A 144179-nucleotide genomic window follows, 5' to 3' on the forward strand; every position below is an offset into this window, starting at 1 on the left:
ATTTAGATCATAGCCCCTTACCCCACCCTCTCCCCACCCCCTAGCACTGGCTTCTTCTGGGCAGGTGCTGCCAACCTAGAGCCCCTTCTATTCTGGACCCTGGGCCATGGGCACTGTGACAGACAGAATAATGATAAGATAGCCACATTGTGATCTCCAGAACCTGTGAATATATTACTTTACATGGCATAAGGGAATTTGTGATGTGATGTGATGTGTTTAAGGATCCTGAGAGGAAGAGATTCTCCTCGATTATCCAGGTTGGCCCAGTGTAATCACAAGGGTCCCTATAAAGGAAAGAGGGAAGCAAGGCAGTCATCAAACAAGGTGCGATGACAAAGAAAGGTGTGTGTGTGTGACAGAGAAAGAGAGAGGAATTTGAAGACGTTCTATTGCTGGCTTTGAAAATGGTAGAAGAGGCCACGAGCCAAAGAATGCAGGAAGGCTGAAGAAGTTGGAAAGGCAAGGAAACAGTCCATCTCCTAGAGGCCCCAGAAGGAACATAGCCTTTCCAACACCTCAATTTTAACTCAGTGAAACCCAGTTTGGATTTCTGACCTCCAGGACTCTAAGATAACACATTTGTGTTATTTTAAGCTAATTTGTTACAGCAGCAATAGGAAACTCATACAGGCACCGATTTGTACAACTCCAATAGTTATGCAGTGAACAGCCTGGGCAGCTGTTTGTGGCAGCCCATGCATAGATGACTTTGCTGCGTGCAATTTGTCTGTGATGTCCTTCAGCAGGTTTCTTAGTTTAAGTTCTCCCAGAAGCCAACTTTAAGACAAGGAATTGGATTCAAGTAGTGTAACTAGGAGGTGACGCCAGGAAACACTTGGTAGGGGAGTGGAAAGTGAGACAGGGAAGGGAAGGCAGTCAATACAGGTGCATTATTAACAAGTTACCACCCGTGGGCAGCTGGAGCTCAAGCCCACAGAAGAAGTCTGGGAGCCAATGTGGAACACGCCTCAGTGCTACCCTATCAGAGGGGAAAGGGAACTGGGGTGTTTATGCACTTACTCCTCTTGGTCATTGGTTGAGGCTGTGAAGGTGGTCTGATCTCTGTCCATCGCAGACAGACCACCTTCCTGCTTTGGAGAAAGGACTCAGGCAGGGATGTGGACTCTAGCCACACAGCACACGATAGCAGTGAGGCCCAAGCAGTGAGGTGGGTGCATGTCCAGTCAGCAGTGCAACCCTCCAGAAAGGAGCCACCGCATACCCTTGGCCTCCATACCTTTCTTGCCTAGAGTGAAAAGAGTATGGGCTCTGGGTTCTAATCCTGCCATTTAGATGGGATTCCATGGAATCCTGCCTCAATGTGCTTTAGCATGATTAAATTGTTGCAAGAGGTGATATTGCTCCTGGTTAAGGTGGTCTTTACTGGGTTTCTTCACTTTCATATTTTTCCTTTACAGTTTTAAATTTTTTTAAATTTCTTTTCTCACCTGGTGTTTATGTTTTTCTTTACTTTTTAAAAATCTTTTCATCTTTTAGTATATGCCTTGTGCTATTTTTTAAATAGCTTTTAATGACCTAGATTTTTTCCCTTATAATTAATAAATATACCTAGGAGATACTTTGAGATTTTGTTTCTCATCAAATTTTCTCCCACTGCTTTTAGCAACCGTTAGTGGATCTTACCTGCAACTATTATTACTGTAGGGTTTACCTAACGGCGATTTTCTATTTCCCTTATTTTTAGACCTAGTTTTAAATTCTTTTACACTTCAGTTTCCTTATCTGAGGGTCACTATAGGATTTATTAGCCGTATGAAAGTGCACATCACATCACAGGTGCTCAGGAAATGAGCTTCCTTTCCCAGCATCTCTCAGGCGAGGACCTGAGACATCAGGCCCCCAGCTCAGAGCCTTGGCCTGCCCTGCTCCCACTGTTCCTTGGTCCCCTCCAAGCCCTGATGGGGAACCTCAGCTGCCACTGGAAGGGAACCCGGTTCGCGCCACAGGGAGCACATCCCCCAGGTGAGCAGGTGAGAGAGTGGTCCTGAGGCCGGCAGTGACCTCGCCTGATGGGCAACGTCAGGTGAATCAAAGTCAACCTGTTGAGAGGAACCTGTCCTTGACCTACTGCAGCACAGAGACGGAGAGAGGAGATGGAGGAGAGAAAAGCCTTTTAGGCACTGGCCTCCTCCTACTCTCAAAGATGAAAAGTGTCCATGGACCACAGGGACGCAGGGGGCTGGGCTAGTCTCTCCTCTGCCCCGACCCCACCCTTACAGTCACGTTCGATGCCTTCCGGAGTGACCACTAGCATACCTTTGTCACTAGTGGAACAAAATAATAATTTCAAAGTACTAACCAGATTTGTTTGTTTGTTTCTGGTATTTCTTGGTTGGCCAGTGACCTATCCCTCATTTGGCCATCAGCTGGACCATGGTCTACTCATTGCCTCATGGAAGAAATGAAGCAGAAAAAGAAAAATAGGAGCCTCCCTCACCTTATGAAACTCTTTTATTGAGGTGCAGAACATGTACTGTAAAGTGCACACATCTTAAGTGAACAACTTAAAGGACTTTTACATATATATTCAACAATGTAACTTTCATCCCAATCTGGGTCTAGTACATTTTCAGTGCCCAGAAGGCTCCCTCCTGCTGCCTCCCAGGCCATAGCTCCCAGAGGTAACCACTATTCTGATTTCTATCATCATAGATTAGTTTGCTTGTTCTAGAACTTCATATGCATAGAGTTCATTCATTATAGGCTTTGACATCTGGTTCCTGGCTCTTTTTTGAGTTCTGAAATCTATTAGAGGGGCTTTCATTTCTAGAGAGATGAAGTATTTAATACTTTTCCTTATTCCTCCAGCTAAGTACAGCTAAGAAGCCTGGACATTACCTATAACACAAACATAAGAAGACTGAAAAGTAGAGAAGAAGGCAGACCAGCCAGGGACGTGAGAGCCTGAAGGATGACATGACAGTAAGTTCCATAGGTTTTCATTTTGGTTTCATGCCACACTGGGTACTAGCAGCAACCCAGAAATGCCAACCAGTGTAGATGAAAAATAAAGCCCCAAGAAAAGCCTGCTATCTCTTATCAAAGGACCACAGAAGGGTTAGCGTAGCAAGACAGAACACCTTCAGACAATATATGTTCAACTACAGCCAGACTCCGCACAAAAACACAGCCCCACCCCCACCCCACCAGCAAAGGCTAATAGGGGAGCCTGGACATCCACCCTCACCAGGATGAAAGGAGGCCCCTGTGGGGAGTGTCAGAGAAGGCTGAGTAGGTAGCCAGGCCCTTCATCCCAAATACAATCCTTCTGTATATCCTATAGAAGCCCCTCCCACCCTCACTCAGTGGAAACTATTTGAGGACCCAGGACTCCCACCTCCACCTGGCACTAATGAGGCACTCCTCCATCTCCCAGTTGGGTGGGGTCAAATAAGACCTTATGGAGAGGCTGGGTGCGGTGGCTCACGCCTGTAATCCTAGCACTCTGGGAGGCCGAGGTGGGCAGATTGCTAAAGGTTAGGAGTTCGAAACCAGCCTGAGCAAGAGCGAGATCCCGTCTCTACTATAAATAGAAAGAAATTAATTGGCCAACTAATATATATAGAAAAAATGAGCTGAGCATGGTGGCGCATGCCTGTAGTCCCAGCTACTCAGGAGGCTGAGGCAGGAGGATTGCTTGAGCCCAGGAGTTTGAGGTTGCTGTGAGCTAGGCTGACACCACGGCACTCACTCTAGCCTGGGCAATAAAGCGAGACTCTGTCTCAAAAAAAAAAAAAAAAAAAAAAAAAAAAAGACCTTATGGAGAGTCAAGACTTTCAACTTGTATGAAAAAAAAAAAAATCAACATACATCAACACCAAGATGACACAAAAGTTCAAATTACCTGAGAAGAATTTTTAAACAGCCATTAAAATGGTAAAAGTGCTCCACTGAAAAATTGCAAGCACACTAGACACAAATGAAAAACTAAAAAGTCTTGGTAAAGGTATAGAAAATCTCAGCAAAGAAATAGAAGATATAAAGATGAACAGATAAACCAGAGATTTTTAAGCTTGAAAAATGCAATAATTGAAATAGAAAACTCAGCTGAGGGGCTCAACAGCAGAGTGAAGAAGATAGAGAAAGGAAATAGTGAATGAATGAAATACAAAAGAGAGAGAAAATAGACAAAGGAGAGGAAGGAAGGAAAGGAGGGAGAGAAGGAGGTGAGGGAGAGAAGGAGGTGTGGTAGCTCATGCTTGTAATCCCAGCAGTTTGGGATGTTGAGGCAGGAGGATTGCTTGAGGCCAGGAGTTCGAGACCAGCCTAGGCAACATAATATGACCCCATCTTTATAAATAAATTTAAAAATTAGCTGGTGTAATGCATGCCTATAGTACTAGCTACTCAGGAGGCTGAAGCAGGATGATCACTTGAATCCAGAAGTTTGAAGCTAAAGTGAACTATGCTTGGGCAACAGAGTGAGACCCTGTCACAGAAAGAAAGAAAGAAAGAAAGAAAGAAAGAAAGAAAGAAAGAAAGAAAGAAAGAAAGAAAGAAAGAAAGAAAGAAAGAAAGAAAGAAAGAAAGAAAGAAAGAAAGAAAGAAGAAAGAAAGAAAGAAAGAAGAAGAAGGAAAGGAAGGAAGGAAGGAAGGAAGGAAGGAAGGAAGGAAGGAAGGAAGGAAGGAAGGAAGGAAGGAAGGAAGGAAGGAAGGAAGGAAAGAAAGGAGCCCAAGGAACCAGTGAGATTATAACAAAACATCTAATTTTCATATCATGTGAGTTCTAGGAGAGGAAAAGAGTGTGGATCTGAAAAGTACAGCAGTCCCCCCCTTGTTCATGGTTTCCCTTTCTGGAGTTTCAGTTACCCACAGTATAGTACAATAAGCTATTTTGAGAGAGACAGAGATCACATTCACACCACCTTTATTATAGCATATTGCTATAACTATTCTATTTTATTATTAGTTATTATCTCTTACTGTGCCTAATTTATCAATTAAATTTTATCCCATGTATGTATATATAGAAAAAAACATACTATATATAGGGTTTAGTACTACCCACAGTTTCAGGCATCCACTGGGGGTCTTGGAACATGTCCCCCATGGATAAGGGGAAACTACTATATTTGGATAAATAATGGCTCAAGTTTGAGTTTGAAATTTGGTAAAAAGACATAAAACTACAAATTCAAGAAGTTGAGCAATCTCCAAATTGAATAAATCCAAAGTAATTAAAACCAAGGCACATCATAGTCAAGCTTTTGAAAACAAACCAAAGACAAAAAAAGTCTTGAAAACAGAGAGAAAGGATGTACTCCCTATAAGGGGAAAACTATTAGAATGTTAATAGATTTTCCATCCATCCAAAACCATGGAGACCAGAAGGAAGGAGGATGATATTTTTCAAGTGCTGAAAGAAAAAGAATTGTCAACCTGGAATTCTATATCGAGTTCACATATCCTTCAGGAGTGAAGGGGAAATCAGGGCATTCTCAGATGAGGGTAAGAAGAGAGTTCATTGCCAGAAGCCTCCTCTAAAAGAATGTCTAAGGAAAATTCTCTAAAGAGAAAGGAAAGGATAACAGACGAAATACTTAGAACATCAGGAAAGAAGAAAGATAAAAAATATGGGTAAATACAATAGGCTTTCCATCTCTTGAGCTTGTGTATGGTTGAAGCAAAAATTATAATCCTGTCTAATGTGGTTTTCAATGTATGTAGAGGAAATATTTAAGACAATTATATTATACATGAGCAACAATAAAAGGTCCTAGAGGGAGGTAAGTTTTCTACAATTCCCTCAAGCTGGTAAAATGTTGATGCCAATAGACTGCAATAATGGATGGGGGTGTGTATGTTTGTGTGTGTGTGTGTGTGTGTGTGTGTGTAGTAATACCTACAGCGATCACTATAAAAGTTACACAAAGTTATGCACTCAAAAACATTATAGATAAATCAATAGAATTCTTTTAAAATGTTCAAGTAATATACAGGAAGGCCAGATAAAAAGAGAAACAAAGAAAAAAGAACAAATGGGGGGAAATGACAGACTTAAGCCCATCACCTTAGTCTACCCTGTGCATCTGGAGGGGTACAGGAATTAGCTGAGTGACAGCCAGCCCCCAAGCAATTATGCAGTCAGGGACAAGGGTGGGGCCAGCAAGGACTTGTGTAAACTGACCACCGAAGACAAGATCAAAAGAACATATCCCATATGATGCTGACGTGGCCAGTAATGATGCAGACCAGAGCCCACTTACCAATGCTTTGGATTCCTGGAGGCCTCCCAGAAACTTGGGCACATGCCCTCAACCAACTGAGACTAAGGTAAAATCAACTCAGAATGGGGCTTATAGTAGACATTGAGCTCCATTTAAGTTGTAAAAAATTAAAAGATATTTGTTTTATGTCTACATTTTTCTGCTGAAATGCACATCCGTTATACCAATAATTTGCTAAAAGAAAGAAGTTAAGGATTCTTCTTAAGCAATGCAAGCCTGTTTTCTGTAGACAAAGACTCTACTGTTCACGTCAGAGGATTGACTCTCATGGGGAGGTAGGTGGCATAGGTGGAGTTCAGCAGTGGGGACATGGTCCTGTGTTCTGGGGGGCCCCCATCCCCCTCATGTAGGGGAGTCTTTCCTTTCAGAAACTCTTGCCTACCCGCAAACCAAAAAGTCCCCACTCTTAGAATTTTTCCAACGCAGCTTTGGGTTCATTGTCTTCTCAGACCCCCACCTGAGAAGCTCCTAAGACTGCTCCCTGCAGCTGCTTTGTGCCATATGAGGGTTTCACTCTCTCATCGGAGGGGCGGGGAGTAGCTGATGCTGCCAGTGTCTCACACATCACCCTTGGCATTCACCTCTGTACACCGAAACCTGTTGTTGTGAACACCTGTCACTTCCTGCTTGAGGACTTTTATTTCTGGCCACGGGAACATGCTCGGTCCATGCACAGGGCAAACCAGAAGTGCTGGAGAGCTAAGGCCCTAAGAAGTAGCCCTCAACTACTAATAAACAGGGAGTTGGTAGATAAATATTCCGGCTTCTTCACCCCTTGTGCCACATTGCTCTGATGTGCGTGTTCTGCACTGGATCCCAGGGTCCCCAGGGGCACTGAGCTTGTTTCCCACAGTGGTGACTCACTTGCCAACACACCTTGTGCTGGCTTCTTTCACTTCCTCCCTATGCTAACTGGTGCTTCCCGGGATCACCTCTTCTGTAACCTACCTGCACTTAAATTCTTGTCTCACATCTACTTTGAGGGAGAACTAAAAACAAGATCAGTGGTAACTGCTGGTTGTTATGTCAAACCAAGTGCACTGTGTGAAATGAAAGAAGCCAGATCCAAAATGCTTCATACTATATGATTCCATTTATATGACATTCTAGAAAAAGTAAAGCTACAGGGATGGGGAAAAGATCAGTGGTTACCAGGGGTTAAGGGCAAGACAAGGGGGTGACTACAAAAGGGTAGCATAAGAACATTTTGGGGGGTCATGGAACTATTCCATGGCATCACTGTGGATGTGGTTACATGGCTCATTGCATTTTTCAAAACCCATAGAACTGTATACAATACCATGAAGAATACATTTCACAGAGGCACAGTAGCCTTTAAAACCCATGGAATTCACTTACTCCATCCTTGGCATTTACAGATGATCCTGAAGTCCAGGGAGGGAAAATGACTGGCCAAGGTCTCATAACTACTTCAAGACACAGCCAGGCCTGGAACCAAGTCTCAATAATATTATGCTAGTGCTCTTTCCAACAGTAAGTGGAGGGTCTGTCTTTCAGCTAACTTACTGCAAAAGTCTGCACCTCTAAGAAAAACTGGTTATAAAGATGGCACAATAATAGTTGTCATCATGACAGTCCTTAACACATCTGTCTCTTGAGTCTATCTGCTCCAATCCTCCTAAGTGGATCCTGTGTCTTTTTGGTTTACTCACTAGGTTTGGTAGAGCACATCCTTTCGTTACTTCCTAGAAAAGGAAGCAAGAAATTGTGCATATCTGAAATTGTCTTTCTTCTATTCATTTCTTGATTGATAGTTTGGCTGGGTATAGAATTCTACATTGGAAATGATTTTCCTTCAGAATTTTGAAAATATAACTCTAGTAATCTACCTTCCAGTGTTGCTGGAACAGTGAAGAGAAATGAAGCCAATATGATTCTTGAGACTTGTTATATGACTTATTTTTTTCTTTATTCAAGCTTGAGGGAAATTTTCTTTGTTCCAAGGGCTCTGAAATTTCACAATTATGTGCCTCCATTGGGCCTATTTTTCCTCCATTGAATTAGGTAAGCATATGGTAGGCCCTTTCAACCTCACAATTTATGTTTTTTAGTTTAGGAAATTTTTCTTGAATTGTCACATTGATGATTTCCTTCTCTCCCTTTCTGGAATGCTTATTATTCAGATGTTAAACTTTCTGGACTAGTGCACCTACATTACTCATCTTTTCTTTCCTGTTTTTCATTGTTTTGTCTTTTGGATCTATTTTCTGGGAGATATTCCAGAACTTTTTCCCAAACCATCTATTGAGTTTTTGAATTCTGCTATTGAGTATGTGCATTTGTGTTTTAATTTTAAAGCTTATTTTTGTTTACTGTCTTAAAATAGCAGCTTATTCTTGTTTCATGGATGTAATATCATTTCTTGTCCTTGAGAATAAGTCTTGGTTTCCTTCCAGCTTGTGTTTTTTTTTTTTTGTTTTGTTTTGTTTTTTTGAGACAGAGTTTCACTCTCTTGCCTGGGCTAGAGTGCCATGGTGTCAGCCTAGCTCACAGCAACCTCAAACTCCTGGGCTTAAGCAATCCTTCTGCCTCAGCCTCCTGGGTAGCTGGGACTATAGGCATGCACCACCATGCCAGCTAACTTTTTCTATTTTTAATAGAGATGGGGTCTCGCTCTTGCTCAGGCTGGTCTCGAACTCCTGAGCTCAAGCAATCCTCCTGCCTTGGCCTCCCAGATTGCTAGGATTACAGGTGTGAGCCACCACGCCTGGCCTCCAGCTTGCTTTTTTCTGTTTATTTTATTAGTTTGCTTGTTGGTTTTAATTTGTTTTTATTATTATTTGTTCTCTGTCTTCCGTATTAGCAGCTCTCCTCAGATACCTGGTAATCTGGTAACCTAGAGTAGATGTTGTTGGTGTCCTGCACATACGCCCAGCTGCTGTGAGTCTTGGTCATTAATGGATCAGAGCTTCCCCCGCTTTCTCCAGAGAACTGTCCTCGGCCAGGACTGCCATGCCTGAGAAGTTATGGCCTCCTCTCTGGCAGCCCATAGCCAATGATTGATTAATATGTGGGTACAAAAAACTGCCCTTTTGCTTCAAGGTGAGATCAATTCTGTGGTGCAATTCACATTCGAGGGATCTCTGTGGATCAGATTGAGGCTAGACTCCAGCTGAGACTGCATCCTCAATCAGTTCCCTTCCAGGCTGCATCTGGGGGTGGAAAGCAGAGCAGAGTGAGAAGCTGCCCTCAATAAATCACATGCACCTGGACATGCACCCATCACATCCTCTGTTTCCGGAGAACCTAAGACGTGATCTTTGGCTGTCTGCTCGGGATTGAGAGTAAAGACCTAAAAAGCTTTTTGAAAAGCCTTGAGTGCAGGAGTCAGGCTTGTCAACCCAGAGATCCCCTGTAGGGAGACGTGGGTGGTCATTTACTGGAAATGAATGCCTGTATCCTTAGTTCCTTCCTTTTAATAATACATAGCTGCTCACAGTTCCCAGAGAAGACAGGAGTGTAGCTGCCAGGGATTGGGGAAATCGGCAGAGGAGAAAGTCGAGGATCTCAGCTCACAGTGAGGAAATAGTTACTTAATGCCTGTGTCCCCCACACCCTACCTGGTGTCCTCAGCACAGAGACCTTTTGTTTTACTGTCTCCAGCGACTAAATCTCCAGCTTTCTCGCTGGCAAGGGAGGGGCCTGCAGCATGGAGGTTGGGAGAGAGGAACTAAGACTTTAACTGCTTCCCAATCACCTTTCACCCAGTTCTGATTTGGCTCACTCAGTACCAGAGGTATCTGAGACTGCCAATTCCTTTATTTATTTATTTATTTATTTATTTATTTATTTTATTTAATTATTTTTTAGGATTTTGCTGCAAAAACAAGGCTGTTCTTAACTTTCCCCAGGTTTCAGCTTTCTCGAGCCTGCTAAGTCAATTACCACACAACCATCTGTTTTCCAGCTTCCAATTTTTTTTTTTTTGCTATCGTCTCTTCTTCTGTTCTCTCTGTCCTCATGAGTTTATGTTTTGTTTTATTTTGTTTTTAAATCCCTTTATATAATAATACTTTTCAGTGAGTTTCAGGAGAAGCAAAAGTAGACGTGTGGATTCAATGCACCATCTTAACCTGGGAAAAAACCTCCAGTGGTATTAGGAAGGCATTTCCTCCTGGCAGTCTCCTCCTTGTGAGCCCCTTTAGATGACAGGCAGGCAAGTAAGAAACTCCAAGTAATGGAGCTAAGGGCCTGGGATGGAAGCTGCCACCCCCCTTGGAGGATACTGCTCCCCTACAGAGTCTAAGCTTCTTCTATGAGCCACAGCCTGGGCCAGCCTTCGAAGGCATAATAGGCTGAGTCCAGATTGCGGTGATATAGGTTGGAAGGATAGGAAGCCAAGAAAAACCAGGGAAGCCTGCCTGGAGGAGGTGCTATAGCAGCAGGAGAAGCAAAAGATGCTGATTCTCCTTCTCCGTACAGTGTCCTTACCCTGATGAGAGAGTTCATCTCTTCCAACTCTGCATCTATGACTCTGTGATGATAGAAGTCACTCCAGAAAGCCTGCCTGCTTTCTTGCCCTGTCTCTCTTTCCTGCCCCTTGTTTGGGATGAGTTGATGGTGATTGAGAGCTATTTGGGTAGATTGGATAGGTTGAAACGGAGGAAGAAGAAAACCATCATAGATCCTTTTTCCTAGAAGTTTTTGGCAATGATATCATCCCACTACACTTCTTCCTCTTTCAAGCTCGGACCTAAGAGAACTCAGCAGAGAGAAAAGGCAGTGACGCACTGGGGTAGGAGAAATTGGAGAGGCAGAAATCGTGATGATGGTAGTGTTCTAATGCTGGTGGCAGTGGCAGGAACAGTGTAACCACAGCTGAGGAGCTCAGCTGGACAGCTGGCTTTGCTGGAGATTGAAGTCAGTGGCTAAATGCTCCAGCCTCTTCAGTATCCAGGAAGACAACACCAAAGGCTGTTCCACAAGGTTTCTCAGTGGCTTCACAGTGGGACTGAGCCCCAGTTGCCCATGGCAGTAACTGACCCATCAACACACCTTAGTATCGCCTGCTCTCCCTTCCATATCTTGCTTTCCTCATGTCTTCACTCCTATTTCCTGGGATCACCTCCCAAAGTAAATTACCTATATCCAATCCTTGTCTCAAGATCTGCTCTTGGGAGAATCCACCCTGAGATGGGTGTCCTCTAATCCAAAAGTGACTCTATGCAGGTTGTCACCACCCCTGGGAAATTGTGCCTCTGGTCTCCTGTGCCTGCAGCTGATCCCAGCTGGGAAACTCCCACATGAAGTCCTCAGCACATTTATATTTTCAGGAGCTCTGTGTGATCGGGCCTGTGTGTGCCAGCAAGGCAACGTGGCTTGTTGGTGGCTAAGGAAACAGACTCCCTGGCTCCCACCTCCTTTGTTGGCCGTGGGTGGACACACGGCCAAGCCCAAAGGAATTGTGCACAAAGGAACCTACGCTTCCTCCCCCGCTCTCGCTGTTTCACATCCTACACTGGGAAGCAATCCCACCCCTCCACAGGCAGGGTCTCACCCCAGCGAGAGGCACACATGGGCAATGAGGAGGGAGGGCCATCAGGAGAGATCTAGGCAGGAGGACTCCCCTTGGAATTCTTGGATGAAGGGGCACAGGGAAAACCTCCTGCTCTCACAGACATGGTGGGTCTCCTCCACTGGCCCAGCCCAAGGGCTTAAAGCATTGTGTGGCCGACCCTTAGAGGGGGCATTTAGAACCCTGAATAATTAAGCTGTCAAGTGATTGACAGGCAAGAGGGATGTTTTTTTCTGGAAAGGGCCCATCTTTCAACAGAACACATGGGCAGGCCCCAGCAAGTGGGGAGGATGGGCAGAGGGTTGGGCTGTGGGCAACCCTTGATTTCTAGCTTCTGTTTGAAAGACTGATTTTGCCTTCACCAGTTAAGCAATCATTCAACAAACTTGTATTGAGCGCCAGATCCAAAGATGACTAAAACCCACCCTTGTTCCTACTATAGTTACCATCCAGAGAGTTGCTGTTCCAAAATTAGTCACAGACATTTGATTTAAAATTACGTGCGATTTCTTTTCCAGGAGGATTCTTGAAGGACTTCTGACCATATGGGTAGGGGCAGAGTTTTCTGAGATGGTTGGGGGTGAGGAAATGCTTTGAAGGAGGTATAATGTAGGAAGGAGATGAAGGGAGACAGGAGGAGGGAGGACAAAGAGAAAGAGGGATATCCTGGGACATCCTCTGAGGCCCTAAACTGTGCCGTCTTCCCCACTCCACCCCTGCCCATCACATGGAACAAGGGAGCTTGCTAGTTGGGAAAACCACCACTTCAAGTCCTGGCTGCCTGCTGTTTTGGGGTACCCACCTAAACCCTCCAGAGAAAGAAGTGCCTACCCACACCTTCCCACCACATGCATTTTGCCTGGAGAAGGGGTGTGGGAGTGGTCTAGGGTAAGTAGACCTTGGTGCAATACTAAGCAAAGACGATTATGGACCAGCAGGTGAATCTTCAGATGGAGACAACAGGAGGTCAAAAACTCTGATCTCTTCCCCAAGGGGGATAAGGGACAACCCACCACCAGGGAGAGAAGGGCAGGATCCTGCTCTATGTTGCAGAAACTGTGAGGCCAGGTTCCACCAGTCCAGTCTCAAGCAGAGACTTTCTCCCTGACCTCAAAAAGCAATTGGGGCCGGGCGAGGAAGCTCACGCCTGTAATCCTAGCACTCTGGGAGGCCGAGGCGGGCGGATTGCTCAAGCTCAGGAGTTTGAAAGCAGCCTGAGCAAGAGCAAGACCCCGTCTCTACTATAAATAGAAAGAAATTAATTGGCTAACTAATATATATAGAAAAAAATTAGCCAGGCATGGTGGTGCATGCCTGTAGTCCCAGCTACTCAGGAAGCTGAGGCAGCAGGAGGATTGCTTGAGCCCAAGAGTTTGAGGTTGCTGTGAGCTAGGCTGATGCCACGGCACTCATTCTAGCCTGGGCAACAAAGATGAGACTCTGTCTCAAAAAAAAAAAGGCAATTGGGCTAGCTGATGCCACAACAAAATTTTAATAAAATGGGTCTCCCTCTCCCTCCCTCTCTCTCCTAATTTTCACAAGGACGAAGGACATGAAGCTGGAGCCACTTCACCTTCTACCCTACAGTCTGTTTGGACCAGCGAATTACTAGCTAAGCTTTCTTTTTTTGAGAGAGAGAGAGAGTGAGAGTCTCACTGTGTTGTCCAGGCTAGAGTGCCATGGCGTCAGCCTAGCTCACAGCAACCTCAAACTCCTGGGTTCAAGTGATCCTCCTGCCTTAGCCTCCCGAGTAGCAGGGACTACAGGCAGGTGCCACTGTGCTTCACTATTTTTTTTCTATTCTTAGGTGTTTGGCTAATTTCTTTCTACTTATAGTAGAGATGGGGGTCTCACTCTTGCTCAGGCTGGTCTCGAACTCTTGAACTCAAGCAATCCTCCCACCTCAGCCTCCCAGAGTGCTAGGATTACAGGCATGAGCCACCTGCGCCTGGCCACTAGCTAGGCTTTCTAAACTAACAACAAACAACAAAACAGGTATCCAAACATGGGTGGGGGGGGGGGGAGGCACCAGAAGAAGGGAGGAGAAAGAACAGGAGCTCGGCCTTTCTTTCCCCGTGGAGCCTCCCTGGCAAGCATCACCTCCATCAACAGTCACTACATATCCACTGTGCACCAGGCACACGCTAGGTGCTGAGGAGACATCGACCCTGCTGCTGAAGGGCTCATGTTCTGGCAGAGAGGAAAACATGCAAATGAGTAATGACCTTGACTGGTACCTGGTGCTGAGAGAGAAGGGGGTACAGAGCACAGGTAGGGATTCCAAATGAAAGTTTGTCAATGAGTGAGGGCAGGAAGGAAGGCTTTATAAAAAAGCGACTTTTCCTAATGCTTTAATTTTTAGAGCAGTTTTAGGTTCCCAGCAAAACTGAGAGGTAGGTACAGAGATAGGTACATATATGCCCTGTCTGACACATGCATAGGTCCCCAATTATTAACATCCCTCACCAGAGTGGTACATTTGTTACAATTGATGGACCTACATTGACATGTCAGTATTACCCAAGGTCCATTATTTATGTTAGGGTTCACTCTTGGTGTGGTACGTTCTATGGATTTGGACAAATGTATAATGACAAGTTGTATCCACCATTACTGTGTCATATAGAGTACTTTTGCTGCCTGAAAAGCCTCTGTGGACTTTTAAAGGAAAAAGTGACTTTTGCATGTGGTTAGATAAATGTTGCTTTCCCAGGGGAGGGAACAGCAGGAAACACAGTCACTGGTGGTGAAACGCCATGCTGCTATTCTGTAAATGGCTGGAAAATAAGGGTCAAGGTCCCAGATGGGGAAGGGAAAGAGAAAAAGATGGAAATGTAGGCAGATTGTCCTGAGAATGAATTTGCATGAGAATGGATAGAGCCTTCTGCAACTGCCCAGGGGAGAGATGAAGAGGCCTGATTCAGATAGACTGAGGTATGAGCCAAGCTGAGTTGAGATGACCCTCCTGGTAATCAATACATACGATTGAGAGCTGGTTTTCCCAGCTCCCTGGCTTGAGTGACAGGGAGGACGTGGGCCCACGGCCCCTGGGACAGGCAGCTCTAAAGGAAGCAGGGTCTCCCACTCCCTTCCTTTTGCCACACTGTTCCGAGCTCCTGTTTCCACCCATCTCTCACCTTGGGGAACTGTGACTATTGGGTGGCAGGTCATTTCTTGAGATGTTCACTGATGTTTCCCTCTTTACTAACCCCTTGCCTTGTGGTTTATGGTTTGCAAACGCAGAAGCAAAGTGCCTGCAGGTATTTTCTATGATGACTTTTGCTTCCCAAAGTTAAGCCACTGAGCTGTTTATGGTTTATGTGAGGGTACAGGGAGAGTAGGAGAAGGAAAGAGAACCTCTGAGGGGGACATGGAGACTGAGGAAAGGGGGCAATCGTTTGGGCAAGCTCTGAGCTGCAGTGTCCCCGCACTCAGCTGAGCAGCCTCAGAGGGGATGGCTGTGAGGCCTGCTGCAGGCTCCCAGCCCCTCCCAAGATTTCCATACCCCTGTGTGGCAGAGCCGAAGGGCGGGTTGTCTCTGCAGAATACACTGCCTGCTAAAGACAAGAGAGGATGCCCCAGATCCCTGAAGCCTCATTAGACCCTGGGCCTTGGTATTACAAGAAGGGCTGGGCCCCCTAAAATCTGAGGTCAATTTCTTTTTATTTATTATTTAATTTTTATTTTTTCCCCAAAATTCATATATTGCAACGAGGTCAATTTTTTGCCTGCCCTGCAGAATGGGAGCCGGAGGTTGAGAGGACTAGGTAGACGTAACTAAATAAAGGAACGCACTGCTTCTTGCACACACTTCTTTCCACGGTCTGGGTAGAGCCCGGGTCTCATCCACCACCGCAGTTCTAGCTCTCAGCTGAGAGGACCTGTGCAGCAGGAGGGGCAGATGGAGGAGAGGGCGGTTTGCACTGGCTCCCCACCAAATTAACGGGCACCCCACCTCCCATTCCGGGGACTGTCATGCTGGATGCCAGGAAAGATATGACGTTCCAGATTGTTTTGGGGAGGGGGAGAAAGAGTGCAATCAACTCCCCAAGCTTTCACTTTTAAAAATCCTTGTAGGGCAGGCAAAAATACTAAACAGTCGATGGAGAAGGCCTGTGTGGCGCAGCTCCGCCGGTGAGACAGCGCCAGAGAACGGGGTGGGACCAGGCCTGACCAAGGAGCGCCGCGCCTGCGCACTGCAGGCTCTGAAGCCACCGCGCCCTCAGCAAGGTGGGCGGGGGCACCCGGGCATCCGGGTCCCTCACCCCGCCCCCGCCGCATGAATGAGAGGCGCGGCGCCCGCCCCTCCCCCGCCGGGCCCGCCCCTTGCCCGGGGCCGCCGCGCGCAGTCTGCCGCCGCCACCTCAGTCGCTGTCGGTCCCGATGGACGCTGGTCGCCCGCAGCCTGCCGCCCGCCCGCAGCCCGCTGCCCAGCGCTGACTGTCCCCCATGTCCGCCGCTGCCGCCGGCGACCACGAGTAAGTGAGCGAGCGAGGGCAGGGGCGCCGAGGGCCATCGCCCCCGGTCTGGGGCTTGAGGCACGGGGCGGGTCCGGGTCTGGGATGCTGAGGAGACTGCGGGCCCGCGCCAGCCTCCCCCACACACTCCCCGGGCGCCTCGGCGGGCGCGGCGGGGGGCAGAGGGGTGAGACAACCGCCCCAGACGGCGGAGGGACGCGGAGGAGGGTCTGGCGCGGCCCCGGGGCGGGAGGGGGAGTCCTGCACAAAGAGCGGCGCGGGGCTGTCACCAGGAGGTCACGGAGGGAAGGTTCGTGGCCCCTCGCACACCGAGCTCACCTGAGCTCTGGCGTCGGGTCTCCGGGCGTGGGAGGCGGCTGGGATGAGCCGGGAGGCGAGGGGGAGGATGGCGAGGACGGCTGCCTTGGTATTGGCGGTGGGAACGCGCCTTGGGGGACGCGGCGTGGCAGTGTTTTCCTGGTCCCGGTCCACTCCTCCACTTTCTTTGTGGCGCTTGTCTCGTGCCGGGTTGTCACAGTGTGCATGGCAGTGGTCTGGGGTGAGACCTCTCGCCTCGGCTTACTCAAATGAAAGTCATCATCTGTGGGCAGGGGGCGTGTGTGCTTTCACAGGCTGGAGAATTAAGGACCCTCCTTTGTTTCTGGAGACCTGATGGGGTGTGGGCGTGTGTATGTGTGACATCTATGAAATGAGACAATCAAAGATCATCAAAAAGAGTATAAGGAAAAAAGGGGTTAAGGGGGAACATATAACTTCATCACACCTTTACCCAATTCTGTCTCTGATGTTATTTCAGACAGCTTGTTTCTCATTGTAAATCAGTGGCTTTTGTTAATTGAAAATGTATGTCTACATTATCCTATCTGTATATCTAGAACACTTGCTTTTTGGGGGTTTAGTTAATGGCTATATTCTCAATTCTGTGTACATGGGAATACGCCAACATACACTGCTTTCTGGGTTTACTTCACTGATATGTCTACATGCCCATATGCATGTCTATAGGAATACTCCAGTGCATCTAGGACACTTTTCTCTGCTTCTTAGTATAGGCAAATTTTGTTTCTTCCTGCCTCTCTGTGTTAGTAAGAAGGTGGTCCAGTAGGTTCTCTCTGCCTCCTTTTTTTTTTTCCCTCACTTAATGCTTTGGCAGAGGATTTTATTGCATATTACCCTGGCATGCATCCTTGCTTTGATCTCAGTTTTCCTGTGTTCTGTTGTCTGGTTGTACAGCTCAGCTCAATGGCTCCTCTTACAGGACTACTGGAAAACAGAACACCTTTTTTCATTGTCCTCATCCTCAGGGAGAGAAGGATACTCTATAGGTTCCCACAGACTTTGGCTCTGTTGGCTTGACTGCTTGACTTCGTTGTCTTGGTAAAATTATGAGGAGTTAATGTTGTCATAGACCAATTAACAAGAGGCTATTGTGATAGCAGCAGCTATTCCTTGCTATTTTGTTTTTAAACCAGATTATATACATTTTAGAAGATGTTATTCTGTTCCCATGATGATTTTCAATTTCTTTTTTGCCATTATAATTTTGCACAGTGATGGGAAATTAGCTAAACTCAATTACAGAAAACACACATCCTAGATATTTTTATTTATTTTCATTTATTATTTATTTTGAGACAAGGTCTCTCTCTGTTGTGCAGGCTGGAGTACAGTGGTGCAGACTTAGCTCACTGCAGCCTTGAACTCTTGGGCTCAAGCAATACGCTGGCCTTGCCTCCACAGTAGCTGGAACTACAAGTGCATGTCATCACACCTGGCTAATTTTTTTTAATTTTTGTAGAGACAGGGACTCACTATGTTGCCCAAACTGATCTTGAACTCCTGGCCTCAAACAGTCCTCCTGCCTCGGCCTCCCAAAGTGCTGATATTATAGGTGTGAGCCACTGCATTTGGATTATAATATTTGTGATTCAAAATAGTGATCATAAGGCTGGGCACAGTGGCTCACGCCTGTAATCCTAGAACTCTGGGAGGCCGAGGCGGGTGGATTGCTCGAGGTCAGGAGTTCGAGGCCAGCCTGAGCAAGAGCGAGACCCTGTCTCTACTATAAATAGAAAGAAATTAATTGGCCAACTAAAATATATATATAGAAAAAATTAGCCGGGCATGGTGGCACATGCCTGTAGTCCCAGCTATTTGGGAGTCTGAGGCAGGAGGATCGCTTGAGCCCAGGAGTTTGAGGTTGCTGTGAGCTAGGCTGATGCCACGGCACTCACTCTAGCCTGGGCAACAAAGCAAGACTCTGTCTCAAAAAAAAAAAAAAAAATAGTGATCATAAAAAAAATTGCATTTCTATTAGATGATATGAATGATTGGATGGGTTCTGTTTTCTTTAAGATTCTCTTTAAGATTATTTTTTAATCACAAGTATTTTAATTCCTAGTAGTTTTCAGTGCAAAATAAAGTGTAAACTAAGCAGTTTTTCATAGTGTCTGTTTATGTATACTCCCTCTGTTTGAAACATTTGCTTTTAATTTGAAGGAGGAATTATCCATTGGTTGACTCAGGATCCATTATTCTTGGTAAAATTCTTACCTTATGTTATCATGTTCAAATTGTTTTTTGTAAGAGTTAAAATTAGTAGAAGTTGATTTTTCAATTGGAGAAGTTTTGATTTTGTGATATATGATTTAAATTTTTATTAACAATTTAAGTTAGTTAACTTAAAAACAAGAGCTTTATTAACTAGGGTCACTAATATTGAAGCAACCCAATATATTTATAACTGCCCGTCTTGACTACATAAGACTTTTTTTTAGGAGTACTCTTAAATCATAAGGGGAAGTCTTAGATAAACAGTAGTATAACCGGAATTATCACAGAAATAGGCTTGCATAGTACTGCAATTTCATAGAACTTTAATTTTGTAAGAGTGACTTAGCTATTTTTTATATCAACAAAGGAACCAAAATACAGCCTGGCCTTATTGTTCAGCATTCTGTTAATCAAAATCTTTATCAACTCATAGTTTAACATTTCAGTAAAAAAATTCTAAAATAGCTATTATATTATCAAAACAGATTAAATTATATTAAATGCTGTTTTCTGAGTAAATATATTATTTACATTCATTAGAATACTAATATTGTTATGTTAATGATGGTAAGAGCATATATAGTAACAGTTTGTTAACCAAAACTGGGATCTATCAGCCTCCCAACAATGTCTGATAACAGCAAGTAAGTGTTTTTTTCATTGAGCATTCTCTATTGATAATTGTTTCCTGTTTCAAGTGGTAGTTTATTCTAAAATCGGTAGTAATGATGTAATGTATTAGCTTGAGCCATATGAAATTGTCATTTTTTTTAGATTGGGAAATGATTAAAAAATTAGCAATTTTATGCTGTTCAACCACTGCAACTCTTAGCAGTTCCTTCTGGTATTTGCATTTATATTTATTTCATTTTTAATGTTTACACTGCTATTTCTTGTTTTCTTTGGCTGTCATTTATGAATGTCTGTGTTGAAAGTTGAGGACTTAACTGTCCCACACAACCATCCTTCTACCCCCACTCGTATCTATAGTGTACAATTCCCAGTTAAGTCAGTATTCAGTATTTATATGACTGTGACAGTGTATCTATTATTCACAGATGAGCCATGTAGGGTACTATTACCACATTTCCTACTTGTGCAACTTTTGTTTTTTCCTGAATTAAGTAATTGCCTCTTTTGTTTTTCATTTGCTGAGTTTTCATTGTATTAGTCATTAATTAATCCTCAAACTCTGACAGAACTGATAATCTTTTCGTGTTTTCAGATAATCTCTCAGTTTTATATGTTTTTCCCAGAAGATAGTTCTACTGGAGCCCGCCCTTTCTTACCCCAGTCTGGGTTGGTTTGCTCTCTGGACTACTGCACAGCTGTCATCCTGAGACTTCCCCTTGACATCATCTTGGGAATTCCCTCTGCCTTCCTCCTATGGTGGATATTCTATTTCCTGGATCCTCTGTCTGATTCTTTAGTAGCTTCCTGAGAAAGGGTACATCCAAAGTCTGAAATTCCTTCCTGAATTCAGAAGTTATATATCTGGAAATGCCTTCATACTTGAACGGTAGTTTAGCTTGGTGTTGAATTCTAGATTGAAATTAATGTTCCTATTTTGAAGGCCTTGTTTCATTAGCTTCCAGTGTTACTGTTGAGAGTCCAATGCCATTCTAATCCCCATTCCCTTTTTTCTTTCACAATGGAAGATTTTAGCACCTTCGGTTTATCCCTGGTGTTCCTGACATTTCATGATTTATGTTGGTATAGGTCTTTTTTTTTTTCCTTCTGCTTGTGGGGCAGATTGTATTTCTCAAAAATGGCTACACATATATGTATAATATGTACACATACACACATCTCTATCTTACCCAATATGCTAGTCTTTGTGCCTCCATCAAGAGGTGGGGTCTTTGTTTCCTCCCCTTGAACCTGTGCAAACATGAATTCTCCCCAGAATGTTTTGGGTCTTGAACCAGCATGGTGGTTTAGGAGCACAGCTGGATGATCAACAGTATGCACCTGGTGCTGCTAGGCGCCCAGAGCCATCAAGTTAGCATATACCTTCCCATTGGCTTTATGACAAACAGCTGTTTAGCCATTTTCAGATTAAGCACTAAAGGTGTGTGTATTCATGGGGGGGGGAGGGTAGTTAAGTTTTTGTTTTTTACTTTTAAATGTAATCATCAATGAAAATATCAGTTAACAACAGAGAAAGTTTCTTCAAGCAGTGAAATGAATCAATGTAAAGGTTATCAGGTATGTTTTTTAAAAATTCACCTTAGGAAATGATAGAACCATTCATGACCAAAAAGAAACTGTCTTTAAGCTTCATGATTAAATATGTCATTACTAAATATAACAGATACATTGTTCGCAAGAATTTTTGTGATGAGAAGATAGAGACAAATGGAGCTGCATAGACCATGGCTTGATTGGACATAGTCTAGTGTTTTGTGTTTATCTCACAGATATATATTTTTAAAACATCCTTTAATTGCTCTTTTAAAATTTTTTAATTTTAAGAAATATTTTTATATTTACAGCTGCCTTATCATTCATGTAGCTTTTCCATGAGTGTACCTGAGTGGCTGAATATTATTAGAAAACTTCAGATTCATGACCAAAAATCTGAAGTGGACACTCAGGACCACCCAGCAAAGCTACCACTGACTCCTAATAAGATCTTTCTGCTTATAACTATTCTATAACTTCTCCCAACTCTTTAAACTCATCAGCAGCCCACCCCTCCCACTCCAGTGTAGGCTGACCTTATACCTCATTGAGGGTTCAGAAGATATCAGACAGAAACTCCTCATATTCTCCTCACCAAATATAAAAATCTGCGCAGGACTGGTGTTTTTTGTCTTTCTTCTCTCAGAGGCCAACTCTCCTCCCTACCATATTCCTCCTCATAGCTCATAGCTCATACCTCATGGCTCTTGCGTTTGTGCCCTCTCTCTTGCATTGTTTTTTGTTGTTGTTGTTGTTTTTGAGACAGAGTCTCACTTTGTTGCCCAGGCTAGAGTGAGTGCCATGGTGTCAGCCTAGCTCACAGCAACCTCAAACTCCTGGGCTCAAGCAAGGAGCCCTGCCTCAGCCTCCCAAGTAGCTGGGACTACAGGCATGTGCCACCATGCCCAGCTAATTTTTTCTATATATATTAGTTGGCCAATTAATTTCTTTCTATTTATAGTAGAGACGGGGTCTCGCTCTTGCTCAGGCTGGTTTCGAACTCCTGACCTCGAGCAATCTGCCCGCCTCGGCCTCCCAGAGTGCTAGGATTACAGGGGTGAGCCACCTCGCCTGGCCTTTCTCTTGCATTGTTAGCAACTCTCTAGGGGACTTTGTCATCCTACACACATGCTCTGATTTTGCCCATCTTTAAAAACAGAATAAAAAATTTACCAAACAACTTTCTCCCAACCTTTCTCTATCCCCTTCTGTTTACCTGTATGGTTAAATGTCTCAGATGCTTACGGTTCCTCCCTACCTCCTCTATGGTATGTATCACTCTCTGAAATTCTATTGTTGACTACCTTTTTTTTGGTCTGTTATCCCCACTGGAAGGTCAGCTTCAGAAAGGCAAAGAACTTACTGTCCTTTTTGCTGCTATCCTCTAGGACAGGATCTGGCACGAGTACCTACTCAATATATATGGCAAAAAAGGTTACAAGTGACATTTTTAACCTGGTAAAATAGCTCTGGCGTTTCAAAAATTTCTTTTTTTTTCTTTTTGTTTAAATTTAACAGAATTTAATTGAGCAAAGAACAATTCACAAATTGGGCAGCCCAAACCAGAATATGTTCAGAGAGACTCTAGCACTTCCATGTGGTTGAATATTCATGGACAGAAAAAGGAAAGTTGAAATTTTCTAATAAGAGAATTCATTTTCATTTTTTTAAATTACCATTTTTTTGCTACACTTAAGAGTTGAAAAAATAATGAAGAATATACTAATGATTGACTTTTTCCCACATTACATTACCTTCTTGCATAAGTATGATTTAATATTAACAGTCTCACACCAGGATTCTGGCATCCAACTGCTTGGGGTTGAATTCCACCTCTTTTGCTTTTTGCCATATGACCTTGTGCAGGTTTCCTAATCTCTCTGTTTCTTCATCTGTAAGGTAGATCATAATAGTACCTACCTCATATGTTTGTTATGTGGGTCAAATGTAAAATGCTAAACTGAGTACTTGGCATGGGGTAAATTCATTAAAAAATAATTGTAATTATTATAGCTTCCTCCAGTTTATAATATTTGACCCTGACTTGGTCTCTGTAATATTTTTGTTCAGAATACTTATATGTCCTAGAGCGTATTGGCTATGAATATGACTCAGCTGTTCTTGGTTTTCTGTTTTTTTATGATTCCTTGCTTCTCCCATCCAAGTACTAACCAGGCCCTACCCTGCTTAATCTCTGAAATCAAATGAAATCAGGCATATTCGGGGTAATATGGCTGTAGACAGATTCCTTGCCTCTCTATTCCCCAGCTGACCCCCTGTGGTAGATTGGTAAAATGATCTACAGTTGACAAAGAGCACCTGATAAGCACTTCCCAGCAGTTTGTCATTTAATAAATCATTTTAATCACTCCATAAAATATTTTTATTTCAAGCCAAGTTCTGTTCTTTGTCTATTTGGTTTGCTTAGAGATGAAGTTCTTTCTTCATGTTATTCCACATTAAGTTTCCTTATTTCTGGAAATGGAACTTTGTAAACACTCAATATGTCATCAGTGGATATTTTTTTTTTTAAGTAGCTATAAGACACTGTGCTCTGGGAAGGTAAATATATAGATAGCAATACAAAGCCTACTCTGAGGGCCACATGAGGGGTACAGGCAGGTTCTGTAGACGTTCAGAGTAGGGAGAGTCAGGTCCTGCCAGCCTTAAGGGATTCTTACATTTAGAACTCTTCTGCTTGTTAAATTGTCTGTTTTAGCTTATTCTATTATTTGTGTTTGTTTTTATTTTGAAAGTTTGTTTAATAAGGGAATTTGTTTAATATGGGAATATTTTAGATTTTAAGATAATATGTAAGCTAAAATTGAGAGCAGTTTTTAGTTTTAGAAATTGTTTCTTTAAGTAATTGACTTAGCAGTTAATGCTGCCTTTCTTTTCTTCTCTAGGTAAGTAGTAGGGACTCCTTCAATTATCTGAGCAATTCGGACCTCAGATTGTAGTGTTAGGTAAATTGAGGGTTCTAAAAGAATGCCAGCTGGTTTGAAAGGAGTTGTGAGCACTCCAACTAGTGTAGTCCTTTGAAAGCCAGCTGGCTGAGCCTCCTCTGCTCTGGAGGTAGGAATCAGACGCTTTGTTCCATGCCAGCTGGCCCAGGAGTAGCTGGCCAGTGGCTTTGCTTTTGGTTGGCCACACGTGGGAAAGCCACCCTCCCTCTGCACTAAGGTTAGTCTGACACCAGAGAGTTGTACTGGTCCTCCATGGAGTTGGAGCAAGCCTGCAGTGGCAAGGAAAAGAAAACCACTTTTTAGATAGCATTATAAGTGAACCTCATGTTAAGTTATGAATTTGCTCTGGGAAAGTTTAATGCAGTTTGAATTTTTATGGATTCAATGCTGTTAGGTATATTAGAGTTGCTTACTACTAAACGAACTATAGTGAATGTTTTTATATTTTAAGTAACTTCCAGTTTACCTGCTTTCAAAGTTCCTGTTTTCATTTATTGACTTTTCTTAAAGTGAGATTTGCCTGTTCTTTTCATTATTATCTCCTTCTTCTAAAGTTTTGGTTATTAGGATTACTAAAATTTTCCATCTTGTCATAAAGCTTGCTGCTATATAAACCATAGACTTCTATAGAAGGTTAATTATGTTGTTTCAAAATCTGTCTCTCATTTTGTCTGCTACTTATGTTTTCCTAATTAGACAGGTGCTTGTATCAGATATAGTTCTTCATTTCCTATAGCAAATTTAATGTCATAATTGTTTAATTGATAGCAAAAGGAATATAAATATCACACTAAGTATAATGAGCATTCAGTTCATTTTATGACAGTGTTTATTGAATTCTCCAAATTAATAGCTTCAGTGCTGTCTATCAGGATGCTTCATGTTGCCTTAAAAATTTGTTTTGTCAAGTTTGGAGAGTGAATGGTGCTGCAGTGTTTATTAAATTTATTTGTTAAGTTCATTTAGGCAACCCTCCCCCCCCCCCAAATTGTAACTACTTGCATCTCTATTGTTCGCTCTGCATGTGAAATCATATTCAGTGGTATAAATTTAAAGTAGAATCTAGATAGCATTTCCAAATAGTATCTTCATCTTGGACTGAATGAAAACTTTTGGCAGATAATGAAATACCAGATTATGAGCTAACTTAGTTTGTGGGAAATAGGTGGGAAGGGAAATCAAAAGTGTAAGCTTTCTTTCTTTTTCTTTAGCATAAAAGAAATCACAAAACTTCCTCAGAAATATGTTGGAAATCTCAGACATGGCTATAATTTTAAATAAAGGTTTTTACTCAAATTTTTTTATTGTCTCTGAAAACAGGCCAGAAAGAATTTTTGTAGCAGTGAGAAAGTTTGTTTTGTTTTTTTTTAATCACAGAACCATATATCAATAGCCTGGGGCAATATTATACCCAGAAAATCATCTTTCACATTAGTTAACCTTTTATGCCAATAGCTTTATATGTATTGTTTATTTACTCCTTATAACAGCCCTCAAAGGATTGTTTATGGATGATAAAACTAAAAAAGAAGTAACCTATTTAGTTTCACAAGGTCAGGGATAAAGTTTAGAAGCTGGGCCTTTATCCTGCAAAGCCCACCACCTATCACAATTGGTTTTGTCAACTTTCACAAGAATACAGTCCCTTTACTGTTCAGAGGCTGTCCCGTACTGGCATTCCAGAGGGCTGCTGATAAAGGAAGCTCAGAGACCTTTGCAGAGCATGGCTGGAGAATAAGGAGTTATTTGGGAACCATCTACATTTATTGTCTTTTCCTTTCTTTCCTTTTTTTTTTAAATTTTTATTTTTTTAATTTTTATTATTATTTTTATTATTTTTATTTATTTATTTTCTTAATATATAGAGGAGGCTGTGAGCCAGGGTGCTCAATTTCCTTGGTTTGTTGTTGTTGTTGAGACAGTCTCACTCTGCTGCCCTGGGTAGAGTGCAGTGATGTCATTGTAGTTCATTACAACCTCCAACTCCTGGGCTCTAAGCAATCCTGCCTCAGCCTCCAGATAGCTGGCACTATGGGTGTGGGCCACAACATCCAGCTGTTTGTTTTTTTTCTTTCTTTTTTCTCTTTTTGGTAGAGACAAGGTCTCACTCTTGCTCAGTCTCAAACTCCTGAGTTCAAGCAATCCTCCTGCCTCAGCCTCCCAGAATGCTAGGATTACAAGCATGAGCCACCGTGCCCAGCCCCATCTACATTTTTTAAATCTCTTCTGATGCTCTTGTAGAACTGTTGCTGTAAATAAAAATGAAGTGAACAAAAATGACTTGTCACAGTTAGAATGGAGCAAAGGGGATTTATCGATTTATCTAGAGTTACCATAACAACCACGATTTGGTGGCTTAAAACAGCAGAAATTTATCTTCTCAAAGTTCTGGAGTCCAGAAGTCTGAAATGAAGGTGTCAGCAGGGTAGCTGTGCTCCCTCCAAAGACTCAAGGAGCACTCTCCCTTGCTTCTTCCAGCTTCTGGTGGTTCCACACGTTCCAGTCTCTGCCTCTGTTTTCATGTGGCCTTTTCCTCTTTCTTTTTATAAGGATACTGTCATTGGATTTGAAGTACATCCAAATAATCCAAAATTATCTTATCTCCAGTTCTTTAACTTAATTACATCTACAAAGACCTTTTTAAACAAATAAAGTCACATTCATTCACAGGTTCCTGATGTTAAGACATGGACATACCATTCAACCCATTGGGGGGGGGGAGTAAGAACTTCTGTGATGATAATTTTCAGTTTGATTGCTGTGTCACACAGAATCCCAGATTAGACAAGTATTCAATAGATCATGATACAAAATGGGGAAAGGTATTAGCAGTATAGAAAGACAGAAGAGTCAAGCTCAGAGGAAGGTTTGTGGGTTCAAGGCAGGTTTCATGGAAGTTGTATTGCTTGAGACACATCATGAAGGATGGCCAGATTTTTATCAGATGGTTGGGGATAGCCTGGGATGTATAGAGAGTAGAAGTATCAAGAACAAAAACAGGGAGACATCTTCAGGAAACCGTAATTAATGCATTTGACTAAAGTATAGTATTTAGAGAAATAGTGGAGAATGAGGATGAAAAGTCCGAGCTTGAGAGGCCTATAGTGCTGAGCTGATGAATTTGTACTTGGTTTAAAGTTGTTTATCCATGAGAATGCTGTATTACAAGAGTTTCTAACAGAGGCCTGCAGAGCTATGATAAAACCCTTTGAAAAAATATATAGTGCTTTTTTTCTATAGAAAGATTTTCAGAGGGGTCCATAACCCTAAAGAAAGGTTAAGAACCACTGCCCTATTAGAAATGAAATGGTTTATGCTTTGAAAATGTTTCTGGAAGACTCTTGATTTTCTATTTGGTTTACTTTTAACTACTTGGAAGATAGTTTGAAAATTGAGCTCCAAAGAACCTTAGTCAGCACTGTCTGTGGAATACATTGTGAATGTTGCATATTAAAAGTTAAAATACTATTTCAGGAGGGATGTGAAGGAGGCCTTGGATTCTTAGAAAAGTAATCAAATGATTACACAAAAAGAAAAATTCATAGCATTCGGTTCAGAATGCAGCTGTGACTTTTGTATTCTGTGTCTTTAGTTTCCTCTATTTGCATTCCCTACCACCATCCATTTAGAACTCTAGGATTACATAAAAGCGTGGGACAGTTCTGAGGGGTGGAGATGGACAGCTGCATCCCTAATTTTTTTTAAATGTATTCTATAAAAATGTTTGTTCTCTGCTGTTAATTTTTCAGACTTCAGGAATAAAACAATATTTATATAGCTGTCTGACCATATTATATACAAGGAGAAAATTGATATTTTCCATATAACCCATTCTACCTCTAATCAAGTGCCATGCAATTTTTTTCACTGATCCTTTTATTTTCTACCTGAGATTAATATTACTTATTAGATTTATCTGTACTGTTTTTCAGACTTCTCTGCTGGTGAGGTGGTTCTTTTAAAATTTTTTTATTATGGAAAATTGTAAACACATTCAAAGTAGAGATAGTACAACATACACCTATATGCTCATCATTCAAATTCAATAATTAACAGAATTTTGCCACATTTGTTTCATTCCTTTATCTTTCACCTTCCTTTGCTGAGATATTTTAAAGCAAATCACATTTACCATGGCCTACTTCTGTATGCACCTCTAAAAAATACATTGTCTTATAGAACCAAAATGCCATTCTGACACCTATTCAGCTTTGCCAGATTATCTTAAGAATATCTTTTTGTAGATAGTTTGTTCACCCTGAAATTGAAAGTCCGCAGATCATATTTAGTCATTTTGTCTCTTACATGTTTTGATCTCTAGGGCAATTCCTTCTCCCCCTTTCTTGTTTCTCTTAATAGACTCAGTGCAGGAACTGGGTCAGTTATACAGTGGAATTTCTCACATTTGGTATTTCTCTGCTTGCTTCATCATGAGGTCAGTTATTACTCTGTTCCCTGTATTTCCTGTAAATGGAAGTTAGCTCTAAAGGCTTGATTAAAATAAAATTTAAGTTTTTTGGCAAAAATGCTTGCTATGTGTTTAATATCGCATCACATCCAAAGGCCTGCTGTGTCTGGCTGCTTTACTTCTAGTGTTGCTAAAAGACCATACTGATAGTTATGTCAGTACAAGTTATTTCACCTGTGGTGGCAAAATGGTGATTTTTCTTATTCTGTCATCTTTTCAACATTTATTAGCAGGAATTATGTAAAGAAGTCCTTTACCTTATCAGCTTGGGCTGTTTGGGGTTACTCTGCAATACAGTTTGTAAGAGAGAGTGCCAAGTAGTTTTAAACTTTTGTGCCCTTGATAAAAGACAATGAGTTTTAATCAGAATAAAAGGAATTGAGTTGAATTGAGGATTTCATCTTTTGTTCTAATGAGGATTACAATGAAATTCTAAGTACTGTAGCAAAATGTGAATGATTGCTTTTCTGTTACAACAGAGATATATACTTCAATACCGGTACCTCTGAAAGTTAAAGGTAGAGATATATGAAAGGCTTTTATAGACTAGGATCAAGCAGTGGAGAGGAAGGAGTACTAACAAGATTAGGATAAAAAGTCAGGGGATTCCCAGCATTGATTTGCCGTAGTCCCTCTTCCATAAATGCAATTGAATGTTTAATCCATTCATTCTTCACAGGCTACAGTCTCTGGCAGGATAAATATCACTAAATTCCTAGATGGGTCCTGCATCTGGAATCAAAGACAAATGATAAATAAATACTGCAAAAAGACATTATTTTTACATTTATTTTCTCAATAAGGTAAAAAGAAAATTGTGATGACCATACTAGAATATTTTTTTCTAGACCTGTTTGCTTCTTAATATGTTAATTTTAGAGATCTAAACCTTTACTCTAAAGCTATTTGGAGCCAGGCATGGTGGCTCACATCTGTAATTCTAGCACTCTCAGAGGCCCAGAAGGGCAGATTGCTCAAGGTCAGGAGTTTGAAAGCAGCCTGAGCAAGAGCGAGACCCCATCTCTATTATAAATAGAAAGAAATTAATTGGCCAACTAATATATATAGAAAAAATTAACTGGGCATGGTGGCGCATGCCTGTAGTCCCAGCTACTCGGGAGGCTGAAGCAGCAGGATTCCTTGAGCCCAGGAGTTTGAGATTGCTGTGAGCTAGGCTGACGGCACTCACTCTAGCCTGGGCAACAAAGCGAGACTGTCTCAAAAAAAAAAAATAAAAAAAATGAAAAAAAAAAAAGCTATTTGGATTACAAAATAACTCTGCTTCCCTCCCTCCCCTCGCCCTGTCTTGCCTCTGCTCCCCTCCTTCCTTGACCAAATATCAGAGAATTTATCTTTTTGTAATACTCAGGCACCTTACTTTGCCCAATTTTTGGAGTTTCTCAGAAATATTACCTAGTGATTCCAAATTCTTAGGAATCTTAGGACTTATTCTATTGAGGCCAACTAGTTTGAATACATCTAATCTTTTAGTTTCTCTTTAGTTGTTTCTTTCTCCATTTTAATTTGGGTTCAAATCTTTTTAGCAGAAAGAGCTTGACCAGTCAGCTCTATAGGGCACATATCATCTATAAAGACAGAAAAGAAAACCGTAGGACATGCTTTGCCTTTTTTTTTTATGTTTTCCCATATATTCTTTCTCCCAACAGCTAATGGGTTTTTCACGTGTGTATGTCTCCAAAATATTGTTAGTGTTTCTGTGAAAGTGTATGCAGACTAAAGAAACGAACATTGCGTGTTATAGATTTAATGCTTAAATATTTTTAAAGACACAATTCTTCATCGAATATCATTCTTTTTATTTAAGTTGTACTTTATGGAAGAAAGTCCCTTTATCACCGTCCCTCATGATACCTCTTGTTTAACTTCACGTCTTCACATTCCTATTGAGTAAAATTACTGAACAAATGCTGAGTAAAGCCTCACTTATTTGTCCTGCTCCATTTTACCTTAAGCCAGTTTGTTTTTATTCATCTCCTGTGTCTTCTGGGGAATGTAACTTTGATATCAAATGAAAATTAAACAGGTCAGTGTTTTTGACTTAGTAATCATCTCTAGACAGCATCTAATCATATTATTTGAGAAGGCCATTAAACAGTATGTGCTAGTGTAAATTTCTCTATAGGTAAACCCTTGCTATGAATATGCTTTTTACCCCAAAATAATAACACTGTAGGTCTTCTCTGAAAGATAAAGAATGCTATTATACAGGGATGCCTCAAAAGACCATAGAGTCTACGCAGGGGTCCTCAAACTTTTTAAACGGGGCCAGTTCACTGTCCCTCAGACTGTTGGAGGGCCAGACTACTGCACATATCTTATTTTGAAGTAAAAAAACAAACGGGCAAAAACACCTGCATGTGGCCCGTGGGCCATAGTTTGAGGACGCCTACTCGGCATAGACAAAGCCAGTATAATTATTTTTAATCAGCTGAGCTAAGCATGAAAACTAATTGTTCCTCATCAGGCTCTAAAATGGTTTTAGTGCTGAAAATTAAATTTTCCTCCCTGTTGAGTTAAATAGGTGCTTGTAGAACACCTACTATGTGTACGTCATTGTGCTAGGTCCTGAACAGTAGAATTGATTTCTCAATTCATATGAAGATGATACACTTCCTTTCTTCAAAGAGCCCTTCTAGGAAATTGTGTTTCAATTCTGTTGCCTTCTTGCTCTCATGTAATGCACTGCCCTTGGGCCCCACCATTATCTTTGTCTTGTTTCTTTGTTTGTTAAGCTTGTGGGCACTAGAAAGTGGTAGAGCACAGTGATTAGTGGGCTCAAAACCCTGCCCTTTGGAAGCCACAAATCGTATACATTTTCCTTTCTGTCCTCTCCCAGAAATAAGGGTGGTTTTTGTCTTTTTAAGAATATTTCAGGCCGGGCGCGGTGGCTCACGCCTGTAATCCTAGCTCTCTGGGAGGCCGAGGCGGGAGGATTGCTCGAGGTCAGGAGTTCGAAACCAACCTGAGCAAGAGTGAGACCCCCGTCTCTACTATAAATAGAAAGAAATTAATTGGCCAAATAATATATATAGAAAAAATTAGCCGGGCATGGTGGCGCATGCCTGTAGTCCCAGCCACTCGGGAGGCTGAGGGTTGGAGGTTGCTGTGAGCTAGGCTGATGCCATGGCACTCACTCTAGCCTGGGCAACAAAGCAAGACTCTGTCTCAAAAAAAAAAAAAAAAAAAAAAAAAAGAATATTTCAATTATTTTATCCAATATGCTTTTTGGATTTACTATCTTATGTTTATTCATGTCAATAACTATTTATTGAGTTTCTTTTATATGCCAGATACTGTTCAGTCTGAATTTACAGAAATCCACATTTTGTGGTAAGAAACACTTGATGAATAACTCCATTACATGTAATGAAGTTGTAATTCACTTCTGAATTTATTAGACCTGAGGTTGTCATTTTAATATTTTTCTGACATTTTACATATGATGAAAGTTCTTGTAAAGCTGAAGAAAACTGGCTCCTCATGAGGAATTTCAGCATTTTCTTCAGGCTAAGATAATTTCCCAGAAACTTCCAACTATTTTAAAACCCTAAGCACATACTTTTGCATAGTAAGTTCTGAGTTTATTTTCATAAAGGCAAAAAAGAAGTAGGGTGATGTAGAGAAAAGCATGGGGGATTTGAGTAAGTTCTGGTCCTACTATTTAACTGTGTGGCCTTGAAACCTCACTTCCCTCCCGAATCCCCTACTCTTTCCACCCCTAGCCCTAAGCAGCTACTAAGCTACTCTCTGTCTCTATAGATATGCCTATTCTGGGCCTTTTATATTAATATAAATGGAATCATACAATATGTGGTCCTTGGCAACGGTCTTCTTTCCCTTAGCATGACATTTTCAAGGTTCATTCATGTTCTCTTTTTGTTATATTAGGTTCCTAGGGGCACATTGATCTGTCCTGTAGGAAGGAAAGATAAACTAACTTTTTTTTAATAAAGAAAAATGACTAGTGTCCCAGGACTCATCAGTCACAAATGATGAGAAAACCCTATAAACCATTACTGTAGCTGCAGAACAAAGAATGGTGTTCTAGTGTAGAATGTGGAAAAGCTTCATTTCCCGTCATTCTTTTTAGCTACGTTTACATACATGAGTAGTGTCTCGATCGATGGTATGTCTTTCAATACAGAGGATAATAATGTGTACCTATGGGGATATTGAAACTAAAACTCTTGTACCACAGTAATTTTTATTTGCTATTTTCCTCTTATAACTAATTTTCTTGCTCACTGTTCTGCATAACTCAGACATTATTATATAAGGTCAGTGCTACATTTTTAATTCTTATGTGAGCTTGACGAGTAAGCTAAATGCTGGGTATTTTATTTGGGAATAACCAGTTATTTTACATTAGTATAAGTGAGCTGTTGGAAACAGGATACATGGAAGTGCAATCCTCAGAGCATATTCCACCTCCAAATTTGTGGATATAGTTTAAAAAAACACACCAAAAAACAGACTTTTGACTTTGAAAACCCAGCCTCTCTGTGCCTCAGTTTCTTCCTCTGTATAGGATTGTGATACTTAATTGGACTGCGATACTATTGGACTGTGATACTTAATTAATACTGAATATCTTTAACTCTGTGGTTCTGTGAAGATAATTGGCAAATGTATTGCTGTTGATCTCAGACTCTTTCCTATGTCACATCAAGTAGATTACAGTGTAATGTCAGATTTCCTGTGTTCTAATTAATTACATAAAGTACTGTCATGACAGAAGCCTAGTAAGTAATATGTACATTCTTAGCAAAAACTGTATTTTTCTGAACTAGACTTAGTTCAGAATTAGTTCATTATTTAACATTCTAAATGGTCTGTGAATATAAAATAATTCAAAATAGTAGGGACCTAGAACGTCAATATATTAGATGGGTTCAGCTGTGAATGACAGAAAACCCAAAACAACAAGTGGCTTAAAACAAGATTAAAATTTGTTTCTTCCTCATGTAAAAGTTGGCACAGGTCTGGTATGGAGCTCTGTGACATCAGGGACATTTTACCACTTAACCACTACTTCCTCTTAGGTATAAACTTCGTTCTTATTGAGCAAGATGGTGGCAGCCACGTTATAGGGAACAGGATGGAGAAAGGTGAAGCAATAGGTAAAAGGTGTCCGTCAATGCTGTGTTAAGCATGATTCCCAATTTCAAAAACTGAGACATGTGGTCATGTGCAGCTGCAAGGAAGGCTGGGAAGTGTATTTATGTGCCTGGCCAAGAATTCTAATTAAGTGGAACAAATAGAGAACAGATATTGAGGAAGGGGTAGGAGAGCAAACCATCAGTCTCTGCCACAATCTTTTTAACGATAAACAAAAGGGAAAACCAAGAAGCATTTAGCATTATATCTCTTCCTCTAAAGAAGAAGGGTTTTGTGTTTCTGTTAGCTGTTATTGATTCTCTAAGTGGAAATGTCCTTTTAGAGGAGAAGGGCTGACAACTTAATGGAAACACCTCTTAAGAATATGTCATTCTCTTTTCTGTAATTGTGTTAGTGCAGGAGATCTTCCAAAACAGAGCTGCTAGATATATTTCCTGGTTTGAATTCCGGAGTTGAAATCATGGTTTATCACCCAGATTCTTGTGAGTTTAGGTAAGTGTGAATTTTTTCACTGAGCCCTTTAGCCTCTGGAGGAAATGCTCAAGTAGAAAATAGACTTGACCCTAGATGTCCAGTGACCTTACTGGGGGCATATAGCTTGTAAGGCATCATCTCACCTGAGCCATCCATCTTTCATTCCTGATCTTGAGGGGGGAAAAATTATAAACTTTTATAGTCTTTAATATATCTGTCTATGAAATTAGAATAATAGTGCTTTGCATGATGAAGACTAGTAATGGTCTTATAAAATTCTAGGGCTAATGATATTGCAAGTCTTAACTCTTTAAGACCCATTTAGAGGGAAATTATTCATTGTTCTGGAATTATTCTGACCTTTTCAGAATTTTTTAAGATGTAAAATCAGCAGAATCTGACTCAACCCCCAGAAGATTGAAATAACATATTTCATCTGCTCCATTGTCTCAGTTCCATTGCCTGCCTAAAATCATCTTAAGGATGAAGTCTTCCTATATCTTTCTTAGAAGAACTAGGTGATCATATTAGGTCAAGGAGGGGGAGACTTTAAGACAGTGCTTAGGACCATATTATGTAGAAACTTAATTATCACCAGTGTCAAACTACCAGGCAGCCTGCATACTTTGCTGGATTCATAACTATTTGAGGATTGCTAAATTAGTCATGAGCATCTTAGATGCTGTTTTGTGGCTATAGAATTTTCCTTCTACAAAATTAAGATCCATGGCTGGGCATAGTGACTCATGCCTGCAATCCTAGCACTCTGGGAGGCCTAGGCAGGAGGATTGCTTGAGGTCAGGAGTTTGAGACCAGCCTAAGCAAGAGTGAGATCCTGTCTCTACTAAAGAAATAGAAAAAAATTAGCCAGGCAACTGAAAATAGAAAAAATTAGCTGGGCGTGGTGGCACGTGCCTGTAGTCCCAGCTACTGGGGAGGCTGAGGCAGGAGGATCACTTGAGCCCAGGAGTTTGAGGTTACTGTGAGCTACCCTGACACCTTGGCACTCTAGCCCAGGCAACAGAGCAAGACTTTGTCTCAAAAAAAAAAAAAAAATTAAAATCCAAAAACTGATAGACTTTTAATTTATATGGATTAGCCATCTGGAAATTGTCATTGAAGAAATGTAGCTAAACTAACACCTGTTTTCCAAAGTTCTGTACCTTGCCCCAGTCACTTCAGAAAGGAGTCCACTGTGGCCCAGGCTCAAAGATGTGGATCTAGGCCAGAGTGGCCCAGGAGATGTGGCTCAGAGTGGGCCCAGATAATTCCTGACTGAGAAAAAGTCAAACCCTAGCACCAATGCCAGCTGCACACCAGAGAACCAAAAGAGACTTTGGTGGTAATGGTGAGCATTCACTATATGCCAGGCACACTCCAGAGATGGATATTGTAACTATCCTCATTTTACAGATGGGACAGTGAGACATGCCTATAGTCCTAGTGGGGGAAATGCTAAGCTCAAGTCTGCAAAGTTAATGCCTCTACTATGGCATCTTTTCATGGAACCCACTTACTGCCATGGAGCTTTCTCTAATTTATTCTCATTTCCTAGCTGATGAATTTCCAAACCATCAGTGACATTGTCTTCTCTCATTCTTAAGGCTGTACAATGACAGAACTATTAATTTTTCATTTGTTAGCTTGTCCTGGATTTACTACTCTAGAAGTGCTTATGGTTTACTAAACTTCCTTGTTTCACTTTTAATACATACAGTTTATGCCTTCTCATCTTTCCTCTTCAGGAATCCTCAGCTCATTTAGGAATTCTGAAAAACCGGTACTTTTTCTGGTAATTAAGAATTCATAGGAGTACAAAAGGCTTATATAAAAAAATGCATCATTAAAATCCTTGAATAAATGTGCTCAACCCAGAACCCTCAAGAATAAAAGGTAACCTATCAAGGTTTATAGTGAGCTCTCTTGATACTCCTTCCAGAGTAGCTTGAACAGGATCTAAAGACTGTACACCTTCACCAGGGTTTAGGGTTTGCATTAGGATCACCCACAGCTCAGTAATTTTTATGCTACCAATTAGAAAAGGAGGCCCATATGTAGAGAAAATTTAGTGCCTTCTAATAATCTTTGTATACTTGAATTTAGTTATTAATTTACTCTGTAGATGGAACAAACTCAAGTCCTTTAATTTAAAAACAAATAAATCTTTCATGTCTACTCCATTAAACAGAGTTGTATTGATCTCTATCTAGTAGCCTGTGCTTTTCCAGGGAGTTATAACTGACTATTGGTTTATTTTCTTATGGACAGGAGTCTTAAATACAACTGACCTAATCAGATCATCACAGCCAATTATTCCCTTTATTTAAAGAGTGATTCTTTTTTCTATTTTTAAGGCCACTCTGGCTCTTTATTTCAGGATGTTTTCTTGGTTATCATATAGACCCAGCAAATCTGAAGGCAGGTTTTTTTTGTTTTTTTTTTTTTTTTTTGAGACAGAGTCTCGGTTTGTTGTCCAGGCTAGAGTGAGTGCCGTGGCGTCAGCCTAGCTCACAGCAACCTCAAACTCCTGGGCTCGAGCGATCCTTCTGCCTCAGCCTCCCGAGTAGCTGGGACTACAGGCATGCGCCACCATGCCCGGCTAATTTTTTATATATATATATCAGTTGGCCAATTAATTTCTTTCTATTTATAGTAGAGACGGGGTCTCGCTCTTGCTCAGGCTGGTTTTGAACTCCTGACCTTGAGCAATCCGCCCGCCTCGGCCTCCCAAGAGCTAGGATTACAGGCGTGAGCCACCAAGCCCGGCCAGAAGGCAGGTTTTTAATATTCAATGCTGTTTCAAGAAATGCCATGACATTTTCAGAATAAAATGAACCTTGATTAATTTTAATTTAAAAGACACAGTTCTTTGTCACAGATTGAAGGAGACTAAAGAGCTATAACTAAATGTGATGTGGGGTGCTGGATTGGATCCCAGAACAGAAAAAGAACATTAGTGGGAAAACTGGTGAAATGTGAATAAAGTCTGTATTTTAGTTAATAGGATTGTACCTTGTTGATTTCCTGTCATTGTACTATGGTTATGTAAGCTCTTAACATTAGAGGAAGCTAGGTGAAGGGTATATGGGAACTCTTGCAACTTTTTTCTATAAATCTAAAGTTTTATAATATGAACAAAAAGTTTTAAAATATATACTTTGTTTCTAATTATTTGGGAATTACAGTGTTAGCCCTTCTGGCAGTTCCCTTTAAGACAATGAAGATGATACAAGATGCATCAGTATACTGACTGCCCACAGGAACCAGTCACAGAAATTGTTTTCATTTGTGCATCTATTCTAATCCTTCCAGTCCAGTGCAAGCTTTCAAAGGTCCATGAAAGGCAGCAGGATCTCATGGGAGGAGTAAGAAATTTAGATTCAGATGTGAGTTTCAGTCCCTTCTACCACTCACTATACTTTGAGTTTGGGCAGTCAACTTGACTTTTCTGGGTCTCAGTTTCTTCTTCTGAGTATTGGGGAATATAATACTCATTCTGTTGTGATTATAAGCATTAAATAAGATTTATGTGTATGAATACTGATAAAGTACTGTTTAAAATGTTCATTTTGATTAAAATCCTAAAGATTTGTGTGAAGAAAAAAGACTCCCAGTTTCAGGGATTATACGTCAGGCTGACTCTCTTTAGGTAATTTTTCCTAGATTAATTGTATTGCTGCACTGAGTACAATCAAAATCCATAGATAATATATTTATAATTGTGCTTATGACATTTTGAATCTTTTATTGTTAATAAAAGATTAACAATAGGTTCAGTTTGAACCTAAACCAATATGGCAAACATGAAGCAGTAAGCTAAATAGCATAGTCTATTTAATACAGAGATTTACTTGCACATTATGTTGACTTATTTAAGCCAGTGTCTAACCTTTTTGCTTTGCAAGTCATGACACTAGGAAGAGAATTTAAAATATCAAAGTCCCAAATTTGTTAGTTTTCATGAAATGTAAATCCAGAGTCAGTGGAATCTATAGAGCTATTTTCAAGAGAGACCCTAGAGACCAATTCTACCTGGAGACCCAATCTACCAATTATATGAGACTTACAACCTTATAGTTTGTTTCCAAAAGTGAATTATTCTGTAACTAATCAATAACAAGAAGCTCAGTCAAAATATTTAAATAGTGCTGCCAACTGTCTACGATCAAATTTGATTTTTTGTAGTTTACATCTGAGGGATCTAAAGTTGATTCTAAGTCCATATTTTAGATGGTTTAACGCTCTGATTCTGTGCCTGGTAAAGGACTGCTGTGTGGCTTCTACTATATCTTAATTATTCTTACTGCTGACTATTGATTTAGCTGGTTTACTCAAAGCAGCCTCACATAGATCAATTTCAAAAATTCCAGTCTATTTTTTTTTTTTTTTTTTTTGCACATTAGAAGGGAGATACAAAAATTCCAGTCTAATGCCAAGACCAAAAGAGGTCAAAGAAATAGAAAATTTTCTAGTGAAATAAGAGCTGCTTATCAGTAGTCTTCAATTACTAACTTTTGCTTACCTTTGATTAAAGAAAAATGTTATTTTTAAAAAAACTAATTGTTATTGGTAAAATAACAAGTAAAATCTGTTATCCTCAAGGAATGCATTTTCTAACTCAGTAAAAAGTAGTATATTAACAGGAATAGATGGAAATTCCCTTAGCATGTGAGAGTGGTGTTGTGTGTGAGGAGCTTCATACGTTCTATTTACTGTTAAAAGAGAAGTCTCATTAGATTAGGAATAAGACAAGAATGTGTATTATTAATGTTACTTTTACCATCATGCTAGAAATACTAGACAACTAAGGGAAGAGACAATTTATATATAATTATAAAGGAGGAATTAAAATAGATAATTATATTATCCAACCAAATGTTGATTTAAGACAGATAGCTACAGGATATTTATGTAATATCTATAATCCTTGTGGTCATTTTTCCTCACCAAATCTATTCAGAAAAAGCCAGAGTTTTCAGCCAAGTCTTTTAAATAAGAATAAAAATGTTTAAATCCTTATGAATCTTCACAAACAGGGAACCTTTTTTCTTCAAAAATGGTTTACTTTTTCCAATTCCATTCATAATTAAATTTTTAATTTATCCTCTTTAATCAATACTATGAGTACATACTATAAAATGCTTAAAAGTATAATAAACAAGTGTTCAGTGAAAAGTCAGTCTCCTCCCAATCCTGTCAGAGGTTCACTCACCAATACCAATTTTTTATGTATTTTTCCAGAGACTTTTTAGACTTACACAAAGCTAACTTCTCTTTTAGTTCTTTTTACATTGGGTGGTGGCATGCCACATTTGCTGTTCTGTACCTTTTGTTTCTTTACTTAGCAATATTATCGTGGAAACCGTGCCAAGTCAGCACATATAGATCTATAACATTCTTTAACAACTATAATATGTTAGATTATTGTGATATACTATAACCAGTTACATATTTAGGTTGCTTCCAGTCTTTTGCTTTTATAAATAAACAAGCCTGCATGAAGAGCCTTGTACATGTGTGTCTTTGAGTATGCATGCAAGTACATCTGAAAGATAAATTCCTAAATGTGGAATTGCTGAGTTAGTAGACAAATGCATGTATAATTTTGCTGAGTGGCTCTCATGGAGGCTGACAATTATGCTAACTGACAGTTTTACTAGTAATATTTGAGAGTGCTTTCTCCCCGAAGCAGGAAGTTTTTATGAGTTTTTTTGTTTTTTTTTTTTTAGGGTGGGGGAGGTTGCTTCTGAGTTATACTTAGAAAGGCTTTCCCTATTTTGTGATTATTTTTAAAATTCTTTGACATCTTTTGACACAGTTGGGATATATTTTGGTGCAAAGAGTAAGGCTATCTTAATTTTTTTCTCAGCTGGCTACCTGATTATGCCAATTTTTTGTTTTGTTTTGTTTTTTGTTTTTTTGAGACAGAGTCTCACTCTGTTGCTCTGCCTAGAGTGCAGTAGTATCATCGTAGTTCACTACTATGCAAACTCAAACTCTTGGGCTCAAGTGATCCTCCTGCCTCAGCCTCCTAGGTAGCTGGGAATACAGGTGCACACCACCAAGCCCAGCTAATTTTTTCTATTTTTTAGTAGAAATGGGGTCTCACTTTTGCTCGGGCTGGTCTTGAATTCCTGAGCTTAAGTGATCCTTGCACCTCAGGCTCCCAGAGTGCTAGGATTACAGGTGTGAGCAACAGTGCCTGGCCTTAATTGTACCAGTCTATTACTGAATAATATGTCTTTCTCTCATCAATGGGGAATGTCAGCTTTTGATATATTAGATTCCTACATTCATTTGGGCTGTATGTCTTTCTCTCATCAATGGGGAATGTCAGCTTTTGATATATTAGATTCCTACATTCATTTGGGCTGTTCTTCATCTTTCTTCTATCCACCAGGATAGGCTATGTTATGTCATCATAACAAACAGCCTGAAAATCTTAGTGGCTTATAACAATAAGAATTTTCCTTCCTTTTGGTATATGTCTATCAAGAGTTGGCTGAGGGCTCTGTTCCACGTCTTCCCACTCAGGAACTTAGGCTAATGGAGCTGCCACCATCTTGAACATTGCCACCTGTCCTGGCTAAGGGAAAGAGGGGCCTTGGGAGTCTCATACCATCAATAAAATGTTCAACTTGGAAGTGATATACATCATTTCCCATCACAACTCACTGAAAGATCTTAGTCACATGACACCCCCCTACACAACAAAGGGGCCAGGAAATATAGTTATTTGTGTGCACAGAAGATGGAAAGCTGATAATATTTGGCAAACAGCAACTCTGACTAGCTATTATATTTCTGTTCTTTCCTGTTAATCTGTCAATTCATATGTCAGTAAAAATAGATTTTTCTTTTTTAAAATATTTCTGGCTATTCTTTCATTTTCATTTTTCCTATTAAACTAGAATTAACTTCTCTAGCCACCCTCTTTCTCCCAATAAAGACAACCCTTGTAGGGTTTTTAAAATTGTATCTGCATTAAATTTATAGATTAAAGGAAAATTGACACATTTATAATATTTAGTCTTCACAACTAAGAAGAAAATATTTTTTTAGTTCTTCACATCTTTTTTTACCCCACCCCCTTTCACATCTTCTTTTGTATCTTTCATATTTTCTTAACATAGATTGTGTATATTTACTAATAAGTATTTTTTTTTTTTTAAGAGACAGGGTCTTGCTCTTTCATCCAGGCTGGAGTGCACAACCCAAAGTCCTGGGTTCAAGCAATCCTCCTGCCTCAGTCTCCCAAGCAGCCAGGATTACAGGTGCATGACACCATGGCCAGCTAATTTTTTTATATTTTGGAGACACAGTCTTACTATGTTGCCCAGCTATATTCTTTTTTGGTGTTCTTTTAGTGGCATTCTTTTTTGTTTTACTATCATCTGTAAATAATGATAATTTCTTCTTTACAGTCAGGTTGGTTTTCTTGAAGGATTGGAAAAGGGACAACCATTTCTTAAATAACATTTTTTATGCAGTCAATATTTTTCAAAAATTTCATAGAGAAGATTTTGTTTTCATGATCCATCTCTATATTAATTCCAGTGAATAAGTAGGTTAATATTACACCAACAGTGATAAATACTGTTTATTCCAGCAACTGGAAATACCAAATTTTTAAGAATTTGTTTTGTGCTATGCAGGTGTCTGTTATGCCCACCTATATAAGAACTAGGAGCCAATAAGTAATTCATGTAGATTAAGATTTGGCTTTAAATAAAGAGGCTCACTGTCCTATTCATCAGATTTGAGAGATATTGAAAATTAACCACCCATAGATAATTAGTTTTCAGTGGCATAGCCATTGCTCTCCTATTACATTTTGATTTCCTTTGTTGTCAGAAAAACATTGTGTTTAGGGGAACAAAATCAGCTCTTTTCTAAACTTAAGCAGATATTGTATTACACCTAGATTTTATTTCATGTTGAAGTGGGAACTGCTCATTGTTTCCTATTTCTTTTCACTGCCTTGATGTACTTACAATGTGAAGTTCAACCTGAGAGTATTTTCCTCCTTTATAACTTGTATTCCATTCCGTCCTCCTTCTATCTCAGCATTACTGTGTTGTTCTTCCCACAACCCACACTCTTAAGAGTACTACTATCAGTTAATCGAACCATGAATCAAATAGCAGTTGGTAGTTAAATGTTGATAGGCAGATTCTTTGTAAAATTATAGTGCATGCACAGTCATACCTGGGATAGAAGAGTCAGAAGTAGTCTCAACTTTGAGACTTCAAAGTTGAATTCCTATCTATCATCAAAGTGAAGTCTTATAAAGATCTGATGGAATGATTTAAATTGAAAATTGAGGCTTCATCATTACATTTAAAAAAATGGAGAAAAGGTCTTTATGGAGCAGACACAGAGAATAATTACTGGGAAAATATGGCAGAATAAAAATAGATCCACCAAAATAACAAACAAGTAGATCAACTTAAATTATCATAAACAAATTAATGATAGCACCTCATGCTTGATTCTAGAACTGTGGCAACACCAGGAAAGAGAAAAGCTGTGCACAAACCCAGAGAAAACAATGGTAGCAGAAGAAATGGAAAAACTGCAAACTATGGAAGGATTAGAACTGTTAGTAATGGGGCTGGAAAGGATAAAAGAGACAAAGGCTATTGAAAGGAACTGGTTAGAATTAAATCTTATGAAAAACTGAAGCACTGTGATAAAAGGTATAAAAAATTACAGCGTCCATTAATGAATATTATAAATGGAATCAAAATGAAGGGGTTGTTAGTAAAATTAAGGCTAAATGGAAAGATTAAAATATAGGTGGAATAGACAAATCGGTTATAACAATCCAGTAGACTTAGTTTTTTGTTCCCCCAGTTTCCTTTAAATAATGGGGAGGGATGTAGGTAGGAGGAAACCTCAGTAAAGGAAAAATTGAAGAAATTACTGTAAAAAAAAAAAAATAGACCTTTGCCTACAGATTGAGAGCTTGTAGAGTTACTTATTTTCCAGATTTGGCACTGAAAGACAGAGTACCCAGATACCTATTTATCAGTTTCTTAAAACTGGAAAGAATACCTCTGGTGTATGCTGAGATTTGGGGGAAAAAAACTGGAAAGAAGAAAGAACTATCCTCTGAAGAATAAAAGATAAGAATGACCTCAGACTTTAAACTCAAATGATAGAGAAAAGATACACTTAGAGAAATATTTACAGAATACCAGCCAGTTATCTTGTCTAGCTGTCTGCCTTTTGACCCGATATCTATTTGACCTGATATCTATTTCCAATAGTCAAGTACCAGAGAAGATTATAAAAGACTGAGATGCAGAGGGAGACTTTGGAATTGCTGGAGTACTTTGAATGATGTGAGGCAGTGGTATCGTCCACAAGTGCCACCTTAGGTGCTCATAACTCTTAATGCAGGGTCTCTACCTGAGATATGCTGTATTACAGAGTGTGGGCCTGAGACATCCAGAAATACAGTGTTGCCTTAACTCAGGGATGACCAGGTCCCAGGAAAATCTTGCTATCCAAAGTTCACAAGTATGCCAATCTATAGATTTGTCACGAGAAATAGAATTTTCAGGTGAACTTGAATGATGATTATATATAAGTAAAATTTTCACACTTTTTTCAGAAGTCACATGGGACAAACAGTTAAAATCAGTGTATTACTTCAGTGAGTTTAGGGTTAAAGGAATGTAAGTGGTTTTGAAAAGTCTGTCTTCTCTGATACAGGGATGCTTTCTGAAGAACCTAAGTGTTTGGCAGAAAATGTATTTTAATTCTATACATGTCTGTACTTCTGTACATAAGACTTCTAATACCTTCTCCCTTTAAATTCTTTAATACCCTCCTCTTTAATCTTTTTATGTACACATATGTACAAATATTGGTCAAATGCATCACTCATTTTTTACTTTAAAATGTTACATTTTGACATGATAATATAGTCACAGCATTGAAAATTCTGAAGATCCAAAAGGATAGATACACAGTGAAAGGACTGTTCTCCCTAGGTTCCTTCTTCCCTCACCGAAAACGACTCTCATTACTCATTTCTTGAGTATCCTCCAGGCATAGTTTTATGCATATTCAAACAAATTCATGTATTCATTACTAGTGAAATCTATCGGATATATCTAGCAGTACATGTATTTATAATTTTATTGGCCTCTGACATGGTGGAGAGCAATTAGCTATGGGCTGAGTTGCAGAAGCTCAACATTTGCCCCAGCCTGTTAATTACATACACAGAATCTGCCATCTAATTCTGTCAGGCGCAGGTTATTGCAGTAGGGCTGGGTACTGACCGGTCCAGTAAAGCCACACCGTGCAATCAGCTGAACCTCAGCAACAGGTCTGAGAGAATGGTCTCTTCTGCAGTTGGTTCCTACACTAGCTGAATAAAACATTGAAGTATCCTGGTTTTCTATTATTTATAACTTGTTCCTGGGACTGCCTTTGGTTAAACTAGAAAATAAAAAGATCACATCCAAAGTACAAAGTGTGCCCTCACATTCCCATTTGGGCAGAGTCTTGAGAGAGAACTCTCCAGTTTATTTGTTGTCAGAAAGATTAGCTAGAGATCAGCTAGTCCAAAACAAGAGTTATATTTGGTGATATGTGTTTTTTATAATTATTTTTGATGATACATAAATAAAAAGCTTACACAGAAAGTCACTATGTTCAGTTGCCTTGGTGTATATTTTGCAAATAGTTTTTCTTGGAGTGCGCACTGATCCAAGCTGCGTGTTCTGTGGGTGCTTTATTGAGATTTATTTATATAGCAGGCAGTAAGTTGCACCTGCCCTAAAAATTTTTCCAGGTTAGGCTATAAAATAAATATATATTTTTAAAAAGTAGTTTTTTTCTATACTAGGAATAACCAGTTTAGAAAATATAATAGAAAACATCCCATTCATAATACATATATGTAAATATAAATATATGTATATATAAAGTAGGGATAAACTAAAGCATAAAACCTGTATGAATAAGCTATACAAATCTGAAAGGAATAAAATAAGACTAGATAAATAAAGATACATCATGTACCTGGATATAAAGACCTGTGTTTAGTCCATTTTGTGCTGCTATAATAATACCACAGACTGAGCAATTTATAATGAACAGAAATTTATTTCTCACATTTCTAGAAGCTAAGTCCAAAATCAAGCTGCCACATCAGCAGCTTGCTACGTCATAACATGGTGGAAGGTATCACATGGCAGAAGGGCAAAGGGTGGTGGTGGGGGAACACAAAAGAGAGCCATTTCTTCCTTTTATAAAGAACCCAGTCCTGCAATAATGAACCTACTCCCTCCATAACAAGCGATAATAGTATTAGTCCATTCATGACGCCAGAGGCCTAGTGGCCTAATCACCTCTTAAAGGTCCCATCTCTTAATACTATTACAATGGTGATTAAATTTCAACATGAGTTTGAAAGGGGGCAAATGTTCAAACCATAACAAGACTCGTTCTCCCTAAAGTAAGCTATAGATTTAATGTATTTTCTTTTCTTTTCTTTTCTTTTTTGAGACATAGTCTCGCTTTGTTGCCCAGCCTACAGCCTAGCTCACAGCAACCTCAAATTCCTGGGCTCAAGCAATCCTACTGCCTCAGCCTCCTGAGTAGCTGGGACTACAGGCATGCGCCACCATGCCTGGCTAATTTTTTCTATATATTTTTAGTTGTTTGCCTAATTTCTTTCTATTTTTAGTAGAGACAGGGTCTTGCTCTTGCTCAGGCTGGTCTCAAACTTCTGACCTCGAGCAATCCTCCCGCCTCAGCCTTCCAGAGTGCTGGGATTACAGGCGTGAGCCACTGTGCCTAGCCTCTTCTGTATATGTTATTGGTATGCTAAAGTTATATTAAAATAAAACACTGAATGCTGATGTAAAACATCATAGAAAGGAAAAAGGGAACAAGGGAACGGATGACAAATCAAGAAACAGACCCAGGTGTGTCTTAAGAAGTGACTCTGAAAATGGTAGAATTAAGACAGTGGAGAAAGAATTTCATAAATGCTGTTGGAACAAATGACTGAATTGGAAAAACCATTTTAGTTCTTTTTTCCATGCCGTAAATTCAAAATGGATTAAACATTTAAATGTGAGGCACAAAACCTTACAAATATTAGAATAGAAGTGGGTATTTCTATAATTTGGTGTAGGGAAACCAAAGATAGAAATCATAAAGCAAGGGCACTCAGTGCCAATAGGAACCAGGCAAGAAATTGAATCAGCCAAATATACTGAGTAAAAAAAACTAGAGGTGGTTTTGGGTTTTTTGTTTTATTCACTCTCTTGATCTCTGCCCATTTATTTTGTTTTTTTGATAGAGGTAGAAATATTTATCTACATTGGGAAAAATAACAGCATAAAGCACAAGTGGCAACCTACATTTGGTTCAAAATTAGAGAGTGATAGGGATTGATGGAAACTGTGACAAATGGGGATCCTGTTGACATAGGTCCAAGGGCACACTTACTCTGTAACCTGTAAGAGTGCTTCCTCCAAATTGTGCAACAACATGACATTCTGGGGACCAAGGCCACTCAGCTGCAAGCTGTTTTGCCATGCACAAATGAAGCCCAGTGTAATTAGGGCTTTTTTCCATGTAAAGCTGGAAATTGCAAATTTTATGTTAAATCTCCTAAATTTAAATTAGCTCAATTTTTAAAACTTTGGATAGGCCAAACAAAATACTTCTGCAGGTCAGATTCAGCCCATAGGCCTTGAGTTTGTGAATTCCACTGTATAATTTTGGTTTTAGTTTCAGGATTATGCTTACCTCTTTAAATGAGTTGGGATGCTTTCCATTGTTTCTTTTCTATACTCTGGATCACTTGACAGTGGGCACCCCCGTATTTGCATTTTAGCTTTCCACAGTTTTAGTTACCCAAGGTAAACTGTGGTCTGAAAATATTAAATGGAAAATTCTAGAAATGAACAATTCATAAGTTTCAAATGATGCGCCATTCATAATGAAATCTAGCACCATCATACTCCGTCAGACATGAATCATCCGTTTGTCGAGTGTATTCATGATGTACACACTACCTGCCTATTAGTTTCTTGGTTCTCAGATTTAAAAAAAACAAGATTCTGTGCTATCTGTGGTTTCAAGTATCCTTTGGGGGAGGGGATCTTAAAACATATTCCCTCCACAGGTAAGGGAGGATTACTGTACATAGCAGAGCAAGCTTAGTGCGTTCTACCTCCGTTGCCATCAGAGTTTGGAGCCTTTTTGTGAAGATGTTTCTATATTTTCTATGTTTTCTTCCTGAGCCAGTTTTGGTTATTTATATTCCTATGAAATCTTTTTAATCCAGGTTTTAAAATTAATATTTGAGTTCTCATAGATTTTTATAAATCTCTGTATAATAGTTTTTATTTTTCTCATTCTTAATGTTTGGGTTAGTTGATTTCAATTTCTTTCTGATTTTTTTTTCAATTCATATATTTTTGTTTGGACCTTTACTAATTCCTTTTTCTGGCTTATTTTGTGTGATCTTTTTCTGCTGTCTAAAGTTGAATTCTTGTGTTCATTTATTTTCATTATTCTTTTCAGATTGATAATGTAAATATTGAAGGTTATGGAATTTTTCTCACAATACAAGGCCTTTTCCCCACAATGTGATTAATTTCTAAAAGATCTGTGATTTGTTTTGATTACCTTTTAGACCAAAGTCATTCAAAGATTATTTCTTTAATTTCTAAGTAGTTTCTTTTTGCTGATCTTTTTATTGTTGAGTTAATTTTACTGTATTGTGGTCAGATTGTAGCCTTTAAGATTTCTGTTCTTTGGTGGACTATTCTTCATGGCTTAAAATAATCAGTTTTTCTAAATGCAGATGTTCGAGATTCATATGAAAAGAATGTTTTTCTCTTTTAAGACACAAAATTCTATATATATATTTATTACTAATGGTATTGATATACTCTTTTGTTATATTTTATTTGGAGATTAGTACTTTTATCAGTATAAAACATCATTGATCCATGTGCATTTTTTGCCTTCATTTCTATTTTTTTTTAAAACATTAGCACTCTTGCTTTTGCCTGCTACATTTTTGCTTATTTTGCCAATATCAGTCAGTGTCTTGATTACTGTAGCTATGATAAGTCCTTTAATGGATAGACTGATTCCTCTCCCTTTATTCTCCTTTTTTTAAAATTGTTTCAGCTATTTAAGTTCCTTACCTTTCTTTCCATCTAAATTTTTTTAAAGTTATCTATATCTACCAAAAAAAATCTTACTGGTATTTTGGTAGAAATTATGTTAAAACCATATATCAATTTAGAGAGAACATCTTTACTATGTGTTGAGTCTTCAAATCCATGAACACAAATGTCTCTGCATTTATTTAGCTCTTATGGAATTTCTTTAATCAGCATTTTGTAGTTTTCTGCATATAAGTCCTGTACATATCCAACATCTTGTTAAATTTACTCCTCTGTATTTCTTTTTTTTTTTTAACAATTGTAAATGTCATTGTATTTTTAACTTTAGTGTTCTAGTTTATAGAAATATAATTGATTTTTTTAATGTTTATCTTATATCCTGCAACCTTGATAAACTCACTTATTCTGGAAGTTTTTTTGTAGATTCTTTGGGATTTTGTTTTTGTGGATGATTATTTTGTTGGCAAATAGAGGCAGTTTAATTTTTTCCTTTCTCATGTGTATGCCTTTTATTCCCTTTTCTACCTTATTGCACTGGCTAGAACTTCCAGCGCTATGTTGAATAAGAATGGTGAGAGCAGATATCCTGCCTCGTTCCTGGTCTTAGGGGGGTAAGTATTCAGTCTTTCACCATTAAGAATAATGTTAGCTGTACAATTGTTGTTATTGTTTGGTTGATTTTTATTTGGTTTGTTTTTTATAGATGCTTTTTTATCACATTGAAGAGATTCTCTTACATTTCTATATTTCTGGGAGTTTTTTTAATCATAAATGGGTATTAAGTTTTGTCAAATGCTTTTTTTTGCATCAGTCAATATGATCATGTGATTTTTCTTCTTTAGCCATTTAATATGGTAGATTACATTGAGTGATTTTTAAATATTAAACCAGCCTTGCATCCTTTGAATGAATCCTACTTGGTCATGGTGTAAAATGCTATTTACGTATTGTTGAATTCTGCTTGCTAATATTTTGTCAAGCATTTTTGTGTCTGTGTTTGCTAGACATTCTCTACATCTGGTTTTGCAATCAGGGTAATACTAACTTCAAAAAATGAATTGGGAAGTGTTCCCTCCTGCAAGAGATTGTCAAGAATTGATGTTAATTCTTCTTTAAACAGTTGGTACAATTCTCTAGTAAAATCATGTGAGCCTGGAGTTTTCTTTTTGGTGAATTTTTAAATGATAAATTAAATTTCTTTAATAGTTATAGAACTATTTGAATTATCTGTTTTATATTGGATAAGTTTGTGTTTTTTGAGGAACTAGTCTGTTTTATTTATATTATTAAATTTATGTCTGTTTATGTGTGTATACCCTTACTATCCTTTTGATGTCTGCAGAGTTGGAAGTGTTGTCTCCTGTTTAATTCTTGATATTGGTACTTTGTCTCTTCTCTCTTTTTTTTTTAATTTGCCTTTTTTCCTAGAAATTTGTCAATATTTATCATTTCAAAGAATAAAATTCTTTGATTTTCTCTATTGCTTTCCTAATTTCATTGATTTCTGCTCTTTATTTCTTCCCTTCCTCTTGACTTGGGTTTATTTATTGGGTTGATTATTGGCTCTTTTTCTGGGTTTTTAACGTAGGAGTTTAGATTATTGATTTGAGACTTTTCTTCTTTTCTTATGTATGCATTGTTATGAATTCCTCTCTCAGCACTCCTTTACCTATGTCCCACAAATTTTGATATGTTGTATTTTCATTTTCAATCAATTTGGTGTATTTTTTTTAAATTTCTTTTGAGGCCTCTTTTTGATCCATGTATTGTTTCTAAATGTTTGGATGTTTTCTTGTTACTTTTCTGTTACAGATTAGTAGTTTGATTCTATTGTGTGTAGTAACATTCTGTGTGACTTCAAGTTTTTAAAGTTTGTTGAGATTTGTTTTATGGCCAAAGATATGTTCTATCTTGGTATATGTGCCTTGGGTGCTTGAAAAGAATGTGTTTTCTGCTGGTGCTAGGTGGACTGTTCTGTAAATTTTTATTAGATCCTGTTGTCTAATTGTGTTGTTGAGTTTTTCTTTATCCTTGCTCATTTTCTATCTAGTTGTTACATTAGTTGTTGAGAAAGGGTTTTGAAGTCTTCAGGTATGATTGTGGATTTATTTTTCCTTTCAGTTCTATCAGTTTTTGCTTCACATATTTTGCAGCTTTGTTGTTTTGTGTATAAACATGAAGGATTACTATGTCTTCTTAGTGGATTGACCGTTTTATCATTGTGTAATGTTTCTTTCTCTGATAATTTTACTCTGAACTCTACTTTGTCTAATAGTAAATACAGTCACTCCTGTTTTGTTTTGATTAATGCTTGCATTACATATCTTTTTTCACATCCTTTTCAACCTGCTTGTGCCATTATTTTTAAAGTGAATTTTATGTAGACAGCATATTGTTGGGTTATGGTTTTTTTAGCCACTCTGCCAATTTCTTTGTTTTAATTGACATATTTAGATCATTTGTACTTATTGTAATTGTTTATATGTTAGGGCTTATGCCTGCCATTTAAATTTTTTTTCCTGTTCTCTCTTCCTGTTTCTGTTACTTGAATAATTGTTTGAAGTCCATTTTGATTTCTTTGTAGTGTTTTTGAGTATATGTCTTTGTAGTTTTCTGAGTGAGTGCTGTAGGCAATGTATTATATATGCAGTCTACTGGTGTCATCATTTTATTAGTTCAAGTCAAAACTAGAAATCTCTTACCATTATGTCCTTTTAGCCTTTCTTATTTTTAATATACTTGTCTTGAATGTTTCCTCTGCATACATTTAGAACCATGTTAGACAATTATTATTTTCCTTTCAACCATCAAACATAATTTAGAAAACTCAAGAGAAGGAAAGTTTATTGTGTTTATCTATATTTTTGCTTTTCATGTTCTTTCTTCCTTCTTGATGTCTCAAGGTTCCTTTTCTTATCATTTTCTTTCTGTTAAGGTAACTTCCTTTAGTTATTCTTTAAGAGTAGATCTGTTGGCAGCAAATTCTCTTTGTTTTCCTTCATGTGAGGATGTCTTGATTTCCTATTTCATTCCTAAGGATATTTTTGCTGGATATAGGCTTCTAGGTTGACAGTTCTTTTCTTTCAGCACTTAAAAAATATGTCCCTTCTTTTTTGATGAGAAATCTTTTTCAAATTATTTTCTCCCTAATGGTATCTTTCTGGTTGCTTTCAAGATTTTTGTTGTTAGTTTTCAGAAGTTTGAGTAGGATGTGTTTTGGTGTAGATTTCTTTGGGTTTATTCTGTTTGGAGTTTGTTCAGCTGCTTGAATCTGTGCATTTATGTCTTTTTTAAATTTTAGCAATTTTTTAGCCATTATTTTTAGTAATTTTTCAGCCCTGTCCCTTTTCTCCTCTCCTGGGAATCCAGTGACACAAATGTTAAATTTTTTATTGTGGTCCCACATGTCCCTGAGGCTCAGTTAACTTTTTTCTTCATTCTTTTTTCTGTCTCGTATTCATATTGTGTATTCCTATCATTCTGTCTTCTAGTTCACTGATACATTCCTCTTTTATCTCCATTCTGCTGTTGAGCTCATCCATTGAGTTTTTTACTTCAGTTATTATATTTTTCAGTTCCATAACTTCTATTTTCTTCCTTTTTATATCTTCTATTTCTTTACTGCGACGTTCAATGTTTTCACTTGTTTCAAGCATGTTCACAATTGCTTGCTGAAACATTTTTATGATGGCGGCTCTAAAATCTTTGTCAAATAATTCTAACATTTCTGTCATCGGTGTTGGCATGTGTTGGTTGTCTTTTTTTCATTCAATTTGTGATCTTTCTAGTTTTTGGTATGATAAGTGATGGACATTTTGTTGTATTATGTTATGAGACTCTTGATTTTATTTAAACCTTCTGAGGTAGCTGGCTTCCTGTGACACTGCTCTGACAGTGAAAAGGTGGAGTTGTGGTGCTGCCTCATTAATACCAGGTAAGGGTAGAAGGCCAGCTTCCCCCTTCAGCTTCTGTTGACTCAGGAAGAGTGAGGGTGTGGGGCAGGGATGAGAATTCCAGCTCTCAACTAGGCTTTCACTGATACTTCCTTGTCTGGGAGCAGAAGTGCTTGTTGCCACTGGTTGGTGGTAAAATCCTGATTCTTGGCTGGGTGCAGTGGTTCATGCCAGTAATCCTAGCACTCTGGGAGGCTAAGGCAGGAGAATCAGTCAAGGTCAAGAGTTCAAGACCAGCCTGAGCAAGAGTGAGACTCCGTATCTACTAAAAATAGAAAATATTAGCTGGGTGTGGTGATTTGCGCTTGTAGTCCCAGCTACTCAGCAGGCTGAGGCAGGAGGATCGCTTGAGCCCAGGAGTTTGATGTTGCTGTGAGCTAGACTGACACCATGGCACTCTACTCAGGGCAGTGGAGTGAAACTCTGTCTCCAAAAAAGAAATATCCTGATTCTCCACTAGATCTCCTCTGTCACCACCCTAGAGGTAGAGGTATAGTCATTTCGTTACTGCTGGATAGGGGTTGAAGTCAGGGTCCATATATAGTCTCCACCCGTATCACAGTGGTGGGACCCCATCTCCACCTGGTGGGATAAAAGTTCCAGCCTCCTACTTGGTGTTTTCTGACCCCATCTCACTAGCATGGCTGAGGGAACCTTGTTATGTCCTAGCAAGGGGGAAAACCTAGGCTCTACATTCAGTCTTTGCTGGCATGTGTAGGGGCTTTACCAGTTTTTTTTTCTGGGTTGTTTAACTGGAGTAGAGCAGTTATTGTCTAGAAGCTTTCTGTGTTGCTAGGCTATTCCTTTTATGGTCCTTTGGCTAGAGGGGACAGGCTCATTGGGGCTTTTTTGTCTTGTTGAATTTCTGGTTTGCCAGCCTCTCCAGCTCCAAATCTGGAATATATAAGACAAAAAGAAATCCCAGAGAATTCTCCACTATGCTATTCCTTGAGTCCCCAGGTCTCTACCTAGTTTGCTGCTTTTTCTCGGCCTTTCTAAGTCTTCTTGTGTTTGTTTTATATATTTACATAATGTCCAGGGTTTGTAGTTATATTTAGCCGAAGAAATTAAGAGTTGTATGTCTACTCCATCTTTATGGAATCAGAAGTCTATCTTACTGTCTTTTGATGGAGGTATAGACAGTAACTTTATTATCTTTTATTATCGTGTTTTAGTTAATAATGATAACTAACATTTTTCAAGTATATACTATATGCCCAGGTACTGTTCTAAGTGCTTTTCGTGTATTGAGTAATTTAATTCCTGTAAAACTTTATAAAGTAGTTACTATTAATGCTATTATACCTCATCAGATGAGGAAAACTGAGACACAGAGAAGATAAGTAACATGCCCAAAGTCACTGGCATATCCATGATTAAATCCCAGGCTATCTGATTCTTCAAGCCCACCCTGTTACCTAGAGCCTAAGACAAATCTGATAACAATTCTATATGCTTTCCATTATAGCAACTTGACTTTTCTTTCTGGACATTTACTGTATATCGTTTTCTATCCTAGAATTCAAAAATTTTACCAGGATATATCTAAATATAGGTCTCCCCCCCCCCCAACTCGTGACCTCAAATAATCCACCCGCCTCAGCCTCCCAGAGTGCTAGGATTACAAGCATGAGCCACCGCACCCAGCCTTCTTTTCTTTCTTTCTTTCTTTCTTTTTTTTTTTTTTTTTAATAATTCTCTCTAGGACTCAGCATATCCCTTTGATTAGAAAGCTTAGGTTTTTCTACTGATCAATGACATATTTTTGAAATTTAGAAATTTTCCTCTAGGCCAGGCACAGTGGCTTCCACCTATAATCCTAGCACTCTGGGAGGCCGAGGTGGGAGGATCACTTGAGGTCAGAAGTTCGAGAATAGCCTGAACAAGAGTGTGACCCCGTCTCTACTAAAAATAGAAAGAAATTAGCCAAACAACTAAAAATAGAAAAAAATTAACAAGGCATGGTGGTGCATGCCTGTAGTCCCAGCTACTTGAGAGGCTAAGGCAGACGAATTGCTTAAGCCCAGGAGTTTGTGGTTGCTCTGAGCTAGGCTAATGCCACTACACTGTAGCCCAAGCGTCATAGTAAGACTCTGTCTCCAAAAAATAAAAATAAAAAAAAACAAAAAAAAAATAAAAATTTTCCGCTCATTTCATCCACTCAAAAGAAGATTTTACAGAACATAGTATTTCAAAAGGCCATAAAGATACTCAGTCAAGAACAAAGAAATGCGTTATTTCTAATTTGTCAAAAGCTTGATCTTTCTAATAAACCAGTTAGAGAAAAAAAATTATAGTTAACACTCAAGCTGTGAGAAGCTGCTTATTAGCCTTAAGACTTCCAGCTGTGAGCTGCATAACATTGGAAGACCTGCTTGATCAAAGCTTTTGGTGTGGGGGAAAAAAAGTAAAGTAACCAAGAAAAGTGAGCTCTGATATCATAGCATCACTTATTACTGTTCTTTTAATCATTTCAAAAAATAGAACACAATTATATAAAACAATAATTATAAAAATGTATCATTGGGCTTTTAACATAAAAGTAATCTATATGACAGTAATAACACAAAAGGACAGGGGGAGGGAATGGAGTTATATTGGAGCCAGGAAATAATACCAGATGGTAACTCTAATCCATAGGTAGAAATGAAGAGTATTGTAAACAATAAATATATAGGTGAATATTAAAGACTCTATCAATATATTTTCTCCTTTTCTATAACATTTAGTTGACATCAAATTATATAAAGGAATAATTATGACACTATCATTGAATTTGTAAAATATATAGCATATATGTGATGATAATATCTTCAAAGAGGAGGATGGATCTTAAGACATACCTCAGAGATGTTGCAGGTTCAGTTCCAGACCAATGCAATAAAGCAAATATGACAATAAAACAAGTCACACAAATTTATTGGTTTCCCAATGCTTATAAAAGTTATGTTTACACTGTACTCTATTAAGTGTGCAGTATAGCATTATATCTAAAGAAATACTTTATTAATAAAGTATTAAAAAATACTTTATTGCTAAAAAATACTAATGATCATCAGAGCCTTCAGTGAGTTGTAATCTTTTTGCTGGTGCAGGATCTTGCTGCAGTATTGATGGCTACTGACTGATCAGGGTGTTGGTTGCTGAAAGTTGGTATGGCTGTGGCAATTTCTTAAAATAAGACAACAATGAAGTTTGCTGCCATTGCTTGATTCTTCCTTTCAGAAAGATTTCTTTGTAGCATGTGATGCTGCTTAATGGCATTTCACCCACAGTAGAACTTCTTTCAAAATTGGAGTCAATCCTCTCAAACCCTGTGGCTCCTTTATCAACTAAGTTTATGTAATATCCTAACTCCTTGTTGTCATTTTAACAATGTTCACAGCATCTTTACCAAGAGTAGATCCCGTCTCAAACTACTTTCTTTGGTCATCCATAAGAGGCAACTGCCCATCTGTTACAAATTTCAAGACATAATACAAAGTTACAGTAATCAAGAGGGTGTGGTATTGGCATAGGATAGACATATAGATCAATGAAATAGAATTCCAAGTCAAGAAATAAATCTTTATATTTATGGTCAGATGGTTTGTGGTTAAGATGCCAAGGCAATGGGGAAAGGAAAGTCTCTTCAACAAGTAGTACTGGAACAATTGGATACCCACATGCAAAGTGATGAATTTAGACCTTTGCCTTGTACCCCACACAAAAATTAACTCGAAATAGATCATAGAGCTTAAAAAAACTATAAGGCTCTTAAAACATAGGAATAAAACTTTATGATCTTGAGTTAGACAAAGATTTCTTAGCTACACCAAAAGCATAAGCAATTTAAAAATTGGTAAATTGAAAATTAAAACTTTTGTGCTTCAAAACACACCATTGAGAAATTGAAAAGAGGCCGGGCACAGTGGCTCATGCCTGTAATCCTAGCACTCTGGGAGGCTGAGGTGGGTGGATTGCTTGAGGTCAGGAGTTTGAAACCAGCCTGAGCAAGAGCAAGACGCTGTCTCTACTATAAATAGAAAGAAATTAATTGGCCAGCTAATATATATAGAAAAAAAATTAGCCGGGCATGGTGGCGCATGCCTGTAGTCCCAGCTACTCAGGAGGCTGAGGCAGCAGGATTGCTTGAGCCCAGGAATTTGAGGTTGCTGTGAGCTAGGCTGACGCCACGGCACTCACTCTAACCTGGGCAACAAAGCAAGACTCTGCCTCAAAAACAAAAAGAAAAAGAAAAAGAAAAAAAAAGAAAAGAAAAAAGAAAGAAATTGAAAAGACAAGCCTAAAACTGGGAGATAAGATTTGCAAACCATATGTCTGATAAAGCACCTGTATCCAGAGTATATAAAGGATTCTTGCAACTCAGTAAGAAAACAAATAACTCAATTTAAAATTGGACAAAGGTTTTGAATAGGTATTTTGCCAAATATACCAATGGCCAATAAGCACGTGAAAAGATGCTCAGCATCACTAATCATTAAGGAAATGCAAATTAAAACCACAATAAAATACCACTGCACACCCACTAGGATGGCTAAAATCAGAAAGATAGAACAACAAGTTTGAAGAGGATGTAGAGAAATTGGAACCCTCATACATTGCTTATGGGATTCCAAAATGGTGCAGCCACTTTAGAAGACAGTGAGGCAGTTCTTCAAAAGGTTAAACATACCATAAACAGGACCGAGCAATTCTATTCCTAAGTATATACCTAAGAGAAGTGAAAACATGTCTGCTCAAAAATCTTCACATAAATGTTCATAGCAGCGTTATTCGTAATAACGAAAGAGTGGGAACAATCTAAATGTCCATCAACTGGTAAAAAATAAAATGTGTTTTATCCATAAAATGGAATACTATCAGGCAATGCAAAGGAACAATGGAAGAAAAGCAGAAGTAATGTTTTAAGAGATCTAAAGATTACTCTAGAGAAGTTGGACCAAGAATTGAGAAAATAAAGCATGAAGCTCCAAAAAAGGGAAATAACACCAAAGATATAAAAATGATGAGAATTGGTGAGAATTCTCAGAATATACTAACTCATTGATTTTAAGAGGCTGCAGGTGTAGGTAATAGGATAATTAGAGCATAGTAGGAATAAAATGTGAAATACACGTATTTTGTATAACTATTAATACTCTCTCACAGACCTAGTGAGTGATTAGACGCTGATCACAAGAGTGCATACTGTGTGATTCCATTTGTATTAAATTCTAGAATAAGGAAAATTATTCTGTATTAATAGAAATCAGTGGTTGGGGTGATAATTAACTGCAAAGGGGTACAAGGGAACTTTCTGGAAAGATGGAAATATTCTGTATTTCTTTTAAATCTCCAGTAATCTTTGTTATATATTCTATATCTAGATTAGGGTAGGCTAGTGGTAACATAGTTGTACTCATTTGTCCAGACTTTGACTCGTACATTTAACATGGGTGCTTTTTTTTTTTTTTCTTTTTTGGAGACAGAGTCTCACTCTGTTGCCATGGCTAGAGCGCCATGGCATCATCCTAGCTCACAGCAACCTCAAACTCCTGGGCTCAAGCAATCCTACCGCCTCAGCCTCCCTAGTAGCTGGGACTACAAGCACACGCCACCATGCCCGGCTAATTTTTTCTATATATTTTTAGTTGACCAGCTAATTTCTTTCTATTTTTTTTTTTTTTTAGTAGAGATGGGGTCTCGCTCTTGCTCATGCTGGTCTTGACTTCCTGACCTTGAGCGATCCTCCCACCTCGGCCTCCCAGAATGCTAGGATTACAGGCGTGAGCCACTGCACCCGGCCTACATGGGTGCATTTTTAAATAGTAAATTATATCTCAACTTTAAAAAAAAAAATTAACAAAGTTGAAAGTGTTACTGCTCTTTTAGAATTTGTCTAGCAGGTTTTCTGGTCATCACCAGAAGATCCCCCCAAAATTTAAAAAAGAAAAAAAAAATCTAAAGTAGTATTTTTTACAAAGGTTTTTTGTGGATTTTTTTATTTATAAGAAATACATGTTTTTTTATGGTTTATGAATCATAAATTATAAAATATAGCAGTAAAATTGCTGGTGTCTCCCTTTCTCAGCATTTTTTAAGCAAAAGTAGAATATTGACTACTGAGAAGATGATCTAGGAAGAATGTGGCTACCAAACATACATTGTATTAAATTCAGTTCCTGTAGGGATCCAAATTTCATGTAATCTGTCCCTCTTAGATCTTCATGGTGAGAAATCCTATTGCTGATAAAATACTCGGATCTTCTTTGTTTGTTTTTTTCTAATAACTGTTTAGGTGGCTTGAAATTTAGGCTGAGGTTAGAGATTTCAGGAACTATGAATTATATAAGAGGTAAAAAAAGGTTTTTGTGTGAATGAAGTTGGAAATGCCAAGTAAGATCCAATAGTATGTGCTATTCTCTTCACTCCTACAAGGAGTAATTACTAAGTAACTAGATTTGTAAGACTTTGATAGCAAAGAATACTTATTACTAAGATGATGAATATATAGCTTCTTTTTAAAAATTATCTTATTTTAAAAAATTAGTACTCATGCTGAAAAGATATTATGATGAAAATTTTATAAAAACAAATGTATCGCTAGACCAGGATTAACAGTTGGAATAATTTACCATCTACTTAAACTGTTGGGCCAACATACAGTAGCTAAGCTATTTCTTTTATGTAAAGGAGAAAATTTCATAAAATGTATTCTGCATCAACATACCCTCTATCAACCCGACATCCCTCTGGTAACAGGGTTTAATTGTTAGGTCCTGCCAGGTAGTGAGAGCTCAGAAAAATGTCTCAGCATTCGGTCCCCAGGAGCACTGAGGCAGACGTCTCTTCTCTGATTACAGCACTACCTCTAATGCTCTGCATGTCTGTGTCTCTGTTCACAATTCTGCAAGAGTTCCTTGCTAGTACTACCCAGTGTAGGACCCTGCAGGACAATGTTCTTATGCCCCTGGCCTCACTCCTAGCTGGCCTATGCTGATGACTGCCTTTGGCCAGGACACAGTTTCCAGTTCCTGCTTCTTGGGGAAACAGGTTGGCAAGCTACTTGACAGAAGGCCTGGCAGTGCCTGTGGAATAGCTCCCTGAGGAAGGGGCATGTGTTTAGTGAAATCCTCTCCAGAGACTCGATTTTTGTCAGGGCTGTTTTTATGTTATTTACTACTTTTATTTAATGTCACTGCCTTCCTCAAACATACACACGCAAGCCTTAATATTTTTATCCTAACTCAGAGTTTTCAGACACTTCTATATCTCTTATCTCATTTTATACTTTCAGAGATCCCTTAAAGTCAATAGGACAGGCATTATCCCATTTGAAAGATGAGAAAACTGTGGTATATAGATGGGCCAAGTCCTGACATCTAGCTAGTGACATCCTGGGAACAAACCTCCAGAGTTGCTGACTTACAAACGTGTCCCTTTTCCCACCATACCACTTTCTGTTTGCTTGCATATTTCCTCTCTATTAGCCTGCCCTAATCTCCTATTTCCTAAAATAACAGGTATCTTACCAAGCCCAGTTTGTCTGGGGAAGGGCATTTCTAAAGGATTAAAGAACAGTCATCTAAGTCTTGACTATAGCAAAGGTCATAAGATGAGGCCCTGTCAGCAATATGAAAGTTACAAGTTAAGTTTTGTGCAGCTATAATTTTCTAATAGCTCTACAGTGTATGTGCTATGTATATTTAGTAAAGCACTCCTTAACTACATCCTTCCTTCCCTTCCTAAGAAGATCTGAATGTAGGGAAAAGGAAATTAGAAAAGCACTTGCTCTAACTAAACTAATCCAGAAAATAGCCAAAGGCTCAAAACTACATATCACCCATTATTTATGTTTGGAAGCTTTCAGAGAATAGTTGCATGGGATGAAGTTGTTCTGTGCAGCTATTAGTTTACTAAACTAATGATATAACTGAGGTTTCAGATACAGCCAGTCAGCATCTCAGTGGTATCAACAGCATAAATATACTCTTCTGGGAACCACAAGGGCACTAAAGATCTGTGGACACATTTTTAATTACCATGCATAAATAAAAGTAGAAGTTTTCTCTGCTTGGTAAGGTTTCATTTTGGTTTGGTTTTGCAGTAGTCATAGTTATAATCTCATTATCAGTCTTTGGTCTTAATAGCAGGACTGGGAAGAGCTCTTTAAGGAATCAAAATGAGGCCGGGCGTGGTGGCTCACACCTGTAATCCTAGCACTCTGGGAGGCCAAGGCAGGCAGATTGCTCAAGGTCAGGAGTTCGAAACCAGCCTGAGCAAGAGCAAGACCCCATCTCTACTATAAATAGAAAGAAATTAATTGGCCAACTAATATATATAGAAGAAATTAGCTGGGCATGGTGGCACATGCCTGTAATCTCAGCTACTCGGGATGCTGAGGCAGGAGGATTGCTTGAGCCTAGGAGTTTGAGGTTGCTGTGAGCTAGGCTGACGCCACGGCACTCACTCTAACCTGGGCGACAAAGTAAGACTCTGTCTCAAAAAAAAAAAAAAAGAGGAATCAAAATGACAAGGAAAGTTCTAGGAAGATGTTGTGATGAGCCAGCCACTTCATCACTATAGCTCATCACCTAAAGGAGAGGCAACCTCCACTTGTGGAATTTTAACTGTAGTAATCAATAAGTATCACCAAACAGACTGACAGAAACAGTCCCTTTCTGAGTGGTTAATTTTCTGATTTTATTACAAAAGTAAAACACGAGAAAGGCAGTAGAGCATATAGGCTGAGAGCACTGGTTTTGGAGTTGGAGAGGCCCTGGCTCCCAAACATACTTGGTCAGTCATGACTATGTAACTGAAACTCTCTAAGCTTCAGTTTCCTTACCTATAAAATGAGCAGAAACGGTACCTACTATAGAAGTTTGATGTGAGGATTAAATAAAATAGTACCAGTAAAATTCTTAGAATAGGGCCTGATTTAATAAAGGGGCTTAAAAAAAAAAAAGAAAATCAAAATGACTAGTAAACTACAGCCACTGTTAACATTTTGATGTGTTGGCTTTCAGGCTTTTTTCTGCCAAAATATATGTACACACACACATACACATACCTATACATATTTACAGATTTATAAAATTGGGATCATATTTTATATGTAATTATAGCCTGCTTAATTTTTCCCACATATCTTTATATTTCTTATGACATTAAAATTGACAAAAAACACATTTTCATGACCCTTTAATGTGTAATATATGACTTTCTATAATTGTTTAATCATTATTTCCTTGTGAGATAGCTAAGTTATTTCTTATATTTTACCATTTCAAATATTGCTACTTTAAGGGTTGAGTTATTAAGCTAAAGTTGAAAGAGTTTGAAAAATCTTAACTTTTTTTTTCTTTTTGCACTTCTTTGAGGTTGAACATTTTCATATATTTATTAAATGTGGACATTTTTTCAATGAAATGCCTTTTAATGAATGAATGCAACCTGCAAAACTTTTTAGGTAGCATCTCCAACCTTGGAATAGTGTCAGGTATATCATACTCAGTAAATATTTGGCATGATGAATGAATGAATGGCAATAATATTAACACTTTGTCTATCATATCTGTTTCACATAAGGTCAAGCCATAGAAAACTTTTAACCTCTGTATACATGTATAGCAACAATGCTATCTTGGTTCCTAGTCTTTATACTTAATTCTTCTCCATTCTTTTCTTCCCCCACAGTTTACCCATGAGCTCGGATTTCCCACATTACAACTTCAGGATGCCTAATATTGGATTCCAGAATCTGCCTCTCAACATATATATTGTGGTTTTTGGCACTGCTATATTTGTCTTCATCCTTAGTTTACTCTTCTGTTGCTACTTGATTAGGTAACCAATTTTCATTCTATGTTACTTCAGAATATGTTAATAAATAATCAAGTTTCTACCCTCAGATTTTTTTTAAAAAATGTTATAAGTATGATAGTTAGCAGATTTTTTAAAAAATTAATGTGGCTTAACATTTTAATCTTCTGTGAGTTAATAATTAGTAAATTACCTTTATATGCTGTTCAGTCCTATCTGCTGATGAGATGTTTTACTCTTTCGGAGAAAATTGTCTTCATTTATTTTTCTTCCTTATTAAGACCTTGTCCAGATATACTTACGTCATTTTCTGTCCCCAAGATTTAATTTACTTTCACAAAGATTTCATACTGGCTTTTCAAGAGGGTCTGGCATCCTTCTTATCTAAAGTCATTAGAGATCAGAAAACAATGTCTAAGACAAGGTCCAAGCCTATAAAAACCTTATTGTGGTTACTTAAAAAGATTTTAAGCTCCCATTTGTTGATCCTAAGGGGTTCAGATGATTGCTTATCTGCACAAAACACTAAATGTTCCACAGGCCCTGCAGCAAACGTACAGACAAGTGATGAAGGATACCACCACCTCACTTGAGGGGATAATGGTAAAGATTCATGATTGGTTGGGCTCAGTGGCTCACACTTGTAATCCCAAAACTTTGGAAGGCCAAGGAGGGAGGATCACTTGAGACCAGAAAAGACAGTAGTGGGGCATGGCGACACACACCTGAAGTCCCAGCTACTCAGGGGACTGGGGTAGGAGTATCGCTTGAGCCAAGGAGCTCAAGGCTACAGTAAACTATGATCATGCCACTGCACTTTAGCCTGATGGACAGAATGAGACCCTGTCTTAAAAAAAAAAAAAAAGATTCATAGTTAACTAACTCATAATTGTTTAAGCAAGCATTTTCACCTTTTTTTTTCTTTTTTTGGGGGGGTGAGTATAGGGTATCACTCTATTGCCCAGGGTAGATTGCAGTGGTGTCATTATAACTCACTGTAACCTCAAACACCTGGGCTCAAACAATCCTCCTGCTTTAGCCTCCCAAGTAATTGGGACTACAGGCACTCATCACTATGCCCAGCTAATTTTTCTATTTTTTGTAGAGACAGGATCTTGCTATGTTGCTCACATTGAACTCCTGGCCTCAAGCAATCCTTTGGCTTCAGTCTCCCAAAGTGCTAGGATTACAGACATGAGCTACCACACCTAGCCTATTTTCACTTTTAAATTTTTAAATAGGGCCCAATTTTCAAAGTCAAAATTGAGACTATAAAAATTTTTATATGGTATTATTTAAAGTTTTATGGAGTTAAAAGAATAGAAAATTAAATTTTATTAAATAGGTATTCATCTAATAGTTTTTGTGTTTGTACAGTATATGATTATGGTTAAGATAAATACCATCATCAGACATCTTTCAGCAATAATTCATTATTGTCACCAGCATTTTGGGGCATTCACTGACTGATGATCAAATTCAAATAAATTTGGTATATAGTTTCTGATGTTCAGACAAATGATTTTACATTTCATAGAAAGTAAGTCTTGGCCGGGCGCGGTGGCTCACGCCTGTAATCCTAGCACTCTGGGAGGCCGAGGCGGGCGGATTGCTCAAGGTCGGGAGTTCGAAACCAGCCTGAGCGAGACCCCGTCTCTACTAAAAAAATAGAAAGAAATTAATTGACCAACTAAAAGTATATATACAAAAAATTAGCCGGGCATGGTGGTGCATGCCTGTAGTCCCAGCTACTCAGGAGGCTGAGGCAGGAGGATCGCTTGAGCCCAGGAGTTTGAGGTTGCTGTGAGCTAGGCTGACGCCACGGCACTCACTCTAGCCTGGGCAACAAAAAGTGAGACTCTGTCTCAAAAAAAAAAAAAAAAAAGAAAGTAAGTCTTTTCTGAAGTTCTCACAAAATGTAATTGCTACTTTTATCTCATAAATATGTTGACTGTGATTTTTTTAGGTCTTGCTCAGAGAAATAAGTACTTGAGTTGAGAACTAATATAATTATAGTATTCAGGAAAAAACTTTTTAAAATTTTATTTATTTCCAGAAATTCCTTTTTCCAACATTTCTTTAATAGTAGTTGGTGTTATATAAATATTCAGCATTTTTTAAATTTGAAATTAGCGATAACATAGACACTATGGACCTCAGAATATTAAATATGGTTTTTTCAGACTTATTTAATACTAGATTTTTTTCATAGTTCCTCTGCAAATGGTGATTTAACTTAGAAATGTGTGAATTTAATATTCAAAGCCAAATAATTTTTAAAAAGACAAATACAGTACAGAAATGTAACAAAATGTAAAAGAAGAAAATGTTCATTAAGAAAGGGTTATCAGGCCGGGCGCGGTGGCTCACGCCTGTAATCCTAGCACTCTGGGAGGCCAAGGCGGGCGGATTGCTCAAGGTCAGGAGTTCAAAACCAGCCTGAGCGAGACCCCGTCTCTACCATAAAAATAGAAAGAATTAATTGGCCAACTAATATATATAATATAAAAATCAGCCAGGCATGGTGGTTCGTGCCTGTAGTCCCAGCTACTTGGGAGGCTAGGGCAGGAGGATCGCTTGAGTCCAGGAGTTTGAGGTTGCTGTGAGCTAGGCTGACACCACGGCACTCACTCTAGCCTAGGCAAGAAAGCGAGACTCTGTCTCAAAAAAAAAAAAGAAAAGAAAGGGTTATCATACATAAAAGATTTAATCCTAAAGTATATAGTTTAGTTTTTATAACCATGTCAAAGAATTAATTAAGTCAAACTTTTTTTAAAAAAAAATGCTAATATAAAAATTGTGATTCTGGGTAAATTTTTTGAGAAATAATTATGAAACACTATTTTACCTCATTGTATTCCTTTTACTAATCAGGCAAATAAGTAAAGAGATAAAGAAAACAATAGCAGTTGTTTTCATGCATTATCATTGTACTTCACTTTATCTTTATTATATCCTTTTTTATAATCAACCTAACAAAGCAAAGCAATGAGGATCTACTACATGAAAATCAAAATTATGTTAAATCAGAAATGCTCAAACTTTTCTAAACTTTATTTACTAGTCATTGGTACCATTTTAAAAATTTAATCATGATGTAAGGAGCTTTTCTTTATGATTATCCTAATTCGTTGCTTTTAACCCTTCAAATGATAAATTTGGGCTTAATAAGTCTTTACAGTTAATCCATGGACTCAGTTTCTCCAAAATTGCTCACGCCCATTGTTGAGCATAACCTAAGCTCTTCAGCACTTTTCCAGGAGGTTCTTCTGTTCTGCATAGAGCTCCCTCCAATCACACAGCAGACTCATCAGAACCATAGGAGAAATATAGCATAGTATAACAAGACACCCACCACCAACCACAGTCTTGAACAACATTGTAGTATAGAATCTGCTAAGAACAGGGCACTACTGGAACACAAAAGAAGGACATCTTATCTTGCTAGGAGAGATCCTATTTTATAATGAATCATATAATATTCTAATTTGTTATTCATCTTTCTTCCCAGCTAGATATTCTATTTGCTATATCCCAAACACCCAGAACAGTACCTGGAACAGTATTAGGTACTCAGTATTTGCTGGGTGAATGAATGAGCGGTTTCCCTAGCAAGAAGTCATTAGATGTGCCTAAGACTGAAAAATCAAGAAGTAGTCAGCCGGGTGCGGTGGCTCACGCCTGTAATCCTAGCACTCTGAGAGGCCGAGACAGACAGATTGATTGCTCGAGGTCAGGAGTTTGAAAGCAGCCCTCGCAAGAGTGAGACCCCATCTCTACTATAAATAGAAAGAAATTAATTGGCCAACTAATATATAGAGAAAAAATTGGCCGGGCATGGTGGCGCATACCTGTAGTCCCAGCTACTCGGGAGGCTGAGGCAGGAAGATCGCTTGAGCCAAGGAGTTTGAGGTTTGCTGTGAGCTAGGCTGACGCCATGGCACTCACTCTAGCCTGGGCAACCAAGCAAGAGACTCTGTCTCAAAAAAAAAAAAAAAAATAGTAACACAAGTTATTTAGAAACATGGAAGTAAATATCAAGATTATGAGAGCTAAAAGGGGGAAAATGGTTATCTCTGGGGGAGTGGGAAGAGGACTACTGTTATTTTATTACTAATCCAGTAAAACTACATATGTCTACAGATATAACTTGGATAAAATTAAAAACTAAAAACAGAGGGAAATTTTGGGGCCACTAATAGTAATTATGCTTAGGATACTGAGCATGAGGTCTTAAACCAAGATAATGACAGTAGAGCAGACGTCCTTAAACTATGGCCCATGGGCCACATGCGGATGTTTTTGCCCGTTTGTTTTTTTTACTTCAAAATAAGATAAGTGTAGTGTGCATAGGAATTTGTTCATAGTTTTTTTTTAAACTATAGTCCGGCCCTCCAACGGTCTGAGGGACAGTGAACTGGCCCCCTGTTTAAAAAGTTTAAGGACCCCTACAGTAGAGCTATAAGATGTTATGATTGTGAGAAATATTTGGGAAGTAGAAATAAACAAATTGGTGACATTAAGTACAAAAAAGGGAAATGTTTAGAATCTTCCCTGGATTTCTGGCTTAGGCAGCTAAGTAGATCCCTTCAGTCCCTTCACAGAGACAGAAAATGCGTGGGCAAGTTTTGAGTGAAAGGATAATAGATTCCATTTCAGACATGAGGGACTGAGTTCCCTGTGTAATAGTCAAGATGTTTAGTGCACATCTAAAGCTTGTGAGAAGTCTGGTGTGGAAATAGGATGTCATGTAATAGTAGGTGGAAGCTGAAGCCAGGAGCGTCCCCAAGAGAGAATGTGTATAGTAAAAATAAAATGGATCCAAGACAGAATCCTAGGGAAACATTGATATTTAAGAGAAGCCCATAAAAGAGACTGGGAAGGGATAGCAGGTGATAAGAGGAAAATCATGAGAGATACCCTGAAGTAAGATTACAGTGGATTGAGTCAGTTATTTCAGCTGCTGGCAGGAGGTCTAATAAGATAAGAACTGACAAGTTCCCATTACATTTGACATTTAGGATTGTATCTATAATCTTTGTTAAAAAAAATTCAGTAACATGGAATAAGGGATGGTAAAGACTATAATGGAGCAAAGCCTGATTAGCAGGTGAAAATGGATGTAAGGAGTATAACCCCCTCTTTGAAGGATCTTGTCTGAGAAAAGATTAGGTTAAGGGGATGGGAGTTGCTATAGACTCAAAGAAGAATTACATTTTGTATTTCGGTGTTCGTTTTTTTTTAAGATAAAGATTTGGGCACATTTATAAATATATCAAGGAGAATGAGCCAGTTGGAGGATGTGTGAGAAAGAATAAATTATGAGGTGAAAAGAGACATATGTAAGAGAGAGAGCAGTATTAGTCCTAAGCAGGAGAATAGCTTCTCCTAAGACAGAGATGAGGGTAACTGTAGAGAATAATACACATGGAGGTATGTGTAGCCAGGAGTAAGAGAGCTTACATACCTGACCACTCTCTTTCTTTCTCTGTGGAGTAGAAAATTAACAGTGGAAAATGATGAGGGAGGATGTGGTATATAAAGTTTGAAGAGAGTGGCAAGGGTTTGAAGAACCACTGCATGGAATCTTAGGATACTGAGCATGAACAGCTAGGATGAGAGAGTGATGTGGAGAACCAGGCTGAGACTGGAGACCACAAGTTTGTAGTGGCCATGGTTTTATGGTTTTATCATGGTTTTATCATTTCTCCAGCATTATTAATCATGCTCCCTTAGATACTTTGTGGATATCTATTTAGCAACATAAAATAGTACAATGTTAAAAAAAATTAGGTAATTAATGTGACTTAGAGTAAAGGAAGAATCAGTAGAGTGAAGTTAATTTTAAGGGAACTTCTAGAAAGTATGAATTTTGAGCCACAGTTGAAGAAAAAGGTGAGCACAAATTGATCCATGCTGTAGCTGGAAGTAACAAATTCTGCTTTGGGAAAATATGTAGAAGTAACATTCTGCTTTGGGAAAATATGTAGATCCAATTAAAAGATTCAAATAAGTAAAATGAAGTTATAAATCAAGCCTTATTTTAATGAATTCTAGTGGAGTTCATTTTTTTATTTATATGAAAATATACTACATACTTGTCAATAAAACAAGCAGACAAAACCAGTAAGGATATGGATGATTTGAACAACATGATTCATAAACTTGACCTAATTAAGAGAAATTTATAGCTTTAAATTCATATATTAGAAAAGAAAGACTGAAAACCAATGATCTAAGTTATCCATAAAAGTGGCTTTAAAAAAGCCAATTAAACCCAAAAGAAAGTAGGAGGAAGAAAATTAAAAAGTAAACATAGAAATCAGTGAAATAGAAAACAAATGTATAATAGGGGCAATCACTGAAACCAAAAACTGGTTCTTTGGAAAAATTAATAAAACTGATGAATCTCTAGAAAAACTAATCAGGAAAAAGAGGAAAGAAAACATAAATTGCTAATCTCAAAAATGAAAAAGGAGACATCACAACATTAAGAGGTCACAAAGAATATTAAGAATTTATGCCAATAAATTTGAGATTTTAGATAAATTATATAGATTAAAAAAGTAGAGTTTATAAAAATTGATACAAGAAAGGGCATTTATGAAAAACCCACAACTAACATCACACTCAATGATAATAGACTGAAAGCTTTCCCCCCAAATCAAAAACAAGACAAGGATGCTGCCTTTACCAGTACTATTCAACATTGTACTAGAATTTCTAGCCAGAGCAATTGGGTAAGAAAAAGAAATAGAAGGCATCCAATCGGAAAGAAGTACAACTATCTCCATTTGCAGATAATCTGATTCTATATATAGAAAATCCCATAGAATCCACTAAAAAAACTACTGGAGCTATTAATAATAAATTTGGCAAAATTTCAAGTACAAGGTCAACACACAAAAATCAGTTGTGTTTCTATACACCAGCAGTGAACAGCCTGAAAAGGAAATAAAGGAAACAATTCCATTTACAATAGCATCTAAAAGAATAAAATTCCAATGAACAGAGTTAACCAGTGAAGTTGAAAGACTTATACAATGAAAACTATAAAACATTGATGAAAAATTAAAGAAGACCTAAATAAATGGAAAAGCATCCCATGTGCATGTATTGGTAGACTTCCTATTGTTAAGATGACAGTATTCCCCAGGGCAGTCTACAGATTCAGTGCAGTCCCTACCAGAATTTCAGTGGCCTTTTTTGCAGAAATGGAAAAACGTATCCTCAAATTCATTAGGAACTGCAAGGGTCTCCAAATTGCCAAAACAATTTTGAAAAAAAACAGAATAGAAGGACTCACACTTCCTTCCTTCAGAACTTACTACAAAGCTACAATAATCAAAACATTGTCTTTACAAGGCCAAGGCAGGAGGGTCGCTTGAAGCCAAGAGTTCAAGACCAGCCTGGGCCACACAGCCATCTCTACCAAAAAAAAAAAAAATTTAGAAATTAACCAGGCATGGTGGTGCACACCTGTAGTCCTAGCTACCTGAGAGGCTGAGGCACAAGGATTGCTTGAGCCCAAGAGTTCCAAGTTGCAGTGAGCTATGACTGCACCACTGCACTCCAGCCTGGGCAATAGAATAAGACCCCATCTCTATTTAACAAAGAAGAAGAAAACACTGTGGCCCTGGCATAAAAGATAGATATATACCAATGGAATATAACTGCCAATGGAATAGAATTGGCAGTTGAGAAACCCAGACATCTACAGCTAACAAGAGTGTTAAGATCACTTAGTGAGGAAAGAATTTCTTCAACCAGTGGTGCCAAGATAGCTGGATATTCACATGCAAAAGAAATGAAGTTGGGCTTCTACAAAACACCATATACAAAAATTAACTCAAAATGGATCAACAACCTAAATACTAAGAGATAAAACTCTTGGAAGAAAAACATACAGGTAAATCTACATGACCTTGGATTGGCAATGGATTCTTAGATTTGGCACCAAAAGCACAAACAGTGAAAGAAAAACATAAGTTAATTGGACTTATAAAAAATTAAAAATATGTTACATCAAAGGATATTACCAAGAAAGTGATAAGGCAACCTACAGAATAGGAAAAGAATATTGCAAATCATATATCTGATAATTTTTAATACCCAGAATATACTAAGAGCTCTTACTACTCAACACCAAAAAGACAACCCAATTTAAAAAATGGCAAAGGACTTAAATAGACAGTTCTCTAGAGGATATATAAATGGCCAAAAAGCACATAAAGAGATGTTTGACATTATTGGTCATTAAGGAAATACAAATTAAAACCATAATGAGATACCTCTTCATAACTACTAGAATGTTATAATCAAAAATATAGAAAACAAATGTTTAGCTATTAATTTTGAAGTAAAATTTTAAAAATATGGAAAATAAGTGTTGGTGAGGATATGTAGAAATAGGAACCCTATACATTGCTGGTGGGAATGCAAAATGGCACAGCTGCCATGGAAAAGAGTATGATGGTTCTTCAAAATATTAAACATAAAATTATCATATGACCCAGCATTTTCATTCCTAGGTATATAGCCAAGACAAATGAAAAGATATGTTCACATAAAAATTTGTACAGAAATGTTTATAGCAGCTTTTTTTTTAACCTTCATTCTCTATGTGATGGTATATAGCAGCATTATTCATAATAGCCAAAAGGTATAAATAACCCAAATGTCCATCAACAGATGAATGGATAATTGTGGTATATACATACAACGTATATTATTGTTCAGCCATAAAAAGGAATGAAGTACTGATACATACTACAACCAGAATGAGCCTGGAAAATATGTTAAGTGAAAAGCCAGACACAAAAGGTCATCTATCATATGATTCCTTTTATTTAATATAAAAGCCATAATAGGCAAATCTGTAGAGACAAAAATCAAATTAGAGATTGTCGGGGAATGGGAAGTGATCACTTAATGGGTACCAGGTGTTTTGGTAGGGTGATGAAAAAGTTTTGAAACTAGAGACACAGCTGGTGTTAGGACAATATTGTGACAACACTACTTACCACTGACTAGTACACTTTAAGATGGTTAATTGTATGTTATATGAATAAAAATGAATAATTTTTAAACTGACATAAGAAATAGAAAATATGAATAATTACAGATCTAAGTAAGAATTTGAATGTTATTAAAGCATTCCCACAAAAAAATTGCAAGCCAAGTAATTTCAATGAATTCACCCAAACATTTAAGGAAAAAAATACCACTGTTATATGACTCTTCCAGAAAATAGAAAAGAGGAAAATACTTATCAACTCATATAATGAGGCCAGCATAATTTTGATTTCAGTGACTGACAGGATATTACAAGAAAGGAAATTATAGACCAGTCTTTTTCATGAACAAATATTAGTAAATCAAATTCATTGATATACAAAAAGGGCAACCAATGGGGTTTGTTCCAGGAATGAAGGAGGTTTTAACATTTGAAAATCAATCAATGCAGTATACCACATAACAGTAAAAAGAAAAAAATAATAAAGCATTTGATGATAAAATTTAACCTATTCATGACTTTTTGTAAGTCAACAAACTAGGACTAGAAGAGAACTTTTTAAAATGTGATCAAGTGTATCTACCAAAAAACTAAAGAAAACGTCATACTTAATAGTGACATACTGATAGGGACATTCACTGTCACCACTTTCCTGTTTTTTGTACTGGCTAGGCTCTCCACACTGGAGAGCCTAGCCAGTACAAAAAACAGGAAAAAAAAAGAATTAAAAAAAATATTTAAAAGAAGTATAGCATATAAAGATTATAAAGGCAGAGTTTGAATTGTCATTATTTGCAGACAACATAATTGTACACGTTAAAAAATTCAAAAGGCTCTACAAATAAACTATTTAGAATTATTAATATATTATGTTCATAGGTTAGAAACTGAATCTTGCAAAAATTTCAGTTTCTCCCAAATTGATCCATAAATTTCATACATTCTCACTGAAAACCCAAGGTTTTTTTTTTTTTTGGTTTTTGGTGGAAATTGACAAGCTCATGAAATTTACATGGAAATGTAGAGGACCAAGAATAGCCAAACCAGTCATTAAGAACAACAAAACTTGAGGACTTCTACTACTAGATCTCAAGACCTGTTATAAAGCTACATAATTAAAACAGTGCTGCTTACCAAGTGCCCAGATCTCAGTTTCTAAATACTATTCTCCAATAAAAGGAATCAGGGTTCCTTGGAAGACATGGTTAATTCCAGAGCTGGAGCACAGAAAATATAAAATGAGCCAGAAACATCTTTTGGTAACAGTAAATAAAGAAATCCATAGAAAAGGATGGGGACATGTTGAAAGGACACAAGTCAACCTGAAGGAGTAAAGGCCAAGCCTAAATCAGTTTGCGCAGCAAATAATGATGATATTGAATTATAACCCATAGACTAAAACAAATACCCATGAGTCTATGTTGATATAAATAATTGCATAACTAATGAGGGAGGATATTTCTTCCTTATGGAAGAATTCCAGTTAATAAATACACAAGGACTTAGAGAACTACAAAACCACCATTAGGCAGACACTACATTAATCATCACAGGCAAGATGGGCTCTAAAATCAGTGGGTAAAAGCTTCTGGAAAAAATAGGGTATTTACATAGTTTCAACATATTGTCCCCAGGGTATCAATTACCCTGAGGAGAAAAATAATAACTTTATAGTGGAGAAACCCAGCGGATACTACCTTAACCAAGTAATCATAGTTAATACATTAAAATTAAAAGATTGTTAAAGTTAAAAGACTGTCAACATATCAGAGGAGGCTAAGAAAACATAAGTAGATGCAAGGTGGGATCTTGAATTGGATCATAGACCAGGAAAAGGACACAATTGAAAAAACTGGTAAAATTGAAATAAGATTTGTAATTTTATTTAGTGATATATTCAATATTATTAATATCAATATCTCAAGGTTAATTTCTTGATTTTGATAAGCGTACTATGGTTGTATAAAATGTGAACAGTTGGGAAGCTGGTAGAAAGGTATATGTAAACTCTATACTAGGCCGGGTGTGGTGGCTCACACCTGTAATCCTAGCACTCTGGGAGGCTGAGGTGGGGGATCGCTCAAGGTCAGGAGTTTGAAACCAGCCTGAGTGAGACCCTGTCTCTACCAAAAATAGAAGGAAATTAATTGACCAACTAAAAATATATATACAAAAAATTAGCTGGACATGGTAATGCATACCTGTAGTCCCAGCTACTTGGGAGGCTGAGGCAGAAGGATCACTTGAACCCAGGAGTTTGAGGTTGCTGTGAGCTAGGCTGATGCCATGGCACTCACTCTAGCCTGGCAACAAAGTGAGACTCTGTCTCAAAAAAAAAAACAATAACAAAAAAACTCTATACTATTTTGTGCAACTTTTCTGTTAAAGTTATTTCAAAATAAAAGTTTTTAAAATAACATGATATTGACATAAGATGTATTAGTTTCCTAGGGTTGCTTTAACAAATTGCCACAAATTGAGCAACTTAAAACAACAGAAATATAATCTCGTAGTTGTGAAGGCTAAAAGGTCAAAATCAAAATGCTGGCAGGGGAGTGCTTCCTCTGAAGGCTCAAGGAGAGGATCCTGTCTGGCCTCTTCCTAGCTTCCAGTGGTTACCAGCAATCCGTGGCATTCCTTGGCTTGTAGCTGCATCACTTCAGTCTCTGCTTATCTTCACATGGCCATCTTTTCTGTCTGTGTCTCTGCATATCCTCTGCTCTTTTAAGGACACCAGTCAAATTGGATTTAGGGTCTACCTTAATTTAATATGACCTCATCTTAAGTAATTAATAATCTGAAAAAACATACTTTCAAATAAGGTTATATTCTGAGGTTCCAGTTGGACATGAATTTGAGGGGAGATACCATTCAACCTATTCAGTATACAAGGATAGGCAAATAAACCAATAGGACAGAATAGCAACTCTACAAAGACACACATATTAGATACACCTGATTTACAACAGATTTGCCACTGCAGTGCAGTGAGAAAGGGTCTTTTCAATAAACAGTGGTGAGGCAAATGAAAATCTGTACGAGCATAAAAAGAATCTTGATGCCCTACCTCACAGCATATATAAAGACCACTTTCAAATAGATCATAACCTGAATGTAATAAGTGAAATAACAAATTGTTTTCACAACACAGAAGAATATCTTCATAATCTTGGGGTAGGCAAAGATTTCTTTAACTGGAGACAAAATTAACTAACTTCGTTGGAAAAACATTAAGAAATTAGACTTCATCTAAATTTAAAAAATTTTTAAATTGAACCTACCAAGGAGTGACAAAGATGTGAACAGCTAGAACTCTCACAAACTGCTCATAGGAGTACAAATTGGTACAATTGCTATGGACCAGCAGTTCTACTCCTAGGTGTATACTCAACAGAAAAGAGTCTGTATGTCCACTAAAAAACATGTAGAAGAATTTGTATAGTAGCCTTATTCGTAGTAGCCCAAAACAGGAAGTAATCTAAGTATTTTTCAATGGGAGAATGGATAAATAAATTGTATTATATTCATTCAATGGAATACTATATGTAAGTGAAAAAGACAATTACTACAACAACATGGATGAACCCCACAAGGCACTGTAGACTGAAAGAAGCCAAAGACACAAGATCTGTTTACATGAATTTCAAAAACAGGCATAGTTCACCTACAGTAATAGAAATCAGGGTAGTGGTACCTGGAGGGAAAAGATATTGATTGGGAGGGATCATTTTAGAGGCTTCAGGGGTATTGGAACTATGTCTTGACATGGGTAATAATTACACTGGTATATACATTGTTTAAAATTCTGAGCTATATACTTAAGGGTGGTTTTTTTTAATTTTTTTATTTCAGGAAAATATGAGAGTATAAACATTTTGGTTACATTTTGTATCTTTGCCTCTCCCTAGCAAGGGTTAGAGATATGCCCCTCCCCTCCACAATGCTCACCACATCCCTCAGTTGTGAGTCTATCCCCTAACCCCCTAATCCCTGGAGAACACCACCACCATTTGAGCACCATAGTGTTTATCAGTCAGTACCTATTTGATGGCGAGTACATGTGGAGCCCATTCTTCCAATCTTGTGTCATCTCACTTCGGATAATGGTCTCAAGCTCAATCCAGGGAGATATAAGCGGTGCTGATCACTGTCTTTTCTTATGATTGAGTAATATTCCATTGTATATATATATATATACCAAATTTTAATAATCCACTCATGAATTGACAGGCACTTGAGTTGTTTCCACATCCTTGCAATAGTGAATTGTGCTGCCATAAACATTCGAGTGCAGATGTCTTTATTATAGAATGTCTTTTGCTCTTTTGGGCAGATGCCTAATAATGCTATTGCTGGATCAAGGGGTATTTCTATTTTTAGCTCTCTGGGGTATCTCCAAATTCTTTTCCACAGAGGTTGCACTAATTTGCAGTCCTACCAGCAGTGTAAGAGTGTTCCTATCTCTCCACATCCTCGCTGGCATTTGTTGTTTTGGGATTTTTTGTTAGAGGCCAGTCTCACTGGGGTTAGGTGATATCTCATTGTGGTTTTGATTTGCATTTCTCTGATTAGAGATGTTGAGCATTTTTTATATGTTTGCTGGCCATTCTGTCTTCTTTACTTACGGTTTTTGTACTTTGTTGGATATATGTTATACTTTTTTAAATTAAGAAAAAATGTAATAAAGACTATTGAAACAAGTGTACTATCAACAGAAAAAGAATCGAGTCATCTTCATTAAAATATTTGTTGTGTTGAGATTTTACTTTAATGAGATTTCACTAGAACTTACATTTGGGTAGCATTTCATGGTTCACTGGGTACTTTGTCATAACATAAGAGCTATGTCATTTGGATGTATTCTAGGATAAAGATTCTCATTTATATTATTTAAATCCTATAAATTAATACCAAAACCCAGCAGCTTGTTCTTTATTTTCAGAAATCTCAATATTGCCTTGCTCATTTCTGTCTTTTAGGCTAAGACATCAAGCACACAAAGAATTTTATGCCTACAAACAGGTGAGGAATTTAATTCAAATTGACTTTATGTTTTTTCCCCAAAAAGTGAGACTTAGATTTTCACTCATAACTTTAAACCTGCTCTGGATTTACTTGTGTTTATTTTAGCATTTGATCTGCCAATTTGCAGTACAAAATAGATAAACTTTCTATTTTTAAGTAATCTGCCCTTCTTTCGTAAGTATTATTTGAAGCTGTAGAAAGTTCAGATGATATAATAATATAATTTAACAGGAGACAGGAAACTTGAGCCAACATTTTGCTAAAGAGAAATAGTATAGCTTATAATCCTTGATACTTACTGTTAACATAATGGAGTTCAGAGTGAATTTTTTCCCTCCTCCATTAGAAGACAGCAGTTCCTCAGATGTTCAGCTATGTTATAGTGATCTTATGTACTCCCTTTTGTACTTTAAATGTTGCCTCATGTTAACTCACTAAAAGTCTACAAACTTGAATCATAGCTATTAACACACTGATTTGTTCTTTTAGTTAATAAACTTAGCTTTTCTTGAAGGCCAAATAAAAGTAATTTTTTCTTCCATGTGTTAATTAACATTTTACCACTGACATCAAACCGTGAGCCTAGATTTTCCTTGATCTTTTTTTGACCATAAGCATGAAATTTACCTTTAGCTTTTTGGGGAGACCAGCTTCAGCTTATTTGGTTCTTTAACCTTGCTGACACTGCTGTTACAGCACCATGTCACCATTTTAGGATTACATATCTTTCTGTCCATCTTTTGTCCATGTATCTTTGAAATCTGAGCTCATTGGCATGTTCTCTAAATGTACACACTGAAGTGATATAACCCCACACTCTTCCCCGTACATCTCATGTGGGATTCTTAGTCAGAGTTGAATGTTTTAGTTTTCTCAATGAATGAATCTTTCTCTCTCAGTTCTGTCGTAATCTTGACAACCCACAGGATATTTGTAGACTACCTAGAAAGTAGAATTGGGCCGGGCACGGTGGCTCACGCCTGTAATCCTAGCTCTCTGGGAGGCCGAGTCAGGCAGATTGTTCAAGGTCAGGAGTTCGAAACCATCCTGAGCAAGAGCAAGACCCCATCTCTACTATAAATAAAAAGAAATTAATTGGACAACTAATATATATATAGAAAAAAGTAGCCGGGCATAGTGGTGCATGCCTGTAGTCCCACCTACTCGGGAGGCTGAGGCAGGAGGATTGCTTGAGCCCAGGAGTTTGAGGTTGCTGTGAGCTAGGCTGACGCTACAGCACTCACTCTAGCCTGGACAACAAAGTGAGACTCTGTCTCAAAAAAAAAAAAAAAAAAGAAAGAAAGTAGAATTGGCCTTGGCAGTCATTTAATAGTCGAAATTGACTGCTAGAACTAGTTAAGTCACAAGAGAGACAGTAAATTTGATCATTAAAGTATACTGAATACACCTGTAATCCTAGCTCTCTGGGAGGCCGAGGCGGGCAAATTGCTCGAGGTCAGGAGTTTGAAACCAGCCTGAGCAAGAGCAAGACCCTGTCTCTACTATAAATAGAAAGAAATTAGTTGGCCAACTAATATATAGAGAAAAAATTAGCCAGGTATGGTGGCGCATGCCTGTAGTCCCAGCTACTAGGGAGGCTGAGGCAGGAGGATCGCTTGAGCCAAGGAGTTTGAGGTTGCTGTGAGCTAGGCTAATGCCATGGCACTCACTCTAGCCTGGGCAACAAAGTGAGACTCTGTCTCAAAAAAAAAAAGTACACTGAATAGGAAATTTAGTACAACATCCCTGTGTAGCTGGATGGTAGCTTCTAGTTGTGATTTCTGAAAATGTGATTTACTCTCAAAACCATTTCTAGTTCAAGAATGTAAGACACCCCAAATTTAGAGATTTTCCCCAAATTTTGTTTTTATTTTGTTTTATTTTGTTTTATTTACTGTTTCTTCACTTTAAGATGAAATATAACTGCTATGTTTATTCTCAGAACAGTCTTAAATAGTAATCTGCCTTCTTAACACTTGGCATTAATTTTAATTGCTGTCTAGTCACCACAGAGTCAGATTAGGGACAAAACCTGTATGAATTTTTAGCCCATTAACATAACTCTGGGTAAAACTAAAGTTTACTGAGGACAGTGATGTATAATAATAAGCAGAACTTCCAAAATTTAGATTGACTTTTTAATCTTTTTTAAATTACTAAGCAGTCAGTCCCATCAGCCAATACTATGTTTTACTGAATCACAAGGCAATCAGTTTCATTTATTTTCCCTCCATGCACTTAGTCCAGAAGGGCATATGTTAACGTCTTTTCCCAAAACTTAATTTACTCTCAAAGAAAGTTTAAAATTCCTTTTCAAGAGAATATTGCATCATTATTCAAGTTAAAAGAATGTTGCTAAAATGACCTGCCTTAAACTATAAAAGAGATTCTCTCCAAGATTGAATAGGGAGGAAATAACCTATTAATATATACACAAAAGAAAAATATTTGTGAGTATAATGAGAAATTTTTTAAATTACAGATTTAAATGGGCATAAGAACATACTTTTTTGTCTTACAGGTTATATTAAAAGAGAAAGTAAAAGAACTGAATTTACATGAGGTAAGTTACTTATAAGTAATTTAATCTTTTCTTGAGCCATTTTCTAGTAGAAATAGTATGCTGTGGTATACTCAAACACCTTTATTTGCAGAAGTTGAAAAAAATTAGGCTCATTTTGATCAGGTTAGTAGAATATTTGAGGGTGACAGCACATAAAAATTAATTGTATGAAGGCTTTACAAGAGTAATATAAGTTAGGCACAATGGCTCATACCTATAATCCCAGTAAATTAGGAGCTTGAGGCAGGAGGATCACTTGAGGCTAAGAGTTCAAGACCAGCCTGGGCAATATAGCATCTCTAAAAAAATTGTTTTTTTAAATTAGCTGAGGCCGAGCACGGTGGCTCACACCTGGCTCACACTGGCAAACTCAGCACTTTGGGAGGCCAACATGGGAGGATCTCTTTTTTTTTTTTTTTATTTTTTTGATTTTTGTATTTCAGCATATTATGGGGGTACAGATTTTAAGGTTTCAATAAATGCCCATTTCCCCCCCTCCCCCCAAAAGTCTGAGTCTCCATTATGACCATCCCCCAGATGGTGCGCATCTCACTCATTATGTATGTATATACCCGCCCCCCTCCCACCTGCCCAATACCCTATTACTGTAGTACCTATGTGTCCACTTAGGTGCTACTCAGTTAATACCAGTTTGCTGGAGAATATATCTGGATGGGAGGATCTCTTGAGGCCAATAGTTTGAGACCAGCCTGAGCAACATAGCAAGATCCTGTCTCAAAAAATAAAAAAAATTAGCTGGGCATGATGGCACATGTCTGTAGTCCCAGCTACTCAGGAGGCTGAGGCAGTAGGATTGCTTGAACCCAGGAGTTTGAGGTTGCAGTGAGCTATGATGATACCACTGTACTCTAGCCCAGGCAACAGAATGAGACCCTGTCTTCAAAATAATTAATTAATTATAATAAAATAAAAATTAGCCAAGCATGGTGGATCACTTGAGCCAAGGAGTTCCATGCTGCAGTGAGCTACGATTGTGCCACCGTACTCCAGCCTGGGTGACAGGGCGAGACTCCATCTCTTAAAAAAAGTATTATAACTCATACTTTTAGTAGGGATGCTGCTGCTTACCATCCATGCTGTATGAATAGGAAATAGATATAAATTAGTTTTTCTACTCAAGATGAGTTTTCATCAGTTTCACCCTTGAAAATGTTTCAAATATTCTCTTCTTTTTTTTTTTTTTTTTGAGACAGAGTCTCTCATTTTGTTGCCCAGGCTAGAGCGAGTGCCATGGCATCAGCCTAGCTCACAGCAACCTCAATCTCCTTGGCTCAAGCAATCCTACTGCTTCAGCCTCCCAAGTAGCTGGGACTACAGGCATGCGCCACCATGCCCAGGTAATTTTTTTCTATATATATTAGTTGGCTAATTAATTTCTTTCTATTTATAGTACAGACGGGATCTCGCTCTTGCTCAGGTTGGTTTCGAACTTCTGAGCTCAAACAATCCACCCGCCTCGGCCTCCCAGAGAGCTAGGATTACAGGCGTGAGCCACCGCACCCGGCCCAAATATTCTCTTCTTACCAATGGCACAAAAAAGGCAGTGATTATTTCATGGGGATGGGAGTTTGGAAGGGTGAGATAGAGGGATGGAATAAGGGTAGGCAGAGATATGAATCCTTGGGATTGTTTAGCTATTAAGTTGCATGGCTGGTTCACAGGTGCTCACTATGTCATTATGCTTTGTAACTTGAGTATGTGTGTCCTGTAATATAAGATACAGTCTGTAAGAATTCTTTTTAATTCTATTCCTTGTGTTGCCTCTGACTACAAATGTTGTCAATTTTTATTTTTATTGCCCTTTTTCTTCCTCCCTTTCTGAGTTTTTAAATTGATGTTTAAAAGCAAAGACTTGGAAGGCTGTACACTGTAGTATCTTGTGTTTTATAGAGCCTAACTCTGGTGAAGTTACCTTGTCAGTCTCTTCAAAGAAACTTAATTTGTGAAGTTCCTTGAATAATAATAATTATATTATTGTTAAACACTTCAAAATCATCTATTGCTCCTTTCTGCATATTATTCATAAAAGTGTTGGTATATTAGTGCTTAATAGCACTTTAGACCTGACCTGTGATTAAACTCAAGCTTCAATTACTATTTGATTTTTAACTTTTCCCAAAAGTTAATTTGACCCACTCCCAAAATTAACATGAAGTAATAGGATTGATCTGTTTTCTCTTTGGAGTCTTTCTGATGACCATCAATACAAAGATTAAATTCTTACCAGGATCATTGGGAACAGAAGTCTTCCCTTTTCATTTGACCCATTAATTTAGAAACTTTATCCTCAATAACTGCATTGTGTTACATCTTTATGTATCAGAGTTAGTATCCCAGCTGCACCCACCAATTCCAGTTTCTCTGAATCTGGCTGTTTGTATATAGGCTTTGATTTGTTTACCAGTGTTCCCAGCTCTGGTTAGGTGAGTTGCTTTCTCCACTGAGTTTCTTTTGTATCTTTGTCAAAAATCAAATGGCCATATTTTTGTGACTCTATTTCTGGATTTTCTATTCTGCTCTCTTGATTTATGTTGCCTATTTTTTTATCAGCTTGTCTATATCTACAAAAAGATGTCTGGGAGTTTGATTTGTATTGCATTAAATCTATAAGTGCATTTGGACAGAGTTGCCCTATATCATGTTGAGTCTTCCAGTCTATGAACACATTATTTCTTTCCATTTATTTTTATTTGAAGTTCTGTTATTAGGTATGTACACATTTAGGATTTTTATATCTTCTTGGTGAATTGACCTTAATTTATCAAAATTCCTCTTCATCCCTGGTAGTTTCCTTTCCTTAGAAATCTTTGTCTGTTATTAATGTAGCCACTCTGGCTTCCTTTTGATTCATGTTTGCATGTTATATGTTTTTCCACCCTTTCATTTTAAATCTACCTATATGTTAATAATTATATTTGAAGTGATTTTTCTTATAGACAGCAATATGGTTAGGTCATGTTTTTTTCTCCACTCTGCCAATATGTCTTTTAATTGGTATGGTTAGAGCATCTGTGTATGTTTGGAATTAGGGCTACAATTTTATTATGTCTTCTGCTTCTCTCTCTCTTTTTCATTCTCTGTTTCCCTTTTCTTGCCTTTTTTTGGGTTATTTGAACATTTTTTAATATTCCATTTTAATTTATCCATTGTGATTTTTACTATATCTCTTTGTATACTTTTTTTAGTGGTTGCTGTAGGAATTACAAAATAAATATTCAGGGTTGGATGTGGTGGCACACACCTGTAATCCTAGCACTTTGGAAGGCTGAGGCAGGAGGATCACTTGAGGCCAGGAATTCAAGACCAGCCTGGGCTGCATAGCAAGACCCAGTCTCTACAAAAAATAAATACATAAATAAATATTTAGAATCAATTTTTCAATTGGAATATAGAAATCCTACCACCATATCGATCCCTTTTCCCTCCCCTCTTTATGTAATAGCTGTCATATTATATGTATATACATTGAAAATTCCATCGCACAATGTTATATGTTTTACTTTTAACCATCAGACATTTTTAAAAGCTCAAGAGGGAACTAGGCATGGTGGCTCATGCCTATAATCCTAGCACTCTGGGAGGCCGATGCAGGCGGATTGTTTGAGCTCAGGAGTTCGACACCAGCCTGAGCAAGAGCGAGACCCCATCTCTACCAAAAATAGTAAGAAGTTAGTTGGACAACTAAAAATATATAGAAAAAATTAGCTGGGCATGGAGGCTGGGTCAGGAGGATCGTTTGAGCCCAGGAGTTTGAGGTTGCTATGAGCTAGGCTGACGCCATGACACAACAGATTTGAGACTGTGTCTCAAAAAGAAAAAAAAGTTCAAGAGGGGAAGAATACTTCGTTATATTAATCCAGATATTTACCATTTCTATTGTTTTTCATTCCCAATAATCCGAGTTTCCTTCTTATGCCATTTCCCTTTTATCTGATGAACGTCCTTTAGCAATTCTTTTAGAGCAGATCTGCTGGCTGGGGATTCTGTTAGTTTACCTTCATCTGAGAATGTCTTTATTAAACCTTCATTCCTGAAAGATATTTTTGTTGTATAGAGAACTCTGGGCTGACAGTTCTTTTCTTTTATCACTTTAAAAATGTGCCACTTCCTTCTGGCCCTCTGTGATTTCTGATGAAAAATCTACAGTCATTTGCATCATTGATCCCTTATCAGTAATGAATCATTTTTCTCTTGCTGCTTTTAAGATTTTTTCTTTTTCTTTAGTTTTCTTCAGCAGTTTGGTTGTGATACGTCTGGGCGTGAATTTCTTTGGATTTATCCTTTTTCCAGTTTGTTCAGCTTCATGAATATATAGGTCTGTCTTTTGCCAAGCATGGGAACTCTTCAGCCATTATTTCTTCAGATTTCTTTTCTGCATTTCATCGTTTCTCTCTCCTCTGGAACTCCAGTGACAGTTCTTGATTCTTTTTTCTTCAGTATTTTTTCCATGCTCTTCAGATTGAGTAATTTCTATTGTTTTGTCTTCTAGTTCACTGATTCTTTCCTCTGTCCCCTCCATTCTGCTGTTGAGCACATCCATTAAGTTTTTCATTGTAAATATTCTACTTTTTAGTTCTAAAATTTTTGTCTAGTTCTTCCTTATATCCTCTCTTTGCTAATAATGTTTGTTTTAACATTTGTTTCAAGAGCATTCATGATTGCTCATTTCAGCATTGTTACAAAACCTTAAAGGAGATCTTTTCTGTTGTATAATTCTACCATCTCTATCTTGTCACTGATGTCTATTGATTGTCTCTTCCAGTGTTGAGTTGTGATTTTCTTGGTTCTTCATATGTCAAGTAATTTTGGATTGAATCCTGAATATTTTTAACATTATGTTATGAGACTCTGTATCTTGTTTAAATCCTGTGGAGGATGTTGATATTTTTGTTTTGGCAGGCAACTGACCTGTTAGGTCACAGGTTCCAACCTGCCTTCTGTGGGCTTTGGTTCCAATGTCATTTCGGCTTTCAAAGCCTTTACAATGCTGTCCAGATCTGTCTCATGTGTGTACCACCCAGCAGTCAGACTGGGACCCAGTTAGCTGAGTTCCTAGTCTTTTGTTTGCTAATTAGAATCAGATGCATACTCAGGTCAGAAGTGATCCCAGTTGTTCATAAACAGCTCCATGGAGTTGCTTTCCCAAGTTCCTCCCTCTTTACTGTCCACCCTGTGCTTTCTGGTTCCCTGCAATGCCCCTTTGAGTTCTCCGTCCAGTACCACCCACTTCTGCAGGTACACCGAATCCGAGGCCAAGGGGAAGGGAGTACAGCGAGAAAAAGGAGCCAATGGGGTTTGTCCCCACCTTCTTCGAGCCATGGTTCCAGCAATCAAAGAGAAAGGTTCTCCTCTTTCAGAGTTATTTTGTCTTCTACATGCTCCCATTGCCAGCTGATATCAGTACTGCTGCTGCCACCACAGGATCGCCTGGAGGGTAGCATGCAAGAGAATGGAGGAAATAAGAGAAACAACTGGAGGATTGACCCCATTCTCTCTGAGCTTTACCAAGTTCCCTTTCTGGCTCCTTGAGCTACAGCTAGAGGACTTCTCCTGGATCCTTCTCTGCACCACAGTGCTCACTTCTGGGTTTTCATCTGCACTGATTCTGGCCAGGGGATACCAGAGGGGGTAAAAGAAAGGAAAACTCGGCCGGGCGCTGTGGCTCACGCCTGTAATCCTAGCTCTTGGGAGGCCGAGGCGGGCGGATTGCTCAAGGTCAGGAGTTCAAAACCAGCCTGAGCAAGAGCGAGACCCCGTCTCTACTATAAATAGAAAGAAATTAATTGGCCAACTGATATATATATAAAAAAAAAAAAAAATTAGCCGGGCATGGTGGCGCATGCCTGTAGTCCCAGCTACTCGGGAGGCTGAGGCAGGAGGATCGCTTGAGCCCAGGAGTTTGAGGTTGCTGTGAGCTAGGCTGACGCCACGGCACTCACTCTAGCCTGGACAACAAAGTGAGACTCTGTCTCAAAAAAAAAAAAAAAAAAAAAAAAAAAAAAAAAGAAAGGAAAACTCACCACCAGAGTGGAAATATTTTGAACTCTGATGTTCTTTCCCAATCTACCCCTTGCTAATACTCGTCAAGAGTCTTCAAATAGCCATGTTCTAGGTTCTATATTTGCATGCAGTGGGAAAGAAAGAGTTGCATGTGTTTACTCATCTTACCCAGAATCAGAACCAGTTTTATATTTTAAACAGTATATTATTGTGAATAATCATGTGTGTGGTTGGTTGGTTGGGTTTTGCTGCCACACAGAATTTTAATGCCTAGAATGAAGCATCCATTTGGGACTGTTTCGAAGGCTTTTTTCTTGGACTTATACTAGTGATTAGAACTACCAAATGGGTACCTTTTGAGATAAATGGTACCATATTGATCAAGGATCTTCCAGTAGCAAGTGACAAAGCTAAATCAGAGTGACTTGAGAAGTAAAGAGAATTTATTGACTCACTGAACTGAGAAGTCAAAGGAAGGACTGGCTTCAGACAAGGTTGGATTCAAGAAGTCACAGTGTATCGCCTGTCTCACTCTGCTTCCTGCAGAGAGGTTTTTGTCTTCATCCTTGTGCTGGGGGAGGTGGCCACCAGCAGCTGGAGGGCAGTGTCATTACATGTCATCCATCATGTCTCATGGATGATACAGACCAGCCGTTCTGAGACTATTGCCCACCCCTGCTATACTGTATCTCTTGCTACTCTACTAGTACCTCAAAAGATATCTGAGATAGTAAAACAGCATTTAAACATAAAATAGAGTACTTTTACCGGCTTATCTTCCATACCCATTAGACATATTTTAAATTTTTCTTATCAAATAACTTTTCAGTTCCATTCAGTACTGTTACTTTTCTAGAATGTGATCAAGGGAGGCACTGGTCAATCTCATAAAAGAAGGCAAGGCGTCTATTGGCATGTGAGGGTCCATCTAGAAATTGGGGTATAGTCTAATTCTGATGTCACCAAGAGCAGGCCTGTGACCCTGTTGGTTCTGGCCTTGTGCTCTTTGTCTGTAAAGAAAATATGACCTGACCATAGTTATTTCCCTGCATATGCCTAAGTCTTTTCCTCCTCCTCTATTCCTCTTCTCTCCACCCCCAGAGGTTCCTCCTGTGAGCTTCTGTAATGGAGGCTTCAGAGAGGGAGAAAGGATAACAAGGGGAAGGGTCACCTAGGTTAGGGCTGGGTGCCATCCAGAGAGTCAGGAGAAACAGTCTTATAGCAGCAGTATGCCTGAAAATGGACCGCTTCTGGGTTGATCTGCTCCACTGTCAGAAACAGCAGACTACATGGGTCTCAGCCTCAGTCTCTTCTAACTGTTGAGTATATCGGCATGTCACCTGGGCAGATAAGGCAGCCTCCACTCTGCCATTCCACAGAGAAACCCTCACCCATCAGAACATAAATAGCCTTACAGACCCTGAGCCTGTGTCCACAAATGTAAATATTAATAAAAACAACTGGTACTGGTAGACTGCCTTACTGCATCCTCAGCCCTGTCCCCCAGCCTGAGCTGACGACAGTCCTGTGCGGGCCAGGGCAGATCATGTCTTCATTGTGCAGATGAAGGAACAGTGCTCTGTGGAGTGTTGTGAGGGCAGAGGCCACACAGCCAGTGGGTGTCCAAGCCGAGGAGGCTACCCACTGTCCTGCTCCCCTGCTGTCTTGGCAGGATGCTGAGTCCAACAAGACAAAGTTATCCATCCTCCTCCTCCTGTGGAGATCCAGTTTGCTGTACACACACGACCCGAGAGCTCCCTCAACAAGGATGTTGACAGACCAACATTCTCGGCACTGGCAATGGGGCACCAAGAGCTGCGTGTCCTGCCTAGATCATGTCACATAACCTAAGAAGACTAGAGCACATGTTATAGGTTAAGAAACTGGTGACAGCGAAGGCATGGGCAAGAAATGGTGATGGCCTGAACCAGGATCCCTGAGAATGGACAGAGAAGCCAGCAGGGAGGAATCAGTCCTTAGGCAAGAGATGGAAATGGTACAAGAGCACATCAGTGCAGCAGACCTGGGTCCCCAGTCAGGCCTGGCCACTGCCACCTGAATGGCTTCCAGCAATGTGATTATTGCTCTGAGTTTCTTTTTCCTCATCTGTAAAAATAGGTAAATGTGACAATGCATAATGTCCACGGGCACTGGTAAATGCCCAAGAAGTAGTGTTGGATCCCAGCATCTCTGGTATGAAGAAGGCCTATTTCCAAGCAATGGAGACTAGACATCTATCTGTCAGGGCAGTCCTGGCCCCATCTGCACATTTTCATAAGTTTTAACTTAGTGGATCTTTATTAACTTTTTATATGACAAGGATAGACACAGGACAGTGCCAAAGTAGGAGGGCCCAAGATCCATAAATAGCATGTTTACTGCAGGTTTTGCCATGAAAACTGGAGAAAGGATGGCCAGGGCTGCAGTAGGCAGAGTAGGCAGAGCACCCCAGGAAATGACAGATGACAGTAGACTACACCTGTGTATGTGAGGGTACCCCCAAATCACACTTCTCTGATGCACTGAAGGAAAGGAAGCTGCCTCTTACTTTCTGTCTCTTCCCGTCTGCCTGCCCACCTTTAAGACGTGTGACAGGAAGATATGGGACTCTTCCTGAGAAGACCTCATCCATTTGAGCCTGTTTCTTTCACTTAATGAGTTGTGGGACATTAGAAGTCCCTTCATATGGCTGGGCCATGGGAGCCTGCACTTTACTTGGTGATCTGGGAGAATACTTAGCAGACATTTGGCCTCACTTGTGAATTTGTCTTTCAGCTCTGTGCGGTGTGTCTAGAAGACTTCAAGCCTCGAGATGAGTTGGGGATTTGTCCATGTAAGCATGCCTTCCACAGAAAGTGAGTATTAGTGTGGAATTATTAAATGGGACCTGAGTTTGAGGCACATAGACCAACTTACCTGTGAGTTTTTGGGCAATGCCAGACAAGCTTGATTGCTGCATAACTGGCCTATAATGTAGAAGGCTGACAGCACTCTACGAGTGGGGCGTGCGCGCGCGCGCATGACGTAAGAGGGATTGTGGTGGGACCACCATGGCAGGACTTCAGGCAGAGAGCCAGATGAGCCCAGACCTCTTTAAAGCCCAGGTAAATACACAGCTATTTAGCTGGAACTTTATGATGAGCACTTCCAAGTCCTAAAAATTTGTTTTACTCAAAACCATAGTTATTTTAAATCAAAATAAATAAAAGTCCAGATATAAATGGTAGTATGGGGCCATCTCTTCCCCCTTCCTACAGATCTATTAATATTTCCCCTTCTCTTGCAATTTCATGTTTTCTATTTCTATTAGAAAATTTTATTGTATTTTTCCTACTTCCCACCACCCTCCTCAGCATATTTTGTTCTTCTTTAAGCAGTCGTGGTTGACTGAGGGTATGACATGCTGACTGTGGCTTCTTAGTATCACCTTGTAGAAGACTGGGGGCTCTGGTCCTTCAGAGGGTGATGTGCATTCACCGCCTAGCGATAGAGCTCCTTGGACCATACGCCAGACTTCTACCACTTTGGCTCTGGGCAACAGATGTGTTCACTGTACACAGCAACGGTGGGTGCTATGATCATGGGACTGACATGGCGTCTTGTTCTGCAGGTGCCTTATTAAGTGGCTGGAGGTTCGGAAAGTGTGTCCCCTGTGCAACATGCCAGTTCTGCAGCTGGCCCAGTTGCACAGTAAACAGGACCGTGGACCGCCCCAGGGGCCCCTCCCTGGGGCAGAGAACATTGTATAGTTCACCACAGGGATCAGACTGTTGCTGGACACAACGTCTGCACGGAGCCAGGACGAATACGAGCAGTCTCTGTGTTAGCAGCCCTCTACCTGGGTTACCAGCTGCCACTTCCTTTGCCTCATGAAGAACTCTTGGGCCAGCCAAGCTGGGAACCTAAGTGTCTGGGTCTTGTGACAACCAAAGCACTCTGACTCTACCCCTGCCAAGAGAAGAGCGGATGAGGCTGTGGGTTTGTCTCAAACTTCCTGGGGGTCTCTTACTAACTCCACTACACTGTCTCTCAGACCCTCGTCTCCATGCCAAGCAGGAGGGAAGAGAAACAAAAGAGGTCGAGAAGGGAGCAGAGGGCAGGTCTTAAAGCCACACCCCCACCCTGTGGACGGATGAAGATGAGCTTCTGTGCAGGCCACGCACGCCTTCGCAGCAGCAAACCTTCCCAGCAGCCCCTGATCCAAGTAAAACCAGCACAAGCAGCTGCCAGTGGTGGGTGAGGCAGTGCCAACAAGGCTCACGTTATGTTCTTTTAAAAAGTCCATCCTGGAACCCAAGGGCTTTGGGTACAGCCAAGCAGCAGTGCCCCTCGCCACCCTTTTCCCCTCAAGATCACAGCACCTGCTATCAAATCATCTAAGCCAAAAACATTCGATACGCTTAAAAAGGCCTGGTCAGAAGCCATTTCCTCCTGTCATTACCCCCACTACCCTCGTCACCTGTGAGGCCTGTCAGGAGCCCCACTGTCCCTGCGTGATCAAGGGTACCCCAGGGTGCTGCCCACATCCCCATATGTGCAGTGTAGTTTCAACATCGCTGGTGGTCCGGGCCCACTGCCTCTGGAGGTGCTACTGTGAGCCCCTCCAGCAGCTGGGAAGAGGAGCATCTTTCTGAGGAAGGGCCCGTGCTCCCAGCCCCACCAGATGACAGGGTGCTGGCCCCTTTGCCTCTCCCTTCATCCTTCCCTTTGTTCTCTTCTTCCCTCACCTGCCCTATCACTGTTTCAACTTAAGAGAAAATACTGTTGTTCACCTTTTAAAAGTTTATCCCAAATAAGATCCCCACATAATTCTGAAGCTTGTAATCTACTTGGAATTGTAAATAGTTTCAGGAAGCTCCTGCAGGGCTGTCCACCCATTGGTGTGTGCCTCAGTATTTGGACTTGCGATAACTAATTGAAAGTGTGTTTATAGCAGAGAAATGCATGCTGCTCTTTAGCTCTTTCTGTCCAACTTTTCTAAAAATGACTCAGAGTCCATTAGGATTTGTGAATATTGTATAAATTAGCTATGGAAAGCAGCAGTGGTTCAGACAGAAAATTCTTTTCCACACCCCTGCTCTCCACCTCCCTCCATCGCAGGAATGCCCGTCTCAAGTCCACGCCGATGGCTTTCCTCCAGCCCACGGGTGTGAGTGGGGGAAGTTTTCCCTTGAAGATACTGTTTGCGTGACATGGAGAGGATGGGGGGAGCTTTGCTTCTCTGGCATGTCTCCATAAATTTTTTTTACCATCTTAGGAAAGGGAACCTGTCCTTGGCTCAGGTGGCTGGGGTCAGCTGAGGAGGAAAATTCCCATTAGCCTAGAAAAGTGCTGGGCAGAATCCAGTTTGGAAAATTACAAATCCAGTTGGTCAGAATTGGCCATTTCCTATGTGTGACCTATTTGTGGCATGCCAACTGGACTGCTTCCTAAACAAGGCAAGAAAAGTATGGAATATTTTTATATAGAAGCCTTAGCCTGTCTGGCACTCGTGAAAAGAACTATTTGTACACTCCTACTTTGACCCTCTTTTTTGCGCTATTTGCGGCATGAGAGTTGAATGCTGCAAAACACCCAGTCAACAATGAACTGTCTTCAGTGACCAATGTCAGAGTAGGCTTGCTTCTGGATTAGCCTCATCAATAGCCAACATCCACCATTTTCCATGGAATGGCCCTGAGACAGATGTTACCTATTTGTTATGGGGCTCCAGAAGGAAAGAGAGTTTTTTCCCCTCAAAGGAGGAATTTCCTATGATCTCTACTACTAGTTATTGCTGCTCACAGCTTTTTGTAAGATTCTAGCCTTTCAGTTGCAGCCTTTTTCTGTCCCTGTGTTTCAGTACCAAGGAGACATGCTCACCAAGTCCTTGTTTTGGAAGAGCCGCAAGTAAATTCATCTCACTGTGTTAGAGCTACAGGCAAGTTGAGGTGATTGATGCTTAACAATGGACCAGAGGCACACGGCCTGAGTAGTTCTGGCCATTAGAGGAAAGCACAGGAACACCCTGCAGTCTGCACTGGGCACCACGTAGGGTCTGCTTTGCGCGGATGAGGCGCCACTGACAACTTTCTCCGCACTTGTGAATGTGGAGTGCTTTTCAAAATGCATTCCTTTTGCTAGAATTGGGTGGGAAGCTGGAGCTGTGAGAATATTCCTTCTAAGTCATCACCCCTTTCTAGGCTTGGTGTCATTCTGCAGCAGGCCCAGAATCACTCAGTGGTTTCTGCAAGTTAGCAACACAACCTAAATGGTGTTTGTTTCCCACATCAGGATCCTCCAGTAGGACTTCTGTGCATCTGCACTGGTGTGCCTGCAAAAGGCAGCCCTTTTAATTTACATCTTCCTTTCTGATTAAAATCACAGCTTTTTGTTTGAAGGAAAATCCATCCAGGTTTTTGTTTATTTTTGTTTTTTAAAGAATGATAGATCTCTCTTCATACTCTTGGCTGACTCAAACCCCATGGTGGGGCCACCCTTTCCACATCTATCTCCATGAGTTAGAGACCTTTTGTTAGTGCGCAGGGGACACTGGTCTGCTCTTGGACTACTGGCTGGTGTACCTTGTCGTAATATGTCTTAAGCAACTCAAAGATTGGATGTTACTGGTGTGCTGTGAGTTAGTGAATAATGCACCCCTTACTGGACTCCATGAGTGGCTGAATCATTATCTAGTTGTTGCTAGGGGGACAACTAAATTCAACTGGCTTTAGAAATAAGAACAAAACAAGCCTGACACTAGAAGTTGACATCTGTTGCTTTTCTTTGCCAAATGTGATTTTGTTAAGTCTGTTCCTGACAGATGAGATCCTTGTAGCCGGTGCTTGCCTAGCCAGGAAGCAAAACAAGACAGGAATGGCCAAGTAGGGGCGTGTTGCCCCTGGGAAAGTCTGGGCTGAGGGACCCAGGGGACCTCCCACCATTACCAAATACCCTGTTCTTTTTAAATTTCAGGATATTGAGGGTACAAACATTTTGGTTACATTTTATGTCTTTGCCTCACCCAAGCGAGGATTAGAGGCATGCCATTAGTTGTGAGTCTCCCCCATCCCCAATCCCTGAAGAATATTACTACCATGTGAGCACCATAGCAAATAACCTGTTCTTGATAAGACAAATGAAAATCCTTGTCCCTTTTCACAGGCCCACTTCAAAGCAGGATATCTTCATGACCTGAACCTGCTGTAAAGCTACTTTGAACAACTGTAGAAGTTAGTTTCCTGAGCTTTCTGGGAATTATGAAATGCACATGGGTGGTATCCCCAAAGCTCAAAGCAGAACAAGTGCTTAGAGTGATCTGAATGCCCTCCTTGCCAATCACTAGCCTTGCACCTTTCTGCAAGTGAGCTTCTGAAAGCCTCAGTTCCTTATGTACCATGTAGGGATTGTAAAAACCATGTCCTTCTTGCCACCTTTTGTGAGGATAGCCAGTGTCCAGAGCGTAGTGGGCAGCAGGCCTGAGGTCATGGTATTGGCAACACCACATATCATCATCGAGGACATGGGTTCTTCTGTTGTCACAGTAGAAATGGAACCTCTGCCCAGACTTCTGAGCCACAGGGGCTCTCACTGGGGCTCGGGTTCACCTGGCTCCCTTCCTTTCCTCTTCGTCTTCCTGGGTCACTACAATCTACCTTTGCCCACAGCGAACTCTGATCTGACTGCTCAGTGCTGAGTGTTCCCATCTTAACGTTTTAAATAGGTAGTCCATTCATATGGCTCACAAGTTATAAAGTTAAAAGTCTTGCATGCCTGACCACCACCAAGCCCAGCTTACCCCGTGAGTACCACCATTTGTTCCTTGGGTATCCTTCCAGATGATTTATGCATACACACTTGTGTGTATATATAATTTTTCTCCTTTTTTACTCATGTGATACAAGTATATTCGAGGAACACTTGTCTGGGCTGAGGGATACAGGAGACTTATATCCTTGGACTCTGCCATCCCAGAAATCAGAATATCTGTAAAAGGCAAACCCAGAATTGGGGGATGTTTTTGCAATCACATTCCTTTTGAGTAAGACATTGTTACTTGATTGCAACATACTGGAACTCTAGTTTTCTATATAAATCAAACTGAAATTCCTCCCTTACTGCAAATGCCCAGCTAATCTGAAAGCACAACCAGATCTTTTCGGATCGTCTTTCTGATCTGTGACAGGGTGCTCAAGAGCAGGCTGTGCCACTCCCCCAGCTGTGAGCAGCCTCTGCAGGTGCCTGTACAAGCTGCCGTCCCTCCATCTTGGCCAATTCTAAGTGAGGACCAGAAGTCCAGCAGTGAAGTCTGGCGGCAACACTCCCGATCTCTTAGGTGAGCTCCTGTGCTGCTGCTCCTGTGAGCAGCAGCAACTGAAAGCTTCTATTTGGTGGAGCGGATGCCTCAGCTACTGAGTAAGTGAAAGCAAATCTCATGATTAACTGTAAATACCTCTGTGCCACTTCATGAATTTGCTCCCCTCCCTCCCCATTCTTTACACACACTTTGAAGTTTTAGAGAATTTTCCCCTCACCCTTTTTCCATTTGTCAACAGAAATTATCCTACCAAAATAGTTTTTGTTAACTTTCATCTCCTATGGGGACAAAAATTAAGTTAAATCTGCTTCCTCCAGGCAGCCCTGGGGGTAGGGATATGGACTCCTGCCTTACTCCCAGCAGCTGCCCAGTGCCTCTCGGGGTTCACCCCCTCCCTCCCTGGCATGCCTCCCCTCACGCCCAGATCTTTACCTGGATTAAAACTGTGCCCCAATCTGAAAGTCAAGAAATTTAGTATATAAACCCCACCCATCTGGCACTTGTGGAATCTTTGGCCTTACGTTAGTCTTTCCCAATAGCTGTTAATTTCTCAAGGAGATGAACATGTCTGAATTCATGATGTCTGAATTCTGGTGAAATATGCACTTGATAATCTGGGAAATGCCAGGTCACGGTTCTTTAACACAGGATCCTATGTCACGGATTGTGCTTCCACTTGAATGGGAAAAAATACCACGAGAAAAATAGAAGAGCTTGCTTCCAGTTCAGCTTTAAAGCCCAAATTGTTAAAGATGCAGTTTTATTCCATTTTTTTAGACCAGGCATCAGCACTCTTGGCTTACCAATCCAGTCCTCACTTCTGTAGTTCTATGATCAGGGAGAGCACCCTCCCTGCTCCAGGTACATGCTATACCTAGAGCATGGGCCCCACCAGTGTCAGGGGACTTATTTGTGCTTTGAGGAAGCCCTCAGCTCCTGTGGCAGTCCAAGCCTGGAAGACCTGCGCCTCAGGCCCACTGCACATGTTCCTCTCCATCTACCCTTTCCTCCCAGGCACCTGCCAGAGCAGGTGGGGCAGGTATGGCCAGTGTTAGAAGTCCCTCCTGGTGACAACCAGTCTTCCTAGAGGGTTGCTGGAAAACTGTTGTCTCTGGATCTCTTCACAGATCATTGCCAAGAAGGGGGGCACTTTAGTCTTCTTGGTTATCCTCTGGGGTTTATTCACTAGATATTGTACACTCCCTCAAAAAAAGGTTTATGAAATGCTGAGCCTCAGGTTTCATAGACGTGTTTGTACGCTAAGAATTCTGCAGCAGAATATTTTTAAACATCCGCAGTTTTTTGTAAGCTATATTTTTGTATATTTAAGTGCTATTTTAAAATTTTAATGCATTTTGCTAATCAGTCTTGTTTAAAAAATAAAACATGCATGTAATTGACTTAAACACATGTAAATATAAAGATTTTGAAAATACTTCATGTTTAACGTGTACCTTTGAACTCAGTCACCCACACAACACCACTTAAGCTCTGCAAATGTGGAATACCAGCTCAGGGCAATTTGAAATAGCAGAACTGGACTTGGTCTCTCCATAGACCACACCACCCTGAGGACTTGCCCCAATCTAATGTCCTAGCCATATCCCATGCCTAGAAGTAACTATTCTAGGAGGAGAAAAAAAAATCTCTGGGTCCAAAGTTGTGCTGTAGCTGCTGCCGATCTCCTCCCCACCCCCAACTAGGACCTTGGCAGTTTGGCTTCTATCCCACGGCTTCAGGGAAACTGCACCCATCCAGGCCAGCCTGGACCTTGCAGCCAAATCTGGGCAACCTCTTAATCCAGGTGCCTAGAGAGCTGCTCTCCCATCTCCTGAGCCACAGGCAGGCCCTGGCAGCCCTACTGCAAGCAGTCTTCAGTTTTCTTTGCGGCTGCTTCCTTCACTGCCCATCTCTTCATTGTTTCTCTTACTCTAGAATTCACTAAATCCCCTCACACTTTATCCACCTACATGCATATCATCCTCAGCTCTCTCCTCGCAGCCCAAATATTCAGTGCCTATTTGATATCTCAACATCAGGCAGTCTAACACTGAGCCCAGTGCCCTGGTGACACCTCCCTGCCCCCTCCCGCCGATGTCTAGTCACCACATCCCAACAGCCCTCAGCACTCTCTCCCCACTCTGGTCATTCACACCTCCATCTTCAGGCCACCTTCCTTTCTCACCTGGATCATGGCCACGGTCCCCCCACCCCACCCCCTGAAGCCTCTAGTTGGAGAAGTATGAGGTGGAAACAGAAGGGACAGCTGCTGAGAGAAGACAGGGTGGCAGCAATGGCATCTGGCGACCGAGTTTTGCAGGCACCTCACCAGCTGAAGGTGGAGACACGACAGTAAGCTGAGACAAGGATGTGGACACTTCTACATAGAGTAGGCCTTGGAGATCCACAAGTGGAGAAAGCAGTGTCCAGGTGGAGCTCAGAGGCCAGGGCCAGCTGGGGTGCTCCCTGGAAACCAAGGTGAGTGCTGACGACTGCTTTGGAAATCTAGGACTGAGCCTGAGGACAGGCAATATCTGCCGTCAGAGGCCGAGGTGACAGACACAGAAGGAGCCTGGAAGGCAGGACAGACAAGAGGGGTGTGCCATGTCCGAACTGAGAAAGATGAGGCCCTGAAACATCCCTCAAATTCAGCAGCATAGGATTACTGGTGATGTGTCAAGAACCATCCCATGGAGTGACAGGTGGGCTCAAAGTGAGGAAATGGGGCAACTTATCCAGAGAGGTAAGTGGTAGGTCCAGGGAGGAGGAAGGTAACAGCCAGAGAAGGGGGAGTGGATAGTGTCGTCTTCACTCAAGCTCTGGGGCAAGGCAGACCTGGGTTTGAGTTGCCCTTTCCCAACTGAGTGGACTTGGGCTTCAGTTTCCTTCTCTGTTACACTGTAGGAAGAGCGAGGGCTGAATGAGATGACCCATGTATAGCACTGGTCACACCTGAATGCAGTAGGGACAAGGCAGGCCCAGGCCTCCCCAGGAAGCAAGTTCACAGGAGTCTTCCCAGGGAGGGGGCAGTTGGGGCACAGGTTTTGAGAAGCACCCATGTGGTAGAAGTGGGTGGATGGTGGTCCATCTTTGGTGGCCACCAAACATGCAGCTAGGTACAGAAAAGGGCAGAGGGACACAGGGTTAGGTCCTCTGAGGTGGCTCTGCCAGGAGCCTGCAAGGAACAGCAGGAGCAGGGAATGAGAGTCAACACTGTCCACAGGACACCATCACCCTCCCTGCTGCATCCCTCCTGCTCTGTGCCCATGTGAGGCCCTGGATCATCGGCACCCACACCCAAGATGCGCCAAGGCACGTGCAAAAGAGCGGCAAGGTGGCCACCCCTTGGGAAACAGCAGTGAGTAGACCCCGCCCTCACATTCGAGCTCCCTGTGCTGTAGAGGGTGAGGGCGGGGACAGACAGAGCACCTCTGCTGCCCACCCACTAAAAGAAAGAAACTAAGGCAAAAAGCAGAGCCGTGGGGTTTTCCTTGCAGTTTCCAAGGCTTTGTACAGGCCCTTCCTTGCCTTTCAACAGCAATGCAGGCACCATTTAAGATATAAAAGCTGTACTCTCCCCCAGGAGTGAGATTATTCTGCACAGCAGAAAAGGTTCAACCAAAATGCCATCTGAACCCTGTCACTCTCTCCTCAAGCAGGCTTCTGAGCAGACACCAGTGCCCTGGGGGACCCCTGCCCCACCAGGAGTTCATCAATGGATACTTCAATCCCTCCTCTCTACTCAGCCTGAAAGAAAACCAGATTTTCAGTGCTCCCCTGAAGAGGTATCAATTCTAAAGGCCCTTTTGTATGGTGTTAGTCTCCAGATTGCACTTTTTCTACCAGCTTACCTTCTCTTTCATCAGATAAATAACCTACACACACACACACACACACACACACACACACACACAACTACCCAAGGAAATTCTTCTCAGATCCTACCTTTCCAGACATTCCCAGGATTTACAGTGTAAGGTGGTGACATGAAACTCCCTTTACAAAAATTGCTTGTCAAGTTTCAGGTACAGAATTAACCTGCCCAATTAAGAACCTTAAAATAAAACATGTTTTTCAATACGTTCACACAAAGGCTTAATGCAAACCAGAGTAATGCACAGATAATCTCCAAGGCCACATTGACAAACCTGTGATTAGATTATAGCACACAGAAGCTTCCTTACATTTAAGCAAGTTCAAACAGGACACAAAACCACAGTCAGCTGAACACAGAACAGCTCGGCCCTGAAATGTCTCCAAGAGTGATGCTGAGATTTCACAAACACACAGCAGGTTTAACAGTGCTATGCTGCAGAGCAGCTTACATACAGCAAATCCCACACTGCCTGGACATGGTCCACTTGTTTTTAATATCTTTCTTTCCTCGTTGCTAGTTTAGACTGAATTTTTAAGGATTTATCTTGATGGCTTGGAAAAATACACTTGTCCTTTCTTGCTTTGATTCGGGTAGTACACAATCATAAAATTGAGTAAGTCTCTTAAGAAACCAAAGTCCACTGATCCCACTGTGAAACGTTCCAGGAACCCCTCCCCAGGTAACAATCAGGGGATCTTCAACAGCTCAAGGAGTGCTCCAACGGCTCCAAAATAACCCTGAAAAAAAAAATACACCAAAAGTAAGAGCAATTTTCCTTAGATTTATTTAAATTACCATAAATATGATTACTAGTATTACAGCCAACACCGCCCTTAACTCCTGACACCCATTTCCTGAGCACCCGAAGCAGGTCTGAGGCTGGCCTGAGGAGCTTCCCATCAGGAAAGGGAGGGTGAACGTACAGGACACCCCTGGCATATCAGACCACTGTGATAGCCAAACCAAACCCGTAGGGGGGACTACAGGAGCTGAGGCCAGCAGTGGCTCAGTTAACTCTGGTAAGAGATGGTACCTGGGCTTTGTCCTGGGGAATGAGAACTTGAGAACCAGCAGAGGCCTGGAACTTTTCCAGATAATTCAGCAATGATGGTGAGATGGGACATGAAGTGCAACAAAGTGAAGCTAAGTGGGGCAGGTCACAGAGGTTGACTCGGCTGGAGTGAGGAGGAGGTAGAATGGATTCAAGACTCACCTACAGGAAGGGATGAGAGCAGTAAAGGAGGTCTGCAATACAGCCCTGAGAATGGGAACATGGGAACAAGAGGTGTGGACAGCAAGGCAGGTGGGTGCCCTATAGGATGTGGAAGGCTGAGGTGCCCAAATGTAGGCAGCTCGAGTCAACATGAAGAGAGAAGCGCAGACCAAAGAGCAAGCCTGAAGCACCACAGAAGCTCCTGAGAGATGACAGAGAAGTAGCAGCTGCCAAGTGGACAAGTACCATATAGTAAGTAGTCCAGGTCAAATGCAACCAGAACCCAAAACCAAAACCAAGGATAAAATACTAAAGAAAGAGACAAAATCCACACTAAAAGAAAGAGAATGCCAGAAGGAATCAGAGAAGAATCCTACAATGAGACAGAATCCATCAAGGTCTCCAGAGCATGAAATCAGGTAATAAACTACTTTTAAAAAGAAATTATTAAAAAGGAATATGGGCCGGGTGCCGTGGCTCACGCCTGTGATCCTAGCACACTGGGAGGCTGAGGCAGGAAGATGGCTCAAGGTCAGGAGTTTGAAACCAGCCTGAGCAAGAGCAATACCCCGTCTCTACTAAAAATACAAAGAAATCAATTGGCCAACTAAAAATACATAGAAAAAATTAGCCAGGCATGGTGGTGCATGTCTGTAGTCCCAGCTACTCGGGAGGCTAAGGCAGGAGGATCGCTTGAGCCCAGGAGTTTGAGACTGCCATGAGCTAGGCTGATGTCACAGCAATCTACCCCAGGAAAGTGACCAAACAAAAGAGAGGCTGAAGCCTGCCTTGCCACTATTTCTCAGTTTAAAGAAAAAAGGCCAGCCATACCATCTGTGTTATGAGGCTGCCAGTAGCTGTGGGACTGGCACAGCTGAGCAAGGCTCAGGAATCCCCATCACAGTGAGAGCATACAAATGCAAAAATTGTTCATTTTACAATAGTTAGCTATACATTTTGGTTTTGTTGGGTTTTTTTCCAGAGACAGGGTCTCTATCACCCAGGCTGGATGGACAGATCATAGCAGTGTTCAAGGTTCACTGCAGCCTTGAACTTCTGAGTTCAAGTGATCCTCCTTACTCAGCCTACCAAGTAACTAGGACTACAAGGCATGCGCTAGCGCTACCATGCCCAGCTAATGCTTTTATTTTTTTGTAGAGACGGAGTCTCACTATGTTGCCTGGGCTTGTCTCAGACTCCTGGCTTCAAGCAATCCTCCCACCTTGGCCTCCCCAAAGTGCTAGGATTACAGGTAAGCCACGACACCTGGCCCATTTTGTTTTATAAGGCTTTCTGTGCCTGTGTTTTATTTTACAATTTAAAAAAAAAAAATAGAGTTCTACTAAAGACCCAGAACCCATTATCAAGAGACAGAAGGCTGTTAAAAGCTAAAACGTGCTAAGATGAAAAGAGAAAGGCTTAAGAATCTATACAAAGCTTTCACAACAAAAGTTAAAATGATTCAATGTGAGGGGAGTAGAGTATTTCAAGACTCAGAGAGGCTAAAATAATCAAAGTTCCATCACTACTATAGTCAGAGACCTAAATGCAAATGGAAAACACAGGGACAAATGGACCACCAGTGCTAACCACAGGGAATAAACAAAGTCAGCAGGCAAGAAGAATGACAAAATATAAAAACAAAATTTCATAAAGAGTTTATAACTAATATGAAGATATAAGTTCTTTTTTAAAAAAAAAGTTACCATAAAAAACTAATCTCCATGTTCTACCAGGAAAAGGTTCAACAAGAGGTAGAAATTTAGCAGGAGAAAAGTTATACTAGGATACAACATTAAATAGGGTTTTCTTATTCCAATATAGAGCACAATAAAGTAGGTCAAAGATTACAACAAACATGAAGTATAAAGAAAGATTATGAGTTATAAGAAAATGAGTGGCAATTTGGTACTGATTTACAAAAGTCATTACAAGGAAAAAATAAGTTAGATGACTTAAACTTTAAGCTTCTTGATATGGGAAATGTATATACTTTAGATTTTAACTACTAACTTAAGCAATTTAAAAGGAAAAACTTAAAGCATCTTTGAAGGAAAAAGTAATCTTTTTTAGCATTTCAAATCCTATTTTCTGTCAATTCATATAAACGATGTTAAACTACATATGCACATACAATTCTGAAAAATGTTCATGATAACACTATCTAAAATTCAATACTTGAAATAGTTCAACTGCCCAGCAACCATAGGGAGGGAAGAGAACCCCTTCCATAGCTCTGGTTCCATTTTTCCCCCAACAGGAAAAACAAAAGGGCAATTTTGGGCAAAAGGGCAAAAGACAGTATGTTGGGTTGAACAATTCAATGACTCTTTTCCATTTTGTCATATCTAGCCTGCCTACATGTTGAGTTCTTATGATAGTATGGTTCTAGTCTGGTATGGTTTTTAACTGATCTATTCATTTTTAGAACGTACATTTTAAATCAATGGCACATGAATTATACTAATACATAAAACTGGCATCAAAAATATGAAAAAACAAGACCCAGAGTAACTGCACTTAGAGTCAATGCAATGGGAGAAATATAAAGGATAGTTCAGAAAAGAAGATGGCCATCAGAAATGTAGGGGAATGTTCATCAAGGGCTTTTTTCTTTAAAATTGCTTAAACTTACAAGTAAATTAACCAAACCCATCTTGCATTGTATCAGGTAAGAAATCACTTTCAAGCATTACAAAGCAAAACCCCACATCATACAATTAATTACAAAAGGGGGGGGGGACACTGTAGCCCATTTCACCTCTACCTCAAGTTTCACTACAGTGTGACCTGACCTACAGCCCTCTGTGTATGTGACATATCACAAGAAACAAGTCAGCTTACCTCATGTTCCGAAAAAAGTGCTTTCAACTGCCCCTTGGACCAATAATCCAAAGCATATGCCAAAAGCCGCATGGCGATCGTATTAATTCTCAAGAAATTTCCAACAAATACCACCTGGTTAATGTTCTGAGCACACCAAAAAAAGGCAATTAGGTTTTCATCTTAATTTCTATTTTCTCACATAAGCTACCCCAAACAGAACACCATGTGCATAGTTTTTAGCAGCACTTTTCTGATCAAGTGTTACTTAAATTTGATCCCCAGACAACTATGGACCCATTGCAAAGCATGCCATAAAATGTCACAGGAGAAGAAAACAGATTAGGAAAAACATCTGTATTATATGAGACAAAAAATAACTACTATTGAATAAAAGTTCTATACACGTAAGTGAAAACAATAGTAAGACCCCAACCCAAAAGAAGGGAAGTGACACAAACGGGCAAATTATACAAAAAGTCTAACAGTAAAAAATTCAACTTCAATTAGTAATCAAAGAAAGCAAAATTTTAGACCTATTAAGCTAGCAAAAATACTAACTGAAATTCGACTCCCAACATTAGTAAAGTTGTAGTAAAACTAATCCACTCATTCATTGCTAAAGATGATCTAAACTGGTACAGTCCTTGTGCAAAGCATCATGGCAATACACATCAAGATTCATAGGCATGGTCAAATTCTTAGGACCAGAAATTTCACTCCTACGTAAGCCCTATATCGAGAATAAAATCCAACCAAGAAATAGCTTCATACTTCAAAATTATTACTGCAGAGTTATTGGCAAGCAACCACATGCCCAGCTCTATGTGAATGATTTATGATATAAAAAAACTTGATCAAATATACAACCAGGAAATGTACAATATTTAAGTACAAAATATAAATTGGTATGTATGCCAATTAAAATATCTTAAAATACATAAGCACAGGAAAGGGAACATGCAATAAAGAAAAAAGTGGTGTATGATATTCAAATGAAGAAATTTTTAATTGGTACTGATACAGTATCTTTTTAATTAAAAATGAGAAATCTTTTTGTGTCTTTTGAGGTTTCCTTTGAATCTGCATGCCTAGATTATCTATTTAAATAATAATTTTAAAATGTATACATAGGGACAAGCCATAAAACTGCATCAACTGGATCCTAGATCCTCTTTCCCCAAGGGCAGCCCATTCTTGGTTCTTTCATAGCCCTGTACAATGCTGCTTGACCTGAATGCTACAAGGCAGCACTGTAAAGAAGCTGAAAGCACAAAGACACAGCTCTGCTGAGGTGGAGGGTGGGCATTCCTCGGCCTGCTCAGTCTTCTCCCAGCTCCAATGACTTCCTCTGGATTCCTTCCCAGGGCCTCTAGAGCTCAATGATGAGGGTGGAGTCTAGATTCAGCATTGTTATCCATCATCACTGCCAAAAGTCCCCATTATCTGGAACACAGGCTACCTTTCTACCTTCCTCCTCAAAAGGTATCATTTTACCTCTAGACAATAACAGTGTTTATCTTCACTAACAACAACAAAAAAAATCAATGAAGATTAATCTGCACTTGAAAAATTTTAACTCTGCACCAAAACAAACTGCACCCCACCACTACATTTAAGCACTGTTCTGAGCAGACAGACATAATAAGATGTCAAGGGGGGGGGCCCGTTTGTAAGTTCAGTATTTTCCTTAGAGCAAATAAAGAAATCCATGCCCCCTTACTTCATTAAGGGCACACATTCTTGCTATTGAGCCAATGTTATTGGTGATGGTGATCAAAGTTGCTCTGGCGAGGTCCTCTTTACTGACAGCCTCTCGCTTCTCCTTGCTCATCATGTTTCCAAAGCTGTGATGGGGGAAAAAAAAAATCCCATTGCTAAACCAAAGGCAACACAGCCCAAAAGAACTTGAATGTTACTTTACTGTAAAGAGATAAAATTGGCTTTTAGGACACTGCTCGAATCTTCAAACTTCTTATTATACAATAATGGAGCATCTGCTCAAAGAGAAATGCAACTCAAAATAGAGCTCTCAAGCATTCTAAATGAGCAGACAGCTTTTCCTGTGGTTTCTAATGAAATCTAGTTTTGATATCAGATACTTGCACATTTAGTTAGTATCTCATCAGATCCACTGGAAGGCACCAATGCTCCTTCTGCAACCAGAGGCAGTTCTAGGAAGACCCATATATGAGCAATTCATCCCAACTACACAACTGTTCCACTCAGATGGACACATTCACATCTGGCAAGCTGCTTTATCAGAGTAAAGCAAAGCAGAGACAGCTGAGTTCCAGAATGAGCAGATTTCCCTAGAAGATAAAGTACTTCACAGTACATGACCAGCAGAATTGCTGTATTAGTAACTGTGATCAGAACAGAAAGCCAACAAATCAGAAAAGTTTAAGTTCCTTGTTTGGTGGGTGGGGAAAAAAAAAAAATCAAAACCAAGAAAGTGATAACCAATGAGAAAGCAAATGCTACAAACACAAAAAATGAAATCTATAGCATTTTACTAAGTGCCTAAAATTAGTAAAGAAGCATGTATATGAGTGCCTTTTCTATTATTAAAAACCATGTTTCCCCAATATACAAAAAGAAAATTCTATCTCTAAATCTCAAAATGAAATTAAGAAAAACAATTTTACTTATAGCATCAAAGAGAATAAAATGCTTAGGAATACATCTAACAAGAGTGTAACACTTATACACTGAAATCTACAAAACACTGTTAAAAGCAGGCAAAGATCTAAATATATGGAAATACATTCCATCTTCTTGGATCAAAAGACTTCGTGTTAATATGGCTATACTCCCCAAATTGGTCAACAGATTCAATGCAATCCCTACCAAAATCCCAGCTGTCTTTTTTGTAGACACTGCCAAGCTGGTCCTAAAATTCATATGGAAACTCAAGGGACCCAGAATAGCCAAAACAATCGTGAAAATGAACAAGTTGGAGGATTCACTTCCTGATTTCAAAACTTAATATATTAAGTTGTAGTAATCAAGGCATTGTGGTACTGGCTTAAGGGCAGACATACATATCAATGGAACAGAATTGAGAGTTCAGAAATAAACCCAAACATCTATGGTCAACTGATTTTTATTTTTTACTTTTATTTATTTTTTTTTTTTTTGAGACAGAGTCTCACTTTGTTGCCCAGGCTAGAGTGAGTGCCGTGGGGTCTGCTTAGCTCACAGCAACCTTAAACTCCTGGGCTCAAGCGATCCTCCTGCCTCAGCCTCCCAAGTAGCTGGGACTACAGGCATGTGCCACCATGCCTGGCTAATTTTTTTTCTATATATATTAGTTAGCCAATTAATTTCTTCCTATTTATAGTAGAGACGGGGTCTCACTCTGGCTGGTTTCGAATTCCTGACCTCAAGCAATCTGCCCACCTTGGCCTCCCAGAATGCTAGGATTATAGGCGTGAGCTGGTCAACTGATTTTTGACAAAGGGGCCGAGAGAATTCAATAGGAAAAGAACAGTCTTCCCAACAAATGGTGCTGGGACAACTGGAAATCCACCTGCAAAAGAATGAATCTGGACCTCTACCTCACACCATACACAAAAATTAACTCAAAATGGATCACAGACCTTAATGCAAGAGCTAAAACTATAAAACTTTTAGAAGAAAATAAAAAGTAATTCTTCATGATCTTAGATTAGGCAGTGATTTCTTAGGTACGACACCAAAAGAACAATAAAAGATAGGGAATTCTCATTTTCTGGAGGTTCCCATGTATAGACGTTAAATAAATTTGATTACTCTTTTTATAAAGAGAAGATAGATATGATGAATTTCATCACAATTAAAAACTTCAGCAGGCAAGGAAAAAAACAAAAAGCTATGCTGCAAAGGACACCATCAAGAAAGTAAAAAGAAAACCAACAGAATGGCAGAAAAGGTTTGCAAATTACATGTCTACATAAATATATATTATATATATGAAAAAAAATACATATATATTTTTTGAGACAGTCTCACTCTGTTGCCCTGGCTAGAGTGCCATGGTGTCAGCCTAGCTCACAGCAACCTCAAACTCCTGTGCTCAAGTGATCCTTCTGCCTCAGTTACCCGAGTAGCTAGGACTACAGGCATGTGTGGGCCACCATGCCCAGCTAATTTTTTCTATATATTTTTAGTTGTCCAGCTAATTTCTTTCTATTTTATTTGGCAGAGACGGGGTCTCACTCTTACTCAGGCTGGTCTCGAACTCCTGAGCTCAAATGATCCTCCTGCCTCAGCTCCCAAAGAGCTAGGATTACATGTGTGAGCCACCACGCCCGGCCAAGCAAATTACATATCTAAATAAGGGATTCGTACCCAGAACATATAAAGTGCTCTTGCAACTCAATAAAGACAATCTAACAAAAAAATTAGCAAATGACTTAAGTAGACATTTCTCCAAAGAAAACAGACTACCTATCAGAGAAATGCAAATCAAGGCCTGGCATGGTGGCTCACCCCTGTAATCCTAGCATTCTGGGAGGCCAAGGCGGGTAGATCATTCAAGGTCAGGAGTTCGAAACCAGCCTGAGCAGGTAATGAGACCTCGTCTCTGCTATAAATAGAAATTGTGGAAACAACCAAGTGCCCATCAATTCATGAGTGGATTAATAAAATGTGGTATATGTATATCATGGAATACTACTCAGCTTTAAGAAACAATGGTGATATAGCACCTCTTGTATATTCCTGGATACAGCTGGAACCTATTCTACTAAGTAAAGTATCTCAAGAATGGAAAAACAAGCACCACATGCACTCACCAGCAAATTGGTATTAACGGATCAACACCTAAGTGGACATATAGGAGTAACATTTATCAGGTGTCGGGAGGGTGGGAGGGGGGAGGAGGGGATAGGTATATACAACCACAACGAGTATGATGTGCAACATTTGGGGGATGGACATGCTTGAAGCGCTTACTCGAGGGGGGAGGGAGGCACGGGCAATATATGTAACCTTAACACTTGTATCCCCATAATACGATAAAATTTAAAAAATAAGTAAATAAATAAATAAAAATTAAAAAAATTAATTAGGCCGGGCGCTGTGGCTCACGCCTGTAATCCTAGCTCTTGGGAGGCCGAGGCGGGCGGATTGCTCAAGGTCAGGAGTTCAAAACCAGCCTGAGCAAGAGCGAGACCCCGTCTCTACTATAAATAGAAAGAAATCAATTGGCCAACTGATATATATATAAAAATTAGCCGGGCATGGTGGCACATGCCTGTAGTCCCAGCTACCTGGGAGGCTGAGGCAGAAGGATCACTTGAGCCCAGGAGTTTGAGGTTGCTGTGAGCTAGGCTGACGCCACGGCACTCACTCTAGCCTGGGCAACAAAGCGAGACTCTGTCTCAAAAAAAAAAAAAAAAAAAAAAAAAAATTAATTGGCCAACTAAAATATATATACATATATATACATAGAAAAAATTAGCCGGGCATGGTGGCGCATGCCTGTAGTCCCAGCTACTTGGGAGGCTGAGGCAGGAGGATTGCTTGAGCCCAGGAGTTTGAGGTTGCTGTGAGCTAGGCTGACGCCACGGCACTCTAGCCTGGGCAACAAAGTGAGACTCTGTCTCAAAAAAAATAAAAAGAAATGCAAATCAAAACCACAATGAAGGCCGGGCGCGGTGGCTCACGCTTGTAATCCTAGCACTCTGGGAGGCCGAGGCGGGCGGATTGCTCAAGGTCAGGAGTTCAAAACCAGCCTGAGCGAGACCCCGTCTCTACTATAAAAAATAGAAAGAAATCAATTGGCCAACTAATATATATATATAGAAAAAATTAGCCAGGCATGGTGGCTCGTGCCTGTAGTCCCAGCTACTTGGGAGGCTGAGGCAGTAGGATTGCTTGAGCCCAGGAGTTTGAGGTTGCTGTGAGCTAGGCTGACACCCCACGGCACTCACTCTAGCCTAGGCAAGAAAGCGAGACTCTGTCTCAAAAAAAAAAAAAAAAAAACCACAATGAGCTACGACTTCACACCTCTTAAGACAGATAAAACCAAAAGGACAGACAATAACAGTATTGGTGAGATATTTAAGCTGCTAGGATTGTAAAACAATACAGCCACTTTGGAAAATAGTTTAGTAGTTCCTCAAAAGATTAAACATAAAGTTACCATATGACCCAGCAATCTCACTCCTAGGCACACTGAAGAGAATTAAAAACATGTGCACGCAAAAGATGTACACACAAGTATTCAATATACTCAATAACCAAAAAGTGGAAACAAGCCAAATGTTCACCACTGATAAATGGATAAATAAAATGTGGTATATCCATATAATGAATCATACTTGGCAATAAAAAAAGAATAAAGTAGTGACTCACACTATAAACCCTGAAAACATTATGCTAAGTGAAAAAAGTAATCAAAGAAGATCGGCTGGGCGTGGTGGCTCACGCCTGTAATCCTAGCACTCTGGGAGGCCGAGGCAGGTGGATTGCTCTAGGTCAGGAGTTCGAAACCAGCCTGAGCAAGAGCGAGACCCCCGTCTCTACTATAAATAGAAAGAAATTAATTGGCCAACTAATTTATATAGAAAAAATTAGCCGGGCATGGTGGTGAATGCCTGTAGTCCTAGCTCCTCGGGAGGCTGAGGCAGGAGGATCGCTTGAGCCCAGGAGTCTGAGGTTGCTGTGAGCTAGGTTGACGCCATGGCACTCACTCTAGCCAGGGCAACAAAGCAAGACTCTGTCTCCAAAAGAAAAAGAAAAAGAAGATCATATATTGTATGATAACATTTATATGAAAAGTTTGGAACATGCAAACCTGTAAAGACAGAAAGTAGATCAGTGTTTGGCAGGAGCTAGGGGTGAGGGAGTGGGGAGCAGCAGCTAATGGATGCAAGGTTCCTCTGGATAATGAAAATGTTTGAAACTGGACTGTAATGGTTACACAATTCTGTTAATATACTACAAACCACTAATTGTGCACTTGAAATAGGTGGCTTTATAGTTATGTAAATTACACCTCAATAAAGCTGTTTTTAAAAAAGATATGCCTAATATTTAATATTTTATTCCTCTAGTTCTTAGAACACACATTTTCCCTTACCTTGAAGCCACAGCCCAGCCTGGCAGTCCAAACCTCTCATAGTCCCCTCCGTAAATGTCTCGCACTAGTTTATCCACTTTGGTACTATCTCCACGAGATGCCATTTCAAGAGCTTCTTCAAAAGTGGTACAGCCAGTAAGAAGACAGCAGAGACCAAAAAAAGTTCCTCCTCCAAGACTGAGTACAAACAAATAATGCAGTATAAATATGTAAATATCCCTATATATATAAGCATATATTAATATAAATATATAAGCATCCCTATATAAATATAGGGATAAGAAGGTAACATTTATGAATCCCTAAACCATGTATCAATCCACTCTTGCCCCAACTCAATCATGCAAATGCCCCCTTGGTAGGAAAACAGTCTGTGAAAAGATAAAAACAAGGTGCCTGGGTGTATATCTTTAAGATACTCACATGTGCCCACAAGCAAAGTGGCAAGACACAGGGGCTCACCTCCCTGCCCATGCCTGGGTAGGAGTGAGTAGTCTGAGTGTCTGCTGAGTATGAAGAGCCTCAGATGCAAATCAGCCTAACACACCTAGGGCCAGGTTGGCACCTCCTCCCTTTCCCTCTCCAAGTGCACTCTCTTGAGTCATTCTCATCCAAGCACCCTGACACCTTGGCACACCAGTCTCCCACCCCACCAGGCTCCTCCAGTAATGTGTTTTCTATCCCAAAATTACCCCTCTCATTCTTTAACTCACACCTGTTTAATAACAACAACAAAAAAACTTGTTCATCCCAATCCCTAGATCCTTGTTTTCTCCTCCAGGAACCTCCGATGATCCTTAAGCCAAAAGGATCTAATCCAATCTAATCTTCCATATATTTTCTATTGATCAGTACCTCAACTTCTAGATCTCATACCACATCCCCTGGCCATATGTATGTACATACGTGTGTGTGTGTGTGTGTGTGTGTGTGTGTGTGTGTGTGTGTGTACATGAGAGAGAGAAATATAAAATCTACACAGGTTTCAAAGCTGGGACCTTCCCTTGCCCTCTCCTTACAGATGCTACCTAATAAACTTCGGCTACTTGGTATATGAATACCATAAACTACACCTAAGGGCAAGGGCTTAATGAGTCTGTTGATGTGATATTTTACAAAACACCTATGATAACATAATCTTGAGCAACAGAGATTAAAGAAAAGTAGGTCATAAAATCAGAATTTTCAAAGAGAATTTGTCTGCATAATCCTAAAAGGATTTAAATCTTTCACATAAATTTTAACAGATTCTTGAAGGTTTAGTTATCTGCAATACCTGAAAACTCAGTTAATATTAACAATAAACAGGCTGGGCAGTGGCTCACGCCTATAATCTTAGCACTCCGAGGGGCCAAAGGGGGAGGATTGCTTGAGCCAGGAGTTTAAGACCAGCTGGGCAACATAGCTAGCAACATCATCTCCATAAAAAAATTAGCCAGATGTGATGGCAAACACCTGTAGTTCCAGCTACCTGGGAAGCTGAGGCAGGAGGATCACCTGAGCCCAAGAGTTTGAGGTTGTAGTGAGCTATGATAATAGCATTGCACTCTAGCCTGGGTGACAGAATGAGATCCTGTCTCAAAACAAAACACAAACAAACAGGCCAGGTACAGTGGCTCACTCCTATAATCCCAGCACTTTAAGAGTCCAAGGTGGGAGGATCACCTGAGGTGCCAGTAGTTTGAGACCAGCTTGGGCAAGACCTTCATCTCTAAAAAATATGCTTTTCAGGCCGGGTGCGGTGGCTCAGGCCTGTAATCCTAGCCCTCTGGTAGGCCGAGGTGGGTGGATTGCTCAAGGTCAGGAGTTCGAAACCAGCCTGAGCAAGAGTGAGACCCCATCTCTACTATAAATAGAAAGAAATTAATTGGCCAAGTAATATATATAGGAAAAAATTAGCCGGGCATGGTGGCGCATGCCTGTAGTCTCACCTACTCGGGAGGCTGAGGCAGTAGGATTGCTTGAGCCCAGGAGTTTGAGATTGCTGTGAGCTAGGCTGACGCCATAGCTCTCACTCTAGCTGAGCAACAAAGTGAGACACTGTCTCAAAAAAAAAAAAAAAAATATTTTTTAAAAATTAGCTGGGCATGGTGGCATGCACCTGTAGTCCTTGGGATCCCTACTTGGGATGCTGAGACAGGAAGATGACTTAAGCCCAGGAGTTCAAGGCTGTAGTAAGCTATGATTGCCCCATTACAATCCAGGCAGGGGTTACAGAGCAAAGCCCCATCTCTTTAAGATAACATAACATAAAATAAAGTAAAATAAACAATGACTTTTATATAAAAGACTTACCTGGTACCTGTGACCCGCTTGTAATTATCTTTGGAATATACTGCTAAGATGCTAACCCCTGAGCCAATGTTCACCAGAAGCAGAGGGTATGGATTTTTCAAATCAAACGGTAACTTCTGACATTTTTCAGAATCAGCAGGGTTTTCAAAATAATAGCATTGTGACCGTCCATTGAATCCAACTGAGTCAATGTATAAAATTCCTTTTATTAAACAATCTAGTTCATCCAGTTTGCAAAGCTGAAGATCACCTATCTGTAACGAAATAAGAATGTATTCAGACTTCTCAACACGGTAACAGTAAATTCCATTCAATAAGACATCTCCTCTACATTAAACCATAAAATCATGCTCACAGATGTATATTTTTTGTACATGCTTTACAGAACAGATTTGGGAACATAGGGCAGACTACTGAGACAGACTTCTGCCCCCACAGACCCAAATACACCTACATACAAACCACTGGAGCAGCTGAAGTAGCATGCCAAAAAAACACAAGTGAGTATCAACTAGTCAAGCAAAAAACAAGGTCTCTGTTCACAGGAACAATGAAGCAGGTATGCAACTGACATTAGAGCCCTATGAGAATGCACCTAGTGACACATGGCCAAAGCCAGGAGGCTCTGACATCTGCCTTCCAAAAGACCCTCTTCAAGGTTATGGAGCATTATCAAAAGAAGCCTCACTTTATTATTTAACTACCTAAAGCCAAAGGGTTGAAAGTGGTCAATTAGAAGATTGGCCAGGTGCAGTGGCTCATGCCTGTAAACCCAGCACTGTGGGAGGCCCAGGCAGGATGACCGCTTGAGGCTAATAGTCTAAGACCAGCCTGGGCAACATACTGAGACTCCATGGGGGGGGGGGGATTTAAATAGCTGGGCGTGGTGGTGCACACCTGCAATCCCAGCTACTAGGGAAGCTGGTGGGGGAGGATCGCATGAGCCCAGGAATTGGAGGCTACAGCAAGCTATGATTGCGCCACTGCACTCCAGCCTGGGTGACACAGCAAGACCCTGGCTCTTTCAAAACAAAAACAAAAAGGCAAGTTGGTTTTATGTGGGGTTTTTTTGCTTTCTAGTGGAGGCCAAGACTAAAGGATCACTTGAGGCCAAGAGTTCAAAACTATCCTAGGCAACTTAGCCAAGATCCCATCTCCACCACCACCCAAAAATAATAATAATTAATTAAATTAAAAATAAACTGGTTACAGCCTTTTGGGGGCCAAGGAGATTTTAGCAGTATCAAAATTTAAACAATTGTTATCAACTTAATTTCATTTAAATAATGAATAAGGGAATCATTAAATTATTGTTCATACTATGGACCACTGTATAACAATTAAAAATGAAGGGGATCTATATGTACTAAAGTGAGAAGAACTCCAAGACATGTCAAAAAAGCAAGCTGAGAAACATTTATAAAATATAATCCAATTTGCCCATTTTTAAAACCACATTTATATGCATATGTATGTTTGATTCACAGTCATGCACTGAAAAATTTAAAAGATGCATAAACTTTTAACAATGATGTCTTTGGAGAGATGGTACACACATCCACATTTGACTCTATATTTCAATCTACTGTGGGAGACAGAAAAGTTAACAAGTAACTTTATCTTAATCCTTAATTAGTTTAATCCCTAATTAAGAACATTGCTCCTCTGACCAAACAGAAGGCCTTTCTTTCGGTGTTTATCACTGTCCTTATTTCATCTGGCCACCACCCGTACAAAGATGAATTCTATACTGACTTCCTGCCATTTGCATCTCAAAGTTCCAGCATTTTCATTTCAAAGCCAAGTCATTTTTATATTGGTGTTATACTGAAATCCAAGTAGTTTTCTAACACTGTATGTCAAATCAATTCTTCCTTTGATCTTTCCCATAATTCATGTTATCCTGAAATGTCCTACTGTGCTATTAATTCCTAATGAATCTCAGCCTAATTGATATATTAATATTTACATAATTGATTCCATAGTTGATTTCACTAACCCACATTATTTAGGATACAACAAGCAAGCAACAACATAAAGCAAAGAAATCTGATTCACATTAAAAAAAGAAACAGGATAGCCAGGGTGCCTATAGTCCCAGCTACTCAGGAGGCTGAGGTGGGAGGAACTCTTGAGCCCACAAGTTTGAGGCCAGCCTGACCAACATAGTGAGGCTCCACCTCTAAAAATTAATTTTTTAAAAACAGGATAAACTCTGCATTAAAAAAATATATTTCACTGTGGTTTATTAAATATTGAGTCACTCCTAATGTACAGACAGGATTTAATAGGCATTTTACTTTCATATAATTTTTAAGAACAGCCCTGGTGCACACAAATAAGAAACCCCAGTAGCCTAACAACCAATTCCTAAGGTCTAAAATCCACCCTCTCCTCCTATGATTACCACACAACACTGAGCCTTTGCTAACAGCTTGACTGGTTTTCAAACACATTCCAAAGAGTACCTCTACAGGGTTCTGGGAATAGAGGTTTTCTCCTTTACCTATCAGTCATGATTCAGAGTCCACTATGAGGTTTTCACAAAGGAGGGGAACTTCTCTCCTCTTGTTACCTTCCCCTGTACTCACAGGTGGAAAAGAAACCACTGAAAACCAAGAACCAAGAAAAATCCAAACAAAGAATATAAAACCTTTTAAATAATTCACATCCGTCTATATTAAGATTACTATGGCCAGTTTCCAAAAAAAAGTCACAAGACAGAGAACAAAGAATGAGGACAAGGTCACAAACCATACAATGACACACAGGAGGAAAAACAGACAAGTAGAATAACAAAAGACACAGTCTCCTTTGAACTAACATTCTCATTTGGTAGCATGAGAAACATGGTCACTGAAGACATTTTAAATCTATACTGCACCTTGAAGGTCTTGATCAATTCATTTGTCAGTTCTACCACCTATCCCCACCATCCATGTCATAGGACCTAGCCTCAAGGCTGTGCTCACAGTGTTCACTGAATGAAAGCAAAAACTGACTGCCCCTAGGGGCCAGACATGGTCAAGAGACCCTAGGTAACAAGAACACAGCACAAAACACATCAGAAGGCATTGGGAGAGGAAGGCTCTGCAGTCAGCCATCTATCTCAGACTAGCCCAGAGGCCTGAAAACATCACTTTTGACCAGAGTTCCTTATGTTTTCAATTAGTTAACATGCCAGGAAACAACTGAGGGGGACAAGAGAAATTCCATGGTAGACAACTTTATAATTTTATGACATGAAATAACATGACTTTTAAAAATTATTTTTCAGTCTCATTATTCAAGATTTAATGATGTTGCTCCTCATAGGTAGTTCCTTACTCTGCTTATCACAAATTAACTAATTTTTCATACTAAAGGAACAATAAAATGCTACACTTTCAGTGGTTTTGATTCTCACCCATACATCTGAACTGGGCAAAAAGTAAACTACACAACAATCTCTAGGATGACTAATTCCTGACTATCACTATTTACATTTAATCTTCACTTGACTCAAGAAAATTCAAGTTCCATTAGAGATGGAAATGATTCCACCACTTACTATTGGTATTACTTTTAACAATCAAATTACCATAAATTTTATATAAGCTAAAAAATGCATACTGTGAGAAAATCCTGCTCAAATTTGTACGCTCCACCTCCAGTGGCACAAAAGACAGTGTGGAGACTTGAGAAGTTTTTATCTCTGCCCATTTGAATAAAAGCAGGCATGTCATGAGTGGGAAAGCGTATAAAGTGCAGATTGCCTTTGCGTCCACACAGAGTCAGGTCCTTCAGCTCGAGGTGCACGTCCCGAATGCCCGTGGACCCATAAGCCACATTAGAGGTCAGGTACTTCCGAATACTTTTAAGACTTTCTACTTCCTCCTCTTCTTCTTCAGCAGTGATGTCTTTGGGTTCAAAATAAACCAGCTTGACCAGGGTTCCACCAATATCCAAGCCAAACCATGGAAAAACTAAATGGGGAAGAAAAAGAAGTCAGAACAACTTTTTTCTAAAAACTAAATTTACACTTACTAGAGTAGCAACTTCTTTCATGTCCTGTGGTTTCCAAGGGATATAATTCTAAACAAAAATGGGGGCAAAGAAATGCTCTGATTTAAAAGCATATCTTTAAAAGAAAATAAAAACCAGGACAAAGATTGAAAAGATAATATCAAAGTACTGTGCCAACCCCTAACCTTCCTGTACGTACAGACAAGCCCAAACTGCACTATAAAATATTTTTATAAACAAGAAAATGTCTACCATTAGCCTCAATTCTGAAAAACAAAGATTGAAAATGAAGCCCATTGGCTTAAAGAAGAAATGTTCAGACTTTAGAGCTCCAGTTAAATACTCAAGCTAGAGACAGAAGAAATTCCCAACCCTATGTAACATAAGCTCCAGTGGTCAATTTCTCTTTCAAAATTTGATATCCCAGCTGGGCGCGGTGTCTCACACCTGTAATCCTAGCACTCTGGGAGGCCAAGGCAGGAGGATCACTCAAGGTCAGGAGTTCGAAACCAGCCTGAGCAAGAGCGAGACCCCGTCTCTACTATAAACAGAAAGAAATTAATTGGCCAACTAATATATAGAGAAAAAATTAGCTAGGCATGGTGGTGCATGCCTGTAGTCCCAGCTACTTAGGATGCTGAGGCAGCAGGATTGCTTGAACCCAGGAGTTTGAGGTTGCTGTGAGCTAGGCTGACGCCACAGCATTCACTCTAGCCTGGGCAACAAAGTGAGACTCTGTCATAAATAAATAAATAAATAAATAAATAAATAAATAAATAAATAAATAAATAAATAAATAAAATTTGATGTCCCCAAAATATAAGGTTTCAGTGGACTTTAAGTTAACATCTGTTCCCCAAAAAATCCTTATCAAAAAAATGACTTCAAGAGATTGGATCAAGATGGACCACATAGACATACAGACGGTCCTCAACTTAATGGTTTGATGTAACAATTTTTCAATTTATATGATGACGCAAAAGCAACAGGCATTTGGTATGAACCATACACTTCCAGTATCCATTCTGTTTTTCACTTTCAGTACAGTAGTCAATAAATTACATGAGATATTCAATACTTTATTATAAAATAGGCTTTGTGCTAGATGATTCTGCCCAACTCTAGGCTAGTCTAAATGCTCTGAGCATGTTTAAGGTAGGCTAGGCTAAGCTATGATGTTCAGTAGGTTAGGTATACATATTAAATGCATTTTTGATTTACGGTACATCCAACTTTATCAGAATGTAACCCCACCATAAGTCAAGGAGCATCTCTACGTGCCTTCTCCTCCCACCCTACATCCTAAAAATGACTAAAGATAAGGATTTATTGATATATTCTTTTCTAAATAATTCTGGCAAACAAGTGATACTACCAACAAAACTAGAGTGATTCGGGCAATAACCATGCAGAACTCTCAAAAGAGAAATGCTATTAAAACTGGGAACAGCTACAAAGGTGGGAGAACATGTAGCAGTGCTCCATCCAAGCTGTGGATTGAGGTGGCTGCCACAAGAAAACAAAAGCAGGCTCTTGTGCAGTCACAGGTGATCTGGTGGGAAAAGGTATTTGGTGCAACTGGACAGGCCCCTCACTTTCCTCTACCAAGAACCATGCCCCACCTTCACCCTCACAGAGGCAAACTCTTCACTGAGATAGGCCCTGGAGCCCCAGAATCAGGATGGCACCCAGGTGGCTGCTATTATCCAGAAGGAATAAGGAGATGCCACACCTGGCCAAGTATCTCATCTCTCCCCTACAATCTATCCTAACAGACTGGTAAACAGACACGGCACCCACCCACTGACAGAAAAACAGCCATTGGCAAATCAGAGATGATCACTTTATAAACTAGAAAAAATAAAAGGGAAATCAACACCACAAAAATGAGAAACTAAATATCTGAAGAAAGCTATAGGAACAAACAAGGGAATCAAAAATATCCTCAGAGGTAAAATGAGACCTTATCCATAAAAAATGAATAAGCTACCATAAAGAAAAATTATAACTTTAAAAATGATTGCCAACTATGTCTGGTTGCAAAAATTAACACATGATAAAATTATATAGAACTAAATACACATACACAAAAGAGTTTATATAAAACTGGTGAAATTTAAATAAGGTTTGTCCATGTTAATTTCCTAGTTGTGGGGAAAATGCTCTCAAAACCAAAGGACAGGCCGGGCGCGGTGGCTCACACCTGTAATCCTAGCACTTTGGGAGGCTGAGGCTGGCGGATTGCACAAAGTCAGGAGTTGGAAACCAGCCTGAGCAAGAGCGAGACCCCATCTCTACTATAAATAGAAAGAAATTAATTGGCCAACTAATATATATAGAAAAAATTGGCCAGGCATGGTGGCTCATGCCTGTAGTCCCAGCTACTTGGGAGGCTGAGGCAGCAGGATTGCTTGAGCCCAGGAGTTTGAGGTTGCTGTGAGCTAGGCTGATGCCACGGCACTCACTCTAGCTAGCTTGGGCAACAAAGCGAGACTCTGTCTCAAGAAAAAAAAAAAAAAACAAAGGACAAACTACTATACGCTTAGCATGCATGAATCTCAAACACAGGCTGAGCAAAAGAAGCCTTGCACAAATGATTCCATTTATATGAAACTCTAGAAAATGCAAATCAATCATTTCTGCATCTGAGAGCAAGCAGATCACAGGCTAGGGGTGGGGGCAGGGAACAAAAAAACTTTGTGTGGCCGGGCGCTGTGGCTCATGCCTGTAATCCTAGCTCTTGGGAGGCCGAGGCGGGCGGATTGCTCAAGGTCAGGAGTTCAAAACCAGCCTGAGCAAGAGCGAGACCCCGTCTCTACTATAAATAGAAAGAAATTAATTGGCCAACTGATATATATATTAAAAAAAAAAATTAGCCGGGCATGGTGGCGCATTGCCTGTAGTCCCAGCTACCCGGGAGGCTGAGGCAGAAGGATCACTGGAGCCCAGGAGTTTGAGGTTGCTGTGAGCTAGGCTGACGCCACGGCACTCACTCTAGCCTGGGCAACAAAGTGAGACTCTGTCTCAAAAAAAAAAAAAAAAAAAAAAAACTTTGTGTGGTAACCCAAATCTTGTTTGCAGGGGAAGGCGTGTGTGTGTATGAATATATATATCTGTAAAAATGCATATAACTGCACATGTAAATGGATGTAGTTTATCATATGTAAATTAAACTCAATAAAGACATTTTATAAAATAAAAAACAATTGCCAATATAAAGCTCAATGAAGATATTTCACAGCAAAATGGGCACAGAAAAAACATGCCTCTCAAGTACAAAGGAAAGGCAGATATAGAGAATATAGAACCAGAAAGTCCAACATCTTATGTGAGTTCTAGAAACTTCCCAGGAGAGAGGGAAGACATGAATCATCAGGTTGAAACTCTTAAGGGTTAAAAAGAATCAAATAGGGGAGAAGGGGAAGATAACTTAGACACATCCTATTGAAATTTCAAGAAATCCTAAAGAAAAAACTGAATTCCTACAGATATATACATCACTTAAAGGTAAATATTAGACTCTTCATCAGCAACACAGATACTATTACAGAAGACAATGGAGCACTGGCTTCAAAGTTATAAAGAAAAAGATTCTGAAACTTAAATCCAGCCAAATCAGCTCTCAAGTAGGAGTACAAAAGAAATTTTCACACATGAAGGGGCTCAGCTTTTACTACTCAAAGACCTTCTCTGAGTTAATCAGTAGATGCATGCCAATAAAATTTAAAAACATCCAAGAGCTTTAAGAAACTTTATCCAGAAGCTATAAGAAACAATAAACAAAGGGTACCAGTGCATGCTGACTTTTAGAAAAATAAGCAATCTGAAACTAAAATATTTACATTATTTCAACATAGGAAGTTGAAGAGGAAAGAGAAAGCAGAAGGAAGTGAAAGCAAGCAGCAATTCTGTCTTGTTGGGAACAGGAAGAAAAGATAAAGATTCTGATTAATTCTAGACAAGGATACAGAAGTAACAGTTTAAATGTGTTAAAAATTTACAGGTAACTCCAGAAGAGGAGAAAAAAGAACATGCTACTTTCAAACAACTAGGGAAAAAAACAGTTGAAAAACAAGAAAAGGGAAGAAAACAAAAATACAAAATGATAAATGACAGGAATGCATATAATCAGTAATCACAAACAGGTCAAATTTCTCTTCCAGATTGAAGAATTTCGACTTTATGCTGAGGGAAAAAACACACCTCAAACAAGATAATATAAGTAAACTGAAGGAAAAATGGTAAAACACCCACAACAGAGTCATATCATAAGAAGGTGAATGCTTTGAAAGATGAAAATGGCATGGCATTCCATCAATATTATCACTTGTATCAAAATCTTAAGCACTCAAACACTTCATTGGAGAGCAATATACTAGACAAAACAGCTTAGTTACTTTCAGAAGCCATGGAATAGTAAAAGTCACAAGTTTCAAGACTAGCATTACACTGGTCACAGGGCTATGCTGCCATTATTTCCCCCCAAATAGTGATCTACACCAAGGAAATGACACTCGCAATTCTCATTCATCCCTACATTCACTCACAATCATATATTCACTGATCAAAACAGTGGGTAGACTCACTGGCACCATTTATTTAACTGATTTGCCAAATTTATACAGTTGAATTTGAATGAGCAAAATAAATGCCTGGACAGTGCTACTCCACTGTATCAAGCAAATATTAACAGAAAGCAAATACAACACTAGTAGACCAAACAACTCAAACAAAAAGCATTAAGTGGAGACAAAAAGAACTTATGTCATCTGCATAAAGTACAATCGGTCAATGTAACAGCCATGATCCTTAGATACCTAATACATGCTTCAAAAAATATTAAAACAAAGAGAAATTGACAAATCTACAAAACAACATGAGAATGACACAGATTTCAGAAATCTGTAGGTTACACATACACAAAATAATGGTATACAGAGGATTTGAATATCACAGCTAATAAGGTGGATCTATTACACACAAATAGAACTTTGTATCAAAAAACCAAATATACTTGTCCTTTCAAATACCCATAATCCATTCACAAAAATTAACTGCACTAGCTTAAAGAACTTCAAATTCCAAAGAACAAAAACAAACTGCATTCACTTACCACAATACCTCAAAATTAGAAATTAATCCAACAGACACAAAGAAATAAATTTATTTGGAAATTTTTAAACCAGTCTTCTATTAACTCTGAAATATCAAAGGAGGATATCAAAACAAAATTTATTTTAAAGTGAATGACAACGAGAACACAATATAACAAAACCAATAGGATATACTCAAAGTAGTACTCAAAGGGAAACTTCTAGCCTGAAATGTTTATTAAATGCATTCAAACAAGAAAACCCAACTAAAAGGGAATGTTGCATACAATTTAAAATGCTAGAAAAATAAAACAGACCCAACATAAGCAGAAGTTATAAAATTTTAAAGATGGAAGTGAAATTAGGAAAACATCTTCATCGTGAACAAAGCCACAACAAAGCTGATCAATAAAATCAAGCCTTGAAAAAGCCATTAAAACAAATTTCTGGTTACCATATCCAAGAAAAAGAGAGAAGATACAACTTTTCTTCAAATAGAAAAAATAAAAGACAAAATAGTACGAAACCAGAGCTTTTTACATTAGACTCTTCATCAGCAACACAGATACTATTACAGAAGACAATGGAGCACTGGCTTCAAAGTTATAAAGAAAAAGATTCTGAAACTTAAAAGATTAAAGATGCAAATGAAATTAGGAAAACATCTTCATCGTGAACAAAGCCACAACAAAGCTGATCAATAAAATCAAGCCTTGAAAAAGCCATTAAAACAAATTTCTGGTTACCATATCCAAGATATGGTAACTTTATCAACAGCTAACTTTAAAATGTACACTAAACAGAGGATTAACTAGAAAATAAGAATACAAAAAGTAGCTCAAAATGAGGTAGAAAGCATGGAAATCAAAAACACTAAAAATTTTTGATAAATGATCAAAGATCTACAATCAAAAAAAAAAAAAAAAAGAAGTAAAAAAACGTTCCAGGCTCTAATGGTTTCCAGGCACAATTTTATGAGCCAAATCATTCTACTAGCATAACCTCATATGAAAAGTATGAGATCTGACAATTCATTTGCCAGAAAAAAAAAAAAAAAAAAGAAAAGAAAAGTATGAGAACTCGGCCAGGCATGGTGGCTCACGCCTATAATCCTAGCACTTTGGAAGACTGAGGAAAGAGGACCTCCTGGAGGCTAGGAGTTCAAGACCAGCCTGGGCAACAAAATGAGATTCCATCTCTACAATAAAATAAAACTATGAGAAACCAAGAAAAAAGTATCTCACAACACAAATGCAAAAACACTAAATGGAATCCAGCTGTGCAGTAAGAGTCATACACTATGACCAAAAGAGTCTTCTCAGGAATGCAAGGATGATTTTTACATTAGAAATCTCAGTAAGAGGAAAGAGAAAACCCATGATTATCTCAATAGATTCCAAGAAATAAAATCTAAGAAAAAAAATCAATTAAAACCAATAGAATAAAAAATTGTTAAGGTATTCAGATATTAAAAAATACAAATACCCACAGCTTTTCATATATAATAATCAAACCCCAACAGAAAAGACATGAAAAAATGTCATGAACAGTATAACAAAAGTCATAAAAATATTTAGAAATAAATCTAATACTAAATGTGTACCATCAGTATTAAGATGTATGTTCTCTTGATAGCTGAGGGAACATACAATTCAGGACATATAATCCTGTTATTTCTAAACATTCAGCCTGTCCAAAGGGGCTTGGATTCCTACTACTGACTTCATGACCGTCCCATATACTATAACATGCTATAATATAATGAATACTGTAATAATCCTTCCGATTCTTATTCAAAACACTATGCACTTCTAGTAGGAAAAGGAACTCTTGCTATATCATCATACTTCATGTTTCACTGGTAGGAGAAAGTCTCCACTCTATTTCCTCACTCTAATTCATGGGTCTTGGCCATTAATATTCACAAATATTTCAGTCTATTCACAGCCCTTAGCATATTTCCTGGTCTAGGCACCTATACTTGACTAAGGACACATTTCTAGAGAGAATTTAAACCCTCACAGATTTACATAAAGCCATCTTTAGCACAATGTCACATAATAGGTTTCAAAAACTTAAATACTTTCTAACTGGAAAATACATGGTTTATAAAAGTGTGCTCAGTTTTCCAATATTATGAATTGCACCTTAATCAGACCACATGTGGTTTATATATTTCAAACCCAAATCTCCAGGCTGTCCTAGGAAGCATTATCTTGGCCTCACATTAAAAGATAAACGTTAGGGCCTGGTGCAGTGGCTCATGCCTCCTGACATCACTCAAGGTCAGGAGTTCGAAACCAGCCTGAGCAAGAGCGAGACTCTGTCTCTACTAAAAAACAGAAAGAAATTAGCTGGACAACTAAATTTATATATATATATATAAAATTAGCCAGGCATGGTAGCGCATGCCTGCAGTCCCAGCTACTCAAGAAGCTAAGACAGCAGGATCACTTGACCCAGGAGTTTGAGGTTGCTGTGAGCTAGGCTGACACCACAGCACTCTAGCCAGGGAAACAGAATGAGACTCTTGTTTCAAAAAAAAAAAAAGATATACTTTAATAATTATTCTTTTTAAAAATATATTTCAAATGATAACATAATAATTATTCTTATGTCCAAAATAGTTTAAACTCGGACTACATACTTATAAAATACTATATACTGTAAAATCAGCAGACTCAAAATAAAATTTCCATTCAGGAAATATAAACACACAAAATGTAACAGACTACTAAAAAACTGATAGATGGCTTTCACCTAATTTAGAAAGCAAACTTTAAGCCACAATTCAGAAGCCAAGGTGGGAATATTGCTTGAGTCCAGGTGTTCCGTACAGGCTGCAGTGAGTTATTGTGTCACTGCACTCCAGCCTGAGAGACACAGAGACCCTGTCTCTAAAAAACAGCCATTCTTGGCCGGGCGAGGTGGCTCACGCCTGTAATCCTAGCACTCTGGGAGGCGGAGGCGGGCGGATTGCTCAAGGTCAGGAGTTCAAAACCAGCCTGAGCGAGACCCCGTCTCTACCATAAAAATAGAAAGAAATTAATTGGCCAACTAATATATATAATATAAAAATCAGCCGGGCATGGTGGCTCGTGCCTGTAGTCCCAGCTACTCGGGAGGCTGAGGCAGGAGAATTGCTTGAGCCCAGGAGTTTGAGGTTGCTGTGAGCTAGGCTGACGCCACGGCACTCACTCTAGCCTAGGCAAGAAAGCGAGACTCTGTCTCAAAAAAAAAAAAAAAAACAAAACAGCCATTCTTTTCACTGCCTGATAAGTTCTTCTCCAACAGCCTAGTCTAATACCTTGTTCCCTCTTTCTCCTTTTAACATGTGTTTAAACAAAATATTTTTAATAGCCTACATCTCTTCTTGCCTATGGTCTCCCCAGATAAATAGAGGGCACACAACAACCATATCATCCAAATGCATGCTTCATATAAATGGCCACAAAAATAATATACTGTGCCATTTTACAGAGCTGCATAACTGGACTATTTTTAGAGCCTGCTTAATGCTTAATATTTATTATACATCCAAGATGAGGGGCCATATTTAGTTTCATTTAGCAAATTGATAAATCAAGAGGTTAAAAAATCATTTTCTCCCATACTGCCTCTCAAAAATGGGCTGCAAAGCCACAGGAATCTGACTTTTTTCCTGAGCTTCCAGTGGGCAGCCGCAGCCCTTCTTAATTCCTTAACTGAAGGTGAAACATTGAGCCTGATAAAGGGCAGACAGGGCCCCAGCTGCCAACATTGATACTCCCCCAAAAGTCAAGAAAAAGCAATCCATTTCCTAGGTTAGCACTGTCAAACTACAAACAAAAGCTTTATTTTCTAGACTTAATGAAGGTTAAGGATATTCCATGATTGGCACGAGTCCAAAGTCAGCAAAAGTCCCAAAGATCTCCCTGGCATGCTACAACATGAGTGGGAGTCCTCTTCAAAGAACCAGCTTGGGGGTGGGGGGAACGTGGGGAGGAATGGCAGGGGCAATATATGTAACCCTAATATTTGTACCTCCATAATATGAAAAAATAAAAAATTAAAAAAAAAAGAAAAGAGCCAGCTCCAGTTTGTCGTCCATACTCCTGCAGAACACTCTGATCCCAGGGTTCCCACAGCTCCTGAACATCTGCTCCACGTCTGGGGCTCTTGATAAAAATGTACGTTATCGCCGGGCGCGCGGTGGCTCACGCCTGTAATCCTAGCTCTCTGGGAGGCCGAGGCGGGCGGATTGCTCGAGGTCAGGAGTTCAAAACCAGCCTGAGCAAGTTCAAAACCCTGTCTCTACTATGAATAGAAAGAAATTAATTGGCCAACTAATATATACAAAAAATTAGCCGGGCATGGTGGCGAATGCCTGTAGTCCCAGCTACTTGGGAGGCTGAGGCAGGAGGATCCCTTCAGCCCAGGAGTTTGAGGTTGCTGTGAGCTAGGCTGACGCCATGGCACTCACTCTAGCCTGGGCAACAAAGCGAGACTCTGTCTCAAAAAAAAAAAAAAAAAAAATGTACGTTCTCGTTACATGAGTGTATACATTTGCCAAAATTGTGCATTTTACTGTATGCAATTATGCTTCAATAAAATTTTAAAAATAACTTTATACTCCTTTGCAAACCTGTAGTGTGCAATGATGGTTTGGTGTGGATGAGAGAAAGAGTTTTAAAAACTTCTGAGAACCACAGCTCTGGATTACATCTAATGTACCTTCTCCCACCACAAAATGTGGACCAAGAACACTTAAGTCAGACACTAGGAATCAAAACCCAACTCCATCACTATCTCACTATATGGCCTTGAACAAAGGGCCAACTTCACTGAGCTTGTTTCCTCATCTGGAATTTGGGGATAAAAATACCTACCTCACAGGATAACTGAGACTTAAATGAGATGTTTATAAAATAATTGGCATAGCATATAACACAAACATGTAAACACTCACAAAGTGGTAGCTACATTACCATCATTAGCATCTTTGTTTCCATCATTTTAAAACAATCTTTATTTGGTATTTCTTAGCCCTGTGAGACATACTCCACCACCACCTGACTCAAAACGTTTGAAGAACTTCTTACATATACACATGCCTAGCCTCATACTTAGTGATTCTGATGCAGTAAGACTGAGAGGAGGACAGGTTTGGAAACCACATTGCTCTAGTGAACATATGTAGCAGAACATGATATAACAGGGCCATAAGAATTCCTAAGATAACCTGAATAGCTCCATTAAGTTCCAAATAACAACTAGTTAGTCTCTACCTTTAGACTAGCATAATGACATCAGAACAAGGTTTTCTTTCTTTCTTTTTTTATTTTTGAGACAGAGGGTTGCTCTGTTGCCTGGGCTGGAGTGCTGTGGCATCAAGCTAGCTCACAGCAACCTCAAACTCCTGGACTCAAGCAATCCTTCTGCCTCAGCCTCCCAAGTAGCTATAATTATAGGTATGCACCACCATGCCCGGCTAATTTTTTTTTCTATATATTTTTAGTTGTCCAGGTCATTTCTTTCTATTTCTAGTAGAGATGGGGTTCTCACTCTTGCTCAGGCTAGTCTTGAACTCCTGACCTTGAGCGATCCTCCCACCTCAGCATCCCCCCACCTCAGCATCCCAGAATGCTAGGACTACAAGCGTGAGCCACCGCACCTGGCCCAGAACAAGGTTTTCTAACCTCAAATGAAAGATGGCACCATTCCATACCCAACCCTCCCAACATTAAATACAGATTTAGTTTTCATTGAATTCTCTCAGAGTTAAAGACTAAAGTATTTTCTTGGAGGGTTCAGCAATCAACAAGCTGCCTCTCTATCTAACAGGTGCACCCTGGATAGTACAGAAAAATCAAGGGAGGAAGAACAATGAGGATCTTACTTTATTTCTTTAGCAGGTCTCCTTACCTGAGAGATTACTTTTCATGATAACTGAGTCAGAGAAAACAATGAAGGGGATACCAACAAACATCAGACACCAAAACAAAAAATAAATCCTATAACATGAATATCTGTCTACTAAGTTCCTTAAAAGAAGTTTTGAAACCACCTTAGCATAACCTCCTCCCCAAATAGTCTAAATCAGTTTTTCAGAGTGGCCTTTGAGTCACCTATATCTGAATGCTATGAGGAGCTTGTTAAAAATGTAGCTTCTTAGACCCCTCTCCAGATTCTGATTCCAAAAACAGACAACTGGGTCCCCCTCTGCATTTTTATTTGTAACTCCCCAGGTCAATTTTATGATCAATATATGGAAGTACTTCCACAGTAGCTAAAAATTGTCACCTCAAGTGAGAACACAAAAGATCATACTTATGCTTGGTCTTAAAGCAATGAAAAAACAACTAAAATAACAAACAATTCAGTAAAGCACAGTGGTTAAGAGCAGAAGCTATGAAGCTAGAATTCCTGAGTTTATATTTCTATCCCACCATGCACTGGCCATTTCACACTAGACAAAGACGCCTCAGTTTTCCTATCTATAAAATGGCATACTACCACCTACCTCAGAGCTGTGAGGGTTAATGAATTATTAAAGCTTTCAAGAGTGCCTGACCCATGCAAACACTCAAAACACAATAGTTAAAATCCCATGGCTAATGGTTGTTGATTTTTATTTGCTGAATCTCTGGAATTTATATCCATCTCCAATGATGTAGTACAAAACCATAAAGAAACTAATATTTTGCATTGCTTAAAATTCAGGTGCTTTTCAAATCAAACCAGGTAACTGACTCTGAAAACAGCACAGGTTGGGAATATGTTTTTCAAATCTCTTGCAATATGGGAGAAAACAAAAGAATCAAAAACTCCCAAACTTTTTACAGCAAAATAGAGCTACATTTAATCATCCAAATCACAAAAGATAAAAGAAAAGCAGCTGGGTGGTTTAGCTAAGGTACAAGACTATCCAATAAAGACCTCACCACACATCCTGCCATTTTCCCTTATTCTCACATTCTGAATTTAAACAAGTCAATTTCCTGAAATAGGAGTCTGGCAACAACCACCAAAAAGTCTAACCATATGTAAAATGCTACTACATTGTAAAGCTCATGTTACAGTTATCAGGATAACTGATACTTTCAATTGTCACTCAGCATAGCTGCAAGACAGCGGTCCAGAATTGAAGACCTGAGGAAGGGAGAAAATACACGATGCAGAAAAAGAAAAGTGATAATAAAATGGAGAAACCGATTTTCTGGGAAGACCGAATGCAACTCCCAAGGCAAAATTCAGGAAGATGTCATTTTCCCTCAAAAGAGCGAGCCTTTATGCCCAGAATGCTACGTTCTGAATCGTGAGTACCTGCAAATAAACGGAAGGAAATCGGGGGATATCTGGGTGAGAGATGACCTCAATTCTCATGGAAAGAAAAGCAGCCAAAGCTTAGAGGTGCACAGAACACGGAATCCAGTTTTAGACCTGGACCAACTCGGGGCGGTTAGGCATTTTCCAGAAGGCCTGAAAACGCTAGATAAAAAGGACTTAAAGTCTTGGAGAGCAGCTCTTTGGAAACCCATGGAAGAGAACCATTGGGGATTCAAAGGGTTTGGGGGGAGGGGAAGAGAGACGAGGCGGTGGAAATGACTCAAAAGAAGCCTTCTCGAGGATAAAATCATGTGACTTTCGGGAAAGAATGTCCAAGGAACTAAGAAGAGGGAGGAGGGGGTCCTGGATAAAGGCCCTCCGCTCCAACAAACGCAAAGGGCAGACCAACGGGCGCGAGGGCCGAACCCAGAAGGAGCCGAGCCGCGTTGGGGGACCCGAGGCCTCCAGCCGGGTGCCAGGCCACGCACCTACGTGGGACCACCGTGCGAGGGCACTGTCTGCGCGCGGGAAAAACGGTGGCCAGGCCGGAAGGGGGCAGGGCGGGGCAGGGCGGGCCGAGAGGGCGCCCCACGGGGCACTTACGCGGCCGCTTTTTCCTGAGGCTTTCGACGCGCTGGCGGGAGACCGAAGTGGGGCCGCTGTAGGAGCCAGGCCGGTCCCGCCTCACGCCTTCCGCCGAGGCCTCAACAGCGGGCGCCGACGCGCTGCTCGCCCGGCGCCGCATTGGCTCCCGCCGCCGCCCTTCGGGGCCCCCGGGTGCCGGGTCCCCGGCTGACGAGGCGGAGGTGGCGGAGGCCCTGCCGTGGCGCTCCATGGGCGCACCGAAACGGCCCGCTCCCATCCGCAGCAGCCACCGCTGCCGCCCGACCCAGGCCCCCAGCGCCGGACGCCTCCTCGCCTCCTCCGCGGCAGTCCAGCCGGAGCAGAGGCGCACCCTCGCCCAGCTGCCTCTTCCGTTGCGCCAACGCGCAGCGAGCCAATCCGAACAGGATGGAGGCGGACCGACGCCTCAAGTCCAATCAGCTCCCTGATCCGAGGCGGATCGACCGTGCCTCCGTCCAATGAAATGCTTCCAGGACAGGGCGGGGCGGAGAGTAGTGGAGGTGGGGATCGGGGCTCCGTGGAGGAGGAGAAGACGGTGTAGCCGAGGAGAGAGTGATGGCGGCGCCGCCCAATGGACGCGTGGGTGGAGGGTCCCGCGCCCCCTTCTCCCTCTCCACCAGCCTCATGGGTGGACCAGTCTGCGCCCACGGGCCCCGGAACTCTCCCGGGACGCCGTCACGTGCTCCCGAGTCCCAGTGCGTTACTCCGTGCCGTCTCTCCCGGCTCTCGTCCTCTACCAGCCCAGCGATGCTCCCGCAGCGTCTGGCCGCCAGTCGTTGGCAGACAGAAGGGCTTGAACCGCGGCTGACCTTAGCCTTTGTCCCTCTGCCTGGTTCCGCAGCTGCTGTGAGGCCGCCAGCCCCTCCCCCAACACGTTTGCAGCCTCCACTTCGCCTGCATTGGAGCGATGCTCTGGGTATCAGAAGGAATGAAAGGACTGGGGTTGGTCTCCATGGCAACTGGCAGAAAGAGGTGGGTTATAAATCCTTCGCCACCCTCCAGTAGTGAAGGAGGGGGTGTGGGACCCCGGAAGTAGGATTTTGAAGGAGTCTGGAACCCCTTTCTGCGTGGTGTATAGAAAGATTTGGTGGCCGCCTTGGAACCTGGATTTTTTTAATTTTTTTTTTTTAAATCATCTTCCCATCTCTTTTGGGGAGAGAAAATGGTCACCTCCCTCCCTGAGACTCTCACTTCTCACACCTACCAAAGGCCCTTCGAAGTATCCCTCCTACCAGAGTCTGCTAAAGCTTGGAATGATCCTGCCCTGCGCTGTCCCCCAAGGCACTCCCTCACTCCGCTGTCAAGTTTATCTGGACTGTGAGCTAATTATTTCGCAAGTGCCTCCCCTGGGAGACTATAATGTCCCTTGGACAACATTGCTTATTTTCTTCACCTCTCCTGTAATGACTGGTTATAACAGACTGAACAAGAAGGTTGAGATTCTCTTATGCCTGCTGAATAGAATTCCCATGCTCACTCCAAAGTAGCTTTCCTTGCTGTAAGAATAACTCTGGAAACCCCATTTCCTAACTTTGGAAATTCCAGCTACTGCAGGAAGCCACCTCAAGTGGATTCTAAAGGAACCAAGAACATCTATACCTACTCTTCTAAATCTCAGTACCAGACATTGCCTACCTTTCTGCCTCCTCCAAAAAAAAAAAAAAAAAAAATCTGGTCCTCCTTAACCTGAGGAAACTTCCATTCAAATCTGTGAGCTCTGATAGATCATCCTGAAGAATCAAAGACTTATCATCTCTGGACTGCCAAGATGAACCCCAGCATCATAACAACACCTGAAACATGTAGTGTTTTTACAGTTTACCTAGTATCTTTACATCTTAATCCCTATAGCAACATTTGAGTGATGAGGCAGCTTATCCAGAAGCACACAGATTAAAAAATGACAGAGCCTGGACTCCTAAGAAGTTCAGCTACTCTCTGCCTTATGATAAAAGAAGGCACAGATTTAGCGAAATTCCTGGAAGGCCTTTTTCTCTGCCTAAATACACAAGTCTTTAGTATATTTGTGAATTTGCTGACAGTCTATGGCTATCATTAAAGTTTATAATAACAATAACGTTTATCTATAATATATACTAATGGCAACTAGGTAGGATGTTTATAATCCTAAATAAAAAATGCAAGTAAGGCCGGGCGTGGTGGCACACACCTGTAATCCTAGCACTCTGGGAGGCTGAGGCGGGCAGATTGCTCGAGGTCAGGAGTTGGAAACCAGCCTGAGCAAGAGTGAGACCCCTGTCTCTACTATAAATAGAAAGAAATTAATTGGCCAACTAATATATATATATATAGAAAAAATTAGCCGGGCATGGTGGCACATGCCTGTAGTCCCAGCTACTCGGGAGGCTGAGGCAGAAGGATTGCTTGAGCCCAGGAGTTTGAGGTTGCTGTGAGCTAGGCTGACACCATGGCACTCACTCTAGCCTGGGCAACAAAAAGCGAGACTCTGTCTCAAAAAAAAAAAACAATGCAAGTAAACTGAGCAAAAGAAACCAGACAAAAAAGACTACAGGGTGTATAATTCTGTTTATAATAAGTTCAACATTAATAGAGGATGTGAGAAGTGAGGATGGTGGTTACTTTTCAGAAAGGGAGAGAGAATGTTGAGAAGAGACCAGATAGGCTTCTAGGAGGTTATTAATGTTTTGTTTCTTTGATCTGGGTGGTGGTTACATGGGTGTGTTCACTTTGTAAAGTGTTCACTTAGGATTTGCGTACTTTTCTGTGTTATACTTAAAACATTTATTTTTTTAAAAAAGAAATTGAAAATTGGCCTTGGAGCAAAGTAAGGTAAATCCATGATTAAGCTTAGAATTTTTTTTCTTCAAAAAGTGAAATCAAAGTAAGAAGTTTCTTACTTTCTTCAATTAAGAAGTTTCCTTTCTCCATGGTTATTATAATAGTTCATTTTATAGGGAAAGCTTATTAAGTTATCAGTCTTCTCAATTTTCTGATATAAACACCAGAATAAAAAGTACAGAGTACATGGTAATCATAGTGCTTCAGAGGAACTAGCCACATTCTGAAAGAATAGCATGCAAATCTAAAGTCATTTCAGTGCCAGAACATCATATAAATACTCATCTACCTTATTAGTTGCCTATTGCTAGGCAAAACCCCAAAACTTTCACTTAAACAATAATAAATACTGATGAGAAGTCATATTGTCACAGAAAAGTAATTTCCAATGTTGGGAATCACTTGAAGTCCAACTGGGTCCTTGGCTTCATGCAAGAAAGAATTCAGGAGTGAGCCAAGAGTATAAAGTGAAAAGTGAGGTTTATTTAGGTAGTATAGAAAATCTCCACAGAGGCTAGTTCTCCCTGTGGAGGAGAATAGCCCTCCATGGTTCCTTTAATCCCTTTAGTTAAACAATGGCTTAACTGATAAAAATGGCTCCCTGGTAAATAGGGAGAAATATTAGAGTTATTTCTTGGAAATAATGATGCTCTACAAGAAAACTCAATGGAAACTCAGAGAGGGTCCCCTCTCCTGGCTCTTAGAGAGAAGGAACAGATGATGATGTGAATCATTGGGGGCCAGAGGACTGTGGAATCCAAGACAGTCTCCATTGATTCTCTTCCTCCTGGTATTCATGTCTGTGTGCAGTACCAACTCACATTGAATAGGGCTGGTCCCCCATTTGCCAGGCCACAGAGCTTTACAGGCCAAGTTCTTTCTCCTTTCATTAGGCTCCATCAGTGCCAAGACATGAGGAGTGTGTAGGTCAGGCATTTTTCAAGCACAAGGCCTTTTTTCCAGATTGTAATATTGTGAGGTACTTGGTAAAACCTTAACTACTTACTGTCTCTCTCAAAGGACAAAGGAACACGAAGTTCTTAAGCTCCAAGACACTTTTCCAAGGCCCGGGCCCCTCCCCAGAGTCCTCTAGTGAATAGGAGTAGAGGTGTGTTATATGTACACATACACACACACACAATATAGCTAGCATATGGCATTCTGATGGGCTCACAAGAATTCACAGGCAATGTGAAAGCATTGAGTGCTTTCACAAATAAGTCTTCAACTTGTCTCAGGAGAATAGAAAAGTTAAGTTCAAGATGAGATACAATGAGTTTAGAACAGCTCAGAGTTCCTAGACATGGAAGATCCTGTCCCTTCCCAAGTACAGAAAGGATTAAAAAATTTCCATTCATTTTCAAGTTCAAGGTTTATCTTTGACTAAATATCCCTGATTTGGATACTATTAATTTCTCAATAACCACTCATAGTCTAGCAACTTAAATAGTTGTTACTCTGAAGAGCAATCTCTGCTCAAATAAGTTTGAGAAATAAAAGTAAAGTGCAACTTCTTGAAGCTTTTAATATGCTGAATGGCATGGTGGATCTCCAAGGAATGGCTGGAATATGTTGCTATCTTCCAAACATAATTGACTCTTTTATCACAAAACTTATTCCCTCAGACCACACTTTGAGAAATTTCATCTCTGGGTGTAAAATCACTTGCAACTCTGTTATACTGAAGGTATGAAGATGTGGTTCTTAACTCAGTGACTAGTATTTTTTCACCCCCAAATAAACCTATTTGGAACAGCATCTGTCTTCTAGAAACAAGTTTGTCTTCATTTCTCTTAAACAGTTCCCCTTCTCCACTTTCCTTAGTTCTGTTAATGTACTTTCACTGCCATTCTGTTGCCATAAGTAACTTGATCCCTACCTTTCATTTGCCCCTTTCCTTGAATCCAGCACTGTTCAAGAGGAGTATAATGCAAACCATATGTGTAACTTAAGATTTTCCAGTAGCCATATTTTATTTTTTTATTTTATTTTATTCTTTTTTTTGAGACACAATCTCACTTTGTTGCCCAGGCTAGAGTGAGTGCCATGGTGTTAGCCTAGCTCACAGCAACCTCAAACTCCTGGGCTCAAGCAATCCTGCTGCCTCAGCCTCCCGAGTAGCTGGGACTACAGGCATGTGCCACCATGCCCGGCTAATTTTTTCTATACATATTAGTTGGCCAATTAATTTCTTTCTATTTTTCATAGAGATGGGGGTCTCGCTCTTGCTCAGGCTGGTTTCGAACTCCTGACCTCGAGCTATCTGCCCGCCTCAGCCTCCCAGAGTGCTAGGATTACAGGCGTGAGCCACCGCACCCAGCCCAGTAGCCATATTTTAAAAAGTAAAAAGAAACAGGTTCACTTTAATAGTTACTCCAATATATCCAAAATATTACCATTTCTACTTGTAGTACTAGTGACATTTCAAGTGGTCAGTAGCCACATGTGTCTAGTGGCTATCACAGACAAAATGCTCTAATCAGTAATTTATTTCAATTGCCCCCTAAATGTTTGCTGTGCCTCTAGTTTCTCTACTCTCCAGGCCAACTGCTGCCAGGTTAATCTTAAAACATTGTTCTGTTTATAATCCCGCCTCTTTTGAAAAGGTTTGGTGGCTTCTTTGCCTACAGAATAAAGTTAAAATAACTTAACATCTAAGGAACTCTACCATTTGGCTACTTCCCACTTTTTGTGGCTACTTCCCACTTTTTGTCATTACTTCCCATATGCTTGCATAACACATGCTAGCAAAACAAATCTCAGAATTCTCCAGATAGGCTTTACTTGTACCCAGCTCTAAGCCTTGGTTCACTCTCTGTCTCTACATGAAACTCCTTCCCACCATGTTTCTGCTTATCAAAATCCAACCCAACTTCTGTGGCATAGTCCAAGTGATACCTCCTCCTTAGGGTCTTCATTGATTACTCAGTTAGCTGTGAACCTTCTGATCTTTTCTATTATGTCATTCAGTGGCATCTATCACATACTTCCTTGTCTTAAAATTATTGGTGTACATGTTGTATAATCCCAACTGGATTGTGAGAGCTATTAGATTAAGAGTTTGCATCTTCACATCCCTGCAGTGTCTTTCACAGAGTAAGAAGACACATGCAATGTGGTAACGAATATTCACAGTGGCATTAACTACTTTAGGATCCTTTAAAATGCCAATGTTTTTGTAGTATACGTGTTTAACATCTGCCCAGCTCACAACCATTCTGTCTTCTCCCTAACCCAGCAGATCATAGATTAGGCACCAATAGCCATGTTTGTACCTCATAACCCTACCAGCATGGCATAGGGACTCAGTTCTCAAAGTGTGATGTCATACCACCCATTCAGGCAAAGAAACAGAAAAAGCTAGTCTACAGGGGGACTCAAGAATGAGTGGATGAACAGAGCAACACAGAAAAATAGAGTGCTTTGCCAGCTCTCCCAGTCCTACCTGTTCCCATTCTTTCCTGGGATAAATACATACCTGTCCTTGGGTTCCATGAGTTCCCTCCTGTAACATTAAAATAAATGTCTTAAGTATCCCCCCCCACCTTTTCTTAATCTAGTTTACATTGTCTTGTTACTTGGAACCAAGAGTCTTAATCAAAACAATTGTGATGGAGACCAAGACCACATTATTAAGGTCACTTACCCTGTCCTCTCCATGATCCAGTACCCTGAATTGCAACTTTCCTACCATATGACCCCAGAGCTCATTTCTTAAGGACATTCAAATGAAAGAGAATTGTCTGTATTATGGCAGATGGAGCTACTGCAGAGATTGCCATATTGTACTCCCCTCTCAGAATCTCTACTCCTGGTCACATTCAGTGAAAGAGAACACCAATCAACATTAATGACAGTGTGAAATTAGTCCTTCCAAAGAAGTATTGTTTGTATTACTCTCAAGTACCCTCATACTTTGACTTAAATGAATAGCTTATAAAGTGTCATCGAGAGGTCATTATGGGATCTGTACCAATGAAAAGATGAGGATGCTTCCTTATTAGTCATTAATGTTTGCAGGGTAGTGGGGTGGTACTCAAATCTTCAAAGGTATTTTGTTAAGTTAAGCCAAATATCTCCCAATCAATCTTTATTCAAATAATTATCACAGCAAAAGCAGTTTTCCTTGGCTCTTCCTTGCCTCAAGACCTTCGTATCTGGTACTCTTCCTCCTGGAGAACCCCACCCATGGTCACCTTTCACTCCTTGGGCCCTTTCCATGCATAAGTCTCCTAACCAGCTCCATGAACAAATTTTAAGGACCCCTATTTGTTTTTTATAATCCTCCCCCTTAACTAACAACTTGGCCTTTGAGTTGTTTCCCAGAAATGATGAGTTTTCTGCAAGACAGAGGAGTTGAGATTCTGACAGCCCCAGGGCAGACTTCTTGACTCCAGGACTCACCATTCCCCTCCAACTGCACCAGGGCACAAGGCCCCTCCTTTAAAAGCCTGAGATCTCCATTAGTTGGAGAGAGAGATTTAAGGCAGCTTCTCCCTAGAAGAAAGAGTGAGACCCTATTTCTGAAAAAAAATAATAAATAATAAAATAAAACTATTTTTGTTGTACACCTATTTTTTTCATTTTACACCCATCTCTCCACTAGACTGCCATTCCATGAGACAAGGAACCTGTGTCACTGGTTTGTCACTGTGCCCAGAAGGGCTCCTAGCCCTGTGTTCCTAATTGAATATTTTTGATCAAGTGTCTGAATAGAAGAAAAATCAAATTGGCCTGCCTGAAATATCTTGAATTTGAAATCAAAGGGCTCCAAATGAATGAGGCCTTAACTATAAACCCCAAGGAACCCAAAAATTTGTAGGAATCTCTTCCAAAATGTCTACGGATACTGAAGGATTAGGTATTCATAGTGATCTAACTCTCCTGGACACTGCAAAGATTGTAGCCACTGGGGTTCTGGGAAGCTAACAAATTGACTGACAGACCCAAAGACCCAATGAGCTCCTGGCAAAAGGCCTGTTTCTGGGGAGATGAGGGGTAAGCCTGAAGATTCCAGAACCACTTATGAATAGGTGGGCAAGATTGTCAATTTTGAATTCAAGACTTGAACACTTAACCATAGACCTAAAATCGTACTCTCTAACCAGCTTCAAAGGTTTAAAAAGATGGTATTTTGATTGATGTCTGACTTCTGTCTGTGTCTCAGAGAACTAGAAAGGGGTATGGTGCTTTGGGCCCCTAAACCTCAACCCTCTCTGTTCTTCTTACTATTTCTGAGGCTTACCTGAAGGAGAAACACAGGTGGATCGTCAACACCTTGAGAGAAGAAACTTTTTGTGCTCTCCTCCAGCCCAAGAGACATGTGGCTTCCACACTGTGGGCCCTCAGATGTAAAAGTAGTCTACATAGAGTCCCTGGAGCAGGGCTGCAATTCAGGATCAGGCTGCTCTAAATTAGAAGTCACCTGATGCCAATCAACTCTTATGCAGGCACTAGCTTGATAAGGAGCAGGTTAGCAATGATGGAAGACTTCCTCAGAATAAGGAAGCTTCTGGAACAGTAGTTCTCAGCCCAGGCTGTACACAGTAATTACCTGGGGAGCTTTGGGGAAAACACACACACATACACACACAGAAAAAGAGGATGCCAGGCTACATGCCAGACAAATGAAGTTGGAAGCTGCAGTCTCTGGAGGGGGTGGGACCTAGGCATCAGCAGTTGCTAATATTCCCCAGGTGGTTCCAATGTGCAGTCAAGGTTTAGAGCCCATGTTCCAGGACAGCCTTGCTTTGGCATAATCAGTAGATGTAAGAAATGCAGACTCAGGCCCCAGGTGATTCATACATGCATGAAAGTTTAGGAAGCACTAGTTTAGAATACAGGCACCAGCAGTATCCTAATCCTGGCTGCACCAGCTGATTGATTTTGGGCAAACTGCTTAATCTGGGCTAAACAACTATGACAGGTCCACACAATGGAATACGACATAGCCATCAAAAGGAGTGTGGAATATCTTTACTATGGAGTGATTCCCACAATATCTTAAAAAAAAAAAAAAACCAAAAGTGTGTGTGTGTGTGTGTGTGTGTGTGTGTGTGTGTGTGTGTGTATAGTCTATTTGAATAGATAAAAACTCTGGGGAAAATTAAATCAGATAATATATGTAGAGCAGTTAGCATTGTGTCTGGCACATGATAAGTGCTTAACAAATACCAGGTATCATTATTCCTTTGTTGATGCAGTCAGTAGCTGTTAGCTCAGAGAAATGTTGTGGGTGCCATGGCCCTGTGGTTTCAGCAAGGTGCTTAGGAAAGTCTCATATTATCAGCACACAGAAGAAAAATGTGGGCTTCTTAACCTTTATTATGGAAAACTTCAAAAATGTACAAAAGTAGAGTATCATGAATGCTCAATCCGATGAACCAACTTAAGTAATAATCAACTCACTCATCTCATTCATGGTCTTTCTTGTTTCATCTTTAGCCCCAAACCCTTCCCTGCCCTAGTGGATTCTTTTGAAGTAAATCCCAGATACATCACTTCATCCATAAATATTTTAGTATATACCTGTAAAAGATGAGGACTCTATTTTTTAACACTCCCAAAGAACCACTGTAATAACACCTAAAAATATAATAATAAGCATTTAATATCATCAAATACCAATGTTTAAATTTCCCTGATTGTCAATCTTCTTTTTAAACAATTGTTTTGCTCAAATTAATTTCCAAACAAGGTCAACACATTACATTTGTTTGCTTTATCTCTTAAATCTTTTGTAATCTATAGGTTTCCCTTCCATTTATTTTTCCTTGAAATTTATTTATTTATTTATTTATTTAATTTATTTTTTGAGACAGAGTCTCACTTTGTTGCCCAGGCTAGAGGGAGTGCCATGGCATCAAAGTTCACAACAACCTCAAACTCCTGGGCTCAAGCAATCCTTCTGCCTCAGCCTCCCAAGTAGCTGGGACTACAGGCATGTGCCATTATGCCCGGCTAATTTGTTCTATATATATTAGTTGGCCAATTAATTTCTTTCTATTTATAGTAGAGATGGGGTCTCGCTCTTGCTCAGGCTGGTTTCGAACTCCTGACCTCGAGCAATCCACCCGCCTCGGCCACCCAGAGTGCCAGGATTACAGGCGTGAGCCACTGGCGCCTGGCCTGAAATTTATTTATTGAAGAAACTAGGTTGCTTGTCCTGGAGAATTCCCCACATTCAGGATTTTTTTTTTTTTTTTTTTTTTGAGACAGAGTCTTGTTTTGTTGCCCAGGCTAGAGTGAGTGCCATGGCGTCAGCCTAGCTCACAGCAACCTCAAACTCCTGGGCTTAAGCAATCCTCCTGCCTCAGCCTCCCGAGTAGCTGGGACTACAGGCATGCACCACCATGCCTGGCTAATTTTTCTATATATATTAGTTGGCCAATTAATTTCTTTCTATTTATAGTAGAGACAGGGGTCTCACTCTTGCTCAGGCTGGTTTTGAACTCCTGACCTCCAGCTACCCGACCGCCTCAGCCTCCCAGAGTGCTAGGATTACAGGTGTGAGCCACCGCGCTTGGCCCACATTCAGGATTTTAATGACTGCATCCTTAGAGTTTCACCTGTTTTTCTGTCCCTCGCCTGTATTTCTTACAAATTGATAGTTAGATCTAGAGGCTTGATTATAATAGATTCAGACTTGATTTCTTTAAAATAATTCTTCATAGGTGGTGTTGTTTATTCATCTCTTCAGGGGAACAGGAAAATCCAAGTTTATAACATTAACTACTTATTTGCTTTATCATCTCATTTTGAGATTTATTAAGATTGGTGAGTCGGTTTAGGGGTCGTCAGGCTGATCTGTCCATTAGAAAGTTCACCATCAGCTTTTCACCTACTGCTTTTAGCAGCCACTGGTGATATTGCTTAGAACCATTATCTCATTAGGGCCTGCAAAACTGTGGTTTTTTCTAATCCAATTATCTCTTCTACACTTAATTAACTGGAATACTTCTATAAAGAAGAAATTTCCCTCCTCAACTCTTCGGTATCATAACTTGTATAAAAAATGCAGTATTGATTCTTTCCCTTTATGGACCAGTTTTCAAAATAAGCTGATTCCCTAGCATCCTCTAGAGGAAAACAATTGTTTCTTTTCTATTTTTTTTTTGTTTTGTTTTGTTGTTTTGTTGTTTGAGAAAGAGTCTCACTCTATTGCCCAGGCTAGAGTGCCGTGGCATCAGCCTAGCTCACAGCAACCTCAAACTCCTGGGCTCAAGCAATCCTCCTGCCTCAGCCTCCTGAGTAGCTGGGACTACAGGCATGAGCCACCGTGCCTAGATAATTTATATGTATATATATTTAGTTGGCCAATTAATTGCTTTCTATTTTTAGTAGAGACGGGGGTCTTGCTCTTGCTCAGGCTGGTCTCCAACTCCTGAGCTCAAACAATCCACCCACCTCGGCCTTCCAGAGTGCTAGGATTACAGGCGTGAGCCACCGCGCCCGGCCTGTTTATTTTCCTTTTAGACAGGGTCTTGCTATGATGCCCAGGCTGGAGTGCAGCAGCTATTCATACATGCAATCGTGGCACACTATAGCCTCAAACTCCTGGCGTCATGCAGTCCTTCTTCCTTAGCCTCCCAAGTAGCAAGGAGTATGGTGTGCACCACCATGTCCACATGGGTTTTAAAAACATATTTGATAAATTTCAATCCATTGGAGTTCCTGACCTTTTTGATGTTCAAATTGTCCCACATGTGGCCAATAGAGCTCTTCAGATTGACGCCTGAGTCATTTAACCAAGACTCCAGTACTCTTCACCAGCTTCCTTGTTTTCTGGTATTTACAGAGATTCCAGCCTCAACTCTGCCAATTTCCTGTCCAGATCTGGAATCACCCATTTCTCCAAGGAATAATGGTTCATGTCAGTAGGAAATGGTGTTAAAAGGCCACAATGTAGACACTAGGAGTACTCATTGCTACTGGGTCGTTTATTGTTTCTAATCCCTTTTGCTGGATTGAGCTAGAAAAGACATTGTTTTACAAAGAAAAATATATTATGAATTTATACAAATATTTTACATTCATTTTTAGGGTTACAGAGTTTTTACTTAATCTCCTTGATTTTTATATTACCCTGAAAATCCAAGTTATAACATTAGCTATATATTAATAGTTGCTTTATCATTAAACAGATGGAAAATAGCTTTAGAACAAATATATAAATATTATTAACAATGAGTTTACTGAATATTGTTTAAGATTTCTTTGCAGTTCTTTTTATCCTTAGGATATATTGCACTAGGGATGAAAAACCAAAACGGTTGTGTTTTAAAGTCATTTGAAATAATTCCTCTTTATGAAGGTCAGCCATTGACTCAATACACAATTGAGTCCTTTTTTGTTTTCCAATTTGATTCCATTTTCAGGCATTTAAAAATAGTTAAATTTTACCTGGAATTAGCGTCAAAAAAAAAAAGAAAGAAAACAGAAAATAAGTTTGAAAATAAATTAAAATTAAATAAAGAAAAAAAATAGTTAAATTTAATTTTGTTATATAATTACATAAAATAGTAGGATGATTCCAGTGTCAAATCTACAAGTCACATTCAGAGACGTCTAGCTTTCATTCTTGAACCGTCCACTCTGCACCGTCCCTCCCCATCTTTATAAAAAATCTTTTTTAAAATTAGTTTTTGGTTACCCTTACATAAAATAAAGAGATTCAGTCTCAACTTTTTTTTTTAGTCGTATTCATGGCTAAGATTTATTACAGGGTAAGGATACAAAGCAAAATCAGCAAAGTGAAAAGGTACATGGGTGAAGGCCAGAGGAAACCAGCCCTGAGATTCCAAGAGTCTTCTCCCAGGAGAGTCACACAGGACTCTGAGCCCCAACGCAAATAAAGGATTTATTGTTTCTTTCTTAAATAAAAGATTCTGTACTATATATATTTTTCCACTTAGCAAAACATTGTGGAGTTCACTCCATAGCAGTACATGGATAGACCTCATTTCAATTTCTAACTGCATAGCACCCCAATGTGGATATGCCATGGTTCATTCAGCCAGTATCTTATTGATGGACATCTGAGTGGTTTCCAGGCTTTTGCTACTTACAAAGTGTGCTATAATGACCAGCCTTGTACGGACATCTTTGTTTACCTTTGCCAGTGTATCTTTGGCTTAGACTCCTAGAAGTGCGATTGCTGGGTCAAAGAATAAAAGCACAGGTCATTTTGCAGGACACAGTCAAATTCCCTTACTGGAGTAGACAGCTTCCAAAATGATGCTTCCAAAGATTCCTACTTCCTGGTAAATTGCCCCTTGAGTTCAACTGACAAAAGTGATGGGATGTCGCTTCCAAGATTAAGTTACAGAAGACTGTGACTTCTGTTTCGCTCTCACTCTCTCTCTCTTGCTAGTGCTTTTGCTTGTCTGCTCTAATCAAGCAAGCCATTGTGTGTGTGCTGCCCTATGGAGAGGCCCACGTGGCCAGGAACTGAGGGCAACCTGTAGCCAACAGCCAGCAGAGAACTGAGACCTTCCGTGCAACAATTCAGTGAGAAACTAAATCCTGCAACAACCATAGTGGGCTTGGAAGTGAATCCTCCCCAGGTTGAGCCTTGAGATGACCACAGCTCTAGCCAACATCTTGTTTGAGTCTTGTGAGAGACCCTGGACCAGAGGACCCAACTAACTTGCACCTGGAATCTTAACCCACAGAAGCTGTGAGATACTAAGTGCAGTGTTTTAAGCTATAAAGTTTTAGCATAATATTTCTCATACAACAATAGTTAACAGATACACCTCCATATGGATCGTGTTTGTTAGGTGATTCTAGGGAGAGTGCTGATTAATCGAATCATGAGGCCAACTGCCGAGGTCAGTTGGCAGTAATGCTTTGTGGGGCACTACAGGGCCGTATAGAGGAGGCTACAGGCCTTGCACCCCACTGCTGTGAGCAGGACCTCAGAGAGAGCCCCCTCCCTTGAGCCAAGGGTAAGAATAGGTTAGGGCCATAAAATGGCACAGAAGGACACACAGAAAGGCAGGGAATGATGTCTATTCCATCAAAAAGAAAACAGGACTGTAAGGGAGTGAAGGGCATTTTCAATCTTTGCTCTTTGTCTTTAACTCAAAAAGAGTTCCTTAGAAATGCAGTGTCTTAGCCCACAGACTCAATGAGTCAGAACTTGCATTTTAACAAGATTCCCAGAAGACCCTCTATATATGAGTTTGAGACTCTAAACTATGGGAAACTCTGACCTAATTCTGTATGGTTTGGAATTTTAATTTTTTACATGTATTCATGTATTACCTGTGTAATTTTAAAAATTGTTAATAAAGAGACTAGATTACAAGGAATGTGAAAATTCAGGGGGAGACTGGCCCCCCCCCCCCCGCCGGACCAGGTGATAAGAAAGGAATCCACTGAGACAGTTTGGGAGGTGACAGCCTGCTGCTCCCTCTTAGAGCTGGGAGCTTGTCTTTGAGTAGACACACCCCACCCCCAGAGAGAGGGCAGGAGAGAAGCGGGGAGAGGTCCTGGCAAGCCCCCAGCTTGAAGGTTCTGTTTACCTTCACCGCAGTAGCTTAAGAGCAGGCATCTGGCCATTGCAGGAGCTCATAACTAGTTCTAGAAGTACCAATAGCAGAATGACTGCACAAAAGTGCCCATGGGCTCACATTTCTAATGACATCATCGTGACAGCAAGCAGAAAAAAAAAAAAATTAAAGTAAATCTTTCAACAATTACCATGGTTTCTCTCTTCCCCAGTTCCTTGGATAGGCAAGAAATGGATTCCCAGCTGTATGTGATAATGAAAGTGTTTTTTCTTTCTCCTTATGTTAAATACAAGCAAACTGATGAGATAGAAGATAGCGTGTGATTGCTAGGAAATCAGTGATTCAGATGCTGTGGCCATGGCACCTGGGGATGGGGGGAGGACGGAGGTGGAGGAAGCTGGTGCAGCCCGCCCATGCCAAGGACACCCAAGGGCGATGGATGGGCTGAGCTCTGAAGGAGGAAGGATTTGACATCACCGGGTCCAACCTCACAGTTTGGGTCCTGGAGGGTGAGAGACGCAGGAGTTGGCTGCGGACACAGCACTAGAACCCCAGGGGTTCTTCACTTTGCCTACCCATTTTCTCTCCCCTCTTCCACAATTCTCTCCCTTTTGTCTCTATTTTACAGTATTTATATTATACTTCAAGAAAAAGCTGTGTTGTTGTTGTTTTTTTTTAATAGCATTGAGGAAGTGGAAGGAAGATATTCAGTGCAGGTTTTTTTTTGTTGTTGTTGTTTTTTTTTCAGTGCAGGTTTTTAAAATGTAGGCAAGGAGGTCAGAATTTACACATAAAAGCAGGGTTTGAAGTAAGCCATTGGAATTAAGGAAGCCTTATAAAGAGAGGGGTCTATTTGAGGTTTCCTATAGGATTTGGGCTTTAAGCCAGGCCTTAAAGAAAAAAAGAAGTTTGGTGGGAGTAGAAGCTAAGCAATGACTTGGAGCAAAGCCCTGCAGCCCTACTCAGCACCCATACCCTTTCTTCTGAGAGACCGAACACATAAACGGACAATAGCTAGGCCACATGTGACAACAGAACTCTGACCCAAAGCCTGTGCAGTAACCAGCCTGGGATGCCAAGGAAACCAAACGATAACCTGTGCAGCAATCGGCCCAGAACAGTCAGAACTTGGTCAGTGACTGTCAGCATCTTCCAATCCCCCAACCACCACTCCCCCTTTTCCAACTCAGGACCGACCAGAGGAAGCCAAATATGTTCCGCAACCAATCCCATACGATGCCCGTCTACTAGTCAGCCCTGCTTGGTGTCTTCATGCCAACCACCTACAAGCACAGCACACCTGAATCCTTCCCTTCCAGACACCTGCCACATGCAAGTGATGGTGGCTGACTCCTCGAGCTCTGACTAAATGGCCTCTCTGTCCTCGTTTGGGTGATCTTCATTTATTTCCATATCTCCAACAAGGTGTCTAGATACAAACTGAACACCAGAATGACCCTTTCCAGCTCTATCCCTCCCAAAGTTAACCATTCACCTGATTTCTAACACCATAAATCAGTTGTGTCTATTTCTTGAACTCCTGGCCTCAAGTGGTCCTCCTGCCTTGGCCTCTGAAAGTGCTAGGATTACAAGCATGAGCCACCACACCCAGCCCAGTTGTGCTTATTTCTGAAGACGGTGAGTACTCTTGTATGTACTGACTTCTTCTGTTCAAGATCACGTCTGCAAGATTTATCCATGTTGTTGTGTGTGGCAATAGTTTCATTCATATTCACTGCTGTATGCTAATACTCTACCGTGTGACTTCACCACAACTCCTATTTCCATTCTGCTATGGATAGACATTTGTGTTGCTTCCAGTTTGGGGCTGCTGTGAACAGTGTGGTGGTTACAAACATTCTTGCCCATGTCTTGGAGATAAGCTCTTGTTCCTGTGGTGGGCACACCCAGGAGCGGAACTGCCGGGTCACACGTTATGCACATGATCAGCTTTAGTAGATACTGCGTTTCCAACAGGGTCAATTATCTTAGTCCATTTACGCTGCTATGACAAAATACCTTAGGCTGCATACTTTATACGCAACAAAAATTTATTCCTCACAGTTCTGGAAGCGGAGAAGGCCAAGATCAAAGTGCCAGCAGATTCAGTGTGAAGTGAGGGCTTGCTCTCAGCTTCAGAGATAGGATGCCTTCTCCCGTCATGTTCACATGGTAGAAGGGACAGAAGGGCTCCCTTGAGTGTCTTTTATAGGGCACTAATCCCACCCATGAGGGTGGAGCCCTCATGGCCTAATCACTTCCCCAAGGCCTCACCTCTTAATACTGTCACCTTGGAGGTAACGTTTCAATATATGAATTTTGGGGTGACACATATATTCAGATCCCAGCAGCAACTTACATTCCCTCCAAAACTTATGAGAGTTTCATATTATTGCCAACATTTGATCTTGTCAGACTTATGCCCTATAGGCTCTGTTATTGCCCCCTCCTGAATTTAGTCATTATAATTATTAACAGTACAGAACTAATCACAACAATCCTTGGCCCCTCCCCCCACGCTCTAGGAATACTCCATTAGACCACACATTCTTGAACTAGAGACAGTGGGTGGTAGGAGGGTGCTCATAGGGTGGGGTCTTTTCTGTATTGTTCTGTGTCACCAAGGCCTATC

The 144179-nt window shown here is 39.9% G+C and overlaps 3 protein-coding genes and 1 non-coding gene across 12 annotated transcripts in view; 2 read left to right on the forward strand and 2 right to left on the reverse strand.

Moving 5' to 3' along the window:
• The first annotated feature begins 16105 nt into the window (after window positions 1-16105).
• Window positions 16106-89256, forward strand: RNF24 (ring finger protein 24). Of its 2 annotated transcripts, XM_012754979.3 has the most exons (7): window positions 16106-16265; window positions 48766-48834; window positions 61858-62007; window positions 75979-76021; window positions 78546-78587; window positions 87384-87463; window positions 88219-89256. In XM_012754979.3, exons 1-7 carry the CDS (start codon window positions 16237-16239, stop codon window positions 88355-88357), a joined length of 552 nt encoding a protein of 183 aa, XP_012610433.1. In that variant the 5' UTR covers window positions 16106-16236; the 3' UTR covers window positions 88358-89256. The 2 variants fall into 2 exon arrangements, with proteins under 2 accessions (XP_012610433.1, XP_012610434.1); XM_012754980.3 differs by lacking the exon at window positions 48766-48834.
• Window positions 58031-58092, forward strand: LOC142861479 (U7 small nuclear RNA). Its single transcript, XR_012912705.1, has one exon. It is a non-coding gene; the product is annotated as a U7 small nuclear RNA (small nuclear RNA).
• Window positions 89257-96956: 7700 nt separating the features above from the next.
• Window positions 96957-128649, reverse strand: PANK2 (pantothenate kinase 2). 3 transcript variants are annotated; one of them, XM_012754975.3, is made up of 7 exons: window positions 127191-128649; window positions 113794-114146; window positions 110182-110435; window positions 107887-108063; window positions 102541-102664; window positions 100839-100964; window positions 96957-97518 (listed from the first exon to the last, which is right to left on the reverse strand). In XM_012754975.3, the coding sequence occupies exons 1-7, from the start codon at window positions 127447-127449 to the stop codon at window positions 97468-97470; spliced, it is 1344 nt and encodes a 447-aa protein (XP_012610429.1). In that variant the 5' UTR covers window positions 127450-128649; the 3' UTR covers window positions 96957-97467. The 3 variants fall into 3 exon arrangements, with proteins under 3 accessions (XP_012610429.1, XP_012610431.1, XP_075867077.1); XM_012754977.3 differs by lacking the exon at window positions 107887-108063; XM_076010962.1 differs by lacking the exon at window positions 100839-100964.
• Window positions 128650-139715: 11066 nt separating this feature from the next.
• Window positions 139716-144179, reverse strand: part of MAVS (mitochondrial antiviral signaling protein) — a 20148-nt gene continuing 15684 nt past the window's right edge. For all 6 annotated transcript variants that reach the window (XM_012755131.2, XM_076010964.1, XM_076010963.1 and 3 more), the window contains one exon: window positions 139716-144179. This exon is cut by the window's right edge and continues 4049 nt beyond it. The gene's annotated coding sequence lies outside the window, so the exon portion shown is untranslated.

This window comes from Microcebus murinus, chromosome 16, assembly GCF_040939455.1.
Source record: "Microcebus murinus isolate Inina chromosome 16, M.murinus_Inina_mat1.0, whole genome shotgun sequence".
In the NCBI taxonomy this organism is placed as follows: Eukaryota; Metazoa; Chordata; class Mammalia; order Primates; family Cheirogaleidae; genus Microcebus; species Microcebus murinus.

Coding starts and splice junctions, on each gene's coding strand:
- PANK2 (XM_012754975.3), bottom strand. CDS start 127,449: ATGGGAGCGGGCCGTTTCGGTGCGCCCATGGAGCGCCACGGCAGGGCC. Junction 108,064..110,181: donor AAGCGGGTCACAGGTACCAG/GTAAGTCTTTTA, acceptor GTTTGTACTCAG/TCTTGGAGGAGGAACTTTTT. Junction 100,965..102,540: donor GAATGTGTGCCCTTAATGAA/GTAAGGGGGCAT, acceptor TGGTGTGCTCAG/AACATTAACCAGGTGGTATT.
- RNF24 (XM_012754979.3), top strand. CDS start 16,237: ATGTCCGCCGCTGCCGCCGGCGACCACGA. Junction 16,266..48,765: donor GCTGCCGCCGGCGACCACGA/GTAAGTGAGCGA, acceptor TGCACTGGCTAG/AACTTCCAGCGCTATGTTGA. Junction 48,835..61,857: donor TCGTTCCTGGTCTTAGGGGG/GTAAGTATTCAG, acceptor CTTCCCCCACAG/TTTACCCATGAGCTCGGATT.